Genomic DNA, 144,179 nt, shown 5'->3' on the forward strand with positions numbered 1-144,179 from the left:
ATACTCTTCTCAATGCTATTAGCAGAGGTGCACCTATCCCCGCTTTATGGAAAGGCGCTGAGGTTGTGCCCATTTTTAAGAAAGGGGCTAGAGATGACCCATCCAACTATAGACCCATAAGCTTGCTTGATGTATCCCAAAAGGTCGTTGGTAAGGTGCTGTTGGTTAGATTACTTCAATGGATCGACGAAAACAGCATCCTTTCCGACCTCCAGGCAGGCTTTAGAGTAGGCACTGGCACAATCGAACAAGCCTTCAGATTGCTGTTAGTCTATTGGAAGGTCGTGGTCCTGGCCAAGGGCAGTCTTTATCTCGCATTCATCGACGTGAAGACTGCCTTCGACCTAGTACCGAGAGTGACCCTGTGGAGAGTGCTCACTGATTTAGGGGTTCCGTATTATCTATTATCCCTAATCATTAGGATGCATGAAAACACCTATGCACAGATTAGATGGGGTAGAGAGGGAGAAAAAACTGACAGAATTCCGGTAGAGAGAGGGGTTCGCCAGGGTTGTGTGTTGGTTCCCACCCTGTTCTCTCTGTATGTGAATGGTGTGGTTGAGCACCTGCTGAAAGATCCTGCAGATGAACCATCCCTGGCTGGGGAACGTATTCCGACCCTCCTCTTCGCGGATGATACACTCCTACTTTCCAAATCCCCAATGGGCCTCCAAAAACTACTAAATAACTTTCAGTCTTTTTGTGGTGAAAGGGGGCTAGTAATTAATACGGACAAGACGAAATTCCTTGTGATGAACCCACCTAAGAAACCTGTACGTCCTCCAAGGCTAAATACTGTACCCATTGAGAGGGTGGATGTGTTCGATTATCTTGGCATTCGCCTCACACACAATATGCTTTGGGCCCCCCATTTATCTAAAATGCTGTTAGCACACAAAAGGGTGACAGGGGCACTCCTAAAGGAGCAGCGCTCTTGCGCAATCAGACCTATAGCCCCTGTCATGGAAATCTATACAGCAAGGGGTGTCAGCTCTGCCCTTTATGGGGCCGAGCTGTGGGGCTCATACAACTCTAGCGAGTTGGCAAGATCTGAGAGAAAGTTTTGTAGGGCCATTATGTCACTCCCTCAGGGTACCCCCACGACCCCACTGTTGCTTGACTTGGGGTGCCGTCCAATTGATGAATTGGCAAAATTTCGCCCTCTATTGTTATGGGCCCGGTTGTGGCGTGTTCCGGAACTAGTAAAATATGCCAATCGCCTCTCTGAAGTTATGTCACTTCCCGGGTGGCACAAGATTAAATGGTTGAAAAATATGAAAACCCTCCTTTGCAATCTTGGTCTAAGCACCGCATGGGAAAGCAGGTCTTCCCCACCGAAAGCCACATTAAAGACTTTATATTGGAACTGGATTGCATCCCAGCAGAATTCTAACTGCAGGCTGGGTAGACTCACGGAGGATTTTCTTAGTTTTAAAGACCTGCCCTTCCGGGAACTATATTTAGATATCATAGAGAGACCCTTTGATAGGACCCTTTATTTTAAATTTAGGACCGGGACTCTCCCACTTTATGCCTTTACATCTGGTTGGAACCTCTCTGCACAGACTACAGAATTCTGCCCCTTCTGTACAACTAGAACCGAGACTGTAGCACACTTTCTATTTGAATGTCAAGCGTATGCACTCCCTCGAAGCAGATGGCTTAAACATTTGTGCCGTTCATTAGGTACCAGGCAGCATATTGAGGCACTACGTATTTTAAGGTCTGATTCCCGGCCACTTTACGCTTCTGCCCTTTCTAAATTCCTTTCTTGGGCATGGCGTATTAGAACTAATAGGCTTAAAATAATTGTTTAATACGTTTTTTTAACTTATTTATGATATTTTGCATCATTCAATGCAAAAACAATGATGATTTTTAAAGCTGTGATGAATAACTTTTTTATTGTAAATGCTTTTATGATATATTTTTATCGAAATAAAGCCTTCATTGATTGGTTATTGATTGGTTATAAGGTCCCAAAGGGAGTCCTATTGACAGACAAGCGCTTCCTGTGATTACAGGAGATCAAACCAGACTCCATGCTGCGTTTATGGCCTCCACACCCCGCTCTGGCAGGAAGGGCAGCCTGCCAAAACTGCAGTCAGCCTTCATCTCTGGGGTGGGGTGAAGGGAATGTGAAGCTATCAGCTGCTCCATCTGACTAACTAGAAACAAGTCAACATAAGAAGATGGCTTGCTGATAACACTCTGAATGCTGCCTGTGCAAAACTCCCCACTGCAAAGAAGACAAGCATTTGCAATGCAATAGGTCTCGCGTTTACGCGAGTTTAAGCTATTGGCATTGTAAATGACAATGCCTTTTAGTTATGTTGAAAAAACAAAAATAAAAGGCATTGTCATTTGCAATGTCAATAGCTCAAACTCGCGTAAATGCGAGACCTATTGCATTGCAAATGCTTGTTCCTCGTTGTTGCCTCTTTGTAAGTGTGGTGCATTCTGCAATCCTGCCTGTAACACAGGCAACCTTGCACCATGGCGCTACGGTACATGAGTTGGCGCTAGGGTACCTGCATTGGCGCTAGGCAGCACATTGTGCGCCAGCATAGGCAGAGAGCAGGATAGTGGCATCTATTGGTGAATATGGCGCACTCCTGCCCTCTCCATTTCACACAGCTCAGCGCTGCAAGTCCTCGTGCTTCGGTGCCCTGCGTGAAACCTTGTGCCCGACGCGTCTCTGCGGGGGAGTCAGTAGCATACCAAGAGCCTGAGCGGTCTCACCCAGCATCAATGAGCATATATATATATATTTTTTTTTTTAACACAAATGCTATATTTCCTTTTATTTCCAGACGTGCCGACGTTCTTCTGGTTCTCACTATCAAGAATAAAACCGCCTCGGCGCACTTTACGTAACTGCCGTCTCGAGCGGAGGGGAAGTGCCTGGCAGGCAGGTTGGGGGAAATTCCCTGCTATGTATAAAGCGGCTTGCGCGTGGAACGGCTCCCACTCGGCGCTGGGCTGTGAGTAACTGCCCAGAGATTGAATGATTAACAGACCTGCAGAGCGCCTCGACTTCACACTTCTCTGATCGCCGTCGGCGGGGAGGACGACGACATTCACGGGGATAATGCTGACCTTGGGGGCTAAAGGTTCCTCGCACCCGGCCTCCCCACTGCGGCTGTCCTGCCTACTGCTGCTCCTTTGCCCGGCCGGCTTTGCTTTGCAGTGTCTGCCTACACAGCATGAATACGAGAACAAATGCTGTAGCAACTGCCCACCAGGTGAGCGCTACCTGCTCCCCCCTCCCCCGCCTCCTACCTGCTTGCACGAGGCAGAGATTAGTATGGTGCATGAATTTTTGTGTAGTTATTTTCAGTGTTTTGTATATAGCTAACTGTTGCTTCGTGTTTACGCACAACTCCAGCTTTCCAAGAAGGGTTTCAGCATGTGAGAATTTAGGTTGAATGACAGTGTCTTCTGTGGTTGGTGGGGCCAGGTGTCTCTCAGCCGTGGTGGGGAATTGTTCCCAGTCGGGCCGCCAGCGCTTAGGAGACAGTTACAACGAATTATTTTGCACTATAGGCAGGGCTCAGAGTGTGCCGGGTCCTGGGTTTTTAAAAGCAGGTGCCGAGACGGACCCGTATCGGGCTCTCCATTTTTAGCCAAAGGGTGAAACAAAAGAAACCTTAACTCTGCAATAGTACAACCCGTCACTGCCTTTGATGTAACTTCAAATAGACTCATTTTTCAGTTCTATATAGGGCAAACTCGGAGCGCTTTACATGAGCACCAGTTCCCTTACACAAGGACAGGACCTCAGGCTCAGCTGGAAGGTGGGCTGCTCTAGCCTTACGCCACATCTTCGCCCACAAGAAGAGTAGCATCTTCAATATTATATACAACGAAGTGATAGTTGTTGCTTATTTATCTTATGCAACTAACAACCATTGACAAAGCCAATAGTCCTGGCTTGTTGTAGGTGTAAAGTTTCTTGTTGTGTTATATATCTGGATGAATGGACAGAAGCAGCAAAATACCAGGGGGCAGATTTACAAGCCCCTTGCGCCACTTCTGCGTCACTTTTCCCATGTTAAAAATGACTCAAAAGTGGCGCAAGGGCCTTGTAAATAAGCCCCCAGTGGGGCAGCACACTATGCTAAATACAGATTTTAGCTTAAGTGTTTTAAGCCACGCCCTTAATTTACAGCGGCCACGCCCCTATGAGAGACCCCCCAGTTTATTCATCCCACTTAAAGCCCTGGCTATAGGAAACAAGACACCTCCTACTTTCAAGGTGAGCGCACAAAAGTAAGCCCTTTCATTCTCAGCTCATGCAGCATGCTTCATCTGGCATGCAAAAAAGTGTCGGTCATGCCTAAAATAGAGTCGCTGTGCACTCCCATGAATGCTTCCTAAAGTTTTTTAAAGTTCATATTTTTGTAGCAAAAAATATTCAGTATTTATAATTTTTTTGTTGGATCCAATACGCAAAGGATGAAATATGAATGTATGAAAACGAGTTGAGCTTTAGAATGATGTTTATCATGATCTAATTATGCCACATTTTGGTGAAAACACCATGCTGGATAGAATGAATGCGGCTTCTGTCTCTGTTCTTCTCCATTCCTGCATTCACCACTTCCCATCAGGTTTCCCTGCGCGTCTCCTTTCCCCACAAGCTCTGCAGAAGTGAAGATAGTTGATGTAATGTTTTCCAATAGCCATGAATACAAAGGCTTGTTAATGAAACTTTTAGTGTACTAGACTGCAACATTCGGGGATTCTTCCGCTGCGTTTCCGTAGTCCAGTTAAGCTTTGCACGTTCATGAACTGGCTTTGCTTAATGTTGCATATTTTGCTCCAAGGCTCTCCGGATTGCAGTGAGATAGAAAAGCAAGATGCTTTCTTAGAAATGGGATAATGTTAATGTATAATGCCAATAAAGTGCATTATTCAGATTTGCCAATGAATTGATACATGGGATCAAACCATGCTGAATACAAGCTTTAACTAATTGTCTATGCAAGAACTGTGTATAAGAACACTTTGATGTTGGGGCGAGACAGATTTTAGAACATGTTTGAGCTTGTCTATATGCTAATAGGGATACTGTGCAACCTTATCTTGATTTTTACTGCTCATTTTAGACATAATGATTTCTGAGGATTGATTATTCTACATTAGCTTTGCACTTGAGTCCTTATGGCATTATTTCTATACCAGTTGATTTTTTAGATTTCTGTAATAAAACCCTTTAACTTTTCCCTGATCTAGAACTCAGTTATTGAAGGGATCCCAGTTTTCTATGTTTGATACGCTGATGTCGGGTGGGGTGTTTTTTACGCAAGATAAACCCAGACTGGAACCGCCTGAGGTAAATGCTGGAGTTTTGAAATTTTTTAGAGTGTCATGATTATTGGGATACAGTCCTAATAGTGGGGTACGGGTTCCCAGGGCCGGCCTTAGCGCTGGTGACACGCGGTGTGACAATACTTGTTGGCACCCCCCCAATGACCTCTTTCTCCACGGATTCCCTCACTAGCACCCTTTGACAGTGCCCCTCAGGTCTCCATAACCACTTCCTCTCTTATGCATTCATTTTTTTGAATAGTGCCACTCATACCAGTGTAAGGTGTCAGAGCACTTTACATCACATGCTCATTACATAGAGACAATGAATCATGAGTGTGTAGATCAGTATATAGGAAATGTTACATCAGCCGCAGGACTACATGGTGTAGGAGTCACAAGTCAACCCTACTGGTAGACGGTATAATTTAAGAATGCTTGGTCTGGAGAAGCACAAACTCAGAATTTAAAACGTAACAGCATGGTTGGGGGTTGGCTTTACTAATAAGAATAGATTTCTGCCCCGCTGAACCCTATTCGCAAGATTTGGATGATGAAAGACTTGGAAAAGAAATCATAACACTCTAATTTATACTTGCAGTTTGAATGCAGCTCTTTGATGATAGTGAATAGCTCACTGTTCTGTATTAGGATTTAAACTTATAAACTGCAAATAACAAAAGGGGCTCTCGACAGAAGCAGTAACGCACTGACCTATTTACATTATATGCACTTTGTGATTAGCATGGTACACATGCTTTGCAGCAGGCATTTTAACCTCCTGTGCTACTTTATGAGGAGTCAAATCTTTCACTAGACAAAGCTCAGATCTCTCTGCGCCATTCACCAGAGTTACTTGACATTATTCTGGTTGCCTGAAAATTGCAGGAGGCAAGGAACGCGGTAGCAGGTGCTTTTCAAACCATTTTGTACTTAAAAACAGGCACCCTCCCAAAGTCAGCGCCCGGTGCGGTGGTACCCATCGCACCGCCTCAGTGCCGGCCCTGCGGGTTCCACTTCGACATGCTCAACCACAGTAGTGGTTTGTTGGATGGGATGAGTGACCACCCTAAGCAAGGGCAACCCCTGTCCTTCAGTTATTTAAGTGCAAAGCCCTGAGCTTGCGTCTGGCTGGTAACTTTATGCTAGAGGTGGGCGAACCAATGAAGGCTCGAGTCAGGCCCAAGGTCCTCTTGGACCCTCGTACTGATTCAAACTGTGTCTTCTGCATGCTTACACCCTCTTAACTCCACATGCAGTCCCGTGCCCCTCATCTGCCTGCCCTGAAGCCAAGGCCCCCAATGGGAGACACTCGAGAGTGGTGGAAAAAGTGAATTTCTGTTTATAAGTCTATTCCCAGGGAGCAGTTAAGCCTACAGAAAGATGTACTCTCAAACCATCTTCCATGTCCCCTCCTCCCTATGACTCCTCAGGTTTTAGTGAATTTTCACAGAGCCTGACGTCATATCTATCTATCTATCTATCTATCTATCTATCTATCTATCTATCTATCTATCTATCTATCTATCTATCTATCTATCTATCTATCTATCTATCTATCTATCTATCTATCGATCGATCGATCGATCTAGATATATATATATGTGCTGCATTCACAGCTTAACCTTTCTGGGGAAAGGCAGTTTTAAGGAGAACAGTGTTTTTGTTTTCTCCAAACCCACACAACATCCTTTTGTACTGGGTCTGACTGTTACTGTCCCTCTTATTCCTTTCCACCCACCCCCAGTCCTGCCACAAGACACTGATTGATTTGGCAAGCCAGGCTACATTTTTCTCAAGTGGTCTAATTACACCACAGCCCCCCCCCCATGCAGAGGTAATGCCCTGAGACTCTAGAAGACACACGTCAAGGAGATGAACCAGTGATTCCTGGGCTCTGTGCTGCCCACGATTGGATAACCTCCTTTGCATGTTTTGATAGGAGAGGCAGAGAAGTGCTGCCCAGCACTGCAGCATCACCGTCTTTATTAAGATGGAGAGATTGTGAAGAGCCCATTAGCCAGGATAAATGGAATTATGTGCAAGGGGAAGACCAAATTAGGTGGCAAAGTTGACTTAATTGTGCCGAAAGAAAAGGTAAACTATGCACAATATTTTGTGATCATATTATTTCATTATTTTGACATTTTTCTTACACATGTTAACACTGGCCAAAGGTTTTCACCTCATTATTACCAGTTTAACACATAAAGACTCCCTACCCTCTTAAGCTATTTTGTGTGAATGACTACTGGGAGGTGAGTGCCGCAGTAAGAAAGCATGTGCCTCAGTGAGGGGAGATACTATAATTGTCCACCAGTTGATTGTGGTTTATTTAAGGATTAACAGCGACAACAGATTTGGCCTATGGATTCGAATCCGAATAGGATTTGCCTGATTCTCTTCCCAGCATTGCGCATCTGGTACTAATGGACACCACTTGAGACGAGGTGACCAGTTGAATGTACAGGCGTGTACTGGGCAAGAGAGATAGAGACAATGTGACGAACCACACATGTATATTTTGAGAAACAGAAGATATGGTGGTCTAGGTCCTAAAGAAGGTGCTCAGCAATCATTAATTCTACCAAAATGTGCGTTGACCAACGTTTGAGTTCCCTGCGTAAAACGCACCATTTGAGAGAAGACTAAAAAGAATGATCTCCATGTTGGGCTGTTAAGAAAATCCTGGGGGCATTTGGCTGCTTGTTTGGATTGTAGAGTTGAGTCGGGTGTGTAGTGACTAAATGTGTTTTATCGATATAATCAAGCAATTATAACGGTGAACAACCTTTACAACGCAACTATTACAACGCACTACACTTACATCGAAATTTTTACAACGCAACATCCACTACAACGCATTCCATTACATCGCATGACACTACAACACATGTTTAAAAACTACCTTTACAACGCATTCCATTACATCGCATACTACCTTTACAACGCATACCATTACAACGCAATCCAACACTTACTCTACTGTTGCACCCCCTGGAGTTAGAATAGTAATTTTTACCCCTATACTATCCAATACTTACCTTAAATGCAATTTAATATTATGCGTTGTAATGGTATGCGTTGTAAAGGTAGTATGCGATGTAATGGAATGCGTTGTAAAGGTAGTTTTTAAACATGCGTTGTAGTGTCATGCTATGTAATGGAATGCGTTGTAGTGGATGTTGCGTTGTAAAAAATGCGTTGTAAGTGCATGCGTTGTAAAAGTGTGCGTTGTAACGACATACATCCAATTATAACCCTTGTTAGGAAAAGAACTGTGGCAATTATATTTTTTACATTGAAATCTGTGAAAAAAAGAGATGAAGAAATACAAAGAAATTAATAACTGTACTAATGATACTGTTGGGTCAGTGGTTATTTATGGAATTAAATTTGAGCAGGAAGTAATACAGATTAAGCAGCAATGTCTATTGTCCTTTAACATCCAACGACAGCAATAAGCAACTGAAAGGTAACCAGTCAACCTTTGTAAAGTGCATTCTATTGCACGGCAACATGTGCCACCATGTTTTTTTGTGACTTCTCATCCGTTTGAGCTAGCAACAATTTTTTTAAACACGTGTAAGATATGTGGCAGATGAGGAATTATGTGCCAAATTTGAGAAATTAATAATTGTGCAGAAACTGCCACAGCCACAGAATCATATAATTCCAATGGCCTTTCCTATTGTCAATCTATGTGTGCCTCCCCCATGGGGGAAAGGGGAGGGTAATTCAAAAGTCTTGCACAGTGGAACTCTGCCATGAATTGTTGTCTGCAGCAAAGCACTGCTCTTCCCTTCTGTTGATGTGAAGATGTGTAATGGTGTTGGAGCTCTGAAACTTTTTGTTTTGCTGATAGAAGTAACTGTACAGTATAACACCGTGAAACTAGTCATCAGTCCCAGATTCCCCGCTTGATCAAATTGTGTGATCCTTAACAATTACTTTATTTAACTGTGGCTTCTTTTTCTTCATCAACACATTTGAAAGCACCTTCAAATACATCATTTCAGGATTTGTGTTCTATAAAAACTTCTCTTGTGAATGGTTTAAGATCATAAATTGTGCTCTATCCATATTAACAGCCCAAGCCACATAGATGGGCATGACAACTGACACTCCTCTTGATTCATTAATGGCATCATCATGGGGAAGGGTGAGTCAGTTCATGAATGTTTCTAAGTTCCTGTTTAGAAACTATTACTTCTAATAAATGGCACTCAGTGCAGTGTTACAATCTGGTGTACTAAAGTGAACCTCTCCTGTTACAAAGAAATTCACTTTTTGGAAATTTGAAGTCTTTAGTCTATCCAGAAAAACAATATCCTGGAAAAAACAAAAACTTGTCAAATTTAATCAGGGCTGCCTCATTGATTTCGATTGCCTAAATTGGTTTTACGGACATTGTTGAAACTTCGTTGTCGAGTAATCGATTAGTGGTTTTGACTGTAAAGGACATAGGGGTTAGTAGGCACCTGTTTCAAAGTCCGTTTTTAATCACTGCCATGTCTAAAACCTGGAGGGACCCAGCCCTATTAGATAGTGCACAAGTCCTATAAAAAGAAGTGGGGGGACTGACCAAGTAAGTCAATATGCAAATGATCTCATGACGTCCCGACGTAGTGCTATAAAAGAAATAAAATAGTGTTATTTAATTTATTTGTGTAAATACTGGGACAGACTAACCCATCTGACCGTCTTACAGTGTCTGCATTTATATACAGGGACAGAACAAAGGCAAAAGCATGCCTCTCTTAAGTACCTGTGAAGAGAAGGCAAGATGTGTGCCTTTGTTTCCCTCTGTGGCATTTTCATTTAAATGTAAGGTTCCAGGCGGCTGCCAGTCAGCCCATACAAACAAAAGGAGGCCAGATAGCCCTTTAACTCCGGTCAAGCTGGAGGTGAAAAAAGGCTCCCTCACTGCCTGCAGGTTTCTGCTGGGAATGGAAAGCAGGCAACGTGCAGGTGCTGCTGAACGTGTCCCGGTGTCTGAAAATTAACCCGCTACAAGTTCAGCATATTTCTGTGGGGCCCAACCTCTTGACAAGGGGGGACGGCGTCCACCCTGTAAAAAGAGTGAGGGGACGCCGTGTACCTCCGACTCGAGCCCTGCTTAGAGCCCTCTCTTTAGAATCATACTGGAGACCTTGGCAGGATGGCTATTGCTGGCAGAAGTTTTCTTGCAGATTATAAACTTCTGTGGACATTATTTGTGTAAGCCAGCCAGCCCTATTCATCATCCTTCTAATTTGGTTTAATGCCCGTGTTCTTCCAGTAGAGGGAGCATTGTGAACACTGCACACAAGTCTGTGTTTGTGTCTGTTGCTTTTGCTGAGCCCATTCAGTAAAGGGCTGTTTGGTGTGAGTGATTAGGGTGTGACCTGCACCTATTGCAGGGTCTTTTTCGAGAACCAGCATGGCTATAATCCTTAAGTATACGAGTGTGTAAGAGAGTACGGTTTCTTAGGGGGTATTTGAGCAGAACAACCGCACCAGAGTGCCAATAGAAGGGGAAGTACATAAATACATTATTTTCTTTTTTTTAATCAAACCTATCAACATTTTACAAGTTCAAATAGTTGAATCAAATCATATTCATGTGTGGGGGCAATTGACTGCACACATGTCCTACATATGCCCCCTGCCGACACTGCACACAGTTACCGCAAACAGCACACGAGTTCCATCAATGTGCAGGCAATAGTGGACCACCGGGGACTGTTCACCCATGTCGTCGCCAACTTCCCAGGCAGTGTGCATGATTCCTACAACCAGAGCTTTCAGGATGGCACATATGGAAATGCACTGCTCGTTGGTAAGTACCAAAGGAACACACCACACACCTCAACCCCACAATCATACAACTCACAACTGTGGGAATGCACACGTAACAAAATCACATACAACATGCCAACCAACATGCCCACCTACCAGACACGACAACACAAGTAACTGTGGTAACAGGGGCCAGACATGTAGACAAACCATCCACTAAGGCATAGCCCCTCTGCCACACAATTGCAGAATGTGGGGAGAGGTAGAAACCAAGAATGTGCGAAGGAGGCAAGTGACCCATGAATAAGAATGTACACAATGCAAAGTGTGTCAGTGATGTGCTGGACAGTCTTGAGTATGCAGAGCACAGACATGTCCATGTGGTCATATACTGCTGGTTGGTGTTTGTAGTGTTGTGGACAGTGGATGCAACCATGTTACCTCAGGCAGTGGGGAAGACCGTGGACATGTAGCTATGTCGCCCCCCCTGCGTAAGCGTAGTGGGCTGGGCCGGCGTGCGCCAGTCCATCGTAGGAGTGTGAATAAATAGCCCGGGGCTCTGGGCGTGGTTCACTTCCGGGATGGCCACCGAAGTAACTACTCTGTGTGTCTTTGTGTCCGCCATATCCTGACCATAGGCCTACACACACATGGTGGCCCACCTTTAACGGGCAACATTACAGTGTTGTTGTCAGGCTTGCGGACATGCGCAGACGCGCATGACAATGGTGTGCCGTAGGAGTGCAAGTGATGCAACCGTGCAGCGCACACTAGTAAATAGGCTTGGGGGAGGGAGGAGCAGCTGTGAGGCTACGTAATACACATTGATCCCACACATTTGCCAGAAGCAATACAAGGCAAACATGAATCCCAAAGTCGCACAAATCACACACCACAAAACTTGCAAGTCTGCCAACACAACATGCATTACCACCAATTTACACTAATCTCAATTACCTCTCACGGGTGATCAAGGATATAGGAATTGCAGGCCTGGCGCTGCATATCGCTGATATTTTTATCGCTGTTTGGCCCATCGCCAGTTTTTTCCCGTTCAGGTTTCCTTTTTTATCGGCGTCCCGGTAAATTTAACGCGGACATTTGATGCGTTATCGGGAAACTATCGCCTGTTGCCGGCTTGTTTGAGAATACACCGTTAACACAGCGTTAGTTTCCCACGATAGATGGCGTTATGTAAAATTGCGTTAACCTAGGTTGGCGATGATTATCGCCCGTTCTTAAGAATATCCCCCTCTGAGTATCAACAACAACTTTCTTTTGAGTCTTTTCCAAAACAGATCTGCCTTGAGATGGCCTAGCAGCTTGTGTTTTAAAATAAACTTATTTTACCACATTTGCAGCATTCATCTGTAATATGCGGCTTTTATTCTTTCATTGTTTTGAGCCAGTATAGTTTCAAACAGATTTTCTGTTGTGGCAATCTACTGGGTAAACCAGTTGTAGAGCTGGAAAAATCTACAAAGTATCTGCTTCCAGTTCCCCCTTTCAGGCAAGCCTACATATTTAAGCAACAGTTTCCATATTGTTTTGCACCATTTTATTGAACATAGATGATGTTGTGCACACATTTCTCAAGCAATATTATGGTTAGGGTTATGCTATGACATTTTGCTTGTAAGTCTATCATTCAGGTTCTTCAATGCAGTTTCCCACTTCCTGGTATTTTAGGTTCTCATATTCTCCTACTCTGTATTCCTTTAGAGTTTTTTGCCATATATGTGACTGATTCTTCTTGTTTGTTTTCCCCGCCTAAGTTCTGTATAGGTCAGGATTTCATGCCTATTTGTCATGTGTCTGTCTTGATTTATTGGCTTCATATTAACATTTCCCAATTAATTGGTATTTCATGATTGTTCCAAAACGGGGTTTACTCAAATTTTATTAGTACGTATTCATGTCTACAGCTTATATTGTAGAATACTTTTCTAGTTATCATTAAAAATGATGCATTGTTGTTTTTCATAACAGGAAGTTTTCCTAAAAGAATTCTTCTTGACAGGGAGCTCTCAATTAATTGTTGTTCAGTTTTCATCCAGGTAGGCACTTCTGTTTCTCTTATTTATTTGTTGAACACTTCATTATTTTGGCCTAGAATAAAGCATCCATAGCAATGTCTGATATTAGGCAAGCCACATACCACACTCGTTATCAGCATTTGCCATTGTCATAGCGAAATAGGATTTTTTTTACGTGAGATGCATGGGTCTGGTTACCACACCAGCATATCATCTATGTTAAATAAGGGCCTTTATTTCAGTATCTTCATATATTAATTCCTCTGATTTCTTGTCTGTTTCTTCATAATTTTTTTTAATCTTTTTAAATTTATGTCAAAAACCAGTGAGGATAGAAGGCATCCTTCGTTGATGCCTTTCTATACTTTAAATGATTTTAATGCTTAACCATTTACTTTAACTTATACTACCAAGCTTGAGTATACGGAAGTAAAGCCAATGATAAATTGTTGTACACACCTTATTCTTGAGTAGAGCCAGAAGGAAGAGCCAGTTTAGGTTTTCCAAAGTTTTTTTGATTTCTGTGGATATTACAATGTCTTCTTTCCTGCTTTTGTTTTTACCCGATCACAGTCCGGGGTTGTTGTGCTCATATCTTTTCTTTATGGAATCCACTTGATCTTAATGTATTAACGTCTTGATCAGGTCTTCTAGTCCTACTGCCCGACACTTTGTTAATAATTTCATTTCTAGATTCATCAAGTAAATTGCCCTGTTCTTCCTAAATAACTGAGGGGGTTGTCCAAATTTTTAAATGGGTGTTGTAAGGAATCCTTTCATTTCTTTGGGAAATTGACAATTTCATATATAGCAGTTGTATGTATAAAGTGGTAATTTATTTTCAATAACTTGAAGAGTGTAACTAATAATCCATCTAGAGTGGGTATTTTTATGTACTGGAATTAGAGATCATATAATCTAATGTATTATAATATATATGGGATAAAACCCCGTGCAGTCCTTCATAAGGATATTGCATGTCATCAAGGGGTTCCGTGACCACATAGAGGAAGGATACCAACGGCAGTGCTCCTTTTTAAGGTTCTGCAATATTGAGGTGACTTATGATATACTCAAAATATGTGGCAGAGGATATTTTAGTCCTTTAATATATGGTCACACCACCAGCCTTCCTAAAAAACACTTCGATCCCTGGCGTCTTGATCTTTCAGATGATAGAGGTTGCCGCCGTGAAGATAGCATTGAATGTTCTTGACAGGTCTAGTAGGATGAGAAAGGATAAGACTCCACTGTCTAAGCTGCATAGTGTATCATCATTTATTTGCTCTGTGCTGCTAAAGCCTGATCAAAGGTTGTCTAGTAGATCATTCTCCTAAATATGTTGGTGGAGTTGAGAGGCTACCCGATTGTCTATGGCTTTAGTTTTTGACAGGAGGGATGTTACTGTGTGAAAGTTGTTTGCACCTTTAGAACTTATTTTTAGTAGAGGTGTCACTTTACCTAGTTTCATGCAGTCAAATAAAATAAACTGGTTCAGTAATGAGTTTATATGTTTCACCCAGTATGGGACTAGCAAGGAACGTTGATGTTGATTCTGCAAATCATGAACTATGACGCCGCCTACACAGTGTTGGATTTTAGAAAATGTTATGAACCCATTAGCTAATCACAAGCGACTATGTTGTGCTTCATCGACATATCCCACTAATCATGAACAAGAAATCGGAAAGCAGATTTCCATTATTTCGATTTTCTGTGAACAGGATCCTCAAAAATATGTATATAGCAAACGTACTTTGGACCATGACTTTTTCCTTAACATTTCATGAAAGGCTGAGGCAAAATGGAGCAATTCAACAAAAGACATTTAAAGGTGCCATACAATAAGTGCCCACCACATGTGTTGCACTTTCATTCAGTAGTTTGACTTTCACAAATAACGCTCCACATTGCGTTCCCAGTTAAAAGGGTACTTTGGGATCCACCTATAACTTTGCTTTCCATTACCAGTGAGTGAATCATGCTTTTAATTTTTGAGATTTGGTGCACATTGATCAAGGTGGAAATTTGACACATAGACACAAATGTCAGATGAGGATGGTAAAGAGGAGGAAATTAGCTACTCCATTAATCACTCATAGGACTTCCTCCAACAGCCAGCATTTTGGTGTCCAAACCTCCCCGGTGACCATGGTTCCTTTGCACCAGCGTATGATGGCCTGAGAAATGTCCATTCTGGCTAGACCTTGATGATGTCCCCATCATGCTTGTTGCTAGTTCTGCTGCACAACCATACCTGAAGTGTAGTATCTTGATTTCAGACAAGCAGACAAACTCTCCACTAGTTTTTTGAGGGTCGCCCTGAGAATATCCATATCACATGAGCGCAAAAAGGGCACTCACCAACTAGGATATTGCATACAGTCATGGCCATGCTAGAGAAAAGCTAGGGACTTGCAGGCTCTTGTCAGAAGGCCCAAGGCTTCCCCTATCCTAATGAATTGCCTGACCTTTTCACAATGCTGCACTAGCTTTTCCAAGATTCTCCACATACCCACCAAGTGAGACCACACAGGTAAGCCAGCCCTCTGTGAGAAACCATCACTGTTCCACCAAGGCGGCAGCCTTCACTCCAAGGTGCACACTAGGCCATACATTCCAGAATTCCCACACATCCCAGTATCCTCCTGCTACTTTAAGTAGGACATGTTGGAAGTAGGCCAAAGTCATTATTAGAGATTTGTGCACTTATGGAACAAATCTCTCATCTCCCAGCTGCCTATAGCCAAACGACACCTACGGCTCCCCCTAACTGGTTCATCTCCTCACATGACTTCTATTTACCAGGTTGCCATTGCCGAGCCAATCAAAGTAGTGGTAATCCTACTGCCAATGCCTGGTGCAGAGAGACCTAACATGTCTCTCCGGTTGTACCTAGACCCCTCACAAGGTTAAGGCTTATGAATGCCCATTCAACGCAGAAACATGCCATGTACACCTACAGCCTCCTGGCTAGAGATTCAAGTGACATATTCTCAGCTACTCAGAGATCTAGTTCAATCATAAATTGGATACCAAAATGTAAAGGAATATTCAAGTTTTATTAGTCAAGGCACAAAAGAATATCATGACCGATGCTAGAGCTGAGAATCATAAAAGTGGATTTTTGAACTTATGTTATATAATTGGACGCATGGAGCTGATCATTTTCTGTGGGCTATTAGTCCTTACGGAAGTGCAGGGATCTGAAACGCTGGTTCACGAAGTTCATCCTGAAATAAACTCACAACAGTGTATAATCAACCAGCTGGCACCTAAAGCCTATATAGAGCCATTACAAATTAAATGTATGTTGTTGGAAACAACTACTAATCTTTGTACATCAGATCCCATTGAAATCATCAAAATCCAGCACTAGTAATACAAAGTGCGCAAGATTGAAAAATATACAAGTCATGGTACTAATATGAGTTAAACAAAAACAATGGGAGTGTGACAACACCTCAAAAAACACTGGGATGCACCAGAGTTCAATAACACTGAATAAACCCAGAACACTGAGGAAAGAGCATGAAAAGTTAATACTAACTATTAAGGCTCACTTCATCAGAGACCGGGAATCATAGGATGTAAAACACCCATAGACTGGATTCAGATTGAGGTCTCACATACCAAATATATTGAAAATGGTACTGTAACAACTACATCTACAGCCATCCTACAATAAGTCTTTCATCAAGTGGTGTACGAAAAAGTGATATTTCATATAGACGGTGGGTAACCAATTATTTCAGGTATACTCCACAATCTCAACTTTATCTCTCTGAGGAATTCTCCATGGACCAGAACAACTAGTGAAAGAACCCTAGTGGAAGAACCCATGTAAATTTACCATGTCTCGCCATTTCTAATACAATTACATTGGTTATCCTCTTAAAGCAAGAATTGCTTATTTATGAAAATCAATTGGAGGTGAAAATTTTCTAAAAACTTTGGAGGCATCAAGAACAAGAGCTGTGAATTCAAGTATTTTCCTACTTGGCTTCTAGAATGATCACTGACCTTTTGGAAGATACTACACTCTCCATATCCCTTTGAAAATATCATTTTAAATTTTGTGCCGATGGTTAGCAGTATTGGCCACTACAATAATTTTGGGTGACAAAAGTGATGCAAGTGTTGCGTGTGCATGTGTGTGTGTGTGTATATATATTTATATGTGTATATATATATATATATATATATATATATATATATATATATATATATATATATATATATATATATATATATATATATATATATATATAGACGTCAGTTCCAATTCCCCAATAGAAATTAGACACTGACACAGGGGCTAGACTTTAGAGTTTCTTTGCATTTATTCTTTCGCTGTTACGCGTTTTGGAATCTTTGCCTGGCTCACACAATGAGCGTTGCTACTTCTCTAAATTAAAATACCGGAACTACAGATCACAATATATGTGTGTGTATATATATATAGTAGCAAGAAAGTACCTATTGATACAGTGGTTCAAACCAAACAGCCTGTCAGATTGATTTTGACTTACAATCGTCAGCACCAAGCTCTACGTAAAATCTTAAAGAAAAATTGGAGCTGGGTTTGTAGTGACCCTGTCATTGGGGATCTGATGACAACTAATCCGGTAATCACTTTTAGGAAAGCGCGCTCTATGAGTGACTATTTGGTTAAGTCCAGTCCTGAAATCGGCTCTAACAAAACATGGTTACAGGCGAGCATGGGTTTTAAAAAATGTTCTAGCTGCAAAGCTTGCAGACATGGGTCTAACAAAACGGAATTTCGTATTCCATTTTGTGACACCCCCCGACCCATTACCAAACTGCTTACCTGTAAGACAGACTTTGCAGTGTATGTGCTGGAGTGTCCGTGTGGCCTGCATTATGTCGGCAGTACTAAACTGCAGGTCCACAAGCGGATACTCCAGCACATGCGGGCAATTAATGGTAGTGATTCTTCCTACCCAGTTGCACGTCATTTCTAGGAACGACATGACAATAGAAGTGAATTGCTCAAATTCTTTGTCATTGATACAGTGCTCTCTTTGAGACAGGGAGGTAACCGAGAGTCCTTGTTACGTGCACTTGAAACTCGATACATACTAGAATTAGACACCAAGACAACGCAGGGTCTTAATTCTAGTGAAGATTTTTATACCTGTCTTTAAACCATGACATCATTAGATTTCTAGCATTTTTTACTGTTTTAAGAAATGATCAGCCTCTAAAATCAGTTATTAATCAGAATTTACATTTTTTAATTCAATTTTATTGTACCACTTTTTGCACTTTGCTCATTATATCGCACTGAGATTGGCATATTGACATAGGTTTGTTATCAAATATTTGGGATAGATTATTTGGTTGTATGTTTATTGATTATCAATATTTTCTGGACTTTACCCACTTGGGATTATTTGCACAAATTGCTAACTTTGCACAATTTTGTCCAAACCTTGCACATATAGGAGTTCATTTTAATTCTAATGTAAATGATTTTTAAACTGTTCTCCTTTAGTTTTACCTTTGAATTGGATTTCACTTACCATATGTGTTTTCCGTGTTCTTAAGGATTTTGGAACTAAATGTTATAGGTGCTTATATTTTGATGTTGTTACTCACCGATTGTGGAACAGCATTGTCTGTTGACATACTATATTTCTTCCATGTCTATTATGCTATGCTCGCGTTAGCCAATCGTGTTACACTTTTCATTTGCACTATAGCACTTTAAATACAACTCTGCTAAGCCTCGGCGTCATGTGATCAAGGCCTCTGGAAGGCTGAAACGCGTCATGCAGGCACTGCTGTGAGTTAAATAAAAAGATCATATTACTCACTCGCAAGTTGGGTCAGTCTTCGTCTATTCCTGCGTTCTCTGAGATTGCTGGATTGCAGGAGTGGTTGTGGCGAAATTCCTCGAGATATATATATATATATATATATATATATATATATATATATATATATATATATATATTACCTACTGGCGGTCGCCAGTAGGTAGTTATAGTTAGGACCCCTTTTCCATAGGAAATCCGCAACATTCTATTTTGAATAACTTTGGCGCCGGTCGATGAATCCTCGCGAATTTCTCAAAATAGGTGGGGCGCTACGCTCCGCTCCTACCCTGAAAGTCTCGGGGGGATTCGTCAAGCGGGGGCTGAGATAAAAGGGGGGTCCCAAAACGCGTTTTTCCCATGCATTTTTCCATAGGACCTTTAGACAGAGCTACAGCCCGAACGGCTGAACAGAATTACTAGAAATTTGGCAGAGAGGTAGTCCCTAGGTCAAGGAAGTGCCTTTTGTAGGTTTGTTGTAAATCTGTTGAGTAGATTCTGAGAAAATAGCCTTTAAATCAATATATATATCTGAGCCCGCTTACGGTACGCTTACCGTACGCTTACCGTACGCGTACGGTGGCGTGCGCGAGCGCGATTCTGATTGGCTCTTAGATCTTAGTAAACATTCGAATCGGCCGAAACCAGGAAGCGGCGTCCGCCATTTTGTCTCTCGCACTGAGTGTTATTTATCAAACATGATGCCCAAAAACATGTTACGGGGCTGTTTTGACAACTCCCTCCCACATAGTCATGTTGAGGGAGTCCCCAAACATCCCCAAAGTACAAAAACGGTTTTATTTTTTTTTCGGCAATTTCGCCGAGTACGCTTACCGTACGCTTACCGTAAGCGTACGGTAAAAAAATATTTAAAAAAAAAACACTATCCACACTTACCCCACCCCCTGTGCTTTTGTTGGCCGCAGGCCACCAAACGTACAGGGCTTATTAATAATGACAAAAAACTAAATTTTGGCAACATGAAATTATAAAATCGAAATAAAAAAAACACTATCCACATTGACCCCACCCCCTGTGCTTTTGGTGGCCGAAGGCCACCAAATGTACAGGGCTTATTAAAGTTGCTAAAAACCGTGCACGGAACGAACTGCGTTAAGTGGGTGCGCACGCCTCGAATGGCGTAAAGTAACTTAGCATTTAAAAAACCGTACAAATTCACTGAAAAAACCATAGGTTTCACACACGTTATAGTTAGGAATTAGCATTTAAAAAACCTTGCAAATTCACTGAAAAAACCATAGGTTTCACACATGTTATAGTTAGCGGAAATTTTACTGATAAAAAACCAATGAAATTGCCCCGTTATAGTTAGTGCTGGCAACTATAACTCACGCGACCGCAATCTTCTGCTGATGACATATGTGTCTTTATAAAAAAAAAAAAATATTTGTAATATATGTATAGCTAAAAATGTATGGAAGAAGACATGGGCAAATAAGTGTCTAAATACAGTATTAGCATCAGCAGAGGATTGCGGTCGCGTGAGTTATAGTTGCCAGCACTAACTATAACGGGGCAATTTCATTGGTTTTTTATCAGTAAAATTTCCGCTAACTATAACATGTGTGAAACCTATGGTTTTTTCAGTGAATATATATATATATATATATATATATATATATATATATATATTAAAAACAATACCCTTCCAGGGTTAGAGTGACACATAAATTATGCAAAAAAGAAGCAGAGAACTCTGGTTAGTTCCTAGGTTTAGATGGGGAGCAGCTCATGTATAGAGCACCCTACAGCAACAGCGACACTCTGAATCTGCTCACCTTAAAGGCCTGATTTTCTAGCAAAGTTTTTAAGCATAAGACTAGCACAGTGCCATCCACGCCGAGCTAGAAATGGACAGTCTTTTGCCATTTCTACAGCAAAGGTTTTAAGAATAGGATTAGCAAAGTGCCATCCACACTGAGCTGTAAAATTACAAAAGCCTTTTACTACTCCAGACACAGTATTACAGCTTTGGATTGATTAAAATACCATCCAAGCCAACCTGGAATGAATAAAAGCAACACCTGACATATGTTTCACTATCATTGTAGCACTTCAGAGAAGTTTAGCTTTGTCCAGACACAAGGGAGCACCCAGTATAAGTCAAAACAATACCCTTTCAGAGTTAGAGTGCTGCATAAGTTATGCAAAAAGAAGCAGAGTACTCTGGGTAGTTCCCAAGTTTAGGCTTAGGTGGAGAGCAACTCATGTATAGCGCACCCTACAACACCAGCAAGCCTCTGACTCTGCTCACCTCAAATTTCTGTTTTTCTAGCAAAGTTTTTAAGTTTAGGGCTAGCACAGTGCGATCCTTTAAAAAAGTGGCATGAACAAAAACACATGAACATGCCACCAGCTGCAAGATTAAGACTGTTGAATTTGATCATTGGCGGCATAGATGTTTTTCATACCATTTGTGAATTGGATGAGGATGTACCGTACACTGTTGGTCCTATATTGAATTTAGATAATGTTGACATACCTTTAGATATGAATTGCCAAAGTGGTTTTAGACCTAAATCTAGCTTCCGCCCAACCACATGACGCAATTGATGTGTTTGAAAAAGGTGTCTTAAAAGAGCTGAAAAAGCTTAGATACAGTTAGAACAACTACACTTTCAACCTGTTGAGAGCTCACTACAGAGCACTCAAAGAACCTCAGGGAAATCCCCAGCTGGTTATCAAACAATAAGATAAGAGGGTAATGTAGTAAATTCAATAGAAAGAGAAACATAGGTTGGAGGGCTATCGACAAGTCAGTGATAGCTCCTGTTTTGAAGTGACTGGTAAAGCGATGTTACACCAGGCCAACCTGACATATTATGATAAGCTTATAGAATGACAATCAACAGGACTTATAGAGTGGGAGGGATACCAGTATTTAAAATGTACCCACCCAAAAAATCCCCATCATAGATTTCTTACCTAAACTGCACAAGGACCCTTTCAATCCCCTGGAAGACCAATTGTGCCTTCCGTAGGATGCTTGTTAGAAAATACCTCCCACTATGTGGATTAATTTGTGGAAATCCTTCTGTCTTATGTTAAAGACACATAAGATTTCTGGAGAACTTCTCTGCCATGGTCAGTGCAGGTAACAGCGGTGGGGCGGGGGGCCGCATGGGGGGATTTAGAGGGATGATGCCGAGGGGAAATTAAATAATTATGTATCCTGCATGGACTGCGGCTGGAACTTCTTCTCAATGAGTCTTGACGTCAACAACCTTTATACTTGTAGTCCACATGATCTGAGATTCCGGGCCTGTCATCATTTCATGAGGGCTCGATCATTGTTATAGTTTTTTTTTTTTCAGATGAAGTAAGATTTTATTACCATTCTTAACTATCCCAAATCCCCCGCGCCCCATGACCTTTGCATGGTCAAGGGTTTACATTGACAGAGACAGCTGAGTCTTTGATAGTAGAAATCCTCTCATTCTCCCCCTTTACATAAGGGGGAACGGGGAACTGGGAGTTTGGTGGGGCAGGTGAGCCGCCAGTTTCCAGCAGTTTACTAGGGGTGTGCGAAACTCACATAATTTCAATTTGCATACTTGTGCAAAATGATGTAACATTACACAAACCACAAACACGGCATTTAGCATTATTTTTAACACTAAATGCACTTGTATGTCCATTTTGCATGAGAGGACACAATTTGCATCAACACATACACTTCTAAAACCAGTAGCGGCTCCTGGTGGGAGCGCTGCCGGGCGGTGACGTGGGGCGGGGGGTAGTAAACTCTGGAATACGGCCGAACGGAGCTAAGTAAACAAATAAATAAAACGAATTTCGTTGCACGCGTTGCATCGCATTTGGCGTGCAGTATTGTCATAGAGTGGAAAGGCATAGAGTGGAGTAGAGTTGAGTAGAGTAGAGTATCAGAGTGGAGTAGAATGTCGTACAGTGGAGTAGCATAGAGTGTTGTGGGGTGGTATAGAGCAGAATGGAGTGGCGTAAAGGGTGTTGCATAGAGTGGCATAGAGTGTTATAGAGTAGAGTGGCATAGAGCGGAGTAGGTTGTCATAGGTTGGAGTGTCATAGAGTGGAGTAGTGTAGCTGAGTGGAATGGCATAGAGTGGAGTAGAGTGTTGTCGAGCCGAGGGGCATGCCATAGAGTAGAGTGTAGTGGCATAAAGTGTCATAGAGTGGAGTGGAATGTCATTGAGTGGAGTAGAGGAGTGGAGTAGAGTGGAGTAGTGTGTCACAGATTAGAGTGGAGTAAAGTGGCATGGAAATGGCATAGAGGGAGTTGTGTAGAGTGTCACAGAGTGGAGTAGTGTTGTAGAGTGGAGTAGAATGGCATAGAGTGGCATTGAAATCGAGTTTAATGGAGTAGAGCATCATAGAGTGGAGAATTGTAGAGTTGAGTGTCATACAGTGGAGTGTCATACAGTGCAGTAGAGTGGCCTAGAGTGAAGAGAGGTAAAGTACGTGGTGCAGAGTAGATAAGATAAGATACATTTTATTGCACAATTACTTAAAATCATTGCAATTCTTACAAAAAGATAATAAAAACTATTTCTGTTAGAAAGAGTTTGTGTCTGGCATGGCTAAAGTTCATAGTGATCTTCTGCAGGGAGAATAGATTTGAGTGCAGACATGAATTTTACAAAACGGGCGGCCATCTGAGCAAAGTCACCCTTCATGCACCCCTCTAGGGCCTCTTGGCATGTCCGCACATTGAGGATGCGCCAAATTGGACGCAGCCTAAAAAGTCAGCAAGGGGCGCAGGGTCTTACAAATGCATATAACGTGAGTTAAAGTTTCTTCCCCACTGCTGCAAAAACGGCATTGAGGGGGCTTATCTTCCTTATACCTCTGGCCATACTTATACGCCATCAGGGGGATTAGGTCAAAACGTAGTCTTATTAAATTATGTTTCACTGATGGCCTCATGGTGGACGATAAATAGTGTGGTAGGGTTTCACGATCGTAGAGTTTTGACGCCCAACTGCCATGGGAAAGATTTTTCACAGCTAGTAGATTGGCGTAGAGTGTAGTGGTTTTGAGTAAAGTGGTGTAGAGTTCATTCACGTACAGTGCAATGACCTCAAGCAGAGTGGCGTAGAGTGGTGCAGAGTATATTGTCATGGCATAGGGTGCAGTGGCGTAGAATGCAATGGTGTAGAGTAGCTTGTTTCAGAGTATAGTAAAGTGGCATAGAGTGGAGTGGTGCAGGGTAGAGTGCAGAGGTGTAGACTAGAGTGGTGTCAAGTAGAGTGGTGTAGAGTGCAGTGTCGCAGAGTAGAGTGGCACAGAGTAAAGTGGCATAGAGTACAGTGGCGCAGAGTACATTGGTGCAGAGTAGAGTGGTGCAGCGAGCATTGGCATAGACTACAGTGGTGCAGAGTAGAGTAGAGTGGCATAGAGTGCAATTGTGTAGAGTGGCATTGCGTGCAGTGGCAGACAGTGCTGTCTTGCAGAGTGGAGTGTCATAGAGTGTAGTGGCACAGAGTGCAGTGGGGCATAGTAGATTGTTTCAGAGTAGAACGGTCAGATGCATGGTAGAGTACAGTAGTGTAGAATAGAGTGGCGTAGATTGCAGAGTAGATTAGATATCCATAGAGTGCACTGGCATAGGGTGGAATGGTACATAGTAAAGTGCATTGGCGTAGAGTGCAGTGGCATAGAGTGTAGTGAGGTAGAGTTGAGTAGAGTGGCGTAGAGTTAAGCGGCCCAGAGTGGAGTTGCGTAGAGTGCAGTGACAAAGTGTACAGTGGCGCATAGTAGAGCAGTGTGGGGTAGAGTGCATTGACATAGAGTAGAGTGGTGTAGAGTACAGGCGTAGAGTAGAGTGGTTCAGAGTGACGCAGTGTGGAGTGGAGTGGCATATTGTGGAGAGGTGCAAAACAGACTGCAGTGGTGTGGAGTGGTGCAGAGTAGAGTGGAGTGGTGTAAAGTGAAGTACACATGGTGTGGTAGCATATTGCCATTACAGACAACACATCTTCAATTGAAATGACCATTATATTGCACGGACAGACTTGAAAGTATACTGAGCCCAAACTATAATATGTGGAAATTTTCATCACCAAGTGTATTGATTTATTTTGGTTGTATTAAAATATTTGTTTTCACCACACTTCAGAAGTACCAAAATGTGCTTCATTTGTGTTTTTCTAATTATGAAATATCTGCATAGTTTGTTTACAGACATTTGCATTTTGTTGTGTGCTAGGAAACAAAATAACATTGTACAGCCTTCCTCGACCATACCCCCAGCGGCAAGCGGGATTGTCACATAAACCCTCTTACTAAGAAGTTAGAGAAAGAAAAGTAAACATCAAGCGCCCTGGAAGGCAGAGCCTGGCATTTGACCACTGTCTCTGAATGCCCAGCAAGTGTGACAAGATAAGAATGAGATTCAAAGGCCTGCTTACAGTAATCGAGCACTGGTGGAAGAATACAGTGACTAGGCATTGGGCAATGGAAGGGATGAATTCAAGCTGGACAGTCTACAACAATTAGAGCCAGACAATAAAAAGCAAGCAATTGTGAGTTACAAACCACAAAGCCAATGGTAAGCAATTGGCGGAATGCATTTCCAGGGAAGCTTTCCAAATGTCCCCAAAAGTGATAGGTGGAATGCTTGAACTGACCCCTGCCACTGGTAGTTTTCTGGTGTCAAATTCTAGTCCATGGTTCTTTAGCCCACTATGCCACCCTACCGAGTGACCAACGAAATACAAATCAGCCTTGGTACTTCTCCAATTGGATTAAGTGGTCAAATACAAAATAAGTCAAGCCCCTCTCCCATACTCAACAATGGTAACAAACACCATATTGCACTTGGTGCTTATACATGTGTTCTGCTATGAGTATTTGTGTAGCAGACTTTATCACTTGTAAAGTATCACAGCACTATCAAAGTCAGGACACTCTTTTCAAGGAGTTATAGTATTTTCACTTATTAGTTGTTCTTGGTTGTAATCAGGCAGTGAATATTGATTTGTCGAATTTAACTCGTAATAAAGGTTTGTGTTAGACAATATCTTAAAGCTATATCTGATCCTGTCAGGGAGCTTTGTAATGTTATGTGATGCATGTGCTAAAGAAGTTTGCTGAATATTTAGGGTGATCAGTGTTCCAGTGTACGGCCTGAACAGACTGTATTATAATTAGTAGCCAATTCTAAGTGTATTTGAATGTTACTTAAAAACGTGCATTGTTGTGAGGCAAATTATTTTGGGAGTTTGATGATATTTATATGGCATGTTGCAACTGTTGGATGTATTTGATAAAAGGTCTGGCTAGCGTGCACTGATGGGTGATTGTGTTTTTTTTCTTTCCATTCAATGCTTTTGGTAGAATTATAATAGCTAACTGTAAGGAATATCTCTGCAGGATTGCATGCATGTGAGATGTTGTAGTTAACATGTTCTGCTGCAAGAGGGCTGCCAAGCCGGAGAAATTCACACACTGCACACATTCATAGATTACAACACGAGCAATGGAGCACTCAGGGACTCCTGCAGTGCTTAATTTGAGCTGGGGGTTTCTGGTGCTCGGCACTGTCACTTAATTGTCAACACCAGCACTAATGACAGTCTGCCACATGGTGGCGCTGTTTAGTTTAGAGATGAGCACTAAAGATGTTTGTTAATTCAATATACATTAAAAAATGGCAAAAACCTGCTGCCCAAGCCAATCTTGTGGCTTTGAGGGCCTAGAATAGTCTGAATTGTCACACTTGTAGGAGTGTGATGGTTAATAGTTGTGCTGGCTCTGTCATTGTTAACACTGGCAGAGGCAGTGGGTGATGCAATGTGCAGTGGCTCCCTGACGAAGGCCCTGCACTTATGTTTAATTTTTTCTTAAAATGAAGCACTGGACTCCAGGTACCTTTCAAATTGGTTATGTAGATCCCCGTGCACATAAAAGTCTGATTTGCCTTGTGAAGCTGCATCTTCAATGGTGTACTTGTATTTTCTTTGTTTTGAAGTTTCCAGTGGGAGTGTCTTAACCATTGACTTGTCTGTGAGGTAAGAAGTTTGATGGGTGTGGCTGTAGTTTTTAACAAATCGATTGGGTTCAGTCTGGGTTATTTCCAATTAACTTTTCCTGACGTGCAATATGTGAGTCACTTACCTGTGGTAAAATCGTTACTTTGGGGAATTCCTATGGCCATGTATTTACCAATCTGGAAAGTGTTGATATATGCTAGGAGGCCTGCATGATGTATTGGGTTGAAGATTAGTGTGTGGCTTGTTGGGAAAGTTAGTGCTGTGGTGAGCAAAGTCACTTCCTCTTTATCTCATAGAGGTGGATTGTTGCATGTATGCCTGGTATTCAGCCTAATGTGTTCTGTTTGATATTCTCTGTATTTAGTTTTTAACGCTCTTGTGAGAACATTAATACTTAAGTAGTAGGGTTGCTTGTGCTGTGTTGGATGTATGTGTGGAGTTTGGCCATTTTTTGCTGTTGGATGCTTAGTAGTGAGAATATTGTAGGCAACGTTAAAACATTCCATTGTAATACATATGAAGCCTTGAATTTAATCAATTAAGTGTTTTGGTGTTCCTATTAAGAGGAGAGTCATTAGTTATTGTAATTGATACTACAATTGATTATTTTGATTTTGTTGGAAAGGAATGTCCCCTGAATGGTAAATGGGTTTGTACCTGTGCACTGAGTGCACAATTATACATCAAAGTGGTATGCTGCCCTTTTGTCATCACGCTTTTCTAGAATCCCCGATAATGTGAGGTCCTGAACCTATTCTGTTATCCGGAGGGGCGTACCAAGTGTGTCCGCATAGTGGGCACTAGATTCATATCTATGCCTTGGGGACATCACTAATGCAGTGGTGGCAGAGTACTGTACTTTGTGAATTAGTAGTTTGACCTGACATTTTTCTCTGTGTCAATGAAAATCAAGCCTACTGCGAAAGTGTATAGCATGGAGGTTGGATATCCAGACACTAATGTGAGGAGGATGGAGACTGATCTACCTATAGAAATTGAGAGCCGGCCTTGATAGCAAAGTGCTACTGATTATTTAATTGTGATCACTGCTATATGATAGATGATAGTAGTGAGGGGTTGGACTGCAGTTTCTGTTGTTCAAGGTGAGCACGTTTTCTAGGCAGGGCTACTATGAGGCCAGTGTTAGTGGCTGCATTACAGCCAGGCTCCCAGATATGAGGGGCATTGCCTGATGTCTGCACTTTCTGCTGGACAAACTGAGGGTGTGCTTTGTGCCTAGAAGCTTGTCTGCCTGCCTGCTGGGAGAAGAAAGGAGAGTGTGTATGGCCCTACATGAGAGACTACCCTAGAGGAAAAGATCCGTGTTTTGCCAGTGTGAGGAACAACCAGAAAACAAGACTGCACTAGCGAGTGCACCCAGGAGGACCAGCAGCATCCCCATATCTCTCTATGAGATTTATGTGTGAACTACACTAAGACTTTGTAACTCCAAGCGCCACTGTATCATTTGGCAAACCACTGTAGGTCCGAGAACAGGTGCTGGTGGCAATGCTGGAAAAGTGAAGCTGTGTCGTTGCTGAATTCGGAGCTCAATGGACATTGGAGGCCACACATGCCAAAGAATCATTACCAGTGACTAACTGGCCAAGAGGCTTCAACCTCAACGTCTGAACTCGGCCCGGAGGACCACCACTGCAGAAGATGCCATGTTGCTGCACAGGGCCTGCGGGGAGCGCTCTGTCTAGCAATTGTTGTCTTGAAGGGAGGTCGTGGCTGAGGCCTCAGTGAGAAGCTGCCGCAGTGAAGAGCGGGGATGTGAACGCCACCCATGGTGCTGCCAGAGCTGCAACAACCATCGAGAAGGTAAAGCAGATAATAGCCTGTAAAAGGAATAAGGGACTAAAATGTATGCAGATATAAAAGCGCAAATACTCACTCTTTAGAGTACCTGTTTGCTCCTGAGAGGTGCTGGTACTCCCCCATTAAATGTATTACAGTAGTGCTGAGAAATGTAGGTACTTTCCCTTTCAAAATAAAGAAGTGCAGATACTCAGTGCTGGACTGTACCTGCCCATTTAAAGCACTGCTTTATGCCCATGGGAAGAGAAGATGTGTGAACTGTTGAACTGAGTTGCATGACTAACGAGTGCGGTAAACAGAAGAGATCTCCACAATTATGCCAAATTAATACATGTGCCAGAATCATCCTAGGGGGCGGTAGACAAAAGATTTTCTTATGCCAAAAATTGGTACAAGGCAGGGGCACAACTAGACCTGAACTTCAGGGGATGGCTAGTACTAAACAGTGTTGGTGAGGCTACCATTTCGCACACTGGGAGCTGAGAAAGCATTAGAATACACGTTTGTAAGACCAGTAGGTCCAGGTTTAATGTGTTAACACATGAAAAAGGCATATGTCCACGCCTCTTCTGCAGTAACATTAAAGCGACATCTTTTGTTTTCGCCAATGCATTCCCCTGAGATACCGAGCGAGGCTGGAGCTCACAGAGTGTACACCAGACTTGCGAGCATCTGATGTCATTTAGATGGTTGGTACCAACCGAGTCCTTTTGCATGTCAAATATGAAAGTACTGAAAACTAACTGGAAAAGTGCCTTTTCTGATTAAAAGTAGCATGAACTGCATAATGATAGCATGCTTCCAGGGAACAAGAAGATGTGTGTGGTGGGATCTCCAAAAGTGCCTTATAAAGTGCTTCCACAGACATTGAAAAGTATACTTGAGGTGTGAAGAATATACCTGGATAAAGAAAGTTGTGGAAGCTGCTATCTAGCTGTCACAAAATGAGGTGGGTTTACCAACAGCTCAAAAGGAAAGGGTATCCACAGAAAATAATACGCTGAGTACTTGTTCACAATGTAAAAGCATGCACATGCTTGTATTTCTATAGCATGGACCTAACTCGAGAGCAACAGAGCGTTGCCCAATAAGGATGATGATGGAAAATGATGCAAGATTGTATTCATCAAGTGGTGGCTTATATCTTTTTGTTACACACACACTTACACTAGGATCTAACAGATTTAAATTTTAGGCACATTATGATTAAGTGATTTCGTAGAATTGCACAATTTTCATTCAGTGCCAAGCTGGATTCAAATCAAGGACCTCAGATCGACTGCTTAGCCTCTAGACCACACCTCCTTTCCTAGTTTATGACTAGAACTTTCAAAAAAGCTTCAAACATTCAATTTCACCGTGTGAACATTCATGTTCTGTTGATGTTTTGACATACCCATTAGGCCGCATCCTCATGCTGTCTAGTGAGTGGACCAAATGCAAATTATTTTGGTATTTATGTTGTATACATGGATTGCACCTAAATGAGTTGCCTCTTGTTTGAGGTTTAGCTATTTGCATATACACAATGGTTTAATGTTATGCACATACAGAGCATGCATAATGGGTTACTGGGTAATCTCGTTCAGTGAGGAGTGCTGGTGAAATCTTTGGATTTATAGATTGTAAATGTCACCAGAAGTCTGAGATAGCAATGCCAAGGCACCTGCTATGTATCTTTTACATTGCAAGCTGTTTTATTCAAAGTGCAGCTAACAATGTGCATAGCCTGGAATTAAAATTTTGAGGTTTTGTTTACCTGTCACAAATAAATTCGTGATACAAAAATTAGGCCTGGGTGACCATAATCTTAGTAGCCTGTACAAAAACCTTTGTACAGTGGCAACAAAATCTGTATTTTACATGTAACCATGAAATATTTTCCATATTTCCCAGTTCTTTAAAAAATATTTAATACTACTGCTTTTTGAGCAATAAAAGCACCAAAACATGCAAGAAATGCATTTTTACTTGAAGATGTAATGACTTCTCAATAATCCCCATTGTACCCATCAGTGTGGAGCTGAGATCGTGGTGTGAATGAGTATATTTTAAAAGTGGTATTTTCTGTCATCTAAGGTAGTGTTCAAGCAACTGATAAATCTTTATTCAGTTGTTGGCCCTGCAATATATATTATAAGAAGCTAAACTGTTGTAAGAGAAATTGTTGGAGCCATGTAAAATTACATTTATTCTTGTTATCGTGAGCACCGACAGCATAAGATACTCTGCAGTATTCAATTGATGTAGCCAGAATGAGACCTCTGAGTAGCCCCATGCATGTGGGAAAGTGTGCACATGCCTGTGACCCTGTTGCACCACTCTCAAAGGGTTCCTGTAGCTCCAGCCAGTGCACAATGCCTGCACCCTCAACCAGTGCGAGGCTCCTGTTCCTTCACGTGAACAGATGCCTGGTGTTCTCTCGCAGGAAAATGTAAGGTCCAACTAGCAGTATAGGGAAGTATGCATAGCTTTTGTCCACAGAGGGGGCATGATTTGAGGTCACCGTGATTGGAGTCCCTCCCTTTGTTTATGGTGCCACCAAGCCATACATTAATGATTAGCACACATGGACCAACAGAGGCTCCTGCAAACAATCCCTCTTATTGCACCCTTGAAGTTGACCTGCCCTAACAAGCTTTTAACCTTAGTCCTCCATCCACTAACTTTGTGGTTTTCCTGCTTCAACCACACCAGGGAAGTGAATATATAAAACGCCAAACTCTTTCAGTTTGTGAAGGGTTTACGTTTGATGTTCCACCTGAAACACAATTTGAAAATTGACTAGACAATTCTTTTTACAGACAATTCTTTTTACAATTCTAAAACATAGCTGACAAGTGAAGCTGTTACATGTGCACCACCTTCACTCCAACCAAGTGCTTAAATGGCTCAAACATAATATGTGCTTGCGACCAAAGTGTTTCTTTAGAGATTGGTATAGACACCATTTGCAAAGAGCACTGCCCAGTGACACAGTGAAAGGCAAATATCTTATGAAGAGAGCAAAAGGAAATGGGTGAAATATGCTGTAAAGTTTGCTTTAGTCAATGTGGTCATCGCCTCCTACTTCCACAACCTCAAAATGCTCAATGTAATCTTCAACTGGCATCCAGTGAGCACATGCAGAATGGTCATCAGGCCCTCATCACCAGCAAGCTGGACTATGGCAACACACTCTGTCGGAATAACTGTCTAACTCAACAGCGTCACTATTGGGGTGCGGGGGTGCGTACCGCAACGGGTGACACCCTCACATGGGCTGACACCAACAGGGCCGGTGTATGCAGAGCAACCTAACCTTTCAGGAGGAGGAGGTGCCTGTGCGCAGTGCGCACTGTTTCATCCTCCGCCGCGTCTGCGCTCCTCTCTAGGCCCTAGTGCAGGCGGCTGATGTCATTCCCGCATGCGCATTGGGCCCTAAAAGTGCGCGTGACTGGCCTGCAGCAGCATCACGAGTGACGAGGAGCAGAGGCACTGTCTTGACCACCGGTTTCTGGGCCGCCGGCCAACGTAGCCCCCCCTGTCTGCCACCAACACAGCAGGTGAATCTCTCCGGCACCAATTGATTAATGATCGTGGGTGGTCAAGCGGTTATGCTGCCTGCGCTGTGCGAGTTGTGAGTGAGTGACATCTTGAGCAGGGCGCAGGGCGGAGGCAGTGCGGAGCGAGGTTGCCTGCCTCTGATCACCGAGTTGTGGGCCCATCTTTTGAGCTGTCGGGAGGCCTGCAAAGACGACTTTCAGGCACAGCAGCTCTGTGTACATGCTAAGGCCTCTCACCTGCTAGCCCGGCAGTTCTTCTCTTACTGAAAACAGTGGCTGCAAGACGGGGTTCTCACTCTCTTTCCTCTCCTTTCTTTTATTTGCTTCCCTGTGAAATGGATCCAAAAAAGAAAATCACTTTTGCTGTTAAATCAATGTTGTGTTTTTCTGACATTTAATTCCAAAGTGCAGCATCGGGAATAAAAGTTTAAAAATATGAAAAAGAAATAACTAAATAAAGTAAGACAGAGTGGTAGCAAACTGGCCAGATTGATTTTATTCACACCCAAACACATTAGTGCCACTTTTGCAGAGTTTGCCAGTGAAGCGCTATTTTTGTTGCCTTGGCTTTGTTTTCCCTGGGCTTGGAACTAGTGCACCAATCCTGGAGGTACTGCAATGTGAGGATTGAAAAACAAAATTTGCACTGCTGCTCTGCATCTAGGGATGTTGTCTTTTTTTTACCATACTGCTTACGTTTTGTAAGGATATAAGCAATGGCCATTGGAATGGGTCCATTCAGGGCCCTGTTGTCATGTCCTTAACTTTTCAGGCAAAAGCACTCACTGATTTCTGAACAGTAAGTGTAAAAGCGTTAAGGTAACCATGTTGTTCCTGCTTACATTTCACATGGTTTGCAAAATGTTGCATTCCCTATGATTGTTTGCTTTTTCCAGGATGCTGTCACTTTTTTCTTGTAGGCCACATATTGCTCTTGCCCAGTGCGTAATTTAAATTGAGCTGCATCCAGGTGTTTATAGCTGGCAACAATTGGGTTGTAGTTGAAGGCAGTCTGAGTTTTTCTCAGTGGGGCAGTATGGTGTTCAGTGGGGGAGAGGATGTGGCACTATGGCCAGAGCTGCTGAATTTGGAACTGGGGAACCAGGTTAAGCCTTAATAACCAGTCCACCAGACCACTCTCCTGAGAGAGCACTATCTCATGCTAGACCTTAGAAGGCTTTGCAAGACATTAGAAGCCCCAGTGTCGTAGCACCAGCAGGTGGAACCTAGCATGACAAGTGTAGGTTAACCTTCAAGGCTTGTCCACCACTATTCATACTGAAGTTCACCTCCAGTCTTGCGAGCAGGCCTATGAAGCAGCACACCCTAGAACAACAGTGACCCTGTCACTAAGATCACAGGACCCTTGAGAAGGGCCAGTTCTAGGGCGGTGCAACCGGTGTGACCGCACCAGGTGCTGACTTTAGGTGGAGGCATCATTTTTGCAAGTATATTATGGTTTTAAAAGCGCTTGCTGCCTCCTTCCTGGCCTCCAGCAATTTTCGGTAACAATAAAAATGTCATGATGACTTTGGTGATTAATGTTCTTGGTAGAGAGAGATCGGAATTTTGTCTAATGGAACATTTGACTAATGGAGAGGTAGCTCAGAGGGTTAATGTACCTGCTGCAAAGAACATGTACCATGCAGATCACAAAGTGCACATAATGCAAATAGACCAGTGGGCTACTGCTTTTGTCAGAGAGATCCTTTTGTTACTTGCAGTTTATAAGTTAAAATCCTAACATAGAACAGTGAGCTATTAACTGTCATCTACTTCGCAGCAACACAAGTCACATTTTTATTAACTTTTGATACATTTGAGCTGCAAACAATGTATTAGTTTAAATGGTCAGATCATGCTGCAGATCTTGCATTATGAGGCAAATATGGCAGAGCCATTATTATTTAGAAAACATTTGCAAACTAGGATTTTTAGCCATTCATGTTTGAACTGCTGTTTTGGAAAAGGGAGAAGTGCTGATGACAAACTCCATGGCTCGGAGACAAATGGCTTGTGCTTCCACATTTTATCGTACTTGGGGACATTCTGTGATTAGAAGCATATCCCACTTTGTGAATACATTTTACTGTCAATAACTCCTTATAACCTTAAATATCCATGTGTATCCATTGGTTGATAAAACTGGGCAGTGAAACCAAACAAATACAAAAAAGTGGGATGTTTGCGCATTCTGGCCACACCTCTGGCTCTGCCCACTGATCCAATCCTTGGGTTATTCCCGCCCCCTGATTCTACGCCCACAGTTCCCCTACTATTTTCCCCCCACTTCAACCACTGATATATCGTGTTGCTGGATAGTGGGAACACCGCACCAGTACAAAGTCCCATACCTATGATATTATAAATTCCAATAAACTGTTGACTAGCAGGTAGCCCACTGTACAACCTGATTAATGAGTCATTATCACACTGTTGTTAACAGGCACATTTTGTAAATATAGGACCTACATTTACAAACATTACTAAGGATTCTGTATGGTCCCGTTATTTGCCAACTGTGTCCACTGGCGGACTCGGAGCGGAGGAAGTCCATGCGGTAAGTCGTGAGGGGGTGACACCATGAGTTATCCGCACCGGGTGACACCAACCCTAGTGACGCCACTGGTCTAACTGCTAGAAGATTTCAGACCATACAAAACCCAGCATCCAGAGTCTAACCTAGGCTTCCCCTGTGCTCACATCACCCCGCCCGACAAAGACCTTTACTGCCTCCGCATTTATTAACCCACACACAACACACCCACCAGACACTTCTGCTCAGCCAGAATACTGCTTTTACACATACCCCATATACAAAGAACCAGAGTTTGCCCTACCTCGTACCAAGAGCCTGAAATGACCAACCCCTACACATTTGATCTGCCTTCTCAGTACTTGAGCTCCACAAGAAACTGAAAACATGGCTCTTTACCTGGACAAGTCACAGCCGACATAACCCCTGATTCCTCAGCACCAGGATACTCTCCAGGGTGAGCTGTGCACTTCACAAATACCCTTAACATAACATAAAGTTTGCCTTAGTGTTATTGTTGTAGTGTTGTTCATACATCTCTCACTCTGGTGTCACCTGTTTCACACTTCATCTCTGTTCTTTTCCATCTCAGTCACACTCTCCTCATTTCTTTCTCACCTTTTTGTCCATATTAGCACACATGCTTAATTCCCTTTCACTACTATCTCTAACTTGTCTTTCTCTCTCTCTCTCTCTCTCTCTCTCTCTCTCTCTCTCTCTTTAATCGTTTCTCTCCATCTCTTTTCTCTCACTGTCATCCTCCCTTTCATCTTCTCCTCCTAACTCCCTATAAAGAAGAGTAACCCGGGTAAAAGATATGTGACACTTCTACAGAATACTAGCTGGTACTCGTTTCTCTGTTCCCACAGAACCTCATGTTTTACATTATAGGAATGAATGCTGAAAGAGCTCAACTCTGACTGTGAACTGGTTCACCTCAATCTATGTCTGCACAGGGACTCACCAATGTCTGCAATGGAGCTCAGCTGCATACTTGGAAGAGCTCAGCTCTGTCTGCCCAGGGTCGTAGTGCTAGGTATGCAGGAACTCAGCTCCAGCTCAATGAAAGAAATTACTTATCGGTATAAGGTCTCTACTCTATCTGTGCATGTCTATCATATGTCACCAAACAAAAAAAGGCAAAAAGCACTTAATGACCTCCTGGGACGTGGACTGTGAGATGTCTGAGGGGCGTAGTTCAACTATGATCCCCTAATACAGGCACAATCCATTTTATTTAGGAGACATACTGCACATGCCTCAGGCAGCACAACAGTATATGTGCTAAAATGGGGCTGTTAGGACGGGCATCAGTGCAGTCCTGAAGCCAATGAAAATCCACAACGTGCACAAGGGGCAGGAACCCCAGTTCTATCCCAGCTTGTTATAGGCTTGTGCTTCCAGTCCTATCAACAAGTGCACTGGAAATATGCGATTGTGCGGCTGCTGCTTTTTTCATATAATGATGGGTTTGCTACATTTGCCACATCATCTGCTGCATAATCTACAGATGTAATCAAAAAATGTTTATTTATAGCTCAGACAGTTCAAATGTCACTAAAAACCTAGCGACATGTGCTGCTGCATAACAGAACTCCCTTTTCAAAGGTTGACTGATCACCTTTCTCCTACATATCGCTATATTTAGGTATTAAATTAGTACTAATGAGGTGTAGCCTATGCCTAAAAGTGTAAAACAAATTTTAAAAATGATATTGCAAAATTTGTAGCATTACAACGCATAATTTGCCTTTTCTTGCTGCATAATTTAGTCAACCCTGCTGCATAATTTGGCCCTCCCCTGATGCATAATTCCAGTGGCCCTGCCTATCAAGAAGCTCAGATGGGTATTGAAGTGGGCCATCCCCTTTTCAATCCTGCTTTTGCTGCTCAATCTGGCTCCTCGTTGGGAATCAAGGTTTGCTGGTTCCTACGCCCAGCACCAAATTCCTGCTTTGCTGCTGCCAAGGAGTTTCTAAATTGCCAGCTAAGTAAGCCAGGTAAGTAAAACAAAAATGTTATTTCTCTATGCTTCTGTGTATGTTTTTGTGAGTGTGTTTGTGAGAGAGTTAGAGTGAATGGGATTGAGTGGAAGTGTGTATGTTTGAGAGTGTCAATGAGAGTGAAAGCTAGAAGCAGAGTTTGGGAGTGTGCATGAATAAGTGAAAGTCAATACGAGCGAGTGAGTGAAGGAGAATGAGTGTGTCACAATGTGTTATTGATTGGATGTTGTGGGAAGGAGTGGAAGTGATTCGTGGTTGTGGCTATCAATGGTGCTGCAGGTGTAATTGCACCAGGGCCCATAGTTAGTGAGTGTGTGTAAGTGTGTTAGTAAGTGAGAATGAGATTCAGTATGAGCACGTTTGTGTGTGAGTAAGAGTGGGAGTGAGTATGAGTGAGAATGAGCAAGTGAGAGAATGTGAGTGAGGGGAAAGAGTCTAAGGCCCAGATTATCAAAAATGTTAAACAGTGCAGCACCCAAAGTTGCTGCATTGTGTGGGAGGGGAGAGCAGGTAACCACCATACCTACAAAGATATGGCACCGTCATGCTCTCTCCCTAGCGCTGGCACACAATTAGGCTACCAAGCACCACACACATACTTTCGCACCATAGTGCAAAGGTGTCTGCGTGAGTCTAGCATAGGTTTTGTAGTGGAAGGGTGCCCCTCCACTATAAAATACCATGCTTTGCTAGCTTTAAAACTTTTCCTAATTTGGATGTGTGCGGTACTGTCCAGGACACATGCAAAGTGGGAAAAGTTAGGAGAAATAAAAGCATTTCTCCTTTTTAATGCCTGCTTTCAAGTGGAGTTTATTTTTTGATGCAAAGCACTGTCTACTATTGTTAGTAGATACGGTTTTACATCAGAAACCATGGGTGGTTGCATGAAATTGCCAGTGTACAACCCATTGAATGCCCTCTTGATGCAGAGTAACACAAAGCAGCACTGCTTTGCATTACTTTCAGGATTTGCATTGGAAAGTGTATTAAAAAAAACATTTTGCACAGGTTTGGGTCACTTTTGTGATGCAAGCCCAGTGCAAAATGGTTGTTAATCTGGGTCTAAATGTGAGCGGGAATAAGTATGAGTGAGGCAAATTTGGGGAAAAAATGGGGTAAATTCCTGGGCACTATTATGCCTCACCACTTTCAAAGATCACCAGCCACCTCTGATGCCAATACTAACTGATGAGATGTGGCCTAAGGGCCAGAGCTGCCAACCTTGGAGCTGGGGAACGAGGTTTGAATCCCAGCATCAGCTCAACATCCTCTGACCCTGGGCAAATCACTTAATTCCCCCATGCCTAAAAAAATATATATTATTTTGTGTAGTGTAATCTGTTGCTCATGTGAAGAACCCTTATGCCTTTGGTCCAGGTTTGCTCTGTATCAAACTGCACAAATAAAAAACAATGAGGTAGGGAGTAACATTTTACCCAGAGGATTGGGACTGCTATCCGCCGGCCCTCTTTGCTATCCATCCACCTCACCCCTATTTTGGAAACATCATTTAGCATGTTCTTATGTTTTAGTCAGGACTTGGCATTGTTAGGACCAAAACCACAAATACTTCCCATCCCCTCTTGCTATTGACAGAAAAGAAAGGACTGCTGGATGGTCACTGCATTTAAAAAAATCAAAAAACGATTTGCATTTTAGAATGTATTTAGCGCTTATTACTCCTTCCAGGAGTAGTAAGCACTTTATAAATTAATTTACAAATCAAGACAATTTGGAATTTCTGTCCTGTTAGATTGGAAGCAGAGGAAGATGATAGAGATTGCCTTTAAAGTGCAGGTGCGGTCTCACATACCAGTGTTAATGGGAAAGCATTGTCTCACTTTAAAACAAAGGGTGACAGACCTTTTGCGCTTTTACTGAGCAGCGCAACTCCGGTTCCTCCTGGAATGGTCCCAAGAGGAATCTGAAAAGCACTGGCTGCTCATGGATAAAGCCGTGGGGCGGCAGCACCTGTTGAAAATCCTCTTTCTACATAAGACTGCCCACCCAAGAAGCCTCTATCTCTCCACCATCACCAAAACCTCTCCAGAGGCTTGGGACCGAGTGAGTGGACAAGGAGGTCTAACTACATGCCCTCCTCCATTGGCACTGATATGGGCAATGAGGATTTCATCCTGGGACTGAATTAATTCCACAGTGGTTCAAGGCTGGCACTGAGCTGGATGCCGGTCTATAGGCCACCTATTTGATGAGGAGGGTCCCATACCCTTTGAACAACTCAAATCCGACTATGCCATACCTGAACCTGAGATGTTACACTACCTCCAGATTCGGCACTGGGTGAAAAAACCTGCAGTCTGCCCGAGAGCACAACGCCCCCTCACCACCAATGAAAAGTAGTTGGTAACTAAGGCATCAGATAGATGCTTCATCACAAAGCTCTACGGCCTTTTGCCCCCACCCTTTCCTGATGGTCAAGTCGACAAGCCAGCGATGATGGGAATTGGAACTGGGCCGCTCAGTGACCCAGAAGGAATGGGAGAAAAAATACTGCCGCTCACAGCACACAGCCTGTAATATTGCCAGTATTAAAATGACCACCAAGATTGCCACGTACTGGTATCTCACACCAGTCCACATCCACTGGGGCAATGCCGCGCGTAAACCCAAGTGTTGTCACTGCTGAGGTTCCCCTGGCACCTGCTAAGGGATTGCCTGAAACTCATCACTTACCAGACACAATTATTGGATGACGTAGACACTCACCTAAACAGCTTCCTCGATTCCCTGCCTATACAATTTTGGGTTTGCCCAACACTCTCTCCATTCTGCTCAAATCCCGTGTGGGACGACAAATTGAACTGACCCTGCAACCAGCCTTGCAGGACATCCTGACACACTAGGACACAGGTTCCTACTTATCAGTGCTGGTTCCACCGCCTCTGATATATAATGGGAATTGAGAGGCTGATCCTCTCACCCACAGCACAAGGCGCCTCATATTCTGAGCTCTACTGTCCCTTTATCGACTTGCTATCTTACGAATTTCGCAAACTCACATGCCCCAGATATCTCTGTCTGCTCAGGCTAAAGGAGCCTTCTGTTGATTCCAATCAGGAGAGTAATAATTAAAGAGACACGCTTAGACACAAGAGACCACATTTTTTTTTTTTTTTTTTTTTTTTTTTTTTTTTAAAGCCGTTTATTACAGAATCCAAAAAATATACAAAGATGGGCCTACAACCTTCAGGCCGGCCGCTAGCACACAGAAGGAGCATATAATACAGACAGTAGAACGCACGCTGCGGCAGAAGGGAAATCACAGGAGTTGAAGAGGCGTTGGTAGCCACACCATCCGGACCCCACACAACGGCTTCATTTTTATATAAATAATCAACAAAAAACAAGTCCACAAGGCAACCCACAATCGGAAATAACAGCATGTGCTCCCCTAGGGGGGGGACCCCGGCGATCCATAGGAATATCGAGGGGGGGAAGAGGTCAGGACGGGGACTAAGTAGACTCATCGCCCAGAACCGGGAAGACAAACAGGCTAAGGAGACGGGGCCGGTGACGAATCAGGCAGTAGCGGCGGGGTACAGATTCCCCCCTGGTAGGCGTTCCAGGGGCCCCATACCTTCACCCATGTCCCAGGCTTACCTCTCGCAACATACACCACCTTTTCCCGAAACATGCACCAATCCATGTTGTCCTTCCACGCCGAGACAGTCGGCGACCTCTGGGAACCCCACAATTGCGCAATGTCACGTTTGGCTACCATATATCCCAGAGTCGCCCACCACGTCTGCGGCACTGAGTAGTCAGTTGGCTCCCACACATTCAAAAGACATCTCCTCGCCTCAGGCAGCAGCTGCACATGCGTGAGACCACATTTTTAATCCCACTTTATAGCGCTCTGGTTCCCAGGGGAGGGGGGAGTTCAGGGAATGTTCTGTTTATTCATATGTATCCTACAGATGGTGAGCGCTCTGAGCTCACGGTTATGTTCCATTTTCTGTGTACTAAAAACAATAAAGAGATTTGAACCATAATACAAAGGGTGATCAGTAAAGCACACAGCCTTGTACAATTAGAACCCCCATTGTGGGATTTTTGTTCTGGATGTTGTGAATCACCTGTGTGAACAGCAAGATAAGCTGTCTGTCGGAGAAAAGAAAATGCATGTTCCGACGCACTCTCTTCTAGCCGTACTTCGACCAGGCTTTCCCTGCGACAGACACCAACACAGCTTCAGCCTGGGTTACTGAACATGACAGGGGGCTAAAGCCCTTTCAGCCCAATGGGCGTTGGGCACTACGACGGCAGCGCCAAATGGCTTTATGTAGCTTAGTGCCAAATGGCAGATAATTCATGTGAGGTGACCCCAACAAGACAGAAACAGTGCAAAATGAGATGTTAGGATTCCACATAAATTCAGTTCAGTGACAGTACTAGCGCCACTTGGCTTTCCGTGGAGCCCACTGCCAAATGAAACCTGTTTTGACCACAAATAAAATTGTGTGGATTTTCAATGTGCAACTTCCACAGAATTGCCCATCATATGCGATTAACATTTAGGGCCTATTTACGAGTCTGGTGGTCCGAGGACTGCCAGACCTGGGCAGCGGTGGTGGTACAGCTACCGCCGCACCGGAGGTCCGACCGCAATATCATAACTTTGATGGTAAAACCGCCATTGTACTGCTGCAGCCGCCAGAAAACCGCCGTTCCCTGGCAGTGTGGTCATCAGGCCTCAGTAATATGCTGGTAGTGCTGCTGCGGCACTGCCAGGCATATTACGAGTTTCAGGTCCGCCAGTGGTGTCATGGAGGTCCTTACTCCATAAAAAGTCTGGGAGTCCTGAAACAAAGGGGCTCTGTGTCCATTTGCATGGGAATGCATACAGAGAGGCACAACATGTGCCATCCTGTGTGCATGCATCCCAGTTCCTGCATGGCATGGACTTTACAGTCCATGCCGTGCAGGAACTGTTTTTGGCTTTCCCATTGTGGTGCCCATATTCAGAGGCACCACCTTGGGACCGCCAAAAAAAGCTTGCCAGACACAAGGAAACTCGTATTCTGGCGGGCGGTGGGCACACAGATTTAGCTGTGTGGGAGCAGGACGCTGGTCTGCTTCCACACCGCCAAACTTGTAATCGGGCCCTTAGCCAGTAGACTGTGCAAATAAACTTGCACTTAATGGTGTACTTTAAGTTCAAAACTCCCACAGTAGCGGAACTGCTTAGCATTTCTGCAACATATTATTGCTTACGCAAGCATGGCAGGTGATGCTATCAGCCCAAGACTGGTAGTAAAATACGGCGCTTTCCCTCTTTTTGACCATTTGTGCAACAAAATGCTGCAGATAGCTGCACAGCGCTGCGTGTAGATTGGAAAGTGTTATTTTGAGGAAAGACTTAATTATAGCTCGAGAAAGTGGGTGGGTTTACTCACTGGATGAGAGTGACCTCTGAATACGCCCAAGCATCCTCCTTATCACACGAAATATTTATTCTCGTACTTCCTTCTACTTCTGTCAACATCACATCCCCTCAGACTACATTAATCTCTTCTTCCTCTGACCCTTTCTTTCACCCATACTCAACTTCTCCTTATTTTGTCACCAATGCTATCTCATTTCTTTCACTAACTCCTCTAGTCACTCATCCTTCTTTTTGTATCATGTTTTTACCTTTTACTTTTTAAAACTCTTGTTAACTCTCTTCTTTCTTTGGTTCGCCTTTTACTTGTCTTGACTTTCATTTCCTCCTTCCTATTTCTTTCCTCTCTTTTCTCTCCACTTTTACCACCATTTTCTCTTCTTTCTCCTTCCACATCTCTCTCTGCACTTTTGCGCACTTGCTCTTATTTCTTAATCCCCTTAATGTTCTTATGCCATCTATTATTTTGTTTTATTCACCCTTTCGCTCTCCTTTCATTCATTCTATCACTTTACCTCTTGCACATTCATTTCCCCTTCTCCATATTTCAGCCCACATCTCGCACTCACTAACTATCTTTTATATTTTTAATTTTTCTTCACCTTTTTATCGCACTTACTCACCATCTGTCTTTTATGTACTTTTTCTTCTTTCTGCCCTTCTTCCCTCACACTTTTCCCCATTTCTCTCTGTTCTTTCATTCATTTCCTCCTGTACAACTTTCTCCTCTTACACTACTTTGTCTCTACCCATCTCTCTCTTTTCTTACATTCTTTACCTTCTCTTACATTTCTCCCCTCTCAATTTCTCCCCATCACCCTCCTATAAATTACTTTCCTTTTCTCCTTCTCTCTGTTCACATCTTGTACTCTCTCCCTTTCACGCTTGCGTTCTTTCGTTCCATTTTACCATTCGTCTCTTGCTTCTCTCCCCACCACTCTACTCTGCCTGTCTCTGTCACTCTCTACTCAGTTACATTATACCTCTCAACATCCTTTCCTCTCTCCCATGGATTGGGCATGGAGACGTCATGCTCTGAATTGAACTGAGGGATGGGTCCAGGGGTTCCAGATGATATTGTCACCAACAATTGCTGCAGCCTGCATTCTTAGAGACTTCCAGCACACATGATTTAGAGCTCCTGCTGGGGTCTGACGCTTGTGTGCATAGGATCTGTGGTGCACTGCTGATCCCAAGCATGCAGGCTTTAGATCCTGGAAATCATGTCAAGCGCTCAGAGCTAACAACCACGCTGGCTGCAGTAGGAACGGTGACCAGGAAGGCAGCTCCTGAAGCCCCATGGCCATGCCTTCATTGATCCACTTGGAGTGGTTCCTAAAGATGCTGCTGATGCGGGTTGCTGGACATCAACACTCAGAGCCGATTGCAGGAGCCTCACAGGAATTGGCTTCCCAGCCCAGGATTCCATTCCGATGGAAGGCCTCACCAATATGCCTGAGGAGCTGGAGGTGGCCCGCATGGAACATCACATAGTCTTCCTTCTGTAGGCCATGGTGGCACCAAGAGCAGAGTGCAGCCTGACTGAATGACCATGATTGCACAGGAGGTTAACTGGGCGAGAGGAGAGGTATCAGAACAGCGGCCACAATGAACATTACAGGACAGTCAATCAATGATAGTCAAGGTGGGGCAAGCACTTGCAATTTGCTATGTGTATAGAACCCTCAAAAGTATAGCATATCTAAAAACAGATCTATACGGACCAGTTTGAGTACATTGGTACTTCACTAAAATATCGATAATGGAAAAGCACCATCTGCCCTGCCAGTTATGTGCTGCCTTGGCTATTATTGGTATTCAGACAAAATATTGAGTAAAACACATTGAGATGCACAAATATTGAGTTTTTAATATCGTGAGCCACAATTATTGTGATGCAGGAATATCGTTGACAAGAACATCGATTTTCTAGGGTAAGTAATATTGATGTCAGAAATGCCAATGTTGTTAATATTATTTACTTATATATCTGTGTTCTTAATATTGATGTTAAAAATGTTTATGGGCCTAATTATGATAGCAGTGAACCCGCCACCGGCAGCCTGCCAGTGGCGGATTCACCGCCATCATGCGGCCATTCTCCGCCCGCCGGATAAGGTCCTTATCTGGCGGGCAGAGGGCTGGAGGACGGAAAGCCCGTCTGGCATGGGTTTGACACAAGCAATCATTACGATTGCCTGTCGGACCCACCCGACATCCACAAAATGGTGGCGTGCCTAGCAGGCACCGTTCGCCAGATTTGTATGCTGCATCCCCGCCAGCTTTTGAATGGCAGTTCCACCGGCAATCAAAGGCTGGCGGGAATGTAATTCGGGGGCCTGTTGCGAGCCCCCCCTGCGCAGGGGCAATGCAATTGTGCACTTGGGGTGCACCTATAGTGCCCCCCTACAGTTCCCTGCACCAGGTAGCAGGCACCACGTGGTGCCTGCTACGTAGTGCAGGGAAACGCACAACATGCATTTTTGCCATTGCGGCGGGTGCTGCTGGCTGTAGCACCCGCCGAAATGGTAATCAAGCAAAATGCGACCGCTACAGTGGTAGTCCCACTAAAATTGCATGTGCGGCACTGTCGCCATATTGCCAAGCGGTCCTGATTCCCGTGATGATGGCGGACGGACGGACTCAAGTCCGTCCGCCATCGTAATGTGCCCCTATGTTGTTAATATCATTTAAAAAATATTGTTGTTAATAATATACTTTTTTTGTTATTTGTATGTATTTTAGTATATGTTTTAATTGCATGTGTTATAAATAGTTTATATAATTAATGTTAATGCTTTTTAATATAGTTTGGACATTTTTTGCTGTTTTTTTTATTTAATTTAATGGTTTATTGTAATTTTTAGTGTCATAGTGGGTTGTGGGTTTTGTAGGGGTGTAGGATGGAAAGTAATTTAATTATAATTGATTAAGGAATTAATTTATAATTATTCTTAATTATTTAATTGATAATTAATTATGTCAATTGTGTAATTAATTAAATTTTTTAAGTGAAGATTTAGGTTTAGGTTGTGGGGTGTTTAAGGGTATAGGGTGGAAGTACCTTAATCATAATTAATTCATAATTAGGTAGTTAACTGTTATTAACTATTTAATTGATAAATAATTATGCAAATTATGTAATTAATTCATTTTTAAGTTATGTTTTAGTTGAGTTGTGGGGTTTATAGGGGTACAGGGTGGGAAGTAAATTAATTATAATCAATTAGTAATTAATTATTTAATTGAGAATTAATTATGTAAATTGTGTAATTAAGATGTTATAATTAATTAATACATAATTGAAATTAATATTAATTATTTAATTGATAGTCTTTTAAGTAAATTGTGTAATTAAGATATTTTTTTAAATAATATATCTGGTGCAGGTTGTGTTTTTAGGGTTACAGGGTGGGAAGTTAATTAAGAAAAAAGTATTGATAATTATTTATTACTTTCATATTAATTAACTGTGCTAATTGTGAACTTATATTTGTTAAGTTATGTTTTTGGCGTGTGTTGTTTAGATTGTAGAGGAATGGGGGAAATTATTTAAATAGTCATAAATAAAAAAATATTTATTTATTTTAAAAAAGTTTTTATTATTCTTGGAGTTTATTAGTTTTTTTGTATTATTTACATATTTATGAATATTATGGTGCCGATTCCGATCCGTTAAAAATGTTTTTCCGTACGACTCGTATCCGTATTTTTTTACTTACGAATCGTACAAGTCCCGTACAAACGGTGAAGTACGATTCGTACGTGAAAAATACATGCGAATCGCTTCGGGAAAAGTCTACGAGACGTCCCCGGACAGTTTTACGTACAAGTCGTAAAACTGAAGTCCGAGCGCACAAGTATGATCCGTACCGGCGTTCCGTAAACACAAGCGTATGGAAAACGTCCCGTACGGAGCGAACTTTGTACCACCCCTACCCCGAGTACACTAGTGCCCGGGGTACGAGTCGTACGGCCCCCCCAGCCTCCCCTCCATCCCCGTATGTACGCACCGTACCCCCCCGTATGTCCGCACCGTACCCCTGTATGTCCGCACCGTACCCCCCAACCGCATATGTCCGCACCGTACCCCCGTATGTCCGCACCATACCCCTCCACCCGTGTATGTCCGCACCGTACCCCAGGTGTACCCCAATCCTCAGGTATGTACGGTCCGTACATATGCGAGGATTGGGGTACGCCTGGGGTTCGGTGCGGACATACAGGGGTACGGTGCGTACATATGGGGGTTGGGGGGTACGGTGCGTACATACGGGGGTGGGGGGGGTACGGTGCGGACATACGGGGGTACGGTGCGGACATACGCGGGTGGGGTGGTACGGTGCGGACATACGCACCGTACATGCGCACTGTTGGCCTATGTACGGTGTGTACCCCAACAGCGCGTATGTACGCACCGTACATATGCAATGTTGTACACACCGTACATGATGACACGTACGATGTGGGTGATGGCGTGTACGTCGCGTACCGGGCCCCCTTTTCATCGTGCATCGCAGCGTACTTAGCTTTTCCGGCACTTTTTGGCTCCCGTAAAAATATAGCCGTGCGGAGTGCTGTAGGTACGAATCGTACTTGCTGGTCCGTAAAATGCTGACTGACTCCGTGCGGATGTCGCGTACGCGCTGTCCAGGATCAGAATTGTATGGATTTTTTAGCCGTACGATGTTTTTTACAATTCGTACGGAAATGGTATTTCTGTACAAATCGTATTTGCTGGTTTGTAAGGTGGAATTCCCGGGTACCATAACCACTTTTAGCCTGTTTACAATATTTACTTCTATTTATGTATTATTTATTCATATATTTATTGCATTTGCACTTTATGATGTAGTAGTTCACTACCAATCCATCATTATTGGTTTTGATCCATTATGATTAATAGGCTAAGATTAGATTGTGATATTGGGCAACACGTTATAAGATTATTCAACATAGTAGAGCAGCAACAGCATCAACATTTATTTGAAGTGCTTATTTGAAGTGGATATTTGGATAATGATTTATTCCCCCATCATTTGGTAGATCTGGAAACACTGCCACCTGTATGGAGTAATCCGCTACGGTCTTTCTTTCTTTTATTTTTTTTATGTGTTTTTTTACACACATTTTTACCCTTGGCCCGACTATGAAAAGAATAGAGGCCGTGTTTAATAGAGGCTTGACCTCATTTTGTTAATTTTGTTTAATTTTAGCACTTGCTCACATTTTGTCTGTTTTTCCACTAGCTTCCCGATTCAATCAGCTGTTGAGTATACTATGGTTTCATAATTAAGGCAAGTTATTGTTGATTATTCAACCATTTTGGTGATATTGTTCATCTTATTTATGAAGTAATATAATCCATGAATTTACTCTTTATGTATAATGATGTAGTGTTTCTTCTACATGCTATTTTTTGGCCTGATTGTGTAAGAAGTATGTTGTTTATTTCCATTTTATACTACCATTGGCTGAGTAGGGAGGAGAGTAATTTGAAAACACTATAACTTGAAAAAATGGTTCCTAGCGTGTCATGTGATCAAGGTCGTGGCAACACAGCTGAAACGTGTCATGCCGATCCTCACAAAATAAAATTGCACTAATTCAATCAACAGCACGCTGTGGTCTGTACCTGTGTTCCTGAATACTTGGATTAATGGGAATTTGATTCTTAGTAAATATATATGTGTATATATATATATATATATATATATTTTAATCACCAAAGTGCCCGAAGCATTCGAAGGGTCACTCGACATCGCCCGCACCATCCGACCTAATGTTGCTGCTCTCCTCGTCTTCCAGCCATTATTCATGAATTCCCCCGACGCGTTTCGAGGCTGTCACGCCTCTTAATCATGGGGCTGCTTGAAGAAAAATGGCATCGCGGACTCACATTATTTAAATTCTTGGCATCTTTTATTTCTACACAGCCCCTCCCACTGGTTTTGCTTAGTGCAGTTCCTCAGGATGCATTATGGGATGTGTAGTTGCTAATGTGAGTATAGTCATTATTCCCTTTAGTAGGTGCGATGTCCATTCGTACAATTAAAGCTTTGGATTAACCTTAGTAGGATGTGGAGAACAACAGGAGGCCACTTTACTGCAAATGGAGCGACGTGCTGAAATGGAGCAAAGGAGTTTCACCCCACAGCCTCTCAATTGGATTCGAGATGGTGCCCCTTCCAGGACTGGACCGCCCTGTCGAAATTTTAATCACCAAAGTGCCCGAAGCATTCGAAGGGTCACTCGACGTCGCGCGCACCATCCGGCCTAATGTTGCTGCTCTCCTCTTCTTCCAACCATTATTCATGAATTCCCCCAACGCGTTTCGAGGCTGTCACGCCTCTTAATCATGGGGCTGCTTGAAGAAAAATGGCATCACGGACTCACATTATTTAAATTCTTGGCATCTTTTATTTCTACACAGCCCCTCCCACTGGTTTTGCTTAGTGCAGTTCCTCAGGATGCATTATGGGATGTGTAGTTGCTAATGTGAGTATAGTCATTATTCCCTTTAGTAGGTGCGATGTCCATTCGTACAATTAAAGCTTTGGATTAACCTTAGTAGGATGTGGAGAACAACAGGAGGGCACTTTACTGCAAATGGAACGACGTGCTGAAACGGAGCAAAGGAGTTTAACGCCACAGCCTCTCAATTGGATTCGAGATGGTGCCCCTTCCAGGACTGGACCGCCCTGTAGAAATTTTAATCACCAAAGTGCCCGAAGCATTCGAAGGGTCACTCGACATCGCCCGCACCATCCGACCTAATGTTGCTGCTCTCCTCGTCTTCCAACCATTATTCATGAATTCCCCCGACGCGTTTCGAGGCTGTCACGCCTCTTAATCATGGGGCTGCTTGAAGAAAAATGGCATCGCGGACTCACATTATTTAAATTCTTGGCATCTTTTATTTCTACACAGCCCCTCCCACTGGTTTTGCTTAGTGCAGTTCCTCAGGATGCATTATGGGATGTGTAGTTGCTAATGTGAGTATAGTCATTATTCCCTTTAGTAGGTGCGATGTCCATTCGTACAATTAAAGCTTTGGATTAACCTTAGTAGGATGTGGAGAACAACAGGAGGCCACTTTACTGCAAATGGAGCGACGTGCTGAAATGGAGCAAAGGAGTTTCACCCCACAGCCTCTCAATTGGATTCGAGATGGTGCCCCTTCCAGGACTGGACCGCCCTGTCGAAATTTTAATCACCAAAGTGCCCGAAGCATTCGAAGGGTCACTCGACGTCGCGCGCACCATCCGGCCTAATGTTGCTGCTCTCCTCTTCTTCCAACCATTATTCATGAATTCCCCCGACGCGTTTCGAGGCTGTCACGCCTCTTAATCATGGGGCTGCTTGAAGAAAAATGGCATCGCGGACTCACATTATTTAAATTCTTGGCATCTTTTATTTCTACACAGCCCCTCCCACTGGTTTTGCTTAGTGCAGTTCCTCAGGATGCATTATGGGATGTGTAGTTGCTAATGTGAGTATAGTCATTATTCCCTTTAGTAGGTGCGATGTCCATTCGTACAATTAAAGCTTTGGATTAACCTTAGTAGGATGTGGAGAACAACAGGAGGGCACTTTACTGCAAATGGAACGACGTGCTGAAACGGAGCAAAGGAGTTTAACCCCACAGCCTCTCAATTGGATTCGAGATGGTGCCCCTTCCAGGACTGGACCGCCCTGTAGAAATTTTAATCACCAAAGTGCCCGAAGCATTCGAAGGGTCACTCGACATCGCCCGCACCATCCGACCTAATGTTGCTGCTCTCCTCGTCTTCCAACCATTATTCATGAATTCCCCCGACGCGTTTCGAGGCTGTCACGCCTCTTAATCATGGGGCTGCTTGAAGAAAAATGGCATCGCGGACTCACATTATTTAAATTCTTGGCATCTTTTATTTCTACACAGCCCCTCCCACTGGTTTTGCTTAGTGCAGTTCCTCAGGATGCATTATGGGATGTGTAGTTGCTAATGTGAGTATAGTCATTATTCCCTTTAGTAGGTGCGATGTCCATTCGTACAATTAAAGCTTTGGATTAACCTTAGTAGGATGTGGAGAACAACAGGAGGCCACTTTACTGCAAATGGAACGACGTGCTGAAATGGAGCAAAGGAGTTTCACCCCACAGCCTCTCAATTGGATTCGAGATGGTGCCCCTTCCAGGACTGGACCGCCCTGTTGAAATTTTAATCACCAAAGTGCCCGAAGCATTCGAAGGGTCACTCGACGTTGCCCGCACCATCCGGCCTAATGTTGCTGCTCTCCTCGTCTTCCAACCATTATTCATGAATTCCCCCGACGCGTTTCGAGGCTGTCACGCCTCTTAATCATGGGGCTGCTTGAAGAAAAATGGCATCGCGGACTCACATTATTTAAATTCTTGGCATCTTTTATTTCTACACAGCCCCTCCCACTGGTTTTGCTTAGTGCAGTTCCTCAGGATGCATTATGGGATGTGTAGTTGCTAATGTGAGTATAGTCATTATTCCCTTTAGTAAGTGCGATGTCCATTCGTACAATTAAAGCTTTTGATTAACCTTAGTAGGATGTGGAGAACAATAGGAGGGCACTTTACTGCAAATGGAACGACGTGCTGAAACGGAGCAAAGGAGTTTCACCCCACAGCCTCTCAATTGGAGTCGAGATGGTGCCCCTTCCAGGACTGGACCGCCCTGTAGAAATTTTAATCACCAAAGTGCCCGAAGCATTCGAAGGGTCACTCGACGTCACCCGCACCATCCGGCCTAATGTTGCTGCTCTCCTCGTCTTCCAACCATTATTCATGAATTCCCCCGACGCGTTTCGAGGCTGTCACGCCTCTTAATCATGGGGCTGCTTGAAGAAAAATGGCATCGCGGACTCACATTATTTAAATTCTTGGCATCTTTTATTTCTACACAGCCCCTCCCACTGGTTTTGCTTAGTGCAGTTCCTCAGGATGCATTATGGGATGTGTAGTTGCTAATGTGAGTATAGTCATTATTCCCTTTAGTAGGTGCGATGTCCATTCGTACAATTAAAGCTTTGGATTAGCCTTAGTAGGATGTGGAGAACAACAGGAGGGCACTTTACTGCAAATGGAACGATGTGCTGTAACGGAGCAAAGGAGTTTCACCCCACCAGCCTCTCAATTGGATTCGAGATGGTGCCCCTTCCAGGACTGGACCGCCCTGTAGAAATTTTAATCACCAAAGTGCCCGAAGCATTCGAAGGGTCACTCGACATCGCCCGCACCATCCGGCCTAATGTTGCTGCTCTCCTCGTCTTCCAACCATTATTCATGAATTCCCCCGACGCGTTTCGAGGCTGTCACGCTTCTTAATTATGGGGCTGCTTGAAGAAAAATGGCATCGCGGACTCACAATTTTTAAATTCTTGGCATCTTTTATTTCTACACAGCCCCTCCCACTGGTTTTGCTTAGTGCAGTTCCTCAGGATGCATTATGGGATGTGTAGTTGCTAATGTCAGTATAGTCATTAGTCGGGGGAATTCATGAATAATGGCTGGAAGACGAGGAGAACAGCAACATTAGGCCGGATGGTGCAGGCGACGTCGAGTGACCCTTCGAATGCTTCGGGCACTTTGGTGATTAAAATTTCTACAGGGCGGTCCAGTCCTGGAAGGGGCACCATCTCGAATCCAATTGAGAGGCTGTGGGGTTTCTGTTCCAGCAATTTTTTCTTTGTTTTTAGATTGCGCATGATATTTTGGGAGCTTTAGTTTTCTGACACTTTTGTAGATATCCACACATGATTTGGCGTAGTTGAATGAATTTTCGGGGCAGAAGGATAGACCCAAGGGATATAAATGTATGTCATTTCGAACATCTTTTTAGTAAAATGTGTTTTTATATATTGTTTACTGTTTTATGGATAAATAAATTAGAATAATTTTAATTTTTTTTCATTTTATTTGATACATTTATTAACTATTTTTATATGTGTTTGTATGTATGTGTGCATACTTGTTACATTGGTATATTTAAAATAAACATTAGAAAATGAACACATAGATTATAATTAATATATTTTAATAGTTTTATATTATATATGTGCATAATAATATACACACATTCATATATATGTGGTGTGTTTGTTTAAATAAGTTTGTAATACCATTGCATATATTGTTTGGATATTTGTATGAAACGATATTTAAAAAAAAATATTTTTGTACTTACCGTTATATGGATACAAAAAATATATTTTTGTGATTGATATTTTTGACACAATATTTCTGTATCGCAATATTTTTGGTTTTGATATTATGCCAGTGATTCCTATTATTCCTGCATTGGTATAGGTTTAAGTCTGGCCTACAGACCTCATTACCTATCACACCTGGCTCGTGTTTTCCAAAATAATGATAATAAAAACACATTGTGCATTTGGTCATCCCTCTTCATTCGTTGGTCTGTTCAATTGTCATTCAAATTTTGCTTCTGTCCATCACAGCTTACAGCACGGGGCAATGGGTCAGCCTACTTTTTCTATTGATTGTCTTGGACTGTGTGTTAAAAGATTTTGCCTCATCACATGTGCAAAGTTGCACTTTAGTGCCTGGGGGTCCTGGGAAGTTTGGGCACACATTTGATTTTATAGTTTTTGCATATCCTTTCATTGGAAATAGTTGCACACTTGCTAAGGCCAGACCTATTTGCTTTGCCAAAACATGTTTATTTTGAATGCAATCACCATCGTTATCACCTTTTACATCATCACATGCTCTTTCTTCCCATTTAACCAGGGGTGGGCGGTGAACTCTGCTCCGCCAGCAGAGTTTTGCCAACTCCGCGCTCTGCTGGGAGACGGAATTCAGAAGAAAAAGTCTGACTCCAGGAAGTAGCGGAGTTTGAGTTTAACCCCCGCCGCCCACCCTTACTTTTGGTCAATATTATTTCCAACTCCTATTGAAGGATTTTCTGCCTCCCGCGCCACTCCTTCCCAGTTGCAAGCAATGAACATTAAATATAACCTCATCCTCCCAGCCAACATCATATTCTTTTTAGACTCTCCAGAAGAAATATCAGACTGTGAGACAGAGCAAGGAGTTCCTTAGCACACTCCGGTCAGCCCAGGGTGTACGACCAGGGATATGGAAGATTGATGAACAGCTCCTAAGTTTTAGCAACAGCATAGGTACCACAGCTGGATCAGGGGGCGCTGCCTGGCATCAGATAACAATCTGGGGTAAAGGAGTACGGTTCCATGGATGGAGTCCCGTCCGTCTACGACCTACTTGGGGGTGAGGGCGTGAAAAATGTGGGGTGGGACACAGACTGCAGCTCACAGGCTGGCAAATTGTCAGAGCCATACTAGCTCGTTGTGTTGTTGCTGCAACATCTGATTGCATAGTACATGCCTCTAGGGGTGCATGAAGACTGGCTCATATCCTTTTCAGGGGCAGGACAACATACCCCACAGTTGTACTCATGGGGGCTTGTCACATATCCCATGAAGCACAGAAGTTTTACGAGCTTAAACAATGGGCAGCCGTGTTCTACCGAGCAAACGGGGTCCCACAGCGCCTATAAGAGGCGCTTAGCACTGTGTACTGCCAGCGGCCGCCGGACGTGTACGGAAGCCTGGTGAGTCGAAGGTGGGGATGGATAGGGAAAGAAATTGGGCAGTGGTGTCGGCCAGAGAGGATGCAAAGTGGTTGTAGGGATGGGTGGGAGGAAAAGAAGCTTCAATAGTGGCATCCAGCTAGAAGCAAACTTCAAATCCCAGCATGCAGCTGGCATGACTGTCGTCATTTCAGAATGCTAAGGGACACTGGCGGCGGGCAGAGATTTCACGGGAGACTACCAACTCCAGTTGTCCTCTTGGGGTAATGTGCACCACTAATGCCAGAGAGAAGGCGGAAGCATTGGGCTGCACGCAGTGGAGGGGCCCTGTAGCTGTCAGTCAGTGACAGACCATCTGCGTGCCACGCTGCTGCACGGCTGGCCCCAGGTGCTCACAAGCATCAGGAGCCCCCTTTCCGGCATGCGGACAGAGCAGCCTCCTGCACATGGACAGACGGAGCCCACAGGGAAATGTGATGTGGATCCAAGAATGAATAAGATACAGGGGCCTGGGAGGGGTAGGTTGGATGGGGCAGGAGTGAGTGTCCGTGTGGGTGGGTTATGCCAAAGGTGGGTGAATGTTAGGGTTATGATCGAATGTGTGTTCCTCAAGGTTGGCAGGGCTGCCACTCTCTAGGATCATGAGGGCACTATAGAGAACAGCCCCTCGGAAACAAACAGGGTTTCAGGGAGGACAAAAAGAGGTGAAGGCCAGACAGTATAGTGACTGCAAGAACTGCAGCCCAGCTCTTCCGATACCGTGGCCCAATCTTTCTTTTCAAGCAGTGCATCTACCACCCTCAAAGACTCCCCCTCCTTCTCCATAGCCATCTTCCCTCCTCTCCTCTCCCCTCTCCAATCCTGCCTCACCCTTCAGTGATCTCTCCTTGGCGGCCCCAGTTACCCTCTCACCCCAGGGCTCCTTTAAGGAAACATTCACACTGCATGGTGAGTGGTGAGTGGTGACTAGGACGGAGCGGAACTCTGCGGATTTCCACAAAGTTTTTATGCAACTTTGCGAACTCCTCCCACCCCTCCATTTAACAACACCAAGAAAATTCACCAACCACTCCATGATACATTCACACTAGCAAATGCACATACTTAGAAGACAAATTAGATCTAACCTGCCATGGAAACCCTCAGAGCCATTTGTTAAGGTATACCTTGACTAACAAATAAGTGCACCTCATAGCCATTCTGATGACAGAGACTCCGCAAGCAAACAGCAGTACTACATGATATGCAACCCATGTTGCATGCCTCTCTTTATGTCTTCTCGTGCTTGCATGTTTCTTTTTGGTTTCCTCTCTTCTTTTTACACTTCCCTCTTTTTCTTACTCATTTATTACACCTTCCCATTTCACAACTTCATTCACTTCCATTCACTTTTCCAGCCTCTCAAAACGTCCAGTGGTTTGTGGATGGATAAGGTCAAAAACCTACCCGATACACTGACCTCCTCCTCCCTTATATATGCTGCTATGATGTTCGTCTGTGGTCAGAAACCACCTCTCTTTCGAATCCATTCCAAGTAGAGATGCCAGTGGAAGGCTTGGCTGCCACTGGGAAAGGCATGCTTTGCAATGCAATTGCTTCAGGTTGTCGTGTTGCGTGGTCTAGTTTATTGAGATGTATTTATTTCTAAAGTTGGGTACTGAACTCCACTCTGCTGGCAGAGTTTGTTGAGTTTTGCCCACTCCGCACTCCACCTGGAGAGCGGAGTTCCCAAAAATCTCTGTGAACTGTACGTTGCGGATTTCTTCGCACGTGCTCTCGCCCGTCGATGCACAGACACCAGGAGTCCTCCTGTTCAGCTAATAAAGCAGTACATTGGCTAAGACGTCTAGCACAGCCAAAGACACATATATACCAACCGTAAAGTGAGCATTTTAATTTAGGAATTTCTCGGAGATGATAGAAACCAATCGTGTCCTCATTAAACCTTTCGCTGATTCTTAGGTCTTACAGTGCTGTGAAACATCGAATGTTCTTTCCAAGGTGATTACAATTGCCAACTTAGCTCATATTTTTCAAAACATTTTCGAACAAACTCTTACTGATTCTGCAAAAAAGATCTTGCTGTGTCCGTTCCACTAAAGTACTGCAGAGTCAGAGCTTATTTATGTGTTTCGTTTGTCATGGAGACGGCAATACAACATGGCGGCAAGATAAATTCAGAAGCAATAACACGATGTGGTGTGCACAGTGTTGAAGCCGGATCAACAGTTTAACACTTGACGTCACCGCCCTACCCAGTGAACAGTAAGCACATTACAGCCCATATCACAAAGTTGGCGAGGAGACCGAGCTCATGAATGTGTATAGATGGTTGTTATGGAGACAGCAATCCAATACAACAGGGCGGCAAGAGACATTCAGAAGCAATTACACAATGAGGTGTGTACAGTGCTGAAGTCAGATCAACATTTCACTGACTATGGGCAAAGACCGCCCTGCCCCCTGATGAACAGTAAGTGCACTTCAGGCTTCAGCCCATTTCACAAAGTTACTGCGGAGTCAGAGCTCACACATGCATTTTGGTTGCCATGGAGATAGCAATACAACATGGCGGCAAGATACATTCAGAAGCAATGGCACGATAAGGTGCACACAGTGCTGAAGTAGATTTGACACCTCACCGACTACGGGCAAAGATTGCCCTGCCCCATGATGATCAATAAGTGCAAGTGGAATCTTGCAGAGTTTTTATGTAACTCTTCAGAATTTCGTGGAGTAAAACTTCGCGAGTTTCACCCACCCCACTTTATTTCTAGCAGTTGTGTGATGATCCGTGGAACAAACTATATTGCCCCCCTCCTGCTAAAAAGATCCTCCTACCATTGGCAAAGGTACTCTGGGTGACTTTGTCTGTCCTCCAACTTACAGGCAAGCAGGATACAAGCAGCGAAATAGGTTGATTGCTACACCCATTCTAGGGCAATAGAACTAAATGAAAAACCTCTGCTTAGAGGTGATAACCCCAATGCTTCCTGGCAATGGAGTACCAGTGGCCTACTGCATCAGGAAATTCTGTAAGCTCCAGGGACTATCTGTCTTCTTTTATCTAGAGGTGATAGGTCAAATGCTATAAAACAGCTCATCTACATATTCAACCATGAACAAACAATATCCCAACTTTGGGCTTGTGCCAGGGCAGTATGGTATGGCATTTCCAGAACAGGATCCTATCAGCTTGACTGAACTTTGCTAAACTCAGCTTTCCAAGGATCTCCAGCATCAAGGAACCTCTGAAGCTCATTTGCCTAGTTCCCTGCTAAGAGCTCATTGTCTGGGGTAGTAGAAAGCTCAGACTGTAGCACAAATGCATCTGATAGCCCTAGAACAGCCCTACAACAGCAATATTCAGAATGGCACCCACAGTTTGACAATAGGGTGGAGCCCAGTCTTTGGTACATCACTATATATTATATTATATTACGATGTTGGTTGGAGTTGCCTCCGACCGACACCGTCCCGGTCTCAGGACCGACCGACCTCCGGTCGGCAGTCTCAACACCACAATTACAATGCAACCGCACATGGTGCTGTCGAATGCTCCCATTTCTCAATGGGAGCTTGTGCTACAGCGGTAAACCAGCCCTAGCACAATCTTGCATAGAGAAATGGGAGAGTGTGTTCATCCCTGCACTGCATGTCAGACACCTCAGGGTGCCTGCCACAAGGTGCAGGGATTAACAGGGGGGCACCATAGGTGCCCCTTTGGCCCCCAACCAGAGGCCACAAGGAGAAGGGGGCCCTGCTAGGGGCCCCCGAATTCACTTTCCGACAGGTTTTCCATGTCAGAAAGCGTGGCATGAAAAGCCTGTTGGAAACCGAGCATCGTAATCCCAACGACGGAAACGCCATCCATTGAGATTACAGCCCAGTCTCCGACTGGCCGACAGGCTCCTTGAGCCTGTCAGAATCCAGTCGGAATGACCGGCCGGTTTCAATTCCGACCGCCTAGATTGTAATTAGGTGGTCGAAAGTGAAACCACAATATGTGTCGGAAAGCCTCTGACCTGAGGTCGGAGGCTTTCTGACACTCATCGCAATCAGCACCCTAGTCTTGGAAGGGTCAGGCTCTTCAACTTTCGCAGTGAACAGCTGTGTAATGCTGGACTGTAAGTCATAGCTTAACAGGGCTGGTCCTCTAGTCGCAGGGCTACCCCAATTTCTTCTTCACTAGTAGCATCAAAGTGTTTTCCTCAGTTATTGGGATCCAGTCCTTCCACCCAAAATGATGACAGTAAATTATTCTGCACCTGATTCTGACTTTCTTACACACGTGTGTGCAAAGCTCCTTGAAGTATTTGGTGAACACTGGATAAGCGAAGATGGTCAGGCAAAATCTAGTTCTTGGGTAATTGATCCAAATCCAGTTGTCTACTCAGATTCAAATTTTAGAGGGAGAACCATTCTTATATATTGCACTTTCTTTTCAGGTGTTCCACACGTTTATGACAATTAACCACAACAGAGATGGCACTCTAATTTTGCGTGTTAGCTTACACACAATTTTCTTGCCAGTCTTGTTCGGTTGCTGGAGTCTTCTCTAGCCAGAAGGAAATAGTACAGGGTGAGGGGATTGGGAAGGTAGCCTACATGCTTGTGTTATGTGGGAACACTTGAAGATGGCGTTTTGCCACATCATTTTTCAAGTGTTGTTCTTGTCTGGCCAGAGGCATACCTGCTGGGACTGGATTAGTGGAGGACTAGCAACGTCAAACTGTAGACAGATGCATTTGGCTTCACAAATAATACTACAGAGATGGGAGAATCAGAGGAGCAGCAAAGGAAACGTAAGGAGAAGGGTTAGCCTGCATAACTTACTACTGTTAAGTTGTACAAATCACACTCTCACTTGACCCAAAGACTCTGTTAGACCTTTAGTCCCAATGTGTATAACTCCAGGTAGTGTGATTGCAGACTAGTCACCTCGGCTGACATGATGAAAAACGCTCCTGTCATCCAACAGCGTGGGTCGGGCCCAAGCAGAGCCCAGGCTAAGGGCGGGCCGTCTGCGCCTGTCCACAGCCGAACAAGGTTGGGCCGGGCCACCCCCCTGAAAAGTTTGGCAAACTCAAGTGTGGTGAGTGCCCTTTTATATCCAATTTGCTTGTCCCAGCCAACATGTGCAGATTAAAGTTCCTTCCTGGTATATTTGACATTTGGACTACCTATTATCTGGAAGCACAGACTGTAGTGAGATGGACCTTTTTGCTATAATAGTCTGCATGTTTGGGGCACTCCGAGACTGTGCTCTTGTCCTCAGACTTTGACTCTGGAGATCTCTCATATTTTTGGATTTCATGATTGCATTGACTTTTTTTTATATAAGACATTGTGTAATAGCTCCTATCAGTGAATTGAAGTTAGTGGTTGCAGAAGCAAAAGGATGGAACCTATTTTAATTGTGATTAATTCTGTAATGTTCATTTTTTTCCTAAATTAAGGGCTTGACCAGTTCCCTGTTAGATATTAGGCTCCTCTAGCATTTTCATTCTTTTGATAAGATGGGCAAGTGAAAAGCTTTGGATAACCAACTACCTTTCTTCCGTGCTCACACAACCAAGACCACCTCTATATACAGGATACCTCACAGGGCATTGGGTATACTCAGTACGGAAATAGAATTAACAGAAGGGGGATTAGCCCTCTAGGTTGAGCAATCACGAGGTCAAGTTCTTCCTCTCCACATTGCACCCAACTATCGGAGGCATTAAATTCCCCACGTATTAATGACTGTCAGGAATCCCAAATTATCACAGCACCTAACCTTTATCCCTCATGCAGTGGTAGAGTTAAAGAGCAATCTGGAAGAGCCAAGCGTGCTCGACTCTTTCCTAATAAATCTACCCTTACTGCTCCCAAACCATCTAGCAGGCACAAGTGTGTTGACGGAGCTCTCACTGAGGGATTTGCCTGCCAGGATCCTGTGAATAAGCCAGCGTGGATAGAGACATTCACTGCAGATTGTACGAGTAATACCAAAACGTGATTTTGGGCAGAATTTACTCTCCTTTTGACTTGTCTTGAATGTCTAGAAAAGGAATGTATGAGTAAAGTTAAAGAACTACTTAGGGCTGGAATTGGTCCCCTACTAGCCTGTCTCAAATCCATTGTAAGCAAATTGTTCTCCTTTAAGAGAATTGGTGTTTACCTAGTTGGAGGGCATGCAACAACCCCTAGGGGCATTAAGGCCACCAACAGTGGTCCAACAAGGGAACAGCAAAACATTACTAGTAATGGGGCTGTCGACATTTTGCAACAGACTGAAGGGCAGACCCCAGTAGCCATTTCCCAGCAGTCCCTTGGCCCCTCAACCACCATCTGCTTCCCCTCCCTTTCATGCTCTTCCACAGCGCTGTACGATACATTTGTTACGTAGGGGCATTTCTACCTCAGGAGAATGTGCTGTAGATGGGGTGGGGAATCAGTCAAGGCCCCCAAGGGTTAACCAGCCTCCTACCCATACGTGGTAATACTAAACAGAGTTCCAAAGTTGCAAGTTAGGGAGAATGAGCGCTATGATATGTTATATATCAAAATATTGGATTGGCTTGTAAAATATTGTAATTTCCTCATGGTACAAGCTCATTATATTCTACTTACTCAGCAGGGTGGCATGGTTGGGGCCCGGTAGAGTGGATCGTGATGGGGATGTATCATTAGGAACTTTCGGCATCCTCACCAGGCTCGCCAAGTACTTACCTATTGGGGTGGAAATAATTTTTAATCCAACGGTCGCATCGGACCAATGTCATTGGGGTTTTTCTAAAAACCGCCTACTTGTCCTCTTAGGGTTAATTACCAGCAGCTATCTCAGCCACATCAACTTATCTTTCCCCCCGACCATCTCTACAATTTACAGACCAGAGAGGGAGATATCTATGCAATCCCTACCTGCAACCGCTTTGATACACTAGATGGAATTTATTGACAACGCAAAAGTAATTTGAGGTCATGGTCTCCCAAACTGCAGAAGCCTGACGAGCGGGTATCGACAACTTTTCCCAACTTTTCTAACCACCCTTATCCCTCTGTGGAAAAGGCACTTCCCCCAAGGGTAGCCATAGTAGCACTTTCTAATACAGCAATAAAATGTAATCTATTGTTTAGAGGCAAGGTTAATGGGCCTGATGCTAACTATGATAGAAGATTACTAGTTGCGAGCAATAGGTGTAGGATCAAGTGGAGCAGGGTGTCCTATTCACAGGAATCTATCAGTGGGATTTATAGTTTTGTCACTGACTGTTTAGAAGAGTTGACTACTGTAGATAAAACTGATGACACTAGGGAGGCTGTGGGTGTGGTAGTCACAAGGAGATGATGGACGGAACGCTGAATCATTACAGAGACTCACCCCCAGTCACAGATCTGGGTTGAATCCATCATCATTCTTTAGCTCACTTCGCCACCTCAGTTCAGACCCAACTATATGCCAATCAGTCTTGACCCTGTGCCTCCTGGAAACAGTCCAGCCCGAACTGGCCAGCCAGGTCTTCCTTGAACCGGAAGCAAGCATCCTGGGACCGGTTTCTGGGTAACACCCTTCATCAGCCAGGCTAGCTTGAATCCAGTGGCAAAGTGAGCAAGGGACCCACGTCTGGGCATACCCTGCCACCTCAGGGCGAACAAAGCAAACACAAGGAGATGATGGATGGAGCGCTGAATCTTTACAGACACTGACCCCCAGTCACAGATCTGGGTTGAATCCATCATCATTCTTTAGCTCACTTCGCCACCTCAGTTCAGACCCAGCTATATAAAAATCAGTCTTGGCCCTGTGCCTCATGGGAACAATCCAGCCCGAACTGCCAAGCTAGGTCTTCCCTGAACTGGAAACAAGCATCCTGGGACCGGTTTCTGGGTAACACCCTTCATCAGCCCGGCTATCTTGAATCCAGTGGCAAAGTGTCCGAGGGACCTACGTCTAGGCATACCCTGCCAACTTAGGGCGAACAAAACAAACACAAGAAGATGATGGACGGAGCGCTGAATCTTTACAGACACTGACCCCCAGTCACAGATCTGGGTTGAATCCATCATCATTCTTTAGCTCACTTCGCCACCTCACTTCAGACCCAGCTATATGCAAATCAGTCTTGACCATGTGCCTCATGGGAACAGTCCAGCCCCAACTGCCATGCCAGGTCTTCGCTGAACCGGAAACATGCATCCTAGGACCGGTTTCAGGGTTTCACCCCTCTTCAGCCAGGCTAGCTTGAATCAGCAAACACAAGGAGATGTGATTGTGGTAGTGACAGTAAATAACCAGCTGTTCACCAACTTAAGGAATAACTACTTCTTTGAGGAGGTTGGACAAGCCAAGGGAGGTAGGTCACCATGCTCCTGGTACAAATCAACCTTAGTAGAGGTCAGAACTAAATTGGTCAAGGCAGTGAAGGGGAGGAATAGGTTAGAGATTCTAGATGCCAGATGTTGTTATAAAAGAAGCTTTTCTGGATGCTAAAAAAGGGGGGCAGAGGGTAATCTGGCTAGGCTTCCTTGAGGCAGTGAGATCCAAATACCATTGCTTCTTTTGGAACTTGGTGACCACGGGAAGTCAGGATGAGTCTTGCCCAATTGAAACTAATATTGCAGCTGTTGACTCGGTGGAGCATTTCACTAGCCCCTATTTTGACAGCGGGCCAAATTGAGTCCTACTTCTGGTATCGCAGAATCCGGGTCCTGGGACACGGTCTGTAGCAGCAGTAGGGAAGAAGATACAATCTTTTCGGCTGGTCTTCAATAGACTACTGTACAGCCACAAAGCAGGGACCCTTGTGAGATTCTAATTCCGAAATTGGTAAAAGCCATTGGAGAGATTGCACTAAACAAACCCCCAGGCTTGGACAAAATACCTGGTGATTTATTTCTGAATGAACTAAGTGTTTGGAGTGCTCACTTCTCAGCAGTCTTCTCTGTCATTATGAAAGGGGTTCCAATTCCTCCTACATGGGTAGGAGCAGAAATTATTCCAATTTATAAAAAGGGCCCCCAAATTCCCCCATCAACTATAGTTCCATAAGTCTCATTGACAATATGCAGAAGCTGTTTAGCAAAGTAGTCCTGGGAGGATTTCAGGAATGGATGGCTTCCAATGAAATACTCACCCCATTGCAGGCAGGATTCAGGGAGTCAGTTAGTACCATCGATCAGATATTCCGACTCTAAATGTTATATTGGAAAACCATTACCTTGGACAAAGGCAGACTATATGCTGTGTTTGTGGACCTTTGTTCAGCATTTGATTTAGTCCCAAGAAGGACCTTGTGGAAGATCCTTGCTGAGATGGGGGTCCCGGCCTACTGTCTTGACATCACGGTGAGGTTACACACTGATAGCTATGCACAAGTGAGATGTGGTAGTGCAGGAGTACTAACAGGATCATTCCCAGTGAATAAGGGGGTAAGGGGAGGGGGGGCTTTTTCCCACACTGTTCTCATTGTAAATCAATGGCCTTATAGATTATCTTGAGTTTTGTGATAATGATGCAGTTACGCTGGCTAATTTGAGGATCCCTGCACTTATTTTTGCGGATGATACGTTGCTCCAATCTAAAACACGTATGGGCTTACCAGAGGCTGTTGGATCTTTTCACCAACTTCTGTAATGAGAGGGGCTTGGAGATCAACGAAGGCAAGGCAAAGTTCATGATTTAAACCCAGGGACCTTCAATAGGGCAAACCTTAAGTTAGCAGGCATTTTTCTTGAGTGTGTCTTTGATTATCTGGATGTAACTTTGATAGAGCATATGGGGTGGCATACTCACCTCATGTGCCGTAGGCTTGAGTTGGAACAGGCAGCGGATAAAAAATGTTAAACTTTATTTTCATTTTGCATGTTAATGAACAATGCAGCGGCATAAAAAATACAACCATCATACCATAATTTATCCTGTACAAACTTAAAGACTAAGTACTAAAAGGCAGAAAAGGAATGATCAGTTAAGCACTACATTGAAAATAACGCCTTGACCTGAAACATTGTCGGTGGACATCAATAATATAATCCATTGTTCAAGAAGCCCATCTTTTCCCTTCCCACAGTGTACAAATGTGGCGATGACCAATACAGGAAAGTGGCATAGCCCATCAATGAATGCGCACCACAGACCAACAATAACTTACATCTTCCTGATTCTCGCCTCCTTCAGCAGCCGCAGTCATACGTATCAAATAAGCTTAATATGGTTCCCATATATTTTTGGGGCATCAATGCATGGTAATTATCAGATTGTGTATTACAGTATGTAATGTCTGTCATTCTAGGCTAGTTGGTAGGGGGCCTTATATCCATTGCATTGCAATCCTTCTTTTAGCTAGAAGACCTAGTGCCACTAGACGTTGAAAGGGCTTCGAAACATCACAATCATACCCTAACAGCCAGTAATGGCGCAGCGACCAGTGTTCCATCCGCAATATCACTTAAAGTATCGAACATGCCAAAAGTCATGCATGTTGGGGCAATACCATGGCAAGTGTGCAAACCCAGCACTCTCCGCACCACACCGTGAGCACCTCGAGTCAGTTCTTAAACCATATTTAATTGGTCGGGCCGGCGTATAATATACTGGATGAATGTATTTGAAATGCACCAAGAAGTGATGCCTATTTAAGAATACGGTATGACTCACAGAGTAGTAGTATTTGCACTGCTTTTCACTGATTTCTATGGCTAACACGTCCCTACTCTCCTGACATGCTTTAGATGTGGCGGGGTGTCTGCACTCCTGTTCATAAGCATATAAAATTGAGATTGCCCGACATGGGGATTGCGATTATATCAAATAAATGAGAGAAGCCAGCTCTGGAGGCTCTGCTAACTCGCCATCCAACAAGGCATGCCTCATCCTAAACAACCATTGGAAATGCAATAGGTCTCGCCTTTGTTTAAGTTAAAGCCATTTGCTTTGCTAATGGTATTGTATTTTAGCTATGTATTATTGAGTGTATTATTGAGTATATTTGGTTTTCTCTCTCTTTTCTACATATTCTTCTTTCTTTCCTAACTCTCGCAGCAGGTTTACCCCTTCCTCTTGTTTTTACTGGTCCTTAGTAACAAGACAGTTCATTGTCAACGTTTACTTTTTGATTCCCGTCCAATGCTTGATTTTATTTACGTGCCATATCACAGAGGTATATTTTATGTTATCTTCTAAGAGTACCTCCAGCTGTCCCAGACGTCTTTCTCCGATATTGGGGTATGCATATTTGTTCATTGCTTTTAAACTTGCTTTTGGTTGATATTTGAATGTTGTCAGTTTGCTTCTAAAATAAAATGAACTACAGAAATAAGGTAAATAAAAATAAAAAAAACTTGTGAAAAATGCAGAAATATGGTAACTGAAAGCGGTTCACTCTTGCTACAGCCCAGGTGATCCCGGCAGACGACAGCTCAACCGAATGTGCACTCTGCCACACTTCAGCACAGTTGAGGGAAGCCCCACAGGCAACACACGTATCAATGGCTTGTCGGGCACTCCCAACTCCTGCCAAGGCACAATGTGTAATGCAATCTGTCCACAGCCCAGCCCTAGGAGGGTCACCAGCGTCACCCTACACCTCACTGCCGGGTCCTCACAGCAGTCACTGTAGGCCATCTCTTGAGCCTCACGTAGGCACCAGCCGCACCTCAGTTCCGCATCACAGAGGCGTAGGCCCTCCGCCAGTGCAGACGGCGCGCACCGCAGGCCTCACACCTCGCCAAGGCCACAGCAGTCCATTTCCATTGACCGAAGGGCAGTCTCTGCCCAGGGGCGTAACAATAGCCCCCGCAGTATGGGGGGCCCCCAAGCTCCAGGGGGCCCTCTCCGGCACTGTGCACCATGACTGGACAGGTCCCGTGAGGCTACGAGGGTGGAGACCGGTTTCGTTTCTGTAGGCCAATTTTGCATAGTTGCAAAATCGGCCCCAAGGGCCAGTAACAAAATCAGCAGCCCAGTCACTTTCCAGCCCGGGCGTCAGAGCAGTGCAGGCATGAGTCCGAGACAAAGAAACCGAAGTCCGTCTTTCATTTCCACTACATCAGTCATTGTGGAGATAAAAGACAGACAACGGCCTCTGTGCTCACGTGGTGACAGATGGTGATGCAGGCAGGACTATTACCCGCCCGCGACAGTGAACCGTGCTGACATTGAGCACGCACCATGCACGTGGTGGTGTGTGCATGCCTCCAGTGATTAAGAGGAACAGAACCGATTCTCACTTTTGGGACATGAGTGAGTTACTTGTCACTCTGACTGAGTGAGTTGGTTGGACCTCAGGTGTCGGGCCGGACTCTGCCAGTCTTTCCTGGCTGAATCAGCGCTCCACAGCAAGCTTAGCGGGGGACACCCCTCATGAGTGCAAATGACGATGTGATAGTTTAAATCGGCCAAAGGAGCTCGCCTAGCAGGTGACCATTGTGAGGCCAAGCAAGCCGGCGGGGGGAATAATTAAGATGATATTAAGGTCCCAGTTTAGACCCATCTAGAAATACCTAGGGGCAAATTTACAAGCCCCTTACGCCAGATTTGCGCTGCCGTTGCGTCTCTTTTGTGATGCAGCGGCGGTGCAAAGCCAGCGCCATGCTGTGGGCTATTTACAACATGACGCATCTAGGGAGATGCGTCACGTTGTAAAGCTTGCGCCACATGTGGGCGTACCTGCACAGGGGGGGGGCGTTCCGGCGCAGGAACGCCTCTGAAAAGTGGCTGAGTGAAATCTACAAGATTTCACTCAGTCACTTTTCCGGCCATGCTGCGTCAAATCCCTGCGCCTGCTTGAAGCAGGCGTAAGGATTGACGCAGCATGTTAGGGATAGGGGCACCCCGAGCCTTGCTGGAGCTGCGTCGTGGTTGCGACGCAACTCCATTAATGCGCCAACCTTACGCCGGCAGATGCGTCACGCATCTGCTTGTCCTTGCGCCACGATGCACCGCATTGTAAATGCGGCGCACCTGCGGTGGCGCAAGGGCAAACTTGCGTGACGCATCTTCCCTGGCGCATTCCTGCTGTTTTGCAGGGATGCGCCAGGGAACATAAATCTGCCCCATAATTCTCAAAGCATTGGGGACGCCGTGATGTGGAGTCGAATTGTGGGGTCATCTCAAAGTGGACTATATTCCAGCTGTTGAAAACTGTTTTATGCTGCAGCTTATAGGACTTCCTGTTAGCACGCCTTTGCTGCTGCCCATTGGACCTGTGATTGAGAGTAGACCAATCTCTGACAAAATAGGGTTACGTCCCCTGCTCTATTGGAGAAGAATCTGGCTTACCCCAGAGCTCAACCCCTATCGCAAAGGCCTGGAAGAAATTCTGTTTATTCCTTAAATTTCTCATGGATAAGGTATATTAAGGCTACCTTAATAGAAATAGGGTTAGAGAGTCGGTGGAGTTCCCATGGTGCAGTTAGGGCTACACCTAAGTTACTGCTTAAATCAGTGTATTGGCAAACCATTGACTCTGCCCAACTCTCTAGGCTGTGCTTAGGATCACTGATGGAAATTTTCCTCTCTGTTAAAAACTCCTTCAGAAAGAGAACTTTTTGGACGATATGCATCCGACACTAGCTAGGCGCCTGTATTTGCAGCTTTGACACGGAACCTTGCCTATTGGTTCGTTCATTGCTAGTTGGGCCCAAAACAAGGAAGCTAATGTCGCCCAGTGTTTAATGTGTAGCGCTTTCAAAGAAACTGTACAGTTTTTTTGTCCTGTCTATAGCAATTGCAGGAAAAGATTGATTAATCGACTGTGTCCAAGTCTTGGAGTTAGAAAATACACAGAGGCCATTAGGATGCTTAAATATGTTGACAATCATTCAATTTGTTTTGGTGTTAGTAGGTTCCTGTTGGGAATGTGCTCTGATCCGCTAACACTGGGTATCTAAGTCATTATATTTAGTCCTATGCCTTTACTACTGTACACAATATGTAACAGTGACGTGTGATGCAGGGTGAATTTTGTTATCATTTATATTTAGTAATATATCCTTCCTTAAGCATATCCGCAAGGAACAGGTAGTAGTATTTGAAACTGCACAAGTCACTTTATGTTGTGATGCATATTTATAATTGGATATTTAAGGCATCCATATAAAACTCTGGTTAGATATGAATATGCACCCAGTATTAATAGATTTAAGGAGTGTATATATGTTTTTATTATCTTATTAAGTAAAGTACTATCATGTGAGTGCGAGACCGTATTTTATATCCAAAGATCTAGTGGAAGTAGTGCTTAGATTACATTTAATGTCTCCATTTAATGTAAGTCTTGTTGAAGACGTTTTATTGTTTTATTTTATTAATTGTTTTATTTTGCTTTTATGGCTTTGTGCCGACATAAAGCTATTAGAATTACAATTATTGTAGGGACTTAGTGGTAAACGGATTGAGACTCAAAAGACTGTGTGAGATTGAGGGATGCCACAAACGCATCCCTGTGTGAGAGACTACTATTGTCTTGCATGTCCTCACTTTTTAGGTTGAGCCTGGGTAGCACATGCGCTGATACTGTGAGGCATGCTGTATTCAGGTAAGGACTTGAAGCTCCACCCATATTTTTCATTGGTTTGTGTCATCGTCCACTGTAAACTGTGGCTGTTCATTGGTCAATAGGCTTAGTAGTCCCTCCTTAGTACCGCCTAATCTCATTTTGTAACCTCTCATAGCGACACCACCTGTTATGTGTGTTGTTACTCGGTAGGCTTTAATTATAGCCTCCGAGCACTATTTTCTCAAATAGCTTTGACCTGCCTGCTGTTGCAGGCAGCATACACTCTCTCCTAATGCTTTCAATAATATTTTATAGCACGGGCGCCAAACGCATTTGCAATATTGCGAGAGTTTAAGCTATTGGCTTTGTAAATGACAATGCCTTTTATTTATCTGTTTTAAAAACAACACATAAATAAAATGTATTGTCATTTACAATGCCATAGCTCAAACTCTCGTAAATGCAAGACCTATTGCATTGCAAATGCTTGTTGAGACTGGTAGTTCTAGCAGCGTATTCGGCAGGGACGGCACAAGCCTTCTTACCCGTCCCCTTCAGTGGGGATACCTACTGGCCTCCCATGTATAAATGGTTCTGCCAGTTTCCTTTAACAAGAGGTTCTCCCTTCCATCTTTGTAGGTTAAAAGTGAAAAGTCTTTATGCACTTGGTGCGTGGTGCAGAATGAGTGGGATGCTTGGCTTCTCTGTGTGTATATAGGAGTATACACACTAATTTATCAGCAATAAGAGGAATGAGAGATAGGTTCAAATCCCAGTTCAGCAGTCGGTTGTTGTCTTGTGGAGAGGAGAAGTATGATGTGCCGTAAGCAGCACACATTAGAATACCCTAACAGCACTAAGCGGCATTACGGAATGACGTTTCTGGTACAATAATGAGTACAAGGAAACTACAACAGACAAAGACAGAGTGTACTTCACCCATTCCTTTTCTTGTTTTTCCTGACCATCGCACTTAAATTAGGGTGATAGCCAATCGGAAGAGAGGCAGCAGGCCTGTCCAGATGGATGTCTATGGCCTGACCTGGCACTAGAAAAGGGGCAAAAGATGTTAACTTGATCCTACAGGGGCATAAAAAACCTTTTGGGAAGCATGTCTGACTACAATATACCCTACTGTCAAAATGAAAATCAGGTCAACGCATGTGTGAGCTGGACCAATGAAAATTAAACTTGTTTGTTTTTTCAGGCAAAGAAATGCGAGCGAGGTGTCGTGGAGGAAAAGACACCACATGCCTGGAATGCCCAAATGGAATGTTCAAGAGCGGTACTAACATCATCGAATGTGAGAGATGCACCATATGTAGTAAAGGTATGGATGAAATATGTGGTGTCTCACGGCACTGCAAACGATAACCATGCTTCTTCAGGCCCTGCAAGCCTACCCTGTTCATCAATTACTAGGCAGCTAACTTGGCTATACTACTAGAAGACCCAGATGCTGGAGCAGCCTTATTTTCTCTTTCCCAGGAGAATATGTTTCTGAACATAAAAACAGTTGCTCTTGGTATGTGGGCGCTACGTGATTTTTTTGAGCAGGGCCCTCCAACAAAAATTAACATTGCTGCCTGGCTCTTTCATCAATCCACTCTTTTCTTCTGGACCATAGTCAAAAAATTAGGCTTGTATCATTTACGCCATCCACAAATTTTCTTTCTGACATCATTCCCCAAACATCATCCTTCTTGTGTCTTCTACTTTATATCTACCTATGTAGAACGACACAGTCTAGAGCAGTACCTGGTAGACTTCCAACTGTATGCAGATGAAAAGCAAATCCACCTCTGCCTAGATAAAAGTCCAAACATCCCCACTAATGTTACCTCATGTTTGGGCCAGGTTCTGTATTCATTGGAGCAGAAATTAATGGAGCCAGACTGTGATTATCATTATGGAAGGACATGGGACGGTAATTTTTTATTTGTGTCAGGTCCCCACAAGACTTACCTCCTGCTTGTGGAGAGATCCCACGGGGACGACGTGGACAACCACCTCCTGCTCCCTTCTCTACCCAGAAAGATCGAATTACTAACCAGGCCGAAGAGGGGACTGAGGGAGGCAGCCAAGAGAAAGGTGAGGGCGATGTGAAAGGAGGCTGTGGCAGGGCCCCCTCTGTGGTTCTTTAGGTCTTGTGTTGACACCACCTGAGGGCGAGAGTGGAGGAAGGGGTAACAGTTGCGCCAGACACAGGGAACAAACACAACCAACACAAGATACAAGCACGACTTAGTCACCTGAGATGCAGTGCTTCTGTGGAGGTGCGGGTAGATGGGAAGAAGCGACTCCGTGCCTCTGCGTGGGTCGTGGTACAAGGAAATGCGCTCCTGCGCTGGTGTGGGCAAAAGAAAATAGCGTGACTCCGTGCCTTCGCACGAGTCGCGACGCCAAAGTAAATGCGCTCCTGCGCTGGTGTGGGCAAAGGAAATAGCGCGACTCCGTGCCTTCGCACGAGCCGCGACGTCAAAGTAAATGCGCTCCTGCGCTGGTGTGGGCAAAGGAAATAGCGCGACTCCGTGCCTTCGCACGAGTCACGACGTCAAAGTACATGCACTCCTGCGCTGGTGTGGGCAAGGAGATAGCATGACCCCGTGCCTTTGCACGGGTCGCGGTGTCAAAGAAAGGTGCTCCTGCGCTGGTGTGTTACAGTGGTGAGCACTCCTGCGCTGGTGCCCAAGAAATGCGGCTCCGTGCACTTGCATGAGTCGCGGAAACAAAAGAGAGGGCGCTCCTGTGCTTGGGTGTACTGGACGCGACTCTGTGCCCTTGCACGAGTCGCGGGGTTGTGAAGGCTGTGGGCGCCCTTGCGCGGTCCGGACAGCAAGTCCGGTTGCTGTGAGAGCCGTCGCGAGCACTTCAGCGCTCCTGCGAGGCTCAGGGTACGAATACGAAGCGCCGGTGTGGGCGCCTTCGCGTCTGTTATACAGACCTCCCAGGAAGCGTCGGCCGGCTGGTGACGTCCGCTGTTTCCGTTGCACAACGACTAGACGGCCAACCTGCCTGGTGGACTGTAGCGGAGGGAGTGTCAACACACGTTCAGGACACCGCACTTCCGACCAAGCAAGAAGCGAAGGAGGACATGACAATTTGTCAATTGGGGCCTCCCAATTTCCACATAACTGCACTCTTGCGATCTGATCAGTTACATTTATTTTATTGTTCTATATATTGTAACTGCAAAACTCTGACTTCTGAACTCAAACAATAGTTACAATAGTTTGTGTTCTAATTGTCGTTTTATGGTTCAAATAATAAACCCCAGTGCATTTCAAGGCTGCCTTACTTTTCTTCAAGAGGCAACAATATATGTCTCCTAGATAATATTTATCCTTAAAACCACATTTTCCTAAAAGAGAAAGATATTTATAACCCACCCGCATGATTAAAGAAAGCATACTGCTATTATTCATATATTAACCCTTTCTCTTTCTGTTTTTAATCAATATTCCAGTCTTAGTCTGACAATCACTAACTTCATGCACATTCTTTCTTCACCACCTCCTCTCAAATTCACCGCCTTTCGCATTAATGGCAGGCTGACACTTCTTTTTTGGCTTTACACTTTCCATCATCATATAAACTAGACCTCCCTTCATTCAATACTAACAGAAACATGCCTTTTTTTGAGGAATTGAAACTGTTCTTCATTTCTTATGTTGGCTCTTATCAATTCTTTGCCCAAACTTCTTCCATTTGCTATGAAAACTTTTAAACGGTTTATTCAATTCCGAATCAAATTGTATTATTCTCCAATACCAGTTCGATTTAGTTTTTTAGATCCAGTAAGACTGTTGAGAATATTTTAGAAAAAGAATCAAATTATCTTTTACCAGTTGTCTTTTATATATCTTTAGCTTTTCTCTCTTGACCCTTTGTATCTTTTTATCCAAATTTATAAAAATAATTTCCTTGTTTCCTTGCTATCGGAATTTCTCCTTTTACTTTTCTTTGTGCCATAAATTCTTCCTCTTCCAATATGATTCTTTTAAAGTGGATTATCTGCCTGTAAGGTAAATGTTCTTTAGGAGTTGCAGGGTGGAAGGTAGAAGTCACTAACAGGCTATTTCCTACTATTGGGTTTTGTATAAATACTGATTTTCCATCTATATTATCTTTTAGTAATCTTCAAATCTTCCAGGTATCCTTCTCCAATATATTCTTTTATATGTGAATCTTCATAAATAGGTTTGCTACTGAAAGGGCAACATTAGATCCCGTAGAGAATACTGTGTTTTCTAGAAATTATTTATTTTTCAACTTAGAAAATTGTATGTAAGGACAATCTTGATAAATTGCATCAGAAAAGCCTTATGTGTCTTGCAATCTTCCTCTCTCAGAGCTTCTTCTATAAACTCCTCCACTTTCACATACATGATTTTCAGCTGTGTCCACCCATTGTGCACAGCAAGTAATATGCCTTTCATGAAAGTTGTTCCTCGTTTTTTTCACCAATCCCTAGTCTCTCATGTTTCATTCTTTTAACTATCGTTTGTAAATAGGAATTGATGTAGGGCACTGCCGACTGGAACATGGAATGTGTTCCTGCCACAATCGTTTAAAATGAAGGATCATTAGGATCCATGTGTATTTTAGGAATCATGTAATAAATACATATTTGGATATTCCATTATCAAAAAAGTACACAATTTGTCAATGTTCCAATTATTTTCTTTTGCTTCTTTCTCTATTTTCTTGATCAATTCTTTATACTCTGTTGTATTAATTGTAAATATATTATGTCCTTTACATACTCTCCCAGTAGACCACTATTGACCCCTGCTTATTTTTTATTGTCATTTGACTATTCTTCTTTTATCTTTTCAAGATTTTATTTTTTAGTATTTGTAAAGTTGTTCTTTTATCTCATATTTACAGTTGACATTCTTAAGATTACATAACAAAGATCTTTCAAGTAGAATCTGAGCTGGTTTTGCTGTCTTTCAACTGGCCCAATATATTTGAGTCACCACCATCTACCTCCATAAAATCTAGGACCTTGGGGATACATTGTGACTCTGAACTGTCATTCGTTTTCCAGTCAACACAGTGGTCAAAGAAATCAACCTTCAACTCTCTGTACTTTGGAAATTTCGCCCAGCAGTCCAAAGCAATCACCACTGAGCCACATCTTAAAGGCCCACCTAGAATTTTGCAATATAGTTGCCACAGATCTCACTAAGAAATGCACTGCCAGACAAAAAGGACTACAGAACTAGTTTAGTACCAGAATATTGTGGCCTAAATATCATACGACAACAAATATAGTGTCCTAGGTATTGTTTACAAAAACATTGCCACATTGGAATTAATAATGGAAAATCAACTCCCAAAACAGCAATATTTTGCAAACTACATTGAGGCAAAATATTTACTTCAGATATATTTGAACCACAGAACCAAGCTGCCCAAAACACCTTATCAAACTCAAATGCGACCACATCATGGTGCCCTGAAAGCTCTTCCCTTGCTTCCAACTAAAACCAGGTTCCAAGTCAAGATCCTCTGCTTTGGCCATAAAGCATCTTGAGCCACCCACCCATTCTACCTGCAGAAACTGGCTCCCTTCTACATCCTAGCCTGAAATCTCTAGTCTTTGTTTGCTCACTTTATCCCTTAATGGTCATTGTTGTTGCAGTAAGGAGGCAGAACCTTGAGAGTACAAGGTGTAATACTGTGGTACACCCTCAATCCTACACTAAGATTTAACCCAACTAAAGTGTTTCAGTTACTAAAAAAGGTACTATTCTGAAAAGATTTCTCTTTGAACTCCTTCCAGACTAGGTGTTGTGATAAACAACATGCATGAACCTGGGGAACTAGGTAGATCTGGGATGGTAGAGGGTGCTACAGGGTTCATTACAAGCAAGGAACATTGAGGTGCCCCTTTCCCATCCCAGACTTGGGCAGTAATAACCATAATAAGGGTCAATCCTACCCATGGGGGTCGTACCACTTCGGCTACTGAATTAATGGCAGCCTAACTCCCGAGAGGTGGAAATCCTGATTACACACATTAGACCATGCATCTCATACAATGGGTGAAAAATATTCCCTCAGGGAGTCTTTGAGGGTTCTGCAGAAGAGTCTCTGCAAAAGAGGGAAGATGTATTCTGACAAAGGGCCCTTTCTTCACAACGCTTTATTATCATTGTTATTCGTGACATTATTATTGCAGTGTGTATCATTTCATAAAAAGCAGTATTTACATCATTATTGGTATGTATTCCACCAGATCGGGGAAGCACTGAAGTACGGAAATGCACCAAGGAAGAGAATGCTATCTGCTCGTGCCCCCGGGGTACAAAGCCAGGTAACCAAATGCACACCACCTGCTTGTGCCCTGCTGGCCACCAAATTGTTGCACAAGGTAAGCCACCGCCCCTATCAACAGCATTCTACCTGTCTGGGGAGGGGCTAACAAAACTGATCAGAGGATCGTTTTCCCAATCCCCTTCTTCCGTTACCACTGATAACCTCCCACTCGTCAAGCCGTGACAATGACCAGAGTGCCCTATCATTTCATGTTACACCACGGTGGTAAGTTACACCGAAGCGGACCATTCTAACACCAAATCATTTATGGGGCATCCCAGATCTTAAATGGGATGATAAAACTGTGTGGGGGGGTATAGTGGGGGACTCAAAGGGGCATGGGCGGTGTAATTAAGGGTGTGGCTTAAAAACACTTAAGCCAAAAACCTGTGCTTAGCATAGTGTGCCACCCAACTGGTATTTTACTGCTTCTGTCATTGCATCCTGTTATATAATACAAGTAACATTACACCTACAGGAAGTTACAGTACACCTACTACAAGTTTTGTCAATGGTTGTTAGTTGCATAAGATAAATAAGCAACAGCTATGGCTTCATTGTATTTAATATTGAAAATGCTTCAGTGCTGAAGTGATGAGCTGTAAAAGAACTATTGCGAGTCTCTTTGAAGACCCTCACAAGGGAGAAAATGTATCACGAGGATGAGTAAGACAATGTTCTTTCAATTTTATGGTGTTATTATTTTGGTGCCTCTCTTCGAAGGGGCATACACCTTCTCATTTGTGTAAGTGTTGGGATAAGGAAGGGAGAGTCAAGTGATTTAGACTGCCAGTCTGTAATCTGTGCATCAGTAATCTTCCAACATAAGAGCCCTGAAAATCAGCAAATACATATTATTTAATGTTAGGTTGTGGTAGGACTATCTGATTATCATGGCCAATGCGAGGCTGAGGCAAACTAGTCACTGGTCTTGAATAACAGAATTCTGGTGAGAAGGTTTGTAGTTTGTGAGATCCTGCAGCTGAAGTACTGAGCTGACTTCATTGCTAGACTGAGAAGGAAAAGAGATGATGGGTGGTGTGGCTCACTGGTTAGAGGCGGCAGACCCGGAAGCAGAAGTCGGCCAGGGTTCGATTCCCGACGCGACAGGGTCTTGGACCAAGGTCAGCGGACACGATAATTCTACCCTCGGTGCCCACTCTAACCATGGATCCCACTCAGCAACTCTGGGCAATAGCTTGCTTAATCTTCACTTACGGCCCCATCAGCGCCGGGGATGCATGTCTTCACCTTGGAGATGCCAAGTAGGGACCATCTCACAGGGAAAGCCAGGATGGGTTCCCCAGCAGCACTCAACGCCGGGACACTCTTGGGAGTAGCCGCGCGCTCAACAAATACCCAGGAACATAACATAACATAATGCTTGAATTAGCCTCAGCTATTGGTAGTTAGACACAGTTGCATTGCAGTACATCAGTTTTTTTGCTCACTTTCTCCAGACATGGGACCACCGTATGTCATCCAACATTTGGTCTACCCCAGGAGGAACAATTCACCTCAAACAAGCCAAACATGTCCACTCTAAAGTGAAACACAACCAACATAGCCTGTGTCAGCCTTGTTGGGCGTCCTCAGTCAAACTTAGGGAAACACAAATGTGATGGACGAAATGCTTGAATGGCTAGTTCATGTAAGGAGTTTTATAGTAGGGAAAAAGATTGAAATGTAGCCCAAGCGATTCCCAGGGGCTGAGACTCTTTCAAGCATCATGTTTGTGTTCCAATGTGATGCCCCATGTATGAAGAATATGCCTAGAGATGAGCTCCTTCTCTATTACAGCACTCAAGTTGCATCATATTTGCAACAAGTTTGAAGCAGTCTTCACTTGCTTGTGTTCTTGTCAAGGGAGGTCCAACGCTCGGAGCTTAGGATGGAGTGTTCCTATTGGTCTAGGACCGCGTATGAATTGCATGTGAGTGGTCCATGTCACTGGTGGTATAGTGAACAAAGAAACAATTGACTAGAATTTGTCTTGAACAATTGCCAGTGGCTGGCACTTTTGCAAGCATTCTACCCATCATATTTGTGTTTTGTGAATAGGTGTGAAGCTCACTCAGAACAATTACAGGGGTGCCTGACAAATAAGATGTAATCCCCTGCTTTGCTCATTCACATTGATAATCCTCGACTCATTGACCCACCAACAGTAGTCCCTTAGAGCACAGTCACCACTGGGCATCACTGGCCCGGATCCCGACACACATATATACACATGTACACACGCATGAGCACACACACACCTTACTGTAGGCGTTTGAATAAAATATATTATCATCAACTCAACTGAAATTATAACTACTGTAATAAAAAATATTATCACATCATATGTTTATTATGCAAACCTTCAAACTGTCCTATAGTTCCATTAGACAGAACACCACACATGCATTAAACATAGTACAGGCATGCCATATTGTTGAGTATCGCCATGTTCGCAACATCACTCCATTTCTCGGCAAGCCCCAAAGCAATGTACAATAGAATGCATTAAAAATAACTCCCAACATATTTCCAGCATATAGTGCAGGTAGGCTAACAGATGACTATCTGAGTTCTTCGGCAGCTCCCTGCAGCTTCATATACTGTACTAACACACTTCGTGCTGGCAAATATGCTTTGCCAAATATCCCAGTAGGGACCCAATAGATTTGCTAAGACCTCAGACCGCACCCATCAAACACCATAACACACACACATATCTATAATTTTGTCACACTTAGTGAAACCGGAAAAGAACCAAAAACCCACAGCTGATAATGCGGTCGACATGCAAGATCCGACCAGGTTCTACAGGGGATTCTCAAATTCCATGTCAGAAGGTACCCGTACTAGGGCTGCACGGCCATAATAATGGCACCCTGCCCGACAGAAATCACTGCAACATAACATACTGTTCATTCCTGCCTAGGAGAAAGGAAAGAAAGACCACTTACAGTTATCCAAATTGTAGCAAGTAGGAGGAAAAGCATGGCATGATGTTTTACTCATTTGTTGTATAGCGAAGACACAATTTTAATCCTTTAAACATTGAAGCGAGGTGTGTGTAATGTGCTCAATTTTTTTTTATGTGTTGAGGAAGGTCATGGGTTTAGAGAAGATGTAGATTGGGTTGGTATATCTAGGGCAGCAAACCTCCTTGCACCAACCCTGCTAGTTATCAGCATAGCAACCAGGCGCCTTCTTTTCTCTTATCTCCCCTCAGACACAGCGATTTTTTAGGGAAGAGCTTTACCCAGGGACACTAGAATTATATGATTCTGTATATAATTATATGATTCTGTACCTGTGCCATTTTCTGTATAATTATGGATTTACCCCATTTGCCACGTAGTCCTTTATCTGCTATATAATTTTCAGATGTTTATACCCCAACTGTTTCTACCTCAAATTGTTGAAAATGTACAAATTAGGCAGTTACACCTCAAAAGTTGACTAGTCACCTTTAAGTTGCTCAATACTGTATTTGAGTGAAAAACTGTTACTAATGAGGTTGAACCCTTGACCAGAAAACGTTTATATGTGTAAAAAAGACAAAACAATGCAATAATATTGGCACAAAATGTGCCACATTATGATGCATAATTCAGTCAACCCTGACACATAATTTGTTCCCACCCTGTCGCACAATTTCAGTGGCCCTGGCTTTACCCAAAGGTTGATACTGTTTAGCTGGGAAGGAATCCCATGTCTCTTAGCCCTAGTGGCTTTTTAGATACTCATGCCTGTGTTGAGCAATTCCTACACCCTCCTGTGGTGTGATCCCTGTACGAATATGTCTACCACCTGGTATTAACTGCAGAATTCCATTATTAATGAGACGTCTTTTGGTTGTAGGATGTATCCCCTGTCAGCAAGGCTACTTTTCCAGCGCTAACCAGCCATGCCGACCCTGGACCAAGTAAGTACGTTTAGCGATGTGTTTTCGGTCCTCCTAGCAACGTGGAACATTATTATCTCATGTGTGTTCAGCCTGTCGAATATTTGTAGGTTGTGTCTCTTGTATAGAATATGTTCAGCTGTGTCTCTTTCCGGAGTTATTGTAAGGCATGTCTTTTTCAGAATGTTTGTCTTTTATACAACTTTAGATGGTTCTATGTCTTGTGCAGAATTTTTTCAGTATGTGTCTCTTGTTCAGATTTGGCAGAATGGCTCATGTGTATAATTATTATAGGCTGTCAATTGTGTGGCTATTTAGCATGGTGTCTTGTCAGAGTTTGTTCAAGAAGTGTTCCTTGTTCATAACATTTTGCTAGATATATCTTGTTAATAATACACAATTTTTCTCTGGTGTTTAAATTTGAAATGCTACATCTCTTTTCAAACTTTTTGCAGGATATGCCTTTTCTAAACATTGTTTTGAGGATACCTCGCATGTACATTTTTTGTACTTTGTGTCTTGTGTTCAGAACTCCTTTCAGAATCCTGATGCTCTGAATTATTGCAGTTTACTTCGTATTCAGACATATTGCAGGAGGTTTGTCTACAGAATTTGCATAGAATAAGCCCATTATCTAATATTTTCATAGTGTTCATCTTTTTCTTGCAATTTTCAGTGAGTCTCTTGTTTAGAGTGTTTGTGGATTGTGTTTTGTGCAGATTTTGTTATGATTATACCTGTGCTGTATTTTTCTCCCCAAGAGCATTTTATTCCATTTTTGATTTGATTGTCTTACCTAGACTGTGAATTTGTGGTAGGATGTCCCCTATTTACAATCTCACAAAATTGTATCTCTCGTGTAGGATTTTTGCAGGGTCGTTTTGTTCAGAATATTTGTAGGTTGGGTCTTTTGTTCCGAATGTTTGAAGTCTGCATCATATGTTCGGATGTTTTGCACGTTGGCACTGATAACCATTTTTTACTGGTTAGGTCTATGGTACATATTGCATGCATTGTCTCTTGATTAGATATTTGTTCAGGCTGTGTCTCTTGTGCAAAGTTTTTGCAGTGCGTCTCTTGTCCAGATTTTTTGCTGGTTGTCTCTTCTTCTGAATTTTTGTCGGGTGAATGTGTCATGTTCAGACTGTTTCAAACTTTGTCTCTGGTTTAACATGTTCGTGGACTGCGCCTATCACCGAGAAAAAGCAACGAGGTTTGTGTCTTTTTCAGACTGGTGCAGGCTGTGCCTTTTGTTTCGAATTGTACAGGCTGTTCCTACAATAATTTTTTTTCAATTTACGTTTCTACCAAATTTTTCTCCCGATGTTACTGATTTTTATAAGGTGCGTTAGTTTAGGACTTTTTAAAAAAACGTATATAAGATAAGAATTAAAGACTGGAAAGATAATTATGATTTTGTTTCGAATAGCATCTAAAGTTCATCGTATTTGTTACAAGAGTTTCCAGATTATGAACTGATTTGCAAGACAATGAAATAAAAACATGACTTATGCTGCTCCGGTTTAGCCGTTTGCTTACGTGAAATGTGCATAATGTTTAGCTGGGATTGGTGATCGATGAACAGTTTAGCAGAGGTGGGGTATTATTAGAGATAAACACCTTTGGGGCTATTTACAAGCCCCTTGCGCCGCTGGTGCGTCACTTTTCCCCATATTAAAAGTGACGCACTGGCGGCGCAAGGGGCTTGTAAGTAAGACCCCTTACTTTTAGGTGTAGTGAGCTATGGTTACGAAACGGTTAACAGATATCCAACCGTAGTTGAAAACGATTTTGGATCCAAAATGCAAGGACTAGCCATTTCTATGAACGAAATTTCCCAACAGTGCCAAACAAAGTATTTGAGTTTTTGAATGAAGTTGAAAGTATGGTTGCCTAAAACATGTTTGTTCTGATTATGTAGAAGATTGTGTGATTCCCTCTGAAAAAAATATTTGTGCCCTATTCTGTCTCTTGTTGCAAGGCGTTACTATAACATTAGGATGAAGGAAATTGTGGGCCATATTTACAAGCCCCTGTCGCCACCAGAGCATCACTTTTGATGACGCTCCAGTGGCATACAGCACTCCCCATATTTACACCCCCCTTGTAAATATGCCCCTTTCCGCCGCAGTCGTCTGCAGCAAAGGGGCGTGCAATGGGTGTTGCTGTGGGCGTCCCACCGCAACACTCATTGCTTTTTGATGCTGCCCCAGATTTACATGGCTGGGGCAGCCATAAAAACTATGGCCAGGGAAGGTTTAGAATAGGGCAACAAGGAGAAATTATTATAAATTTCACTCTTTTTTTACTCTTTTCTATGCGTTCAGCATTCTGTAGCACACATAGAATGAGCAACTCGTCATTATTGATGCAGGCAGCCTTGCAACATGACCGCGGGTTGCCTGCGCTGGAACTAGGCAGCTTGTTTAGCACCAGCGCTAGGGGAAGCACAGGGGTGTGCCGTATTCTTGTCAATGCACCGCATCCCTGTATTTTAAAAATGTCGGAGTGCGCAGTGCCAAATTTGGCTTAACACCACGCTCCGACATTGTTTGTAAATATGCCCCAATGTATGCTATTATCTGTTGATGACTAACCTAGTTTTCATTCTTCTTCTCCCATCCTTTCCTTTTATCCGCTCATTTTATTTTATTATCCTCTTTCACTCTTTTCTCCCTGTATTCACATTTTTTCTCTTATTCATTTGTCTCTTCTCTATCCTGCCTTACCTTCTTTCCCATCTGTGAAATCTTAGTTGTACCAGTAAAGGAGAAGTGATTGAGGAACCTGGATCTCCAGAAAAAGATGTCAAATGCAGCAAGAAGCACAACAGGGTGTCAGTGTCCTCCTCTGTTTTACCTGCCATGGTGTCCCCTACCTTGGCACATGTAGTGAATCGAAGCATGACATCAGGTCTCACAACCATTCTACCTGGCACACTGACTTTAACGACCAGGCCCAAGGATGAGCTGACCACGCCCACGCGAAACGCAGACTCGATGTACCCCTCAGGTGAGGATGTGATAGTGAGCTGTGATACCTAAGGCTGGAAAAAGTAACATCTGAGATGTACCCTTGTTGTCTAAGGGGCTTTTTTTTTTTTACTGTTTGGCAGTATGCCTGTCAGCCAGCCAGGTCTGTGAAGGGATGTTGTTTGGTCCCCCTGCAGAAGACTGAATGCAATTGCCACAGCTATAAGGCAACAACCATCTGCGATTCCACCCTTTCTTGTCCTGTCTCTGATTGTAAATAAAGGTGTAGTTCACACATTACTTCTGAGTCCCGACAGCAATATTGAGAGATCTTCGCCACTTGGGTGAGGATATCTGTGCCTTCAGCAGAGAGAAGGCTATTTTTAATGCGCCCCCTCGACAAAGTTATTTGTTTTTCAAAAACAGACTCCTCAACAGGAAGTTGATTTTGAAAAACAAAATACAAATGGCTCTGATGTGTTGACTTTTCTACCAGAGAACGGTAAAAGTAGGCAACATTTGTTTGGTTTCCTGTTCAGTACTGCCAGATTTTCCCTAGCAGTCCCAACTAGGAACAAGCATTTGCAGTGCAATCGGTCTCGCATTTGTGAAAGTTAGAGCTATTGATATTGGAAATGATAATGTTTTTTACAACTGTATGTCGTCATCCCGCAGTCTTTTTCCCCACAGGGAATCACAACGCGGTCGTTACAACGACCGCGTTGTGATTCCGCTTACCATTAGTCCGCAAGTCGGAACAATGACTTGCGGAGGGGGGCACTGGATGTTGTTAGGGAAGGTTTTGGATTTTAAATCCAACACCTACCCCCCCCCCCCCCCCCCCCCCCACAAGTCGTTGTTCCGACTTGCGGAGTAATGGTATGTGGAATCACAACGCGATTGTTGTAACTACCGCGTTGTGATTCCCTGCGGGGTAAACGTTGTTTACCGTTTTTTACACGTTTATTTGTTTGCACTGGAGTGGATGTATGTTGTTTGTAGTGGTACTATGTTGTTTGTATTGGAATTGTTAGTTGTGGAATTGAGTGGTGTTTAGGGTATTTGTATTTTGGAATTAGGTGGTATGGTGAATAGATATTGGTGAGAGTTGTACAGAATATATTTAAAGTAATATGGGGAGGGATAGGTAGTTTGTGTATGAAATGGTGAGTGAACATTGGAGAGAGTAGTAGATAAAGTGTGTATTAAGAGTGAAAGAAGGGTAAAGAATATAGAAGACTTATAAGGAGGCCATATTTGTGTAGGTAAAAGACACCAAAAGCAGAGGATGGTAGTTTGTTGGAGGTCTAATTTTTAGAACATTATTGGTTATGAAACTATGTCGAAAGACGTGAAGTGAATGAATATGAGAAATGATGGATTAGTGTGTGAGAGAACAAGGTAGTGTTGTGTGAGAGAGAGAGAGAGGAAGTAGTGTAAGTGTTAATTAGAAGGTGGTGAAGGTGAGAGATGGATTTGAATTTAGTTTTAGTATTTATAGGAAGGTAGCCTGTGTTTGTAGGTAGTTTGTAGAGAGGAGATGGATTTTGAGGGCGTGATGTGAGGGGATAGTGGAATTGTGAGATGTTAGGGGTAGTGGGCGTGTGAGGTATGGATGATAGAGGTAGTATTTTGTTTTTATTGTAATTGCTAGTTGTGTGCTGGAATTGTGTGGTGTTTAGTGTATTTGTGTTTTGGGATTATGTGGTATATGGATTAGATAGTGCTGAGAGCTGTACTGAATATTTTGAAAGTAATTTTGAGAGGGTCAGGTATTTTGTGAATTAATTTTTGAATGAATACTAGAGGAGTTGCAGAGAAAGTGTGCGTGACAGAGAGAAAGAAGGGGAGAGAAGTTTGTAGATGGATACAGAGGTCGTGTTTGTGCAGATAGACTATACTGAAAGAAAAGGAGGGTATGTGTGTTAGAGGTTTATTGTTTTTGAAAAGCTTTTGTAATGGATTATGTACTGTAAGAACTTTCCCATCCTCACTACAAGCCCAGCAGGAGACAAACCAAGATGCTTCCGTTTTAAAAGCTGAGAAATGATTTGAAAAAAGCAAAACTCTGCAGCAGCCATTAGTAAGGTGTGACCTGGAGTAGAGTCCAATGAGGGATGTGTTCTCAAGTATTTGAGCCCTTAGGGCCACATTGTCACAGGACCCCAAAAGCGAGACCGTTGCACTCTTTTAAGGTACACATCAAGAAAGCGATGTAATGAGCCACATGGCTCATCTTATGTAAGCGTCAAACCCACAGAGAATTTTCTAATTGAAGAATACACATGTCTGGTGTGAAATTAACACAGATTGCATGCCTTACGAAAAACCACTCCCATAGGGGCACTGCTTTCAGCCATTCATACAGAGTCCTTACATGGGTCAACAAAAACACTCCATGTCATCGCCTAAAACACATGCCCACTGGAGGAGCCACCTTGAAATGTACATTAATACTTAACACCTGATAGACCCACACACACAGAGTGGGTGTGCGCTATGTAATTCTCAAGACACTGTATATGTTCCTGTGGCATATGTGTGAATCACCTCTCATTAATCTACACAGTCCATAGATCTGTTCCACTTAAATACAAACACAACAGTTGACCTCCTGTTGATTACTTTTGCTGTGAAATACACAGACCTAGATACAAGCACGCTAGCAAAATTTCCTGAAAACACACAAATAAGAGCACATTAATCAACATGTGTTGTCAATGAAGCACTCACACTGTGTGAACTCCTCTGGATCTCACACACACAGAAAATGGTTATTCTTCCTCTGAAATTTAAGCCAACTGGGTTAAAAGAGAATGCGTCTCCAGTCCACCATGTGACGTAAACAGAAGAGCATTGATTTTTAAATGCAAGTCCAACTTTTGTTCTCTCCCAGTGACAAGAATCTCCTTTATACACTCTGAGATGGAATAATCGCACTAACTGTTTGAAAAGTGATGGTAAAGAGTCCACACAAACTTACAGTTCATGAATCATTATTGCTAGCAGGCAACTTCTCGACTTTGAATAGATGAAAGGCCAAGGTGGGCCCCTGCTGTGACCTGAGAAGGCTCTCAGTGCAAGATATAGGTACAGAAAAAAAAGCGACTCCCACCTACATGGTACTCACCAGTTGCTCTTTGGAATGTCTGGCGCCCCCTGGGATTATGCACCGCCCATTACTCCACCGTATGATTAGCTGGCCTGCTGCCTTACATTATTTTCATTGGGTAGAGCCTTAGCAGGCAGCAACCATTGGCTTTTGAGAGGGTTAACATAAGAGCGGTACAGACAACAACTGACATAGAAGAAGGACAAATAGACATGGTGACGTAAATAAGGGCCATAGGAAGTGAAGACAGCCTATGGATTACAAAAACACTGAGTGTAGGTCTAGGTATTTAAATAAATCAACATCCTGACAGTCAGATTACAAAGAAGCATGAAAATTAACTGTGGGGTCATGATATAAATCTGCGAGAATTAGAAAACTTGTTTTGAATTTGTGTCTAATAGGCCCCATTCGTTAGGCGCGTCTGTTGCATTCTGGAGCAAATTGTCCTTTTGTTGAAATCACATCACTTCCTTGATGACGTAGCAATAGTTACGGCGGCGCTTGATGACAAACAGGAATCTCACAAGGCAAAGGAGGGGCTGGACAAGCATCCACTTCACGTCACCAGCTACTGCCATGTTCTCTAATCCGATGCCAGTGTTTACCATGTGAGTGGCGTCATAACCCCGCCTCCTGAGGGGGGAATTGCACGCAGAGGTGCAGTTGTAGCAGTCTGGGCAGTCAATTACGTTGCGGCAAGTTACTTAAATACATGGAAGTCAAAGTAAATAAAAACAAAAAGCAAGATAGGGCCATAAGTTACAGCCGTTGGCTGAGCAAGTTTTGTTCTGTGCGACCAGAGAGACTTCCCATGCTGACTGCAGAGTAAAGTTGGGCACGCTGCTGCCATGCTAAAACACGAAGCGTGGCGGCCGTGATGCGGGCATTAACGGGATCAAATAAGTGGTGCTCGGCCTCCAACATTAAATAATTAAACTGTGGATCACCATGCTGAGCCTGTTATCGTGCTCGTAATTGAAAGGCAGGACCGCACTGAGACAGCGAAACAATTGAAAAAAAAAAACACGAACGAGATAAGAACATATGTTTCAACCCATGGCTAAGCACGTTTTGTTTTGTGAGACCAGAAAGACTTCTCATGCCGCCTGCAGAGTAAAGTTGCGGCCGCCATGGTAAAACATGAAGCGCGGTGACTATGATGCGGGAACCGTGGGGTCAAACAACAAGGAAATACAAGCCACAAAAAATAAACAAGACGAACTAAGCATGAAGCGCGTTGTTGTTCGAGCAGCTGGCAAGCCACAAAAGAAGACATAGTGCTCACAGTGTATCATAAATACCTGTAAGTGGAAGAACACATGTAACAGAGGCAATCAGCATGGGAGGTTACAAAAAGAGGGACTAGTGAGCTATTTCCCAAACAAAACCCTGCATTAACAAAGGACAGAAGGTGGAACCAATTAAAATGATAGGCGGTGCTCCAAGCCCAAATTCTAGATACATCATGTCTCAAAGAGACAGAGCTTGCGCTGACTAGGCGAGCCCTAAAAATATGACAGAATATCTGCCTAAAAGAGGGTGGACAGTCTAACATACATTGGCCGAGCAGCTGCACTTTTTGATAGATATTTTGTATCTGTCATAATCTAAATGAGCTCCTGAATGATTAACATCTGAGTGATCGTTTGACTGCCCATGGCTGTAAACTTCCTGTCGGGAAGATAGCTCTCCTCTCTAAGGCTGTAATCTTTGTGTCTGTGAGATAGCTTTAGTAAGACTGTAACCTTTGTGTCTGAGAAGTAGCTCTCCTGTGTAAGGCTGAAACCTTTTGTGTTTAAGGGCTAGCTCTGCAACATAGGCTGTACTGTGTAATATCTCAGTTATAACTCTGCTGCGTAATGCTGTAACATAGATGCAAGGGATTTTGTCTCCCTCTGTGAAGATACAATTTACCACCATTTCATATGATCACCATAATATGTTCTTGGACCTGCAATGACATCAGAGCGAGAATTAATATTACAGTATGTAAACATTTCCAAAATAAATGTAGACTTAATAAAATTGTGTGGGAACCGGACTTTCAAAGATGCATATATTCTAGAGTACTAGTAGGTGCTTAGGTAAAATCACATGAATTGACAAGTTAATAGCATTATCCGCTTGAGTGCCTGAAGTATATATTTAGTTTTCTGTACACTGAGCACTGCAGGTAATGCTGAGTCAAATCTCACATAAAATGTTTCTGGGTAGGGTTCCATAGTAAAATCCTCAAATGCAGAGCCATGTTAAATCCCTCTTATGTCAATTCCTTCATAACATTGACCAAAGATACAACACCAGAAAAACTAGACAGTCTATTTTACTAGATGAAAACTCAAATACAAATGCAGGTATCCGTATTTATGGAGGTATTATGGAGGTCCCTGAATTTATCAAGTGAACAAGTCATCCAGAAACAAAGTATACATCGCAGATTGCAGGCAGAGACTTTTTAACACATTTTTTCAAGATTACAGTGAAATGTTTACATGTCACAGAATGGTATGTGATGTGTGCAATATACTAGGATTGGCTTATGGTGCCAAGTATGCTGGATATCGCTTACCTATGTTCACTGTGACAAATACTACCACTGGAAGCACATTCCAGAGTCACTTGAAAGCTGTGCAGTTTTTACAGAGAGGACAACTCTGCAGATGGCATTTTCTTGCTCAAACACCATTTTCAGCTCCAGCATGATTTCAGAAATACATGCTGTAGCAGTAGAAGCTTCCTTGCCTCTTCCTGGTCTTTGAAAATCATGAATGTGGCCCACTTGATGTATCCATGTACCCCCACTCTCCCTCACCCATGGTCGTTTAGTGTATACATAATACCTTCAATCGCCAAGGAACAGGTTTATTAATAAAAGCCCATTACAAGTAGCCTAGCAATCTGCATTAGTCTGGTAACATGAGCTACCGCTGTATGGGGATAAGAAGTGATGCACAAATAATGCATTCCCCGTTTCCCAACCCCTTCCACCCTCTCAGACCACTGCACATTAACATTCCAGCTACTAAGCTCAGCTGAACTCTCTGGTGGGAATTTTGTTGTAAATGGAGAAATACACGACAATTGGTGCAATAACACAGATTTCCCTGGTTATTCCCCATTTCTTATGGCCAAACCCGTAATAACCAACGCATCAGTATCTGCAATGATAGGTGTGAAATTCCCACATGGAAAGTCCATTGCACTTATAAGGGCCTTGATATAGCAATTCCAGCTGGGATGGAGGGAGGTCACCAGCTCAGGCTGCAGGATCAAGGTGGGTCAGCAGCAGAAGCCCTTCAGGTGCTCTGCGAAATAATGCTGCAATAGAGAAGTGCCTCGCTTGCTTTGGGCTTTTTCTGGCGCTAGGTTGCACAGTAGCTTTGCTAATACTATGTTATGTTATGTGTATTTGTAAAGCACACTGTCCCCCGAGACAACCTCGAACATATTGGAGAGGCTCTGCTGTGTACGATTATTACCTTTTGTATCAGTTGCAACTACAGTGTATATAAATCAGTCATGGGAGCCAGGTTCACCAAATTATTGGATGAACCAGGCGCGAGGTCATACGATCTAGGATTGAGCGCTAACCCCAGACGACGGAGCCAATATTAAGTCATTCATGTATTAATTTTCTATAGCACCAGTCAACCTGCGCTAGACCCCAAACGAAGGGAACACGTCTTTAGTGGGTGACTGATTTGTGTTGACAAGGATGTCACTTCATCATAGAAAGGGCTGTCACAATCTGTTCACCCATCCTTTGCAGTCATGGTTGAGGCACATTTCTTTCAGTGTACCCTTGATATGCATGTAAATATGTGCTATACCATGCATGTTTTAATATGAACCACGCATTCTTAATGGCATGAATCTAATGCATCTATAAACTCTCAGTCATACCTCTCATGCAATCAATTTCTAAGGAATACAAATGTTGCTTTAAGAAGCAATGAACTTGTGTTGTCCCTTTACTGTTTGGAAGTCATAAAGGTAATATCAGTCATGATCCGTCATGTCAAATGCAATTATTTATTATTATGGAAAGTATGCCATGAGAGCCATGAGACATGAGTGGAGATTACAAGTAGGGTTGTCATAGTTCGTTGATCATGTTATGTTTTATTTAGTGCTTTAAAGCAGCCTGATGCTATGTAAGCGCTATACAAAAACAACAATAAACTAGATGTAATCATAAAGGGTATGTTAAAATAAATTAAAGTAATTTTACCTATTACAAATCAAATGCATCTATTCCACATATTAAGAGGTAGTTAACCTTATAAATGACTCAAAATTGCAAAAGTTTAAAACAAAAGGAGGGGGTGGTAAGCATTGTTGGTACATTTAAAAGGACAGTTTTCTTGCACTAAGACACCGATGAGAATGAGAAATGGCTTCCAATATAGCCTCATGTGTGTCTAAGAGACTCAAGAGCAGTCTCCAGATACATTGATCACTCTGTGTAACATCAGGACTTTTTAGAAAGCCAGGACCTGGCAATGTATTGAGCTGGTGCTCTCCTATCATGAATACCTGCCCCATCCCCGCCTCCTTCTCTGATCAAAGTTATAAGCATGCAGTCCAGCTTCCTTTCTCTGGCCCAGGCTGATCAGTGGCAGGATGATCAATGTGAAATGTGGAAGCTCTGAGCTACTAAAATAAAGCATTCATTCTCCTGACCAGGCCCCATCAGGCAAGCCGAAGCACCTAAAACACTTATGGCCAGGTATCGCAAAGACCCAGCCCCCCATGAATGACCTCGGACCCTCCCACCTGTACCTCCTACATCCCCCATTGCTAAAGACAGCACACACCACACCTTAAAAAACTTTTTGGGTTCGGGGTCGTAAAACGCCTGACGTATTTATCATGATATCAAAGCAACTCACATTGAAAAATGCTCCCAATATCACTTTACAAAAATTATACTCTGACAGAAACCCCATAAAAACTTTACAGTATTAATTACAGTTTTGCTGGATGGCTAACTTTAACATAGACTCTAATATATATAAATTCCTAACCATATCTAGCCTTGTCCCTGCGTATCCAGCATTGAGCCTACAAGTGAGATCATGACTGGTCAACCTCTGTGGGTTCCTCCCTAGGGAAAGGGGCCCACCCACTTATACCTCCCCCGGAGTAAGCTTATACAGGGGGCCCATCTTCCCTCCAGGTTACCTACCTTGACCACCCCCTACACCCTCATTATCTCCCCAAGGACCTGTGCTAGATTGGCTCCCATGCGGAGATTGGCTGTAAGGGCCAGTTGGCAGCACGCGCTACCACACCATCCGCACCATGTCCCAAGTAGAAGGATGCCTTCTATGGACCCAAAGTGCACCATCAATCATGACCTCACCCGCCAGAGGCCAGCATAGTTCACCTACTATCTGGCCTCCCGTCCAAGATGGTCATGTCAAAGTGGCTGATGTATCAACTATGTGAGGACAATCTCAAGAAATATCTCATTACCAAGTTTAAAGAGGTGAACCCCAACCTGGACCAAGAAGCGCTCCCCTTGGATGCACCCATGTGGGATGGCCAGCAATCTTGGTGATCTAAACAGCTTATCAATCTTCTTATTAATCTGCTTGATGGAGTGATTGAAGTTCCTGACTGACCCCCCCCCTACACCCTCCCCCTCCATTGTATCCTTGGGATGATGTGGGACCAAGCGATGATTGTATAAGGGAGTTTCTTGGCCAACTAGCCCATTTCTGTGATCAACAGTTCAAACAATTACCTCCTGCCAAGGTGAACCAAATTGTTGCCGCCAAGATGCACTACAACAATCCCAGGGGGCATACACCCCTTGAGTAGCCATGATTCAAGTGTATGCCTCCAATGTGCCAACTGTAGCCCTCCTTGCCCGTGGAAAGACATATGGTAGCCCACTTGGCGGGCCCAATGCTCAAAGGTACTTGCAAATAAACATACTTAACCTGCTGCACATGAGAATGGCCTATTGTCAATACTTCGTCAACTCTGTCACCTCAGGGTGCACCGGGGTTGCACAGAAATCCGTCAGTCGACTTGGCACTTCAGACTTTCCACCAGCGTCACAGGACAGGAAAATTGGGAGAGAAGGAAGACACACAACGGTTATCAGCAACCCTATAGCATTTGCAACCTAACATAATTCTTATAATAATCGGAGGACCATCTGCCAATTCTCTGCACCGCCTGAGCCGAGAGTTCCATTGCTGTCACTGCAGTGGCTGCCCCAATCCTGAAAGAGTGAGAACTGAACTCGCCAACCCAAGCACCTTCGAGAACTGAAACCTCATCAAGGGGACCCATCGGCATGCAATAGGAGGGGGCCCACTGTCTCACTAGGTCTATGAGCCAATAATAATTTGAGGTTGCCCACAGGACAACATACATTGTCTGGTGTCCTATGCAAGATGATGTGGTCACCCCTGCCGCCCTGGTCTGTCTTGGAACTCGGCAGCTTAATAGTGAAAGAACTCTCCAAACATTGCACATGGTCAAGCTGTAGCCCCTCTTGCATGTCCTTCTTGTTCTTGGCCACCAAATCGCTTCCCCTGAAAGCCCCATGGAAGAGTAGCATTAGCACTGCCCTGAACAGGCGGGCCTGTGGACCTACAAATATTACCTACCTACAAATATTACCTAAGATGCCCAGGACTGCTGCCAGCTGCGATATCAATAAGACATCTGCCGTCTGGCTTGATCCCTGCACATGCTGCCATCCCTGCAAGGCCCTCTGAACTAGGAATGATCTGGTTACATTTGGGTGGTCAAGCTTTCTAGAAAAGAAGGAAATCGCCACCATGTGGCATTGCACACAAGCTACAGAGTGCCCCTGATCCCTTGCTCCTAAGAATGACAGGACAGAAGAAAATGAAAGCCAAACTCTCTTCCCAGTCCCCAAGAAACTACAGTAAGTGCTGGGTGCCCCCTTAGAGACATGCCTCGTCCTGGGTGCTAAACTGGCTCCCATGAGTTCCAGTAGGGTTGGGCACCAAGCCGCAAGAGATGTGCAGAAAAGGTGTCGGGAATTCTGCTGCTTCTAAGTGGTCAGACCTGTAACCCTTCATCTTCTAACGACATAGAGCATCAGCAGCATTATTCAACAGACCCACCACATGCTTGGCCCTAAACAATACATTAGGGTTCAAGCATTGTAGCACAATCTCCTTCAGAAACCTGAGCATCATCTTACATTTGGCTGCTTGTTGATTAATGCATTCCATCACCCTCATATTATCTGACCAAAATATGACCTACTGGTTGCGGAACAGGCCTGGACAAATGGACAGTGCTACCAGGATGAGAAAGAACAAGGAAACCAATGTTGGTGACCAGCCCAGACTCCACCCAGGCAGCGGGCCAGGAATGTGTGCACCAGGCCAGGCCCAGGATGGCACCAAAGCCTTTGCTGCTGGCGGCACCATCCTTGGAGAGACCTAGCTCCTCACCGGACCTGGTGGGGCTGAGCCACACCACCATGCCATTGAAGTCCAGCAGAAAGGCCAGCCAAATTCTCATGTCAGGCCAAACCTCTCTTGACAACCTGGTGTGGTCGTGCTTCTCTCTCAGGCCAGACATTTCCTGTGCAATGGATCACGAGAATGGGCGGCCCATGGGAATGATACTTAAAGCAAACTTGATCTACCCAACCACCTTCTGCACTGATGTAAAATGACCTTCTTTGTACCCAAGCAATCTTCCAAGACCTGGTAAAAGGTGGAAATCTTTTCTTTGGGGAGCCGTGACACACCAGCCTCTGAATCTAATTCAATCCTAAGAAGCTCAATGACCGTTGCAGGACCCACAGTCTTGACTCTTGCTAAGGAAACCCCAAACTCCCTCATCAACACACGGAAAGACTGGAATGCATTGTTGCATTACTGCAAGACCTGGAGAACCAGAGAAGAGGAAATCATTCATATAATGCAAGACCCACCGGTGACCCGTCCTCTGCCTGAATGCCCATTTGAGGAAGGAACTGAACTTCTCGAAATAGGAGCACGAGACCAAGCAACCTATAGACATGCATTTATAAAAATAATATGCTCCCTCAAACTGGAAACCTAGCAGGTGAAAATCCTGTGGGTGCACAGGAAGTAGGTGGAAGGCTGACTCTATGTCTGACTTTGCCAGGAGAGTGCCCGCCCTCAACTCTTGGAGCATAACAATTGCCTGGTCCAAGGAAACATACCTGACAGAACATAAGGTCCCATCAATTGATTTGTTTTAACAACTGACCCCTAGGAGCAGAGAGGTTATGTATTAATCTAAACTCCATGGGATCCTTATTGGGCACTACCACTAAGGGAGAGCAGACAAAGCCTTCCAGGGATGCTGAATGAAACGTGCCATCCACTCTCCCCAGGCCCACCTCCTTGACAATCTTTGCCACAGCGACCTCCGGGTTGGATCTCAGTGACTGCTGGTTCTTGCAGTAGGACACGCCCACACATCCCAGGGCTGATATCTGAAACCTTCTAACAAGCCCTGTGCTGCTACCAGGTTACTGTACACATTAAGCCACGGGACCATTGCCATCCAATTGACCAGGGAGTGAGTCTTGACTAATAGTGGCTCATCAATCCTGTTTTTTGTCCCCTTTATCCTTGGACTTCCTGAAACACTTTGACTTGGGATGAGAGGACAAGCCGAAGAAGTCACAAGTGTGCTTGAACTTGCACATACCATGAGGCCTGGTACAGGAACACTTGTTGAAATCCCAACATGGCGCCTCTCCCGGGCTGCTAAAGGAACCTGACCGAAAGGGATGATAGGGGGCAGCAGCCAGATGCTGATGCTTTATATGGCGCAGCCACAGGACAACATCGACCTGATCTCATTCCAAAGTGGGGCTAGTTGCCTTAGCTCTCCTTAACTCTCTGTCATACTCCTTCCATCCCACGCCCCCATATTCATTGTGCACACATGCAACCCTGTTCTGGTAGCATGCCAACTGTGCGCAAATTATGAAAATGCTCAGCCAGGATCCCCTGATAAATCGAGAACCCTTTTATCCAGTTCACTAACGTCTTCTCCACCCTCTGCTTGTATGGCCAGTGGCCAGAGTCACTGGAATGAGCACACTCCTTGCACTGCTTTGCTTCCTCCCTATCAGGCTTATCCAGGAGTAAGTAAAAAATGTCAACATATGCCCCTCTACAAACTTTCTTCTTTCAACTTGGCCGTAATATGCCGGCCTAGTTGGTCACGTCCTGACCGTACCTCCCCTAAAACTCCCCTAAAAGTCGGCAACAGAGTTGTTGTACCTGAATTCTGAGGATCCTGGGCCTTTGGAGAGATCCCTGTCACCACTGCACCGCCCTGCGCACCTTCAAGTTGGATCTAGCCAGCCACTGATGGCCCCTGGCTCATTGCTTGAGTGACCCCCGGTGACCTGCCCCACTAAGACCCCTGCTGCGGTGCCCAGTACCCCAGCTGATGCAGCAGGCCTCGTTTGCACCATTTGAGCCCCTGATCCCCAAGGTGTGCAACTAACCTACTGACCTTTTCAAGATCATCGCCCTCAGTGGCAAGAACCCCCCACTTGTAGCCAGATAACATCCTGAGCTTTGAAAGCCACAAAAGAAGGCTCACCAGATTGGTCACTGAATCTGGCTAGCTGGAGGCCCCCGTCAGAGTCAACCCAACTGCCAAACAACTATTGCCACTCTGCACAAACCCTTTTCCAGCCGCTGGATCCATTACAGCTGAGACACTACCTTGCGCCAATACTGGGCCTAGGGCCCCCGGCCCCAAGGGCAATTCCCTTGGAGTAGCCTCCACCCACATCCCCTCCCTCTTCTCGGAGGGACAAGCTACTTCCTATCCCGGGACCTGGCCCAGGGGACCTCTCTACCCCCTCCTTGCGAATCTGCCCCCTAGCTCTCTTCGGGACAGGTGGGAATGCTGCCTTAAGGGCCACTGCCGCTTGCCTGGCATCTCCCCTGATGCCTCCATTGCCACCTGCCTCTCCGCAGGTTGGCGGTCCCTCAATGCCCCCAGGGACTCATCCATAGCATTCATCCTGCACATCATAGCTTCCAAACGCACTTCCATGCGCATGCCCTTCAGGCCCTTATGCGCACTACCTGGCATCTCTCCACCCACAGAAGAACAAAACAATGCCCCACAAAAACAAACCATGCCTTCTAAAATACGGATGGGTAGGAAATTCACAAAACGTACCACTCACAAGCCACAGAAACCCAGGACGTCCCTGTAGCCCAGAAGACACCACCACTGCCCACAGCACAGCACAGGGAAAATTCACTTACTTTTCAGTCCCCCCAGCAGCAGTGCCACAACCCAAGGCTGACCTACCAGCCAAAATCAAATGGAAGGCTTAAAAACGATTTCCCAGCCCAAAAAATGCATGCTGTAAAAACGATATACTAAGAACCAATAACAGGCCCACAATTCCCTTCCCCTCACCTAGGCCTCCAGGAGCCAGAGCCACTACCGTGTGCACCATTTGTCAGGCAAGTAAAAACTCAAGCCAGCATGGCTCCCAGCGTATTGCCAGATAATTACAGCTGACTTAGTCAGAGGAATGCAGACAGCGCAGTGGGCGTGCCAACTGTGTGCCTGCAGTGAAGGGAGACCAATGCAGAAAGATTCACAAACAAACAAAAGTAGTTCTGGAACCCTGTACGAGGGACCAGTGGCATCCTGTGGCGAAGCGGCGAGTGGCAAAGAGACCACTTCTCTGCAGCCCTGGCATGAACTGGAAAGGATCATGCGACCCGAAAGAGCTTACACTGCTTCCGGGTTGCTGCACACCCGAGACCAAATCCCTGAAGCTGATACTGGCTGGTGGCAGCGGCATCACACACCACCGCCCCCAACCTCCCAGGCTGGTCCGACATGACTGCCATAGACGTGGTTACCCCGATTTGGGGTCACCTTATCAATTATTCCAGAAAGAAGAGTATCACTTATCAGACATGCCAACCCTCCCGATTCAGGTAGGAGACTACCGATTTAAAGGCTAGTCTCCCGCCTCCCGATTCAACTAGAAACCCGATGCCAGCACTAATTAGGTTACCTGCTGCTCTAGGCTGCTTAATAACACAGAAGCAGTGCGCTCAGAGGGGCATATCATCAAGCCCCGGAGATAAAATTATCGCCGCTTTAGCGTCCGTTTTCGGGCAGATTGCGGCAAGAATTTTATCGCCTAATCAGCATGGTCACGCTATCGCGTGAATCCTTGCATTATCGCCCTTTCCCCCAATGCCCATCTTTGCATCTCTAATGAGATGCAAAGTGGGCGTTCCTGCCCTGACATAACTGGAGAAATGTCGCTAAGCGACATTTCTCCAATTATCAATGGGCACGCTAACCTGCAAAGTAGCGATAACCTCTGTTATTGCTAATTTCCTTACGCCTACTTCAAGACTGACTTAGCCATGATATCCTATGTAAGGTGGATATCATGGCTAAGTATGCCTTGCCCCATCAGCAAGCTTTCGCCATACCTTGTGCGATTATCGTTGTATTTCCAGCGATAATCGCATAATTGGCAGCTTGCGCTCTAAATTTTATCGCTTTGGAGATAAGCGTTGCTGATAGCACGCTATCTCCGCGATAAAATTCAGAGTTGGCTGGCGATAATTATCCTCGCGCTAAGAGCGCCGAGCAATAATTATCGCATGGCCTTGATAATATGCCCCAAAATGAGTCCGGCTTTAGATCCTGCTCTTTTCTTCTGGTCTTCCCCACACCTAATCTCGGTAGTTTTTACTATAGCCTGAGCCCGCCCCAAAAGCTATTGGTTTAATTGTGAGCTTGGGCGGGCCCAGGGTTGAGTACTCCAGAAACAAATCATTTTTCTGCCTCCTACGCCCTACGTAATTAGTATTTCTTGGCGGGCTTCAGGACAGCAGGCATCTTCTGTAAGAGTGACAGACTGGAAGTGCTGCACTGCCGGTAACGTGCTCCTGCAGGCCAGTGCACAATATTGCCAAGCTCCCAGTCACTGCTATAGCCTGCTCCTGACACAGGTTAAGATGTCAAGGTAAGAAAGAATAACATTCAGTAAAACCGAGAAATATGTGTTCCAACTCTGTTTTTGTTTGAACACTTTGTAAAACTGCCAACAATAAAATGTTGATGCCAGTCTTGATTCACGCACACTTTAATCTCCCTCTCCAAGAATTACCTCAGACATCAAAGCTTAACGCTTTGTCCATCATTCTTGGAGGGGGAGACAGGAGCATGTGATGGTAATCAACATTTGTATTTTTGCCAGTTTTACATATTAGTGCACATAAAAACAGAGTCTAAAACTCTGTTTTTGTTAGCGCCAAAACAAAATGCTGATTTTCCCCAGACTCATGATGTGGTGTTATTGCCAGAGTTGCAGACTTAGAAATAGGGAACCAGGTTCAAGTCCTGGAGTTGGCTCATCATCCTGTGATTCTGGATAAATAATGTAATCTCCCCATCTCATAAGCAATGAGTGGTGACATTGTGTAATGTAATTGGTGCTCATGTGAAGCACTGCTTTACCTTCAGGTCGTGTCTGCTATATGAAAAATGAACAACAAGGTAAAAACAAAGCATTAATATAAGTAAAAACAAATAGATACCTATTTAGTGGCCGATTTGTAAATTGTGGGTTACCCGCCTAAATTGTTCTTGGGTAAATACTTTATTTCACTCAAACTTCTTTTTTTTCATTATAGAATATGAAAGCACTTTCAAATATGTGAGTTCAGAATAGCAGTTACAAAAAAACGATTGTGTTTGAATTAATAGACTATAATGTTGCTCTATAATATCCTGGGCATTGTACAGGGTTTACATGACACCTGTCTTGCCTCTAAGGGCCAGATGTATGACCTTTCCATTTTGCGAGCTGCAAATTGCAACGTTTTGCGACTGGCAAAGTGGAGTGTATGACAGGGTCTCAGACACTGTTTGCAATTCCCAATTGGGTTGCAAACAACCTGCCTCATTAATATCCATGAGGAAGGCCGCAATTTGCAACCCCATTGGGAGTGGCAAGCACTCACAGGAATGGTGACCTGCTAGGGTTAGCAGACCACCATGTCTCTGACTGCTTTTTAAATAAAGCCGTTTTTGAAAATGCAGCCCGTTTTCCATAAAGGAAAACTGAAAGCATTTTAAAAAAAAAAATGAAAGGTTTCTGTTTCATTTTTTAAGAGTAGACAGTGTTCTGTGGGACCACTGCCTGCTTGTAAAAAAATATTCACGCCAGTCACAAAGGGGAAGGCTTCCCTGGGAACCCCTTCCTGTTTGCGAGTGGCTTACCACCTCCTTGAAGAACGTGGTAAACTGCGATTGCGGTTGCAAAACAATCATGCAAAGACGTGCCAATCTCTGTTAGGAAGGGACGCCCTTGGCACGCCCCTTCCTAATAGAGTGAGAACGCAGACTGGTGCTGAAAATGTTTCTCACTCTGAAGCTACAGGCCCTGCCACACGTGCTGCACCTCTGAGAAGCATACACACTGAGTGCCAGCACTGGGCCTAGCTTCAAAAACATAACAATAGAAATGTTTCTGATGCTAGGCCCTGCTGGCACACAGCGTGTATATTGCTCAGAGGTGCGTGGCATTGGCAGGGCCTAGCTTCAGAAACATTTCTATCTACATGTTGTTATATGACATCCCTTTATTAATGTAATAACTGCACTTTCACATTTGCTTAATTAACCTTCTTGCTTCTCAAATTTGCTTGAAAATGCACCATTTACCCACTCTTTTTTCAAAATTTTCTCAGGGGGAGAATCCCCCCAAACCCCCCTAAAGATGTTCGGGCTCACTCGCTACGCTCGCTCGCCACAGTGCACTCCCACACATATTTCTCCCTCTTATCAAAGTTGAAATGTTGGCATGTATGCTTATGGCACCTAAAAGAACTGGATCTCTCATAGCTCCATAGAGAAATGTGTCACTGTATGTCACTGCTAGCTCAATAGAAGAAAGTATATATATCTCTAATGGAATTTATAAATCCTGGCATATGCCAATGCACTCGCATGCCAGACTCTGAGTATTGCTGTTAGGTAGATTTCAAGCAATTTTTATATCTACTGTTCACTTACTTAGGATGACGGCTCTGCTTTTTCTACTTCCCAACACATAGGTTTTTGGTTTGCTGTGATCTTCATCCTAACTATTCTCGCCATCTCAGGAGCCGCCATTTTTATCTTTGTCCTCCAAAGATGTTCGAAGAAGCAGGGTCCAGTTGTTTTCAGAGCTAATGGTAAGTCTTGCTTGAGCACACCATGCTTTTCTGGATATGGACTATGAGGGGTGCAAGGAATTTCTGTGCTACAGATAACGAGGGGGCATATCATCAAGGGCATTATCGCCACTTTAGCGGCACTTTTTGCCGCTAAAGTGGCGATAATTTTAACGCCCTATCAACAAGGCGGCGCTAACATGCATTAGCGCATGTTAGCTGCCGAATTCCCAACGCCTAGCATCTCAGCGATAAACATCGCTAATGAGATGCAAAATAGGCGTGGCTGGGAAAACTACAAGGAAAATTATCGCTAAGGCAGCTTCGCCATATCAGCAAAGAGCCTTAGCGATAATAATCATCGCGTTAACTATGCCTTAACGCAGGAATTTAACGTCTGTTAAATTCCTGACTAAGGCATACCTAACATGGGAGGTGGATTATGGTGATACAACCACAGGGTCTTATCACCAAGGCTATCGCCGTTTTGAGTGCAACATCGCTGGTTTTCCAGCGATGTTGGCCCATTTCCCTGGATATCGCTGGAATATTATCGCCCTGGAGTAACGTGTTGTTAATAACGCGCTAACCGGGTGATAAATTCCAGCGATAAATATAAAAGCGCTAAGCACGCTTTGCGATATTTATCGCTGTCTGTTGCTGATATGCCCCAAAGTGTTTTGCCTTTGGAACTCTCCCTGTCCTATTGAGGCCACCTCCAACACTGAGGTATTCTAAGCACGGGGGCTTTGCTCCAATGTGGTGGGGGGGGGGCGCGGGGGAGGTGTTGATGTGTGTCTCCCTAATAAATGGATTCTGTTATGTTTAGTTTGGTCCAGGGGCCTCAAATTGGGCTAGAAGCAGCAGCGTCCCTTGCAGGTAAGAGCGATGGGGCCTAGTTGGGGAGGGGGGAATCGATGATCACGAGGGAAAATTAAATAAATTATTAATTTTCCCTTGTCTGTCAAAATCCCCCCCACCCGGCCCCAACGCTCTTACATGCATGGGCCGCAGCTGACTAGAAGTGTCTGTGGTTGGGTTTCCACTAGGATTAGCAGCTTTCATAGCACAGGCACAGTCCTCTATGAAACTTTGCAGAGCTTGTAAATGCCCACTCCTCCTCTTCTCTTCACACAAATAGGCCAAGAATAAACAAAGGGCTGGTTGGCTCTAATGCGGTGCAGAGAATAATTTTAAATTTAAAACTATTTTCATGCATTTTGCCATTTTACTGTCAGTGACGGTTGGGAAATCTCTGTTCCACATCACCCGAACTAACTGACTAAGCTATGCCCCTATCTAAGCAGCAGTGGGAATTAAAACATTTGCTCTAGGAACTCATTGTCTTGCAGTTGATGGAGAAAGGGCACACCGTGTGGAACTAGGGTTTGGCTACTTGATCAAGGTAACAGAGCAGACTAGGCTGTCTAGTGAAATGTGCTTCTACATCCTATCATGTCACCACTACATTAGTACTGGCACATCGTGATAACACAGCCATATGTTTAATACTGTATTACCAAAAGTTCTCAGAAGGGTTTCGATATTAGTACCGGACAATAACGGCAAAACTTAGCAGAACCACTATATTTTATTGGAACAGTATGGTGACGTTTCCAAAGACAGTTATCCTTGTAGTAGGACAGTACCAGCACTTCCTCCGTGACCAGTCATACTGGAACTGGCCAGTATCAGTACCAGCACTTCCCTGCAGGCTGCTGTCATTGCATATGTACTATTATTCAAACAGTACAAGCGGTGCCAAGGAAGTCTAGTGATCTCTTTGTGGGACAGAGCCAGCACTTCTCTGCAGGACTACTATAGCCTTATAGCCCGCCGTAGCGGGCTATACCGGCTAATAAAGGGCAGCTCCAGCATTAAAGGCCCGAGCCGAAGGCGAGTGCTTTTAACAAGGGAGCAGGACTTTAATAGCTGGTATAGCCCAGCTATGAAGGGCTCTAAGGCTATTAGAACATTCTGCCACTAGAGGGAAGAATGTTCTAACAAATAAAACAAAGGCTTCAGGGAGCGCAAGGGGATTGAAATCCTCTCAGGCTCCCTGAATCCTTTGTTCACAGCCACAGCTTAAACATTAGAATGTTGGAGCTCAAGGTTTATACCAGCCATTATAAGCCCGGAGCTACTCCATTGCCTGGTGGAGCAGTCTGCATGCATAAAATCCAGCCTTTCCATGACTGCGAAACCGTCATGAAAAGGCTGGCAGAGGTTCTTTTCGGGGGCCCGTTGTGGGCCCCCAATGTGTTGGGTGGAGGTGTATGTGCACTGGGGGGAACCCATTGTACCCCCCTACATTTCAGTGCACTAAGTGGCAGGCACCATGTGGTGCCTGCCCCGTAGTGCGCTGAAATGCACAACATGCTCTTTTAACATCGCCATGGGTAGCAGCACCCACAACAATGTTAAAATGCAAGTCCGTCCGCCATTGTAATTGGCCCCTAACTCTTTGCCCCACAATCATGGTTGGCACGTGAAAAGATCTTACACATATTAAAATATTGCTAACATTTCAATATACTAATTTGAGTGCGGTAAGCATGCATTGTATACACCTGTATTGAAAACTAAAAAACATTTTTTCTTCATACTGTTTCTCAAACAATGTGAGAGAAATAACAATTCCTATGGATTTAATTGTTCGGTATTTAAACATTGTATGGATACCAGCGAAAAATAAAAGTCAGTTTCAGGACATGATTAATGATTGTCATTTAACGACCAAAAACAAAGCTGGACCACAACCTGTAATTGGCATACTTTATTTGTCAATTATATCATAATCTTCCTAATAAGATAAAGCATTCAGATGCAGTGATGATACAGGGTAATTGTGCCGTACACAGGGAGTGTGAAAAACGTGAAAGTACGCCATATGTGTTTATTTGCATATGAAATGTAAAAGACTCTGGCAACACAAAAGTATGAAACAACTGGACTGGTCAGAATGAAATAGTTACAGTGAGCCAGGAGTTGGTCAACAACCATTTCAGAAGGATGTTAGTCAACATTCCGATCAATAAATGTGTTAAATCATTATCAGGACAAAGTCTGACAAAAGATTAACATCTAATAACGTATATTGTATTGTAATTGTATTTATGTAGATCTTACTACCCCTGACGAACGATGATCCGCTTTTGTTGAGGACATCCTACATTCATTGCACAGCAGAGATAGATAGCAACCTTTGCTATTTTTCTACACCTTCAAATTTTGCCTCTTTGAACAAGATCAATATAATTGTGGGTGCTTGAGAGTTTCTGCTCTCAGAGTGACCTCATGGGTTCTTCAATTTTAATATCTTATCCGAAAGAGTTCAGGTAACACCAATAACAACGCTACCAAAACACCCTCTTTCGCTCAAGAAAAAAAACAACTTTTACATGTTTTAGCCTGTTTCTTAAATTCATTTTCATAGCGAGCACTACCTCCGAGGTAAAGCGAGCACTAAATCCTACTAGCCCAACTTATTTCGAAATGTAGTATTTGTCACTGAAGTTTTCAAAATTTTGAAGAGAATTCCATACTTACTATCAGAAGATCTAAATCCTGCTGTGGTTTGGCCAATGTTACTTCACTAAGATGCTTACAAATACTCCATTTGTCATGATATTTTCCAAGATAATACTTTGGAAGGAGCCGCTAATCCCCTCCGAACTCTACCATATTTCAACCAATGTTACTTACCTAGATATCATAGAAATTAAACATTTGCCACTACATTTGCCCGCAACTCATCCAGCACATTCCATCCATTTGCCTGACACACCGTTGCCCTGAAGAACATGGGGAAGTTTACATACTTTCCTCTCTAGGAAACTTCCATCATGCTGGCTCACCCCTGCATTAAATGCTACAATGAAAAAAGACTGATGTTGTCCTCACTCTTTGACTGTGCTATGGTCTGACTGCACACCAGAAATTATCCTTCTCTTCTTGACTTGCAGGGACAAATTCTTGTCGCATCCCTATCCAGGAAGAACAGACTGATTCGGCATCAAGTCTCACCAAGACCCTGGATGGCGAAGAGCCCTAAATTTGGAAAAATCTGTGTTCTGTACTGCGTGCGCAGAATGAAGGCAACTGCCTCCACATGTGTCTGCTGGCATCCAGTGGGCCTATGTCAGAGGGATAACAAAATTCACTTCTTCAAGACCATCATTGTCCTCTTTGAAACTGACTTCAGACAACTCATTTTGCTCAGAAAGAGGATTGACCTTGTGCCCACTTTCTGCATGCTGAAAACTGTTTACTTACCCTAACATCCTTGGGATACTTTTTTGCAGTATTGACTTATTCTCCCAGTCATATTTGAAGATCTACTGATGTGTACGTACAAACTACAAACAAAGTGGTTTATTTTTACTGAACATAAAATAATGTGAATTTTTAGACTGTTCATTGAACCCAATGGCTTTCTTGGCACCACTGAAAGATGACAGATTTTTATTGGGTCCATACTATTTCTCCAGAACAGTTAAAGGCAGCTGTTTGTTCATCATTATATCTATCTAGGAAGAAATTATCCAATTTGATCCTCAGTTGAACTTTTTGAAGAAAGCAAGATAAGCCAATGGTGCTCATGTAAGGAGGTGAACTTTGGTGCTCTTGTAGTCTACCCACCTGTACATTTAAGGTCATCATACTTCCTTCACTATCTCTTGCTCTTAAAGACTTGAATTGAGTTAGACTCCCAAGCCATCTACGACTGACAGTCAGTCTGTATTTCCAGCAGCACGGCTACCTGGTGATTCCACACATAAAGAAGATCGGCTTCTCATTTGGTCCCTATGTTACCTCCATCAGTACAGTCAGTAATTGAAAGTTGGTCTTCACTACATCCGACAATAACCAATAAAATGTAAAAAAAGAATCACACCATGTTTAATGAATGGAAAACAATAGTTGGTTCAAAGGTCCAGTCTGGATCTATGCCCTGTCTACTAATACAGGGCCTGGTGAAATGATCCATCCAGTTGTTTCTAGCCGATTGGAATATTTTTTTTAGCAATGTTTATTTTTCAAACTCAATATGAGAGTAATTTGCTTTTGGTATTTAACTGTTGTTTCAGAACATTGTAATTGTTTATTAAAGATGTTCATATCAAAACGATTTTTTGAAAGACAGTAGTGTTGCCGACAATTGGTTTTCTTTTTTTTTTCTTCCATACAAATCAAATGTATTCTTTTCTGTAAAACCACTACTAGCATCATAGTGTGTACCAGCTGCCCCTGAAAAGCTCAACTCAAAATATGTTGCTTAATTTTTGTTTCAATGTGAAATGTGCATCATATGCTCAAAAATAAGTCCTTTTCTTTTACTAAAGAGGAATTTGTAATATTAGATTGATTCTGCAAAAAATGCTAAATCTTTCAATTAATTTCTAGGTTTTTATTCTGGTGTTGTGAAATGACAAGGTCACTTGAAAGAAGAAGAGCACATCTTTCCTAAAGCATTAAGCATTAGGTTAGAAGTCAAAAAGTATTTTTTTTCTTTAGCAAGCAGGTTCTATGTACGCACAGCAGTGTAGAGAAGGTCGCAAGAGAGAAGATGTGTACCACTTCGCGCAACCTTGCTTACATTTGTATCCATTATTACACATCTGTGTGTTATGGCCCTTTCTTTATGACTACCCTAGAATGGGCAGCCGTCTTTACTACACCTAGTAAATACCTTTACCCTCGGGTGAGGAGGTTACCTGCTGCAGATTATACCATCTACTCCCAACTCCTCCAAGAAAACTAGGGAATGACGTGGAATTGATGCTTTCCCCCCACAAAGTTCCATATGTATCTGTTTCTACCAGGCATTTTACTCCAGTACATTTTTGAAACTTTGACCTGGTAAATATAGTTGCCGAAAAATGTTGGGTATACTGGAATAACATCAATATTCATAATTCTGATATGTGCGTTACCAGGAGATACCAAGCATTTCAGGACCATTTGTAACCAGCGTCTAAGAAGTCTCTCTCTTTAAGGGGCACCTGTTTTGTAAAAACAAGCATTGGCATTGCCTGTGCAAAATCTATTGGCTTTGTCAATTAATTTTACATGTTGTACAGCAGTTGAACTTCACTGCAACATGATTTTAATGAAAAAAATCGCTATGATGCAGTAAATGCTGCCCGCGTTGTAGCATTTTTTTAAACTTTAAGTTATGTAAAAGAACATTGACATTGATTTTGCGTAGGCAAAACATATTGGCTTTAATTGTTTGATGATATGCCTATGACTACGGGCATTATGTATGAAAGTTTGGTTTTGCGATTCTCAAATAGTGAATTTTAGAGAATAGCTATTTGAGAATCGCAAAACGAGATGTATGTAGGATTTGCAAATTAATTTGCGAATCCTACATATTCCTTAATTGCGAATCGCAAAGTGCGATTCACAATTAAGGAAACGCTCCCCATTCATTCCCATGGGCCTAGAGGCCCATAGGAATGAATGGGAAGACATTCTCAATTTGCGATTAGCAATTAGAGAACCGCAAATTGAGAATGCAACTTCAAGGTTTCAAGGGTGTGAAAAGGACACCCTGTTGCACCCCTGAAATAAGCATGGGTGCACATGTGGTGTGCCACATTGCACTTTGAAAAATGCAAAAAAGTGAATTTTTCAAAGAAATCGCAAATTACCACCAACTTGAAGTTGGTGGTAATTTGCGATTCCTCAAGGCCAAATTGCACTTTTTCTGTGCTTCTTACATTGCATTTAAGGAATCGCAATTTGCAATTCCTTAAATGCAATCGCAAAATAGGGAATTGCAAATTTTGCGATTCCTTATTTTGCGAGGCAGTTTTTCATTAATATATACCACTGAGCCCAATTGCGATCGCAATTTGGAATGATACATATGGCCCTAAGTTACTGTTTTGGAGTCAAAGAAAATAACTGTGTCAAATTTGATTTTAATATCAGAGCTACTCAGACAATGAATAAAAGAGGAGAGCTGCACAAAAGTCCTAATTGCGAGGCTACAAGCGCATTTGTTTCCAATCCTCAAAATTAGCACAAAACCACGGTTCACACAGCGGGAATACAGTGCCTAAAACCCATCCTTAGAAGTATTGTATTGTATTGAGGGATAGAAGAGGGAAAAAGGTTTGCATTTATATAGCGCTTGTTACCCCTGATAGGGTGCTGAAGTGCTTTTTTTTTTTTTTTGACGAGGAGCACGCTACTCCGGAACACATATAGGATTAGTGGTGAATTAGTATAGTGAAATATGAAAGTAATTTGAGTGGTGGGTATTAGTCAGTTATTTGGATTGAAAAGGATAGCGGAGGGATAGAAGAGGGAAAAAAGGTTAGCATTTATGTGGCTCTTGTTACCGCTAATGGGGTGTTGAAGCACTTTCTTGGTGAGTAGCACGCTGCTCCGGAACCCATAAGGATTAGTGGTGAATTAGTAAAGCGAAATATGAAAGTAATTTGAGTGGTGGATATTAATCAGTTATTTGGATTGAGAAGGATAGCAGAGGGATAGAGGAGGGAAAAATGTTTGCATTTATATAGCGCTTGTTACCCCTGTTGGGGTGTTGGAGCGCTTTTCTGGCGAGTAGCATGCTACTCCGGAACCCATTAAAGGATTAGTGTTGAATAAGTATTGTGAAATATGAAAGTAATTTGAGTGGTGGATGATATATTAGTCGGTTATTTGGATTGAGAAGGGTAGCAGAGGGATAGAAGAGGGAAAGAGGTTTGCATGTATATGTATCGCATGTTATCCCTGATGGGGTGTTGAAGCGCTTTTTCGGCGAGTAGCACGCCATCCAGAACCCATAAAGGATTAGTGGTGAATTAGTATGGGGAAATATGAAAGTAATTTGAGTGGTGGATATTAGTCAGTTATTTGGATTGAGAAGGATAGCAGAGGGATAAAAGAGGGAAAAGAGTTGCATTTATATCGTGCTTGCTACCCCTAATGAGGTGTTGAAGCGCTTTTTTTGGCGAGTAGTAAGTTCACCATGTTGTAAAACCTAAGTGAGTGTCCGAGGCAAAGGGTGGGGTTCTGACCTCCGAGCATGAAGTGAGCACCCATGACCTAAATTGATAACAACACTCGCAGTTGAGATTTTTGCGTCATCTGCAGGTCACAGCGTTAGGCTAAGTCCTTTATGCTTTCAAGTTATATAAGCATAATGCGCTCTAAACGTGAACCTTTATTCACAGTGCTGCAAAATGACAAAACTTGCAGCAAATGCTACATTAGAGCAAGCTGTTTTTGCAGTGGGTCAACAATAAATTGCTTTCTGTGTGAAAATGTCTGTACTGTAGATAACCTACTGAATAAGAGCCCTGCGATTAATGTCAAACAAGTCACAGGTTCTAAATTTCAGTAGTAAAAAAAAAAGTATGTTCTTCATTTTTGCAGAGTGTGTGGATGTGTTTTTAAAGCTATAATGTCCGTGCCTTTGGGTTTCAGAAACAGTCAGACATTTTACGATTCTATAGATGCAAACAATGTGGGCTCCAGTCCTGCGAAGCTCTTTCACAATTACTACCCACATCACAACAGAAAAGTCGAATTTATAATCAATATTCACAGGCTAAGAGCCCCCTCGAGGGTGCCCTTGGGCATTGCAGCGCCAGCCCAACGAGGAACTGCCCGATGATGTAGCATGATGCCCAACTGAGTGTGTGAGGGCCCTTGCTTCTAATCTATCAGCTGCCTCCGATGTATTTCCTTTTCTGATACTATAGGAACTGCATGCCTGCTGTTTATTTGTTGACTCGGGGAGCATGTATGCTGGACCGTGGGTGCGCTCCCAGTCCCTCTCTCTTTACTTTGATACCCGAAGCTCAACCCAGACAGAATTCCTGTTATTTGCTACGAGCAATAAACAAGATAGAGTTCAAACTTGGCTCAATGACATAAACCTTGACAGGTTTGAACCCCAACTTTCACTGAGTGCCAAGGCACTTGGATTCACCCTGTACGCCATCTTCCCCTCAAGTATCATATTACCAAGAAAAGAAAGAAGACCTGGTACCACCTCACTCTCCTGAAACCTTTTCTTCCAGAAAACGACACCAGAACTGCTGTTCAAGCCCTCTTATCCTTGTATCTAGATGGTGGTATTGTCTTTCTCCATAGCCACCCAGACACCACATTGGCACCCCATAGGTGCATCCTTCACGCTGCAGCACATCTCATTCAGGGCCTGAAGAAATATGATCACAGCACCCCTCATCCTGATTGAACTTTATCGGCTCCCCCTTGCCAGCCCACACCATCTGCAAAACCTGCTGCATCATTTACAAAGCTTTGGCCAGCAAATCCGCTCATCTTGTGGATAAAACTCACCAGCTCTGGTGGATCTTGGCACACCTGCATCCACAGCACCATCAGATTTCTGTCTAAGAAGTTTAAAAAAGTAAAAAAACAAAAAAGCAATCCTTTCCAATCAATGCACCCAGGTTCTGGAACAGCATCCCTGTTTCAATCAGAACTACCTGAACGTTCCTCCAATTTAGGAAAGAGTTGAAGACTCACCTCTTTAAAGAACACTGAATCATATTGCATAAATCGGCCACAGGCCAGCTTCCCCCAATTTTTATTTAATTTAAAGCTTGTACAGGCATTCACTGACTTTTGACTAGATTTGCACTATAGAGATAGCATATTGGAGAGGTGTTTACATTTCACTTAATTTGCCTTCATGGAATTATCCGAAATTCCAGCAAAATAATGTAAACTTACACGTATTAACGCAAAATTTAAATCCATAATTTAGCGCCATATTTTAGCTCGAAACTTGTCCTCCTTTAGATTTTTGACTCAAGGATACATTTTGTGGTAAAAAAAAAAAAAGCAAAACACAAAAGCACCGCGAACATCAGCCGCTCATGTTCTCTTGTTGGTGGGTGTTCACAGTAACATTTTACCACGTATTGCACATTCACTGTAAATTTTTATAGCGAACGGTGAATTTTGGGAATTTCGAGTTACAAGCAAAACACAAATTCCTGAAATCACAGCAGCTTAATTAAAGATTTCACCCTAGCCTACAATACACATACATACATGCATACATACATACAAATAAACCCTTAGAGAGCAATCATTTACCCATCAACCGGGGACAGATTTTATTTGTACAGTGAAGACTAGGGAGGACCAGAACCATCGATCCTAGCACTGGATTTTTTTGATGTCAGGGCCCCTTTAATACAGAAAAATAAACATTTTGTAAACCATTAATATCGTTTTGGTCTGTGTTACTTTTCTGGGGTCATTTGTAGAAATGAGTTGTTCTAGAACATTTAACTCAAATGTTTAATTTCTAAATGTGTGCGTCAAAGGTGGTGCTGTGGGTGTCTGTGTGAGTCTGTTTGTATGTGGTGTAGGGGGCCCAACTCTATGTGAATACAAGACATGTTATGTACGATGCAGACACTCTAAGTTGGATAAATACTCTTTGGCTTACTTAAACCCACATTTCTGCCAGGTATTAGGTGTTTTTTCACCCAGTTTAAACCTCTGTCCTAAATAACTAGAAACAATCTGCACATACCGCGTTTACATACATTTTGTAAGCTTAATTTCCCATTTAGCAGTAACATGTGTCTAGTGGGAATGGTCTCTACTAAAATGTATCCTAGCACTATTCATTAGCACAGGTGTAGAACTGACCCAGTCATTGAGATAGGTATGCATGGTTAAATACTACAGTTCAATGTAGTAAACAGTGTGCAGTTCAACACGCATGAGAGACAGAGCAAGTAAAGATGACGGAAAACATGAGTCCAATTCACAAAGATTCAGAGCTTCAGCAAAGAGTAAGCTCTTTTTTCACTTCTCGTCTCTTAACTTTTCTCACTGGTTTTCCCCCACTTGCAACCACTTCCTATCCATGTTGCACTCTTTCCATAGTGTTGACTTGCTACCTGGTCATTGTGTTACCAACATGGATGGTATGTTTAGGTTTGACCTACAGACAGCTTAGCGATCTTCCATTGAGGACCTATTTTGGACAATCCCAATACTTTTAGTTGGCTTTGGGTCAGCCAATTGCTTACCATTGGTTGGCTTTAATGTCACTCTCATTTCCTTGCTTCTTATTGGGTGGCCTTCATTCCTCTTCTTGTGTTAGTGCGTCACCTGAAGAACAGTTTCTTTATTTTCCTTTTCATTGGGTGGCTTCTATCATTTCCAATGCCCACCAGTGGCGTAACACGGGCCCAGCAGCCCCTGCGGTGCAGGGGTGGTGAGGCCACCAAGCTCCAGAGGGCCCCCTCAGCACAGTACTCTGGCTGAGAGCCCCTGATTGATTCCAGAGGGGGCACCTCCATTTACCTTGCGGGGGCCCCTCAATTTCGTTACGACAGTGCTGCCCACATTCAATGAACTATTTTAATTTGTTTTTAGCGTTCCTTAAAAGTGCATGTGTTTTCTTGCCCACTCCCTTGTGTGCTGCTTCCCCCTCAAATCCCCACACTATGTGCTCTTTGTGTTGTTCCCCACTACCCCAGAGCTAGCTTCTTGCTTTCCCAACCCTTCTAGTCCGTTTTTGTATTATAAGCTGCCAGCTCCTCTATTCGTCCTTTAACCCCACTAGTGTAATGAAACGTGAGGCGGCCCACCCTGCACGGTATGTGGAGGGGCCTCCTCCGGACTAAATCGGGAGCTCTCCGGCCAGAGGACTGAGCTGAGGGGGACCCGCTGGAGCATGTGGGGCCCCAGCACCACGGGGGTTGCGGGTGCTTGGGTTACGCCACTGCTTAACCCTCATTGACTCCCCCGCCCACTCCTCAGTTGCTGCCCGCTGATCCCTGTCATATTATATATATATATATTTTTTTTTTTACAGGGGATAACAGCTTCAGATTGCTGCCCAGCTACTCCTTTATTCAAAGGCGCTGTATGCACATTTTATGCATTTAGTTTAATTCACCACTTAAGAATTGGCTCTGCCATCTTGGAATGGTAGATAAATAAAAGCAAGATGGTAGCTGCATTATGCTGTATGCACTTGTATGCATTGTGATGCATGCACACACATATATGTCATGAACCTGGGTCACTGTATTATCATGATGCACACATGAGCTTGCATGACCATTTATGAGAGCATACACATCATCGGTCTTTGTATTTTTTTCTGATGTTGTTCCACAGTAGCAAGAAAACATTATTTTTTTTCATTTGGCCATGTGGTACAGCATCATCAAAAACCACTGGCGAATTCAATAAGTCTGCATATGCAAAAAGAATATTTGGAGACTCAGCTAAAGGTGGTATTTTTTGTATGTTTGAAATATGTGATTTAAATACCAGTATAAATCATGTAAAAAACATTTCCAACCTATCTGTATATAGATAGATAGATAGATAGATAGATAGATAGATAGATAGATAGATAGATAGATAGATAGATAGATAGATAGATAGATAGATTTGAAATACTTCCTAATATTTCCTAAAGATTATTAAAGCTAACATTGCAATTTTTACAAGGATATATAACGGATTTTACAAAAATTGTTATTCAAATTCCAGCTCCATGCCTATCCAGATTCTCAAAGTTGCTATTCTTATCTGAAAAGGGCGACAACTCCAATACACACCTATCATCCCTCCATCTGAAATTCACCTCTTCCCTCCGTTCTCTGCTTTTCCACCTTTCCTTTGCCAAAGGAAGGAATGCCCATAGTGTTGGGAGCTCATTCCCTTTATTTTGTTTTTTTGTTGCAGAATACACCCGCAAGTAAGTTCGGTTTTTCTCCCGCCCGATCACGGCAATTTTCTCACTTTTCCCTGTACTTCTCTATTGTTTTTCACCTGTTCCTCCACTACGCCCCTGTTATTCGACCGCACTTGGTAGTTTGTGATCTCCGGCTCGATTCACTCGTTTCATCCGTCCCACTTCACTCGATCTCTAGCGGTTGTGCCCAGTTGCTTGCGTGAGTCACTCGGCTACGTCGTTGTGTCCGTGCACAGATACCAATGCTTCAGGCACTTCACCAGTTGTCTTTCTGATCATCCCATCACCTGCCCCTAGCTCTCTCTCCTGTGCCCCGTTGCTTGCCTGAGTCACTCGGCTTCGTCGTTGTGTACGTGCACAGATGCCACTCCTTCTGGCACTTCACCAGCTGTCTCCTGATCTGCTCATTTCCCGTCTTTTGCTCTCTCTCCTGTTGCCCCCTCACCTTTGGCTTCGTAGGATTCTTTCACGCCTGGTCGCCTACCGCCGCCCGTAGTCATTTGCAACCACTTCGCTGCACGTTTTTCCCTTTCTTCCTTTTTCTGGTCCAATTTAAATTGAGTTCCTTCCTGAGATATGTTTCTCTGTTACCCTTAGCACTGCTCCAAGTATGTGTAACCAGTCCTGATGATGGCCTAGATTGTTACAGGCCGAAACGCCGTCGACTTCAACAGCGTTACTTTTGGCGCCCTTTTGACCATGGGCATTTGCTCTACTGTTCCTTAAAAATTCCAACATTAATTGTGTGAATGCCCTAACTCCGCCAGATTTAATGTACCATTGTTCTTTCTGTTGCGTCTTTTTCACCGCTGTACATACCACTTCATGTGTCACTTGCGCCGTCACAATTTTCACGAGCACTTGTGCACAGTATTTTGTTGGTTACATTGCCATTAATTGTTACGCAGTGCTTCTCGTCCATATGATATGTACATATGACGTAATATGTCCATCATGTGTTGAACATTCTTAAATATATTTCTCTACATCCTCCGTCTCCCTGTGTCTTCCCTATGTGGATTTATTCCTCTAATAAGTTCTCTATTGTACGGTTTGCTTTGACATAACTTGTCCTCCCAATGAATCCCACATTGAGACATTGTTGTTTGATATAATGTACCGCCCCAGTCTCACTGTGGTTTATGGGCTACCTCCTGTGGTCTGATACCGCACATGAGAGGGAGAGCAAGAAAACCCATGCACTCTCATGCATGTCCCTTGATATTGTTTGGAAAACCAAGATGATCCAATTGATCCAATTTAAAAGATGGTAAAGAAGCTAAGCGGCCGGTGGGGAACAAAAAGAGGAAGATAAGCCATCAAATGAGTATCAGGCAAATGGTATTGCCAAGAAAGTCAATCAATGGTAAGCAGTGGGTTGAACAAAAGCCCACTCTAAGTACAATATATTTTCTTTAACAGATAGGTAACTGTTGTCTGTAGACAAGACCAACAAAGATGAACGCAGAGGCTTGCTTGCTACATTTTGAATTCCACCTCTTAAGGAGGGCCAGTGCTAATTTTGACCTGCCTGGATTACCAGCCAGCAACCCCACCCTGGCCCAGCACACAGCACCTGATGTGGGCTGTAGGGTAACTGAAACCCTTTCAGCCAATGGTCATTTCACGGGAAACAACCTTTACAACGCAACTATTACATCGCACTACACTTACAACGCAGGCATTACAACGCAACATCCTTTACAACGCATGACACTACAACGCATACCATTACAACGCATACCATTACAACGCAGACACTACATCGCATGTCACTACAACGCAGGCATTACAACGCATACCATTACAACGCATACCATTACAATGCATACCATTGGAGTTAGAATAGTAATTTTTAACCCCTACACTATCCAACACTTACCCTACTGTTGCACCCCCTGGAGTTAGAATAGTAATTTTTACCCCTATACTATCCAACACTTACCCTACTGTTGCACCCCCTGGAGTTAGAATAGTAATTTTTACCCCTATACTATCCAACACTTACCATACTGTTGCACCCCCTGGAGTTAGAATAGTAATTTGTACCCCTATACTATCCAACACTTACCCTACTGTTGCACCCCCTGGAGTAAGAATAGTAATTTTTACCCCTATACTATCCAACACTTACCCTACTGTTGCACCCCCTGGAGTAAGAATAGTAATTTTTACCCCTATACTATCCAATACTTACCTTAAATGCAATTTAACATTATGCGTTGTAATGGTATGCGTTGTAAAGGTAGTATGCGATGTAATGGAATGCGTTGTAAAGGTAGTTTTTAAAAATGCGTTGTAGTGTCATGCGATGTAATGGAATGCGTTGTAGTGGATGTTGCGTTGTAAAAATTGCGTTGTAAGTGCATGCGTTGTAAAAGTATGCGTTGTAACATCATACATCCATCATTTCACACCTACGATGAATAATATGAGTAATGGCAGTGCTTTAAATGGGAAAAAATATGTGCAGGTACTCATTAGAATAGAGGCGTGGCAAGTGGGCGGGTCTAGGGGCGGGGCGAAGAGCAATATATGATCGTACCTAATGACTTCTGTAACAGTTGCAGCACATGTCAAAACACACGAGAAAGGCGTTTATGGCAATAAAACAGATTAACCCATTACACATAATTACATGCTCCTCTGAAGGAGAGCGAAATCTGCCCTGGAGTAGAAACCTAACCTGCGCCTGCCGTGCTGTGGATCAGGGTACCGGTACTCTCCCTGGCTACAGAGAAGTGCCGGTACTGAGGGCAAAAAAAATCGGAAGTGCCGGTACTCAGTACCGGTGAGTACCGGCCCATTTAAAGCACTATTGGCATTCAGCTGAAAGACCACCAGGTTTTAAAATTTTACAAACTGTCATTTCGCCAGTATCGTCCCTGATCACCAAAAGAATAAAATTCCAAAGGGCCCCAACTTGAGGTCTGAGTTCAATGCATACATGCAGCCACTAGTGAGTATTTTCAGAAGGCAGATAATGGATTTTCAGATTCATGCAGATGATACACAGCTGGAAGAACAGATGGTGAGCGATGGGATCATTACTCAAAGTTGCCTGGTTGACATCGTTGCTGGATGAGATACACTCCACGGACCGCAAAAGCTATACATGAAATGAGATTAATGTGCATGCGTCGGCACCCCATCATCCTTGCCCTCGCATTTTGAATAGATTATGAATTTAAACCTCTTCCAGTTACCTCACCTGCTGCTACAGACGTTTCTGGCTTCATGACATTCCCTGCAAGATCTGTGACTCCCACGTTTGCATTACAGACCATGCATTACTAGTGGACCCTCACAGTATATTATCTAGACTGTGCAGACTTATTGCATGCAGAACTCCAGGCCTACTTTGTAGTCACACCGCAGCTGAGATAAAAGCTTGCCACATTAAATGAGACACTTACTTGATGCATTCAAACGTATTTATGTATGTATTTACGTAATGTGCATATTACCAACTTATTTATAAAGCAGTGGAGTGTTGAACAGAGGAAGGGGCAGTAGGGTATGATTTAAGATCATTTATATAAAGGCGGGTGGCTGATGAGCTCCTGTTATGTTGGGGGTGGTGGGTAGTCGTCCTTGAAGAGGCGAGTCTTCAATTCTTTCTGAATGTTTGGAGTTCCATTCAGATAGGAGGAACTCCATCTTTGTTTGGTTCAAACCATAGTAGGTACTTGGAATCCAATTCCAGATTAGGTTCAGGCAAGGTTTGAGCCATTAAATGTTATTTGTTGAGGAGACTTTAAGGTAGGTCAGTATTGTCTGGGAACTGGTGGATGCTGATGTTGTACGTGAATATGGCTCGAAGGGATCCATGTAGTGATTGAAGATGACGGCTGAGAGTTTGGAAACAACAGGTACTTTGCAGGAACAAAGAGATTCTGAGATCTTACGATTGCTAAAAAGGTGGAACTACTCAGCTCTGTATTAGGATTCTTTACTTTCTTTTGATATTCAATTTTGTGACACTGTATCTGAAAAAATGTGTGATTGAGTGTGTGTGTGTAAATGTGTTCCTGGTCACAACTTAAATATTAGAACATTAGTAAAACCTTTTGGGGCATATTGTCATTGCAGTCTGAGTGGCGAATTGTCTTTCTGATGTACACGTATCTTATATTTATTTGCTACTTAGAAAAGCAATTACAGTCAAGCCTCTTAGTTGTAAAGGTTTTCACAGTAACACACAGTAGTTAGAGCTTCAAGTAAAATCTCATGGCTGTAACATCTTGCAGCAGTAAGATCACTTGGCAGTAAAGCATGGCAGTAGTAAGACTTCTTTATAGTAAGCCTTCTGGCTTCTGAGTGCCGTCCCGCTCTTCCTTTGTGGACTACCTGCAGCCTATGTTTATCGGCACTCTATTATGCAAAAACAAACAACTCGCATGCATGGCCCTGCTTGGAAGATTTGCGCATGCGTATCAAGTGCACCTTGCTGCTTTTGAAGCCATACATTCTTCCCAGAAACAGCAGAGCTAGATTAGCAGGTCACCATGAGGAACCCTCTATCAGATGGGTATCAGAAGATGTAGGGCCGGATTTGGAGTTTGGTGGTAACAGATAGTCTTCCAATTTGTAGTGCAAGTGGTAATTCCTCAAGTGTCAGATTCTCTGATACGGGTAACGCTTGTGGCAAACCTCCTGTCTACAGACTTTCATCTGCTTTCTTATCATTTGTACAGTTAAGATTCCATGGCGATGTGCTACAGGATAGATCTTCTGGGATGGTGCTACAGACGTTCCTTTAAATTGGCTTAGTGGCTACAGAACATCCAATGGGCAGCTGAAGTGTTGCTTAATATCCCTGAACTACAATATATGAAAGGTAGCTGCTATCAGTATTCGTTTTTCAATTATGCTGATGTTTTTTTCCAGTGTTCACATGAACATCTCAGCATTCCTATTGACTTAAGTCTAGCGGGGTTTGATTCTGGGATGCTGAATTTTCCAGGTAAGCTTGTTAGAGGCGTTTCAGGCTTAGTTGTACCTGAGTGCAGTGGGTTATGGTCAGCACTTCTTGGGAAGGACCATGGAGTGTTCAGGACTTGATGAGAAGATCCTTAAATTCTTGAATCATCTGGTTGTAATGTTGGAAGGCTTCAGCGGATCTTTGTGTAACGATTTGCAGGGAAGTTGAAGTATGTGTGGTACGCGTTATCTGTGGAGGGAAACAGCAATCCAGCATCAGTATTTGAGTGTCAAAATGTCTGTCTGATAGGATCACCTCATTTATTTTCCTAAATACAGCTGTGTGTTCTGGACGCCAACAGGTGTACATACGAGTCAGTGTGCATTGCTACCTTAAAACTTCTGACACATAGCACCATAACACCTTCCTTATAGCATTTTACAAAAAGGTTCTTTAGGCAGTAATGCTTTTCTGCCTTCCAGTGTTATGATTTTTCAACAAAATATTTATAAGGAGTAAACAACCCACACACTCAAACCTGGTAGAAGGAAGATCTTACAGCGTAAAATCCTCCTTTCATTGATTGTATCTGAGTGTCTGCGGCTTTTCTCCTTGTGACAGGACCTGGCAGTGCCTCCACCTATGACGGTCCCATGATGCACACGGCCCACTCACTTGCTGATACCCAAACCACCCTGTTTCCGATGCAGTTATCTACACCGCCTTCCATTTCCTGACTCTTGCATGGGAGGCTGTTCCAACTAAAGGGGGAAGAGGAAGAAGAATGTGCTCTGTGTTGTGGCTCACCATGACTTGTGAGTGTTTAAGGTGACTCATATCTGCTATTCTGGGAACTCATGAGCTGAATAAGGTAGAGGTGGTGCGGAACGGACGTAAATAGCCGCCTTTAGCCTTTAGCCTTCCACCGTGACCCTTGCTTCAGTAGGCAGTGGGGTTGGATTCATTCAAACAAAAAGGTCCCGGTGAATAATATAAATGTTTCAATCAGAAAAATGTTGGTTGCTGTTTGCTACGAATGTTAGATATATTTCCCTACATAGCAAACTTAAAGACTCAGAAAGCACAACTTGGCAACTTGAATGTTAATTAGCCAAGTTGAACTTCAGGATCTTTTCTACTTATTTAATGTTACACATTCTTTGATTTGGGATAAAGCAGAGTTTACATTTGTAAACAAAGATTTGAAAAGATAGTGTGAATTCAGTGATTAAAAAGCACATCAATGATGGAACAGCACAGTGATGGTTAATGTCAGTATTTAGTATATGATAGCATTGTATTGTATTGCAGCATTTATATAGCGCTTACCACCCTCATGTGGGGCGCTAATGATTGAAAGTTGTTCACTACTTATGAGGTCCCTTTCTTCAAGACTAGAATGTACTGTATTCAATGTGCAAGACCGACTTGACTGCTTACAAAATATGGTCAATTTTCTGGCCTCCAATATTACTGGCACTGGCCTTCTTCAGAATGGTGAATATTCAAACCCAATAACATATATTTCTCATAAACAATTTTTCATGAAAGTCCTGCTTACAAAACGACAGTGACATGAGATCTCAAGTCCTTCCTTTAAATTTAAGATTGAGAACTGTGAGTTTTCATTTAGTTACTTTACCCTGTTATGTAAAAGGGTCTTGTCAGCCTTCCTAAATTAAACGCAGCCGTTGTCTAATATATGCACATTATGACCTCCAGTTTTCACATGTAATATATCCTAGGAGTCATTTTCCATTTACTTCTACAGGTACCAAATTCAAAGGACAACCAACATCGTTGAAATAGAGCTTAAGGCTCAACTTGAGGAGTCCTATTAATACATCAAAAGCATGTGACTGGGATAAAGAAAGGCCAATTTTTCTTTTAAACTTAATGCTTTAAATGATATGTCTTAATTAGGGCCGAACCATCAGTGAATACAATAACCAATATGACTTCATCCTATGTCATCATCATTGACAAATTTACCCTCCACAATTCACCCTACACAATTATCTACTTCTTCTCATCCACCCTATCACGCTAACTTCTCCCATCTTATTTCCTCCTGATATTTTGTCTGATCGTCTTTCCACCAGAAATATATGAACATTAATTAACTCTTGTGTGCACTTTAAACATGTATATCTTCCACTGTTACATCTGTGAGTTTCCAACTACTCAACATTAGGAAAACCCCTCACACCTACCATTCTCTGGCCTGGCACTGACTAACAGTCTAGTGATGAGTACATCTCATTACTATAACAACTGGTTAACAGTTCTCTCCCAATATACCTTCACTCCTTTGACAAAGTCAAAATTTCAGTACCATACAAATGCAAACTTCTCTGTCACTTGCATACCCACCCAAAGGACCCCAATGAGGACGTCTTGCTTTCAAATTTATAGTGCATTCCAATTTAGTCATATTTGTGTTCAAAGCTACCTGTGGCATGGCCCCAGATTATCAATATTACCAATTTACATGGCGGGCAACTATCATCATCTATTACAATCCATCAACATTTACCTGTTAGGTTTAGGTCTTTTCCACTTGTTCAGAACAATACTCCTGAACACTTTACCAACCAAAGGGAACTGACCACTCCCCTACTGAATTTGAGTGACACTGAAATTTCAAGTTATTGATTGTGAAAGACATGTAACTTAACTATCCTAATTCAACATCCATCATGCAACTACTAATCTCACTGTCACGTCCCCTGGTCGCCCATCCCAGAAGTGACCATAGGTGCTACTTGTAAATATTTGATACAGTACAGAGGCGGGTCCTGCGCTAAGGCGGAGGAGTGCCGCCCACTGCTTCAACTGCAAGCTGAATACAAAAAATAAAATGATAATAAAGTTATCATCATTTTGTTTTTTATATTCAGTTTTCAGCTGAAGCCAGGCGGGCAGGGCTGAGCTCCCCGCGTCACAGGGGAAGGAGTGTTGGCAGCATCTAAAGAGCATATGATGGTTTGGCAGGCCGTCTCAGGCCAGCCAAACCGCCATGCGCACTCTGCATGTTCTCCACCCAGGCTGCATTACAGCCTGGATGAAGACCATGCCCAGCCTGCCAGCCCCTGTCTGAGAACTGAACCATGGTGGTCAGACCAATCACAACGCTGCTGTAAGGCAGCGTTGTGATTGGTCAGGGGATTTTGGGAGGCTGTGTGCTTTCTACCGAGTGCAGACAGGAGGACAGAGGAAGAAGAGACAGTGGCCGGCGGTATAAAGGTAAGTGATTTTTTTTTACTATTTGCCACCCCTTCTCTTCGTCCCTAACCCCTACCCCACCACCCCTGTTCGAGAGCAGCTGCTATTAATAAAGTATACTTTCTCATCAGGTTTAATGTGTCTTTATAACATGTAATTTTGGTGTCTGTGCTCCCATTATTAAGCCAATATACAATCCATGATTCAATAAATGTATTTCTCAGAGAATTTCAACCCCCTGTGAGCTGTGGCATAAGAAGCAGGCAATCCACAAAGACGTTTGTGCTAGGTTCAAGCAGTACAAACATATTGAAGAACACAAAATAATACTAATCCTACACCAATTTAAAATAAAGAAAGAAAAATAGATAAACAAAAAGGCACGAAGATCATTAAAGTAGGTTAACTGGAACTTTTCATTGAAAAGTTAAACACTATGGAAAAGCAATGGTGTGCAGTTGATTGGGACCTAGGTGCAACTTCAGGTTGACAGCAATGGAGCAGAGGTTGAATATGCAAAGCGACTTGTCCCAGTCAAAGGCTTTATCTCCAGACTTACAGGTCTATTCACAAACTGCATTCTGTAGTACATTTGGTAATACTCCTAAAGTATTTGAAAATGCTAATCAAAGTGTAAATCTCCTCCTACTCTTCTCCCATCTTTTCTATGTGGAGATCCTCACACATGTAAGTCTACTACTTAGTAGTACATGTGGCAGAGACCAGGAAGAGTGGAAGAAAAAAGGGCCATACTTATTACTATTTATTTATTTTATTTGTGTCATTTATAAAGCGCATGAATCACCCCAACCAGGGTATTTCCGCGCTGTAACGGTCCTTGGCTACCAATACAGGAGGATCAGAATAGTGCGGTTTTTAACAGCTTTCGGAAGGATGTGTAGTTGTTGCAGCGTCGAAGGTGGATGGACAGTTGATTCCAATACAATGGGGCTAGATAAGAGAAGGATTTTTCTCCCCAACCTGGCCTGTTTTATGCGAGGCATAAGAAGAAGGTCTTTGGACCCTGAGCGAAGGGTCTTTGAGGGGGTATAGCTGACCAGTTTCTCAGCAATGTACCTTGGTCCCAGGTTGTTAAGGGCTTTGTAGACCATACAGCAAATTTTGAATCTAATCCTTTTACGAATAGGGAGCCAGTGCAGTTTGCGGAGAATTGGAAGTGAAGCTGCTCTGTGTGGGGTGTTGGTCACTAATCGAGCTGCCGTGTTCTAGACTGCTTGCGGTCTGCTTAAGGAGGAGTCCTTGGCTGAAATCAACAGCGCATTGCAGTAGTCCAGACGACTAGTGACCAATGCATGTAGCAGAGTTTCCGTGTGGACAGCGGGAGTAGGGGGAAGACTCTGCGAAGTAGGCTTAGTATGTGGAAACAGGCTCTTGCGGTGGAAGTAGCATGTTGCTCCAGTTTAGCTTCTGGTCAATTTGGACCCCTAGGTTCTTTACCACTTGTTTTGGGGATGGGACCAGACCCAGTTATCCTAAATGGGGGGTTATAGGTAGGAGTAGGGAGGGCTTTAGGAAGTGCCATACAACCACCCACAAAAGAGTAAGCCCTTTGCTATACACAAACTGCACTTCTAAAGTTAATCCAGCCAAAAAGGGACCCAAAACGGCAATAATTTACTCCAGATCAGAGCTGAAGTAAGTCCAGCTCCACACATGGCTAACCACTGGTACTTCCACATCCTTCCATGGAAAATAATGATGGTATGGATATACAATAAATTACTAAGAAATAATGCTAAATTAAATTATTTGAATTACTTAAAAATACAAATAAATATTATATAATGTTTATAAATTAATGTTACATTGACTTATTAAAATATAATAAAAATTACTTTTAATGAATTCTGTACATCACTTTTAAAATTATAATTGCATAGTAAAAATATTGTTTTATTTTTAGGTAGGAATTTATTTTCTAATTTAAACTTCAAAAAATAATTTCTATTTTGTTTAAAATGTTAAAATTATTTAAAGATTTAATTCAAAATTAAGTTAATGGTGCAGTAGGCTGCTTCTGGTCAGACCTGCAACCCTTAGCTCCGAGTGGCAGGATTCTGGGCATCAGTACTCTTTAAAACCATGGTCTCCTGCAGGATCTAGTCCTCTTGGAGTTTGGGGTCTTTCTTCTTGTTGGGTCACTAAAACAAGTAAAAAGGAAGCCAACCTCCTGACCCTTGGAGAACAGATTCAGTCCCTGACTGCCAGCGGGAATCGGGAGACCTTGAGTCCTAGTGTGAGTCCAGCAGGTGTCAGAAGTCAGGATTCTTTTTCCAGCATTGTCTTATTCTTCAAATGGAGTCTTACAAGGTCCAGAAATATTCTGAGGAAGTGGAAGCTGAGGTGCCAAATCCTGTGCATTAACCAGTGATTGGAGAAAAACGACCACTCAATGCCAACTATTTGCTCACAGTCGCTCATTCTCCTTTTGCAGCACTTCCCATGTGTTTTACTGTAAAATAGCCTAGGTACCCTGTTTCAATGTGGCAGAACCCTGCTGTCACGAGGCAGGACTGTCTTTAACTTCTACCCACCTGACAGGGGCAAGCCTGTTTTTTTTCTTACTGTGACTGGAGAAGAAGGAACTTGGGAATGATGGGAGATTTCATCCCTGGTATCTCTAAGTCAAGAGCGGTAGTGCTAAAGCTGACCTTTGTTTCTGCCAACTGTTCCTTTCCTCTCCTAGATAACCAACCCCACTAAGTCCTCAGCAGATAAAACCAATTGGCCAATTCCTAACCAAACATGTATATTCCAGCACTAGAGTGTGGTAGGTGGCAGAACTGGATTTCCTTCCTACTGTGAATGGAGACTGCTGTCTGGGAGGATCCTGGTAGTGAAAAGAAAAAGCCATTCATCGCCTCTCCAAGTCAAAAAAGGTAGTGCTAAGGCTGCCCTTTATTCTGCCAACTGCTGCTGTCCACTCCCTGATAGCTAATTCCTGCTACGTGGTCAGCAGTTAACATCTAGTAGCCTTCCCTGTGCTCGAAGGCAGACCATTGTTCTCTGAGCCAGGGTTGTTAACTCTCCCACCCAAGGATGTATATTCTGTCTAGGAGTTGATGAGAAAAAGGAGTCAGTTCTGGCTCAAGCAGCCTAATGTACATTTTTACAAAGTATTTTTTTTTTTGCTCAATTTACAAAACCCTGGTTCCATCTTTAAGTCTATTTTCAAAAACGAAGCAGGAAATATTCTGAAAGCATTTGTCTAGCTCATTTCTTAGCAGAGGTGGAAAATAAAGATTTTAATCCCACCAAGTTCTATGGATTTCATTTAGGGGTTGCCAGGGGTCGCAACAGCGGTGGCTCCTCCGCTGAGGTGGAGGAGTGCTGCCCCACTGCTCTTTGAGCAGTGGAAAAAGGAAAAATATAATCATAATAACACAACATAGTCACAGCTAGCAGGGGAGGGGGCACTTAAGTGCGCTTGATGGTTTGGCCGGCCGTCTTGGCCCGGCCAAACAGTCATGCCCACTTTGCATGTTCTCCTCTGGCTGTATTGTACAGCCATTTGTGGAGAACATGCACAGGCCCATAGCCCCCATCTGAGCGCCGAATCACGGCTCTCCGATCAATCATGGCGCTGCTGTCATGGTAACAGCAGCATCATGATTGGCTTAGGGGAGCCTGTGTGTGCTTCCTACTTCCTGCAGGAACAGAAGAAGACGGAGCAGGACGGAGGCTGCGGTCGGCAGCCAGGTTAGTAATGTCATTTATATTTCTAAACCCGCCTCCCACCCGTACTTTTCGGTGGCAGCCGCCACTGGGTTGCAGGAGCAACCCTTGGATTGCTCTTCGCTATTCCTGCCAATTTCCTTGCTGCCCCCAGCCTCAGAGGCTGCAGGAGCAGCACTGGGAGTAGAGGGAAAATTGGACTGTGACAGCTGTTTACCTCCATGTCCACGCAGCCCCCTCCTCGTGCATCTCAGAGAGGCACTCTTCCCATCAGCAGCAGTGTTGTTTTGACCTGGAGAGCTAGGAGGAAGCTGTAGTTCATTAAAAACTAAAGGTTAACAGTATAGGCTCCAGCCATGACCTTGTTCTGCTTTTCAGGTAAACTGAAGAAAGTGAGTCTCCCAGGCTCTGGTGGGATGAGGCTTAGACCCTTTTGATACATTGTATAACATTTCTGATTTGAAAGGCACAAACACCCCAAGCCTTCCTGAATTTAACACCTGAAACAATGTACTTGATTTCAGGGATTTTTAGGTGTGTAACCATGAATAGGATTGAAATGTAATTTTTTTTAAACCCCTGGTCAATACAGTTTAAAGGTATAACCCACTGGGCTATCAGCAAATAAAGCACACCCACTGTGATCAATAACGGAACTACAAATACAACACTGGTGATACCGCTCCTGAGCCATAGACCACTGCCTCCCTTAAGCAAACTTTTTTATACATTCACATAGAGGAAGAGGTCCTAGGAGACCCCTTCTCTTTTGCGAATGGGTTACCACCCCAACTTGGGGATCAGTAAAATTTCAATGTTTTCAGACTGGATTGCTGTTGCGTAACATTGACAACTAATACCTTTTTGGTAATTGGAAGTGATTCCCACACACGCCTCTTCCATATACCGAATCGATATCCATTTCTAAACACATTTAGTGAATTGGAAAAATGTTCTTGAATCTCTGAATGCATTTAATACATAAGTAAAAAGGTTTCAAAGTTTGCAAACTCTATGATTTTCAGAATTGCGGGGTTTGTGAACGCTAAAACCATTTGTACATCTGGCCTTAAAAGCAGTTTTCAAGATTTGAAAGGCTAAATATAAAATAAGAAAAAAATGGTATAAAAAATAGGTAAGTGTGGATTTTGTATACACACAAAACTGAAAACATGTTTGAAATCAGTAGACATGTGGTCCATGAATGAAAGATTAGATCCATAGATAAGAGCAAAATTGGGAGGTGTTGGTGGGAGAATCAGATGAACATGGTTGGGTTAAAGAAGATAAAAGAAGGAAGGTACAAGTTTGGGAAATGATGCTGGAGAATATGGAATCTCAGTTGTCAGAAGGACTGGGATGCATTTCATGAAATTGCATCAAAGATTTAGGAGGTTAAAAAGAACAAGAAATTGACTTATTTAACATATATTTTAAAATATTCTAAAAGATTATGATTTTTGAATCATCATTGCAATCACAATCGGAAAGATTGAAAGATGTGATGATGGTAGACAGGGGGCCTTCATAAAAATAAACAGGTTTGGGTCCTTCTTGTACCCAATCCCCAAAGCTGGTTCACCTTTGGGGAAAGGTGGTACAAGGACAGAAACTCAGAGAGTTGTTTCTCTAGCGCCTTGATGCCCTTGGGTGATTGTTGCGCTCTATAAATCTCAAAATCAAATCTCAAATCAAATCAAAATCAAATCAAATCCTCCCACAATTGTGAGCAGGACAAGAATATTCCAAGAAGCTTTTTCGAATGGCAGAGTTCAATAATAGTTTTATTTGCCTCTAAAACAAAGGTCAGGGATCTGCTTTGAGGTCCGGACTCTCTAAAAACTATGCCTCGGCTGCGAACCCCGCTCCGTTAGTGGAGTTTGTGTAGTTTTGCACACTCTGTGCTCCAGGGAGCTCAGAGACTTCTAATGCAGAGCGGAGTTTTTTCCACACTTGTGCTCGACAACAGTAAGTTGGCAGTGCGAGCAAGGAATCCAACGCTTGACCACTACCCAGTGAGATTTTTCAATACGGGCGGTACCACCTGACCTTGCTATGCCACTGACTTCTCGTAGCCTGCCGGAGACGTGGCAAACACGCATGAGTGGGCGCCCGCGCATTTGTGAGGAAGAAGTCGGCGATAGAGAAGGAAGAGGGAGCCCTGGGACGCCGCAGCTCAGGTAAGTTATTTTAATTACTTTGAGCTTGCTTTTAAAAGTTTTTAACATTATAAGGGCATTTAAAGAGGGCGGGAGGGGCGGGAGGGAGGCGGGTGGCGGGCAACTCTGCTCCACCGTGGCGTGTGCGTAGCCTGCCTGCTTTACGCCTACTTCGCGGACCGCGAAGTAGGCAAAACTACGCACACTCTGCGGGCGGAGCGGAGCACTACGCCAAGGGTTAGTCGTACCATGCTCAAATCCATGCATTATTCTATACCTTGTAAAAAACGGATAGGTAGCGCCTTTACAAGTTCAAAACTGCCCCAATTTGGAAACATGGACCACTTTTTTAGCTACCTTATTCACTAGTGGGGACCACATTTTTGGTGCCTGGGTCTACAGGGCCGGCTTTAGGGCAATACGACTGGTGCGGCCGCACTGGGGGCTGACCCGTGGAAGGGGCGCCAAACTCAGGGGGGGGGCTCTGTGTTTAGCAATAGCTTATGACTGGAGAGATGAGGGTCACTTTTGCCCGGTGGTAATGAGAATCAGAGGAGGTGGTCATGGGTTGTGGCGGCGCCAAAAATGATTGTCGCACCAGGCGCCACCAGCTTTAAAGCCGGCCCTGCGGGTCTACTTTCTATCCCTGTCTGATCCTGGTCAGTCACGTGTACTCCCATTCACCCAGGCGTTACCACCTATGAGAAAATGCACACAGACGTTTTAAAATGATTCCTTGCAGGGAAGTTTGTTTCATTTAGGACGAGGTGTTTTATGAAAGTTGCTGGGAGACTGGCTGGCAACTTTAATTGCAGGGGTAAAAAGAAGGCTACTGAAAACCTCCTGGCACTTTTATTCTAAAATCATTCACGTTTTATCAAACCTGCTCAGTGAAACAGGTTTTTGGGGCTCTAACGTAAACAGGATTTTGTTTTCTATATTGGCAGCACACAGGCTCTCCAAGACCGGAAGTGAATCGATTCCTCAGACCACCTCTTAGACTTCATCTCTCGTCCGTGTAAAAAAGGAGAAATGTGAATTCAGTGGAAACGGGAACGTCTTGCGTCATAAACAGACGCCTGTCCGATGAAATCGTAGACCACTCTTGTCTCGATGAAACTGAAACATTGTAAAACTACCACAAATGCAAAAGCGGGAAGTTTCCGCCCTCTTTAACCGTTCAGAGCGTCGGTTTAACGCCGGTGCAGGGACGTGCTTAAATTGTTGTAGAATAAGTGCCGGGCCCAAGGTTTGTCTCAGCCGCGTGCGGCCAGCGTTCTTGAAAGTTGGCGCAGGGGTGCTGGAGAGAGGTGTCAGTTCCCCAAAATCCCAGTCTCATTAAATGAGCGAGAGTCGACATGGGGAAAAATGGTTTAAGTGCAACTGTTTGTGTTTGTGGGAGAGGGGAAGTGGATAGGGAAGATATTATATTCAAAGGTAAATTCGGCAAAACGTTGTCCAGACATGTATTCAGAATCACATATTGCTAAATATATAAATAATTTGGGGGAACGTTTGGTAGCGTATGCTCTTTTATAGCAAGCAAATTCTCCATTAAAAATGTGTCGGTGATGCGTGATGATAATAAGGGGCAGGTTTCATAAACTTTAGCGCAGCAAGCCACCTTTCTGTGCTGCGCAGTGTGAAAGGGAGAGGGCAGGAATGCGCTATATTTAACACAATGCAACACATTCCTGTCATTTTCTTACGTTGGCGCACTTACGGCTGCCTAGCGCCAACGTAGGCTCCCTTGTACCGTGGTGCAGAATGCAGCACACAAAGAGGGAAAAACAAGGAGAAATAACAACACTTCTCGTTACACCTCCCCAAGGGAGGCGTGGCATTTTGAAGCATTCCACGGTTTACCGGTAATGATAAATCTGGGAATGCGCCAAAATCCATTGGTGGATGCGTGGGCACACCCACGCTCCCCCCATGGAACGATTCCTCGGGGCAGAGTAACGGAACGCAGCCATTTGCACTGCATTGCGTTACTCTGGATTTATCAAGCCATGCAGGGCCACTTGAGGTACTTTGTGTGGCTAGATAAATCTGACTTAGGTTTTGCGTTGTCCTTGCGGTCCCTTGCATGGCGCAAGGGCAACACAAAACCGTCATTAATATGTCCCTAAATCACTAGAAACATCCACCTCTGACACTTCGGTGTACCAGCCAGTTCAGAAATATTTTCATAAATGATGTCCCACATTGTAGAAACATGGCAACAATCAATAGCGTTATCAAGAACACACAATACAGTGATTAAATCAGGGTCATCCTTGCTACATAATTCCATGAGTAGTATCCACAATAGGCTCATATAACTCCCTCCGATATGCATTCCATTTTCCTCATATTTTAGTCCATTCGGACAGACAGCCCCTTCCCACACAAACCACCCTCTCAGCCTGCATACACCAATCCATGTCTCTCTTCCAATCCCTCAAACTTGGGCTCAAGTCAGACATCCACATATGTGATATATCCTCCTTGGACACCATCAGTCCCAGTGTCAGCCAAAGTCGGTCCATACGGGTTAAGTCGGTGTCTGCCCAAGCATTTAGGAGGCACCATTTGGCTGATAGTCCCAAATCACTGCCACAAACACATTTAAGACAGAACAGCACCCTCCCCCAATACTGCTGGAGCACAAGGCAGCTCCATGTCATATGGCAGAATGTGCCTTTCTGTCCACACTTCCTGGGACACAATGTGTTGTCTAGTTTACCCATTTTAACCAGCGTAGTACAGTCATAATATCTGCGATGAAGGATTTTTATTTCCACTAATCGAAACTGTAAGCGTATGGCCATCGCTCTTGGGGAAGCTAGTGCCTCAGATCATCCGTTGTCTTCCAAATCTCCAAAGTCTTGCTACCAACTCAATCTCAACTTGGTCAAAGGATCTGGAGTGTTATTTAACAATTTGCTATAAGTAAGTGAGATCACCTTTCCCAGGCATCTAGCAATCTGTCTTCCAGTGGGGAGGAATCAGGGAGGTTGTCTCTCTTTCTGATCGCTTTTCGTAGTGCGTTGCAAATTTCCACAAAACGGTTTCATTGGGTGCCAATTGGTAATCTCTCTGTAGCATATATGTCAAAAAGGGGGACTACAGGGCATTTGGAAAGGTCCAGCATACATACCCAGGCATATAGTGAGGAAGAGAGTATGCAGTTCCTAAAAATGAGTCAGGAGAGGAGATAAACAATGTGACGTTGTCACGAAAGGAAAGTGACTGTCCTACGAAAGTTGGCGAGAGGGGAATTCCTCCTTTCGGAACTGGGGCCCTCACACACCCAGAGAGCTAGATGTCATGCTTCATCATATGAGCCTGCTTCTCTTTGGGTCGGCACTGCAATACCCGACAGACACCCATAGAGGGGCTCTTTGGCGGAGATCTTTTGTTCCTTGCGGTTTGGTGCAGTGGGGGTGTGGGACAATGAAGGTGTAGATGTGGTGTCATGAAACATGATTAAAACAGGTTGAGGAATCCAAGAAAGGATTTTTATTCTGGTTGGCTCTCCACCTGTTTAAAAATGAGAGTGGCGACTATCTGAAATAATGGATCAGGACAACTGCGCTCTAGTCTTGGGGGGGTCAACATGTTTCTTGCCAAGTAGTCTGGGGGATCAGTGGCAATTCATCAGGGCCTAGTGCAATACTATCTTCACACCGTGGAGGGTGGCAAACGTACCTACCACGTGTATGTGCTTTGAGTAAAGTACCCACAACATCAACGGACGACCTAAAGAAAAAACAAACAATAGGAATATATCAAAACCACAGCAATGTCAATGGCAGCATAATGACTGAGACAACGTATCTCTCTCTCCATCACAATTCATGATATTGACCCAAAATGTGTGCCATAGAAAGAGCGGTAAAAAAGTGATACCAACAAGCATATAGTGAAACACCTCTCAATGTGGTGGTCTCTTAATAATCAAAGACTGATGGGGTGGACATTAAAAAAACTAACAACTAAAATTACTAGCGAATGTGCTACGAGTGTGGCCGCTGCAAGGCCTCTTGAATCACCTAAGTGTTTGCAGAGTATCGCCTTATCAGAATCCGACAGGTTAAGGAGACACATAGGGGCATATTCACAAGGAAGTATCACCGAGTTAACGGCACTTTATCACAGCCAAAGTTGCGATAATTTTATCGCCCCATTCACAAGCTGGTGTTAACAGCCCACAGCACCAGTTTACCTGCGATAGCAGCCGCAAAAAACATCGCCACGGATGACCTCCGCAACTATCGCTAATAAGATGCAGAGTAGGCGTTCCCGTGCCAAAAACCGCGACAACACCACTCCACAACATTCACAAGGACCAGACAGAACTGCGATAAGAACACGAAACAGGTGATAAGGCGCGTTAGCAGCAGGAAAATAACACCTGCTCTGACCTGGTGCTAAGTCGGACCACAGCCTGCTCCACAAAAGGCAGCATAGCCCACAGCCACGCATGAAGAACAACAGATGCACCCGGGCAACTGAACATGCAGCCCGGAGGGTCGAAAGGGAAACAACAGCTGCTGCAACCACCCCCAGGACCCCCCCCTCCCAAGCCCCCCGACCAAAGACATGCCACATCAGCTACACCCAATCATGTACAAAATTATCCGCATGATGTTGCACAATCACAACTGGTGACATGCATGTGTCGTCACAAAAATGAGCATCACACATTCATTTCAGAAGCAACAAATCAAACTTTAATCAAATTAACACAGAAATGAAATGAAGACACATTGCGGCTCCCCTCGGGCCAATCCATAGGTTACAGCCTGCAAAACAAAAATCATGATGGGAAGGTGTGTCCTGCGCACATCAAAGGACAGAGAGAGCGCGAAGGAGAGAGAGAGGAAGAGAGGGAGAGTGAGAGAGAAGAAGAAGAGAGTGGGAGAGAGAGAGAGGAAGAGGGGGAGAGAGAGAGAAGAAGAAGAGAGTGGGAGAGAGAGAGAGAGAGGAAGAGAGTGGGAGCGAGAGGAAGAAGAAGAGAGTGGTTGAGAGAGAGAGAGGAAGAGGGAGAGAGAGAGAGAGAAGAAGAAGAGAGGGAGAGAGAGAGAGGAAGAGAGTGGGAGAGAGAGAAGAAGAAGAGAGGGGGCGAGAGAGAGAGAGTGCCGCCCCTGCGCACCCAAGTCACACTGCTCACCTGCTGCCACCGGTGTTTCCAACCACTTGCCGGCATGTAGTGCAGTCCATTAGGTCACACATCTGAGACAGACCCGTCATCTGAAACAGAGTCCAGATACATGTTCGGTACAGTACACACAATGGCACAAGACAACATCGTCTGCCTGCCCATGCACACCCAGACAGAGGCACCCCAGACCCTCCCGTCGCCCATCGGAGCATGCCCGCCCCTGCGCACCCAGGCCGCACTGCTCACCTTCAGCCACCGGCGTGCAGACAGGAGGTTCCACCATGTGCCCCTGCAGGCCACAAGCCCGTGGACATGGCACACGCCACACCATGCCTCCCCGCAGGCCACCAGGTCTCATGTTTGGTGCTGGGTATTGATTACTCCATGGCAGAAGACATACCAGGGCACCCGGCCTCATCGCAGGCTGCACACCCGCTCAGCCCAATAGGTGACACCAACTCTGTGATCCCGGAAGAGACGCCACGTGGCGGTAGGCCCGCGCTGCCCGCTGGCTCTGGCCTATAATGCGGTCCAGCAGGGCACACAAAACCTGAGCTGCGTGGACCGCCAGGACGGGGCATCATCCTAGGCTGCACACCCGCTCAGCAGCTTAAGGTGCCAGTGACTCAGTGCACCCAAAGTCACCGCCCGTGGCGGGGTGCCTGTGCCGGCCGCAATGCTCCAGGTGCCACTAACCCTGTGCAAGCCCAGTCAGCGCCATGTGGTGGCAGGCCCGTGACGGACCCAAGGCTTCGGGTGCCACTAACCCTGTGCAAGCCCAGTCAGCGCCACGTGGTGGCAGGCCCGTGTCGGACGCAAGGCCTCGGGTGCCGCTAACCCTGTGCGCAACAACTCATGGGCCCTTTATGATTGAGAACTGTGGAGCGTCCGTCATCCAGTCACCACCGGCAGAGGGGAATGTGACGTCGTTGGCACCTTATGTTGTCGGAGTCACATGGCCTGTGACGCCTGTGCCCGATGGCTGTGGTGTGCGTGCAAACCTGCCGTCAGGGAGTGGCTGTGACATGCTGACAACTAGACCAGTGACCTGCACACCACCAGTGAGTACGTCTGCGACGGGTAGCAATAAGGGCCCCCCCTCGGAGCGTAAGAGGAGTGGTCTGGCCTGCCGTACGCCGAACCAGCGCAGGGCTTGCAACAATGACACGTGGGTTCTGGAAGTGGTTCAGTCCATGTCCGGTCATGGAAGTGACTGATGCGTGTGTCCATGGGACCCGGTACCCAATATGTTGTGTAGCACCCTCTGACTGGCATCCCACAGGATGAGCATCATTGACGCAAGGGACATCACTGTCCCTTCATTCGCCCACACATTCTTACATGAATCATGAAAGACATAACACAGCAGTGAGTCACTAGATGTTTATTGCACATCCAGTGCAGTCCTGCAGCTGGAGCGGTACAGGGCAATGCCGAACACACTACAGAATATGGGCCGGTGGAGGGCCTGCCAGAGTCCATCCGGGGATGGCAAGTCCTGCGGAAGAGGTAGGGTACAGTCCGCAGTGTGGTCGCCGTGTCATTGGTCATCAACCACGATATGGCAGTCCATGTCGCTGTCCAAGGTGAGTGCATCGGAGTGTATTGGGGTCAGTGGTAGGACATGGGGCAATGTGCTGCATCAAGCAGGAGCAGGCCAGGTGGCGGAAATGAATGCTAGTGCATCCTGATCACAAACCCATCCACGTCCTTGTCCCCAGATGTGTCACTGCCCGACCTGTGGGTGTTGCAGTACCGGCTGGGGCACTGTGTGCCACTGACACATCAGGGGCCGGAGGAGGGTTGTCGGCCGCACTGTGTGGCAGTGACACATCAGGTGCCGGAGTGGATACGCCTGCCGCACTGTGGGGCACTGACACACTAGGGGGCAGAGATGTGGATGGTGTGGTTTCAGCAGCATTCATCAGCACCAGGTGAGTCGCGGACAGGTGTTCTTCTCTCTGCGTCAGGGCACAGCGACGTCAGTCAGGGCTCGTTGGAGGCCATGGAGCGGGCCTAGACACCCATGGATAGCGTCCAGTTTGGTAGCCATGAGGTCGAACCCCACCCTCACCTGCTCAGCCATCTCCCTCTGGGCCTTCAGCACAGGGCGTTGGAAGGCCATGTGTTGTTCCTGGGGGTCTTGGGAGACTGGCGAGCCGTGGTTGCCTCCTGCTGGGTGGTTTGGGTGGTGGGTGGAGTCTCCGCGATGCAGCTGGTCAGCCCTGATCCTGGAGGTGAGTCGCGGATGATTTCAATGATGTCTAGGAGGGCTTGGGTGTCGATGCTGGCATTGTCCTCCTCATCATCAGTGAAGAGTGGCTGGGACAGCTCTGCAGGGGGTGTTGACGGTGTCCCTGCAATGTGAAGGGGAGATGGTGTATTGCAATGTGTCCACATGTATGTAGCCACATGGTACATGTTGATATTCAGACAATATGGCATTGTACATTGTGACAGTCTGTGGATCTGGGCGATGACCAAGAGTCATTGAGGGTGTGCACTATGTTGTGCTTGATTGTGCATGTGTGCCATCGTGGCCATCTCCACCCGTCCCCCCAGTACCTGGTGGTCATTCACCCTGTTGCGGTTGTGTTGTGTCCTGTCAAACAGTGTCCGGTCCCCCGACTCCAGCCACAGTATCCACACTGATGACTGTCGACACCAGCTCCTCCATGTCATCCAGCTCGAGCTGTGGCGCTGGACCCCCACCTCCAGTCTGCATTGCTGCCTTCTGGTTGGCTGCGAGTTTCTCCTTGGTCTTTCTCTTGATGCCATTCCATCGCCTCTTGACCATTGTCCTCTTGTGCTCTCCGACGGCATTCACCATGTCCACGATGTCCCGCCATATTCCAGTTTTGGTGCCCAATGACATCTTGGAGGTGACGAACAGGTGTTGATGGTGTTCCATCACCTCCGTGATTATAATCCTGTTCGCCTGCGGACTGAACTTCGTCTTCCTCTTCTTCTTGTCCTTGCCCTTCCCTGTCTCGGAGGTCCCGGCCTGGTCGTCCGGAGTGCTTGTGTGGTGGCGCTCGTCCTCTGCCTCCATGGTGCTTAGGTGTTGGTCAGTTTGGGTGTTTTTATCTACTTTTATGGAGATTTTTCCTGCCTGCCAGGTGTGTGTTGCAGGCCTGGCGCTGCTTATCACTGATTTCCTCATCATGCTTTGGCCCATTGCAGGTTTTTTGGTGTTGTGATTTGTGTTTTTATCTCCATCGAGGTGGTTGTATCACGGACATTGTCCGCAGGTTTCGGCAGACTATCGCATGAAACCGCCTTGTTGTGAATTCCACATTGACACGGGGTTATTTTCTCGCGATGTGATGCAATGTTGAGAGTTGCGTTAAGCTACTCTTGCGGTAGTTATCACACATTCTTGTGAATATGCCCCATAGAGTATTGTGTCCTGGGAAGACATATTGACAGGTATCAGGATAAGGAAACTGAACACACAGAGTATCCTGTACCCCCAAATTGAAAGCAAGTTGCAGGAAAGTATGAGGGAAGACTACGTGTATTAAATAGAGCACGCCTTATACCAATGAGTAAGTCCGTGGGCTCGAGCTACTGAGGAACAAGTCTAACCCATCTCCCGTCAGGCAGTGCAATGCGGTAAAAAGTGGCACTTCTCTGGCGGGCAGTTGCGATCATTTTATCGCCCCATTCACAAGCTGGTGTTAACAGCCCACAGCACCAGTTTAGCTGCGATAGCAGCCGCAAAAAACATCGCCACCGATGACCTCCGCAACTATCGCTAATAAGATGCAGAGTAGGCGTTCCCGTGCCAAAAACCGCGACAACACCACTCCACAACATTCACAAGGATCAGACAGAACTGCGATAAGAACACGAAACAGGCGATAAGTCGCGTTAGCAGCAGGAAAATAACACCTGCTCTGACCTAGTGCTAAGTCGGACCACAGCCTGCTCCACAAAAGGCAGCATAGCCCACAGCCACGCATGAAGAAAAACAGATGCACCCGGGCAACTGAACATGCAGCCCGGAGGGTCAAAAGGGAAACAACAGCTGCTGCAACCACCCCCAGGACCATCCCTCCCAAGCCCCCCCGACCAAAGACATGCCACATCAGCTACACCCAATCATGTACAAAATTATCCGCATGTTGTTGCACAATCACAACTGGTGACATGCATGTGTCATCACAAAAATGAGCATCACACATTCATTTCAGAAGCAACAAATCAAACTTTAATCAAATTAACAAAGAAATGAAGACACATTGCGGCTCCCCTCGGGCCAATCCGTAGGTCACAGCCTGCATGACAAAAATCATGATGAGAAGGTGTGTCCTGCACACCTCAAAGGACAGAGAGAGAGCGAATGAGAGAGAGAGGAAGAGAGGGAGAGTGAGAGAGAAGAAGAAGAGAGTGGGAGATAGAGAGAGGAAGAGGGGGAGAGAGAGAGAGAGAAGAAGAAGAGAGTGGGAGAGAGAGAGGAAGAAGAAGAGAGTGGTCGAGAGAGAGAGAGGAAGAGGGAGAGAGAGAGAGAAGAAGAAGAGAGGGAGAGAGAGAGAGAGGAAGAGAGTGGGAGAGAGAGAAGAAGAAGAGAGGGGGCGAGAGAGAGAGAGTGCTACCCCTGCGCACCCAAGTCACACTGCTCACCTGCTGCCACCGGTGTTTCCAACCACTTGCCGGCATGTAGTGCAGTCCATTAGGTCACACATCTGAGACAGACCCGTCATCTGAAACAGAGCCCAGATACATGTTTGGTACAGTACACACAATGGCACAAGACAACATCGTCTGCCCATCCATGCACACCCAGACAGAGGCACCACAGACCCTCCCGTCGCCCATCGGAGCATGCCCGCCCCTGCGCACCCAGGTCGCACTGCTCACCTTCAGCCACCGGCGTGCAGACAGGAGGTTCCACCACGTGCCGCTGCAGGCCACAAGCCCGGGGCCCGTGGACATGGCACACGCCACACCATGCCTCCCCGCAGGCCACCAGGTCTCACGTTTGGTGCTGGATATTGATTACTCCATGGCAGAGGACATACCAGGGCACCCGGCCTCATCGCAGGCTGCACACCCGTTCAGCCCAATAGATGACACCAACTCTGTGATCCCGGAAGAGACGCCACGTGTCAGACTCTAGTTACGGTACTCAACTACACAGGAAGAGAGATGCTAGTTCCCAAATCCACCCCGACAGCAATCCAGAGCTTAGTGTGACAAGTCTCTAGAGTGGCTATCTTGGGGGAAGGGGGAAAATGGATAAAATAACAAAAGAGAGAAGAGACTGTTCTGCGGCTTCCTTCAGGAGTCCGTCCAGCAGACTTCGATTGCTGAAGAGGTAACCTGTAGACAAGAGTTATTGTTATCATCAACCTTTAGTCCTTAACCTCTCTTATCTCTTAACCCCTATTGCCTTGTTTCCTTACCATGCCAATTCCAGAACTCTGCTTCTCTTCTATTTCTTTTATTTCTTTTTTGTGTGTGCCTTTTATTCCTTAACTATATTCTTCGTCTGCAATTAAAAAGGAATAGCTAGTACCCAAAGTTTATCTGCCTCATATGAATCTTTCTCCCTGTGCTTCTTACTTACTTTCCTATTTTTCTTTTCACTCTCCTATGTTTTATCTTCCTTGGTATCTGCTTTAGTTCACAGTTTTCTTTTCTTTTTGCACACCTGCAATATATTTACATTTATCTGTTAAGAACTTCTGCTCTCTTTTAACTTGGTATTATCTATTTTAATTTGGTATTCTACTTACTGAGTTTGAGGTCTTTTCCTATTTGTAATTATTCATCTGTGTATTTAATGTTTTCTCTTCTTATTCTTTTCGTGGTGGTATTTTACTCTCTGTTCTTAGCTACTGTCCGACAACTTATTTCTGTGGTAAGTATTGTTTTATCTTATTCTAATTATTTGTAGTTGCTCAAGCGTTCTAACATGTATTGTAATTCTCTCTTTGTTTTTTCAGGACTTGCCGTTACAACTCGTTACCTCTGTGAAGAATTACAGTAAAGCCACTTTCCTCACAGTAAGTTCTATAACTCTATTGATATCAGTAATTTACTTCAGTTCTCTGACGTGACAAATATACACACATTAATTTAGCTTCGTTTTTCTTTTTCTTCCTTCAGATGCTCCTGTAAACGCTGCTTCCTCTCCCTGACGACTCGGTGCGAAATCTTCACAAACTGAGACTTGCTGTTCTCCTCACACGTCACTCTACTTCATTGAACTCGGATTTCTAACTTGTATCTAGAGACTTCCGAAAGCCCTTCAGTTTTGATTCTGAAAAAGCCTTCAAACAAAAACCTGAAACACCTTTTGTCAGCGCGCTCTGAAGTGCGCACCTGACTCTCTAGAATTCTTGGTGAAGTGCGCAGTTCCTAAGCAGCGCGAGCCTCAACTAGGATTCCAGCGCGTTCTCTGCCAAACACTAGAACGCTAACAGCTACTCGGTTCTGGTGGCCTTTTCTGGCGCCATTTCCGAGTCAGCTTCACCCATGTACCTTCCATTGCTCGGGGTGTACAAACTTTGAGCCTTCGATGCGCAATTAAACCTATCTGTAATCTTGGGGTCCTGACACCACATGGCGGTAGGCCCGCGCTGCCCGCTGGCTCTGGCCTATTCTTCGGTCCAGCAGGGCACACAAAACCTGAGCTGTGCGGACCGCCGGGATGGAGCATCATCCTAGGCTGCACACCCGCTCAGCAGCTTAAGGTGCCAGTGACTCAGTGCACCCAAAGTCACCGCCCCGTGGCAGGGTGCCTGTGCCGGCCGCAATGCTCCAGGTGCCACTAACCCTGTGCAAGCCCAGTCAGCGCCATGTGGTGGCAGGCCCGTGACGGACCCAAGGCCTCGGGTGCCACTAACCCTGTGCAAGCCCAGTCATCGCCACGTGGTGGCAGGCCCGTGTCGGACGCAAGGCCTCGGGTGCCGCTAACCCTGTGCGCAACAACTCATGGGCCCTTTATGATTGAGAACTGTGGAGCGTCCGTCATCCAGTCACCACCGGCAGAGGGGAATGTGACGTCGTTGGCCCCTTATGTTGGCGGAGTCACATGGCCTGTGACACCTGTGCCCGATGGCTGTGGTGTGCGTGCAAACCTGCCCTCAGGGAGTGGCTGTGACATGCTGACAACTAGACCAGTGACCTGCACACCACCAGTGAGTACGTCTGCAACGGGTAGCAATAAGGGACCCCCCTCGGAGCATAAGAGGAGTGGTCTGGCCTGCCGTACGCCGAACCAGCGCAGGGCTTGCAACAATGACACATGGGTTCTGGAAGTGGTTAAGTCCATGTCCGGACATGGAAGTGACTGATGCGTGTGTCCGTGGGACCCGGTACCCAATATGCTGTGTAGCACCCTCTGACTGGCATCCCACAGGATGAGCATCATTGACGCAAGGGACATCACTGTCCCTACATTCGCCCACACATTCATACATGAATCATGAAAGACATAACACAGCAGTGAGTCACTAGATGTTTATTGCACATCCAGTGCAGTCCTGCAGCTGGAGCGGTACAGGGCAATGCCGAGCACACTACACAATATGGGCCCGTGGAGGGCCTGCCAGAGTCCATCCGGGGTTGGCAAGTCATGTTATGTTATGTTATGTTATCTGCATTTATAACGCGCGCGGCTACTCCGGAGAGTGTCCCGGCGCGGTAAGTCCTGCGGAAGAGGTAGGGTACAGTCCGCAGTGTGGTCGCCGTGTCATTGGTCATCCACCACGATATGGCAGTCCATGTCGCTGTCCAAGGTGAGTGCATCGGAGTGTATTGGGGTCAGTGGTAGGTCATGGGACCATGTGCTGCACCAAGCAGGAACAGGCCAGGTGGCGGAAATGAATGCTAGTGCATCCTGATCACAAACTCATCCACGTCCTTGTCCCCAGATGTATCACTGCCCCACCTGTGGGTGTTGCAGTACCGGCTGGGGCACTGTGTGCCACTGACACATCAGGGGCCGGAGGAGGGTTGTCGGCCGCACTGTGTGGCAGTGACACATCAGGTGCCGGAGTGGATACGTCTGCCGCAATGTGGGGCACTGACACACTAGGGGGCAGAGATGTGGATGTTGTGGGGTCAGCAGCATTCATCAGCACCAGGTGAGTCGCGGACAGGTGTTCTTCTCTCCGCGTCAGGGCACAGCGATGTCAGTCAGGGCTCGTTGGAGGCCATGGAGCGGGCCTAGACACCCATGGATTGCGTCCAGTTTGGTAGCCATGAGGTTGAACCCCACCCGCACCTGCTCAGCCATCTCCCTCTGGGCCTTCAGCACAAGGCGTTGGAAGGCCATGTGTTGTTCCTGGGGGTCTTGGGAGACTGGCGAGCCGTGGTTGCCTCCTGCTGGGTGGTTTGGGTGGTGGGTGGGGTCTCCGCGATGCAGCTGGTCAGCCCTGATCCTGGAGGTGAGTCGCGGATGATTTCAATGATGTCTAGGAGGACTTGGGTGTCGATGCTGGCATTGTCCTCCTCATCATCAGTGAAGAGTGGCTGGGACTGCTCTGCAGGGGGTGTTGACGGTGTCCCTGCAATGTGAAGGGGAGATGGTGTATTGCAATGTGTCCACATGTATGTAGCCACATGGTACATGTTGACATGTTGACAATATGGCATTGTACATTGTGACAGTCTGTGGATCTGGGCGATGACCCAGAGTAATTGAGGGTGTGCACTATGCTGTGCTTGATTGTGCATGTGTGCCATCGTGGCCATCTCCACCTGTCCCCCCAGTACCTGGTGGTCATTCACCCTGTTGCGGTTGTGTTGTCTCCTGTCGAACAGTGTCCGGTCCCCCGACTCCGGCCACAGTATCCACACTGATGACTGTCGACACCAGCTCCTCCATGTCATCCAGCTCGAGCTGTGGCGCTGGACCACCACCTCCAGTCTGCATTGCTGCCTTCTGGTTGGCTGCGAGTTTCTCCTTGGTCTTTCTCTTGATGCCATTCTATCGCCTCTTGACCATTGTCCTCTTGTGCTCTCTGACGGCATTCACCTTGTCCACGATGTCCCGCTGTTGGACCCGGCCTCATAACATGGCTCTACTGGTCCCCACACCACCTAACCTGGTGCCGGCAGCCCCAATCCCCCGGCCTCACCAAGCCTCTCCACCAGAACACACGCACTCGACCCGGACATCCTCGTCCATGGCCTCTCTCCTTTCGGCCACCCCGGGCCCGCGTGCCCACTTCATGCACCAAGATGGCCGCCCGGCCCCAGCGCGACCCGGGCCTAGAGGCGCCACTCCGGCTGGAGGACATCACGCTTCCAGGGGTGAGAGAGGGAGGAGCAGTTTCTATCGCACCTCTGAACTCCCCTGGGACGATGGGTTTCGATCGGCCCTCCGGCCTCCCTGAAGGCTGGCTCCACGCCTGCTGGGTGTCTGGGACTCCTCCCGACCTGGCCATGAAAAGATCACAAGACAATGGCATGAAAACCCCGACAAGCGACCCCCAGGTGACAAGACCCCTGCCTGGACAGACTCCGGACATCAAAGAGGGGTCGACCTATAACAAGGGGTGCTCTGGGACTGTCCGGCAGATTCGACGCTGGAACAACGAGAGCCTGCCGACGCGGTCGCGGCTCCTGGAACTTAGAACTACCTGAGCCCTGCTGAGTGACTCGCGGCTCCCCGAAGATCGTAAGACCTCTGACCTTGTACCTGAGCCCCGCTGAGTGACTCGCGGCTCCCCGAAGCTCGTAAGACCTCCGAACTTGTACCTGAGCCCTGCTGAGTGACTCGCGGCTCCCTGCAGATCGTAAGACCTCCGAACTTGTACCTGAGCCCTGCTGAGTGACTCGCGGCTCCCTGCAGATCGTAAGACCTCCGAACTTGTACCTGAGCCCGCTGAGTGACTCGCGGCTTCCACAGACTCCACTGGTCCCGCCGGACCCCACGACAACCAGCCTACCCCCCAGCTCGAGGATTGTGAGCTGTGCGCCGGGTACATCCTTACCTTGAACTTTTGTGCCAAAGACTGTCCCGCTACCCCCTATCCCTTCCGAGACTCATTGAGCCCGCGCTCTCCTTGTACATATTTGCAGTGCTAACCTATTTGATAAAGATTGGTTCCTGAGAACGCACGGTGTGTTGTTTCTGTGTCGTGTGGTGCCCGAAGTACGATCCTCGATACAAGACTTCTCCTCCTGAGGAGTCCCCCGCCAGTGCCCGGCTACGATACTTGGGGGTGGGTCTCAGGGTAGTCAGGACTCCCTTCCCGGGCTCCTCTGAGGTCACCGTCTAACACCCGCCATATTCCAGTTTTGGTGCCCAATGACATGTTGGAGGTGACGAACAGGTGTTGATGGTGTTCCATCACCTCCGTGATTATAATCCTGTACGCCTGCGGACTGAACTTCGTCTTCCTCTTCTTCTTGTCCTTGCCCTTCCCTGTCCCCGAGGTCCCGGCCTGGTCGTCTGGGGTGCTTGTGTGGTGGCGCTCGTCCTCTGCGCCTGCTCCGGCTTCCTCCATGGTGCTTAGGTGTTGGTCAGTTTGGGTGTTTTTTTCTACTTTTATGGAGATTTTTCCTGCCGGCCAGGTGTGTGATGCAGGCCTGGCGCTGCTTGTCACTGATTTCCTCATCATGCTTTGGCCCATCGCAGGTTTTTTGGTGTTGTGATTTGTGTTTTTATCTCCCTCGAGGTGCTTGTATCACGGACATTGTCCGCAGGTTTCGGCAGACTATCACACGAAACCGCCTTGTTGTGAATTCGACATTGACACGGGGTTATTTTCTCGCGATGGGCTGCGATGTTGAGAGTTGCGTTAAGCTACTCTTGCGGTAGTTATCACACATTCTTGTGAATATGCCACATAGAGTATTGTGTCCTGGGAAGACATATTGACAGGTATCAGGATAAGGAAACTGAAAACACGGAGTATCCTGTTCCCCCAAATTGAAAGCAAGTTGCAGGAAAGCGTGAGGGAAGACTACGTGTATTAAATAGAGCACGCTTTATACCAATGAGTAAGTCCGTGGGCTCGAGCTACTGAGGAACAAGTCTAACCCATCTCCCGTCAGGCAGTGCAATGCGGTAAAAAGTGGCACTTGTGTGGCGGGCGGAGCTCGGTCGTGCTCTTGTGCTCCCAGTTAGCTCAGCGGTTGTCAAACTCCATGGCTGAAAGTGCATGACTGTTATCGCACTTAGTAGCTACACATCCCCATAGCTTACCTCCCTCATCCCTGCAGGTCAGGTCAAGGCTGCTCTATAATCCAGGTATACTCACCCTGAAGCCTCAAAGTTGCGCTGGGTGACCTACCCCTCACTGCCGGAACCGGGTAGTAAACTGCTGTTTGCAGTTATGCAGATATACTCACCAGTAGGCAGTTAGGGTTGGGGCAGGCATTGGTTCATATCAGCTGTGGCATGTAGCTGATGCGTCAAACCCGGAAGTGATTCCGCAGTGGAGCTGGCGGCCATCTTGTAGTGTGTATCAGTGTCCTGTAAAGGTAGAGGACTCACTACATAATATATTGACTCGGGAGGGTCCCTGGCAGTGGATAAGCACACAGAGGGGAGGGAGCAGGGGGGAATATAGTTATTTAATATGTGTTAGGCCAATAAGCACCAACTGGGGGTGCATGTAAAAAGGAAGGATTGTATCAATACACACATGCGCGGTCTCACAGCAGTCCCTGTGTGGTCTCAGATGTAAAGGGGTCCAAAAATGTACGATCTTGTCATAATTGAAAAGTATAATAACAGTATAGTAAGGCCCTTCCTAACAAGGGGGTGGCCTTGGTATGGTGTATCCAATCATGTGGAATGATATATGATACCAAGGAAAGGTCTCATCATGTGTTTGACAAAGCCCCTCAGGGGATGTCATCATTCAATCCCTGACGGTCAGTAGAAAGTCTATGTACCCATCTTTGTTCTATGGTGAATAAGACTTTATGTGTAATCTGAGGGTGAGCTTCAAGTACCAGCCAGCGGAGGGTGTCAGGGGAGTGGTTGACCTCCTTAAAGTGTGTGTACATTTTGCATGGGAGATAGATCTGGGGCATCCTATCACGGATGACCAATGGACAGCCTCTTGCAGTCAAACCAAGGAAGTATCCTTGAACAGTCGTCATAAACTGATTCATTTTAAATTCCTACGCAGGACATACATTACCCCCAAGATGACACATAAAATCGACCCAGAGAGATCACACTGTTGTTCAAAATGTAAAGTCCCACAAGCTGATTTTGCTCATCTCTCCTGGACTTGTGGTAAAATAAAATCATACTGGACTGCAATTTTCCGATCACTCTGGGAAATGACAGACCTAGACATTGAGCCCACCCCAGAGGTTGCATTGTTGGGGTATGTGACAAACATCCCAAAGCCAGTTCGACAGTTCACAGCCATAGGGTTACTTTTGGCCAAGAGAGAAATTGCAATTAAATGGGGGCGGAAAACGACACCGACACCAAAAGAATGGTTAAATAGTCTCACCTATTGCAACACCAACTATGATCTCTTTGCCTCCACACTTCCCAGAAAATCTCGCCCTAGAGATATTTGGGGCCCGTTCAAGCAATACATGACTGCAGTGCAGCCTTCGCCAGCCACACAACCTGAACGTGGACTCGTGCCCACTGGTGTAGGTTGATCAGATAACACACTGCATATGTCTACTTGTGTACACTAAATATTGGTTGTTTGAAAATACGGACGAATGGAGTGGCGCTTCTAACTAATCCAGATCTGAAATATCATTTTGTATTGAACATGGTGGATATTACTCAATTGGAGCTGGCTAATTCCTCACTATATACTGTATTGTTATAACATTATTGATACTGTATTTGTGAATGTGTTGTTCTACCTATGAAACTGGTAAATAACGTTTTTTTTTAAAAAGGGAGTACATTTTAGTAGTTATCCGCTGGCAACGAATATTGCTTTTGTGCTCTGTAGTGCACGTTTTGACCATCCTCATGGTCATGCCTTTATACTTCATGTTGCAGGGACAGGTGACCATGTAGATGCAGTGTGTGGTGTTGCAGTTAGTGTGCCTCGTCAGTTTCCAAATAAAGGTGTCTGAGAGGGTTATCTCCTTTGTGGGTGTAGTCTGTCGACATACTGCGCATGAGCTACAGGGGTAATGGCCCTTGACTGGAGGAATATCCCAAAGTGATCTCTGATTATTTACGCTCTCATTCTTAGGCCTTGTGTGCACCAGAATGTCTTTTAGGTTTTTTGTTTGTTTAAAGGGCGAATCATGGTGCTGGTATCTGTATGGTCCCAGTGGTCAGTATACCCCAATGTTTCTTTTTTTTGTTTTTTTTTTTTTTAAACCGTTTATTACAGAATCCAAAAAATATACAAAGATGGGCCTACAACCTTCAGGCCGGCCGCTAGCAAACAGAAGGAGCATGTAATACAGACAATAGAACGCACGCTGCGGCAAAAGGGAATTCACAGGAGTTGAAAGAGGCGTTGGCAGCCACAC

At 44.4% G+C, this 144,179-nt stretch overlaps 1 protein-coding gene across 1 annotated transcript; it reads left to right on the plus strand.

Moving 5' to 3' along the window:
• The first annotated feature begins 2,968 nt into the window (after nucleotides 1-2,968).
• Nucleotides 2,969-104,002, plus strand: TNFRSF4 (TNF receptor superfamily member 4). The gene is made up of 7 exons (XM_085615290.1): nucleotides 2,969-3,245; nucleotides 69,548-69,670; nucleotides 74,588-74,722; nucleotides 78,523-78,586; nucleotides 81,321-81,577; nucleotides 98,761-98,880; nucleotides 102,825-104,002. The coding sequence occupies exons 1-7, from the start codon at nucleotides 3,092-3,094 to the stop codon at nucleotides 102,911-102,913; spliced, it is 942 nt and encodes a 313-aa protein (XP_085471416.1). The 5' UTR covers nucleotides 2,969-3,091; the 3' UTR covers nucleotides 102,914-104,002.
• Nucleotides 104,003-144,179: the final 40,177 nt, after the last annotated feature.

Source organism: Triturus cristatus, chromosome 1_2 (genome assembly GCF_964204655.1).
Source record: "Triturus cristatus chromosome 1_2, aTriCri1.1, whole genome shotgun sequence".
Lineage (NCBI taxonomy): Eukaryota > Metazoa > Chordata > Amphibia > Caudata > Salamandridae > Triturus > Triturus cristatus.

Bases quoted from the DNA above. Each gene is read 5' to 3' on its own strand.
- TNFRSF4 (XM_085615290.1), top strand. From the start codon at position 3,092: ATGCTGACCTTGGGGGCTAAAGGTTCCTCGCACCCGGCCTCCCCACTG. The intron at 78,587-81,320 runs GTAAGTACGTTT...GTGAAATCTTAG, and splicing joins CCATGCCGACCCTGGACCAA to TTGTACCAGTAAAGGAGAAG. The intron at 81,578-98,760 runs GTGAGGATGTGA...CCCAACACATAG, and splicing joins AGACTCGATGTACCCCTCAG to GTTTTTGGTTTGCTGTGATC.